At 47.6% G+C, this 134,591-nt stretch overlaps 6 protein-coding genes across 21 annotated transcripts; 4 read left to right on the forward strand and 2 right to left on the reverse strand.

The window, feature by feature from the left end:
* Nucleotides 1-5,109: 5,109 nt before the first annotated feature.
* On the reverse strand, nucleotides 5,110-13,726 carry LOC102945258 (protein ABHD15). Its single transcript, XM_007057791.4, has 4 exons — nucleotides 13,252-13,726; nucleotides 10,487-12,976; nucleotides 7,700-8,052; nucleotides 5,110-6,658 (listed from the first exon to the last, which is right to left on the reverse strand). Exons 2-4 carry the CDS (start codon nucleotides 10,904-10,906, stop codon nucleotides 6,139-6,141), a joined length of 1,293 nt encoding a protein of 430 aa, XP_007057853.3. The 5' UTR covers nucleotides 10,907-12,976; nucleotides 13,252-13,726; the 3' UTR covers nucleotides 5,110-6,138.
* Nucleotides 13,727-15,400: 1,674 nt separating this feature from the next.
* WDR81 (WD repeat domain 81) lies at nucleotides 15,401-29,517 on the forward strand. 3 transcript variants are annotated; one of them, XM_043530945.1, is made up of 11 exons: nucleotides 15,401-15,564; nucleotides 16,680-20,284; nucleotides 20,677-20,784; nucleotides 21,019-21,209; nucleotides 23,134-23,324; nucleotides 23,667-23,832; nucleotides 23,967-24,132; nucleotides 24,501-25,199; nucleotides 25,787-25,932; nucleotides 26,171-26,350; nucleotides 27,454-29,517. In XM_043530945.1, exons 1-11 carry the CDS (start codon nucleotides 15,431-15,433, stop codon nucleotides 27,778-27,780), a joined length of 5,913 nt encoding a protein of 1,970 aa, XP_043386880.1. In that variant the 5' UTR covers nucleotides 15,401-15,430; the 3' UTR covers nucleotides 27,781-29,517. The 3 variants fall into 3 exon arrangements, with proteins under 3 accessions (XP_043386880.1, XP_043386881.1, XP_037736118.1); XM_043530946.1 differs by lacking the exon at nucleotides 15,401-15,564 and adding an exon at nucleotides 15,753-15,878 and having other exon boundaries at nucleotides 16,678-20,284; XM_037880190.2 differs by lacking the exons at nucleotides 15,401-15,564; nucleotides 27,454-29,517 and having other exon boundaries at nucleotides 25,787-26,069; nucleotides 26,171-26,343.
* Nucleotides 29,518-32,777: 3,260 nt separating this feature from the next.
* On the forward strand, nucleotides 32,778-44,059 carry SERPINF2 (serpin family F member 2). Its single transcript, XM_007057698.4, is given in 11 exon segments — nucleotides 32,778-33,518; nucleotides 33,520-33,600; nucleotides 34,849-34,912; nucleotides 35,725-35,796; nucleotides 37,161-37,235; nucleotides 37,792-38,248; nucleotides 38,613-38,756; nucleotides 39,001-39,204; nucleotides 40,091-40,233; nucleotides 40,839-41,043; nucleotides 42,303-44,059. Coding segments are annotated over 11 exon segments (1,803 nt in total). The 5' UTR covers nucleotides 32,778-33,486; the 3' UTR covers nucleotides 42,629-44,059.
* A 2,101-nt stretch (nucleotides 44,060-46,160) lies between these two features.
* Nucleotides 46,161-66,913, reverse strand: SMYD4 (SET and MYND domain containing 4). 14 transcript variants are annotated; one of them, XR_006286264.1, is made up of 12 exons: nucleotides 66,358-66,641; nucleotides 66,119-66,263; nucleotides 64,425-64,505; nucleotides 62,190-63,360; nucleotides 59,790-59,972; nucleotides 58,990-59,159; nucleotides 57,880-58,012; nucleotides 57,256-57,372; nucleotides 56,772-56,895; nucleotides 55,746-55,961; nucleotides 54,260-54,452; nucleotides 46,161-46,534 (listed from the first exon to the last, which is right to left on the reverse strand). XR_006286264.1 is itself a non-coding variant. In XM_043530948.1 (10 exons), exons 2-10 carry the CDS (start codon nucleotides 65,970-65,972, stop codon nucleotides 55,808-55,810), a joined length of 2,148 nt encoding a protein of 715 aa, XP_043386883.1. In that variant the 5' UTR covers nucleotides 65,973-66,263; nucleotides 66,792-66,913; the 3' UTR covers nucleotides 55,599-55,807. The 14 variants fall into 14 exon arrangements, 5 of the variants coding, with proteins under 5 accessions (XP_043386883.1, XP_037736725.1, XP_037736724.1 ...); XR_006286265.1 differs by lacking the exon at nucleotides 46,161-46,534 and adding an exon at nucleotides 47,779-50,212; XR_005222688.2 differs by lacking the exon at nucleotides 54,260-54,452 and having other exon boundaries at nucleotides 56,812-56,895.
* On the forward strand, nucleotides 47,238-55,234 carry SERPINF1 (serpin family F member 1). Its single transcript, XM_007057697.4, has 8 exons — nucleotides 47,238-47,371; nucleotides 50,088-50,173; nucleotides 50,584-50,785; nucleotides 50,870-51,025; nucleotides 51,957-52,160; nucleotides 53,130-53,272; nucleotides 54,165-54,375; nucleotides 54,826-55,234. The coding sequence occupies exons 2-8, from the start codon at nucleotides 50,096-50,098 to the stop codon at nucleotides 55,083-55,085; spliced, it is 1,254 nt and encodes a 417-aa protein (XP_007057759.1). The 5' UTR covers nucleotides 47,238-47,371; nucleotides 50,088-50,095; the 3' UTR covers nucleotides 55,086-55,234.
* Nucleotides 66,914-66,954: 41 nt separating the features above from the next.
* RPA1 (replication protein A1) lies at nucleotides 66,955-110,352 on the forward strand. The gene is made up of 17 exons (XM_037880801.2): nucleotides 66,955-67,092; nucleotides 69,432-69,479; nucleotides 69,851-69,929; nucleotides 70,571-70,679; nucleotides 71,607-71,695; nucleotides 83,363-83,452; nucleotides 85,158-85,290; nucleotides 85,963-86,065; nucleotides 87,312-87,380; nucleotides 87,530-87,722; nucleotides 88,807-88,946; nucleotides 91,165-91,313; nucleotides 100,429-100,561; nucleotides 101,894-102,070; nucleotides 106,591-106,698; nucleotides 108,783-108,869; nucleotides 109,258-110,352. The coding sequence occupies exons 1-17, from the start codon at nucleotides 67,060-67,062 to the stop codon at nucleotides 109,366-109,368; spliced, it is 1,851 nt and encodes a 616-aa protein (XP_037736729.1). The 5' UTR covers nucleotides 66,955-67,059; the 3' UTR covers nucleotides 109,369-110,352.
* Nucleotides 110,353-134,591: the final 24,239 nt, after the last annotated feature.

A 134,591-nucleotide genomic window follows, 5' to 3' on the forward strand; every position in this document is an offset into this window, starting at 1 on the left:
GCAGCCTTGCCATGTATAGACACACCCTGCCCTGAGCAGCGGCCCCAGCTTTACGCAACTCACATTTACTGCTGCGGGCCGTGCGATCCCCAGCACTGGCTCCTGCCTGCCCCCACTGCCGAATCCAAACTGCGCGCCTGGTCCAGACCCGAGGCCTGCCACCGCCCTCCGGCTGCACCTACCCCCTGCCCAATATGCCGTCCACACCGCATCCTGCTTCCGGGCACCATCCATACATGCAGCCGCACGCCCTGTCCCTGCCCACCGCCCCTCAACCGCACACCCCGTCCCTGCCCACCGCCCCGCAGCCGCCCGCCCCGTCCCTGCCCACCGCCCCGCAGCCGCACGCCGCGTCCCTGCCCACCGCCCCGCAGCCGCACGCCCCGTCCCTGCCCAATGCCCCGCAGCCGCACCCATCATCCCTCCCCACCGCCCCGCAGCCGCCCGCCCTGTCCCTGCCCACCGCCCCGCAGCCGCACGGCCCGTCCCTCCCCACCACCCCGCAGCCGCACGCCCCGTCCCTGCCCACCGCCCCGCAGCCGCACGCCCCGTCCCTCCCAACCGCCCCGCAGCCGCACGCATCGTCCCTCCCCACCGCCCCGCAGCCGCACGCACCAGCCCTGCCCACCGCCCCGCAGCCGCACGCCCCGTCCCTGCCCACCGCCCCGCAGCCGCACGCCCTGTCCCTGCCCACCGCCCTGCAGCCGCACCCATCATCCCTACCCACCGCCCCGCAGCCGCACGCCCCATCCCTGCCCACCGCCCCGCAGCCGCACCCATCATCCCTCCCCACCGCCCCGCAACCGCCCGCCCCGCCCCTGCCCACCGCCCCGCAGCCGCACGCCGCGTCCCTGCCCACCGCCCCGCAGCCGCACGCCGCGTCCCTGCCCACCGCCCCGCAGCCGCCCGCCCCGTCCCTGCCCACCGCCCTGCAGCCGCCCGCCCCGTCCCTGCCCACCGCCCCGCAGCCGCCCGCCCCGTCCCTGCCCAATGCCCCGCAGCTGCACCCATCATCCCTCCCCACCGCCCCGCAGCCGCCCGCCCCGTCCCTGCCCACCGCCCCGCAGCCGCACGTCCCGTCCCTGCCCACCGCCCCGCAGCCGCACGCCGCGTCCCTGCCCACCGCCCCGCAGCCGCACGTCCCGTCCCTGCCCACCGCCCCATCGCTGCGTGTGCCGTCCATGCGTCTCCGCCCCGCATGCGGTCCATACCTTGCCCCACCGCCCACACTGCACACTCTGTCCGTACCTGTGCTGTGCCATTGGGTGTGCCCTCCAAACCATGCCAGCTGTCCGTGCCCAGGCCCTCCTGCCACGCGTGCTGTCCCTGCTCACACACTGCGCTGGGCAGGTCCCCGCTGCCTGCAGCGGCACCCTCTTGCTGCACATGGTAAGCGCAGATCCCCACTCACGCCCACACCCTCTGAGCGGGTCCCTGGCTGGAGTGAGCCGTACCAGTCCTACCCTCTTTTCCTTTCTGGGCACGTGTATGACTTACTTATGTCACCTTCTGCAGCTGGGGCTCCCTTGTTCTCATGCCCCCTGGGTGCTGAGCTCCCTGGGGACGTGGGGGGGCTTCCTGGGCGGTCCTGTCCCCACTGGCACAGGCACGGTGTTGGGTGCCAAACTCCCCAAGGCACCTGAAGCTGCTCTCTGTCCCTCTTTGAGGCTTTTGGCACTGTGGTGAATTTATCCCTTTTGTTCAGACTGGTGCCTTGCCTCTCTCTTCTGACCCTTGGGGCTCCCTTGGCCTAGGGCTGGTCCCCAGAGGGGCTGGGGGCTGTCCCCAATCACTGCACCATCCCTCCCTCAGGGTCTCTCTGGTTAATTGCTGGGCTCTGACCAACTCCAGAAGTTGCCATGGGAACAGCCCTGTCTAGTCTCCTGTCTGCTCCGAGCCAAAGGTCGGTAGGAAATCAAGGTCCGTTGCCCAACCTTCGGCCCGGAGAGCAGGAAAGTTGGTGCCGGGAGAGAGCAAGCCGGGGGCTCCTGCAATGCCCCTCTGGCCAATTGCTCCCTCCCAAGAAGGAGGGTTGGAGTGGGGCTTGGAGTCAGAAGTTACTCCTGAGTTCTGTTTCTGTCCCGCCACAGACTCGCTGTGTGAGCTTAGGCAAGTCCCCTGACCTCTCTGTGCCTTTGCCCTCCATATAATGGGGCCGGGGGGGAGCGTTGGCAGAGCTTGGGTTCAGTGCAATTCCTGGCCTATGTGCATTCAAACCACAACCGGAGCATTGCGCTGAAAACCACTTCCCAGCACTCAGCCATCTGCTGGGCAGCGTGGAGCCAGCCCGTCCGCATGCAGCTCAGGGAGCCACCTGCCGGCCACGGCGGGGTCCCACTGCGGAGACAAAGGCCCTGTTCTGGGGAAGCAAAGGGCCTGAGGGGCAGCCCTGGGCGGCAGAGGGCCGGACTGGAGCCCCAGGCGGGCGCTGATGGGGAAGCTGGGCTGGGCGTCCGCTTGGCGCAGCAGTTCTGGCAGCGGTGCCACACCCTCGGAAGAAGAGACTCCCCTGCCCCAGTGCTCGGGGCCCTGGTGGGCACAGGGCACAAGGTAGCAAATCCCTCCCCAGGGCTCAGCCCCTCCAGCTGAGCTGCCAAGCGCAGCATTTCCTGGTTGCTGAGTCCCAGCTCAGAGTCCCCTGAGTGGGAGGGGGGCAGCCGGGCCGGGGCAGCTAGGACAGAGGGTGGCCAGCTTTGGTTGGGTATATTCCTGGAGGTTTCATCACATGACATAATCTTTAATTCTTGAAGACTTCAGGACAATCCTGGAGGGTTGGCAACCCTAGCCACTGTTCCCAGTAACCTCCCTGGCTCCCTTCTGCCCCCCCCCCCCCCAACCCTTCCCCCCAGCTCCCCACTGGTCCCAGTAACCTCCCTGGCTCCCTACAGCAGCCCTCTCCACAACTGCCTCCTCCACCCATAACAATCCCTCTTCCAGACGCTCTCCCGCAGTAACCCCCCACCCTCTCCCCGGCCCTGATCCTGCTCGTGCTGATTCTCACTGACTGGAGGGGAGAGTTGCTGCTGTGGGGGGGGGGGGCAGGAGGGAGCCAGGGAGATTGCTGGGAACAGTGGGGAGTTGGAACTGTTACATAGCCCGTGTTATATTCATATCATAAGCACATTTCCATAAATAATATGGAGTGTAATGCCACACCGGGGATTCAGCAAAGCAGGAATCTAGGTGAAGATGAAAAACAAGGCCATCGAGTGGGGCAAAAGGCAGGGCGGTTCATGCCCCTGGCACCCTCGCTGCAGTACTGACAGGCTCTAGCAGAGGGCTTGGAATCTCCAGGCTGGCTTGAGCACAGTCTGCATGGGAGTAGGGCTCAGTTAAAAGTTTCTTGAGGGCCAGCAGTAAGATTCTTGGGATGTGGTGGAGTTTGGGCAGTCACCCCCCAGCCCCCAACCTGCTGCCCTGAGACTGCACAGCTGTTAACGCCAGCCCTGCCCTTTCAGAGTCCTGGCCAGGCGGTGGGCCAGGGAGAAGATTTCAGGGAATGGCAGGAGTGGGGAAAAGGGATCTCGTCAGCTTTGTTCTTTCTCTTGTACCTTGTTTGGGTTTGTACCTTTGGGCACTTTTTATGCAGTGGAAGCAGAACTGGGGACACAACTGTCAAATTTCCTGTCCCCAGCACTACAATGGTGGCTGTGTCAGACATGCCTACGATAGATGGACGGACACAGAAGGAAACTCCCTAGAAGTAGAAATTGTGTCCACTGCTGCTAGTCAGGTCAGTTCCACAACCTGACCTGCATGTAATCCTGTATCCAGGGCAACCTCCCAGCCCTGCCTCGGCCCCTGGTCCAGACCCCCAGCATCCACATGACCCAGCCCAGGGACTATTCCCAGGGGAGCAGCCATGGCTCATCCCAGCTCCCCTACAGCAACAATGATAACACAAGTGAACTGAATAGCCCAGTAAAGAGGCTGCTGTGCCTGGCTGGCCAAGCCCCCCTCCCTTCCCTCACCTCCCAGCCGGTGTCTGGCACACCGGCCTCTGTTTTGGAAAGAGCCCCACCCTTAAGTGAGGACAGGTGGCCCCGGGGCTAGGGTGCTAGCCTAGGAGTTGGGAGACCCAGGTTCCATTCTGCCTGACCTCAGGCAAGTCACTGAGCTGCTTGGTGCTGAACTGCCCTGCCCCACAGGCTTTGGTGAAGATAAAGGCAATAGTGATTTGGAGATGCCCCAGTGATGGGAGCACCTAGGGAGAATGAGAACATGGGCACTCCCCGGTGGAGGCAGGGCTCCTGGCAGCTTAACTGTGGCGTTGACTAAGCCTGTTCAGAGCAGGGGTCCTTGGCACAGCAGTCCCTACGCCTTAGCTACAGCAGTACTGGGGGAAGCTGCATTCCCCCAGGAAAGAGGCGACTATAGCCAAGCCCACAGGCAGCTCAGTCTTGCCAAGCTCCCAGTGGGCATGATCATCCCCCATCAGCACCTGCTCCAGGGGGTTGCTCACACCAGGTTTAGATTCTAGGGGGCCCCCTAAGAGTCCATCTCCCAGGCTTCTTGTCCACCCATTTCATGACACTGTTGTTCTCATCAGCTTGTTGCCCAGTAGTGCATACAGAGGAGTCAGGCACACCAGCTCCTCAAAGAATGGACACGTTTTCCTCCTGCCGCTGGATCTGTGTTATTGGCTCAGGCCTTCCTGTACTGGAGCACAAGTCCCTTGTCTTCCCATGGCATTGCTTGCTGCTCCAAGACACATCCCTAGCCGCTTTTAGCTTTCCACACGACACACCCAGACAGCCTTACCTCTGCCCCCTTTGCGATGCTGGTACAGGGGGACATGGCAGCTCTAGGTCCAATGATACTTGGGGAACACAGCATCAGCCAGTGGTTGTGGTGGACTTATAACGTGCTGGTGTTTGTTATGGAGGCATAAAGTACCCTTGTGGCTTCCCTATGGGGACAGAGCTCAGCTGTCTGGCTGCGGTGTGTGGTAAGCGTCACCTGAACTGAGCATTCGTGTGCAGTGGGGGAGTGTGTGTGCGCACACCTGTGGGTGCATGTGTCTGTGAGTGTGCACACACGTATGATAGGTCTGTGAATGAGTGTCTACTGATCCCAGTGAGATGCAGAACAGGAAGGAAGACACCAGTCTTTGAGCTTAAAACAACATTTCAAGCATCCTTTAGTCTTGTCATGGAGCATTAATGAAGAATGCCAGTTAGCCTGCACACACGGGCAAGGAGGTACAACTACACAACAGGGGTGCATTACAGATGAGGACCCAGGAGCGTCTAGCACTGCATCACCCAGCTACATACAGCAGTTCCAGCCTCAAGAAGGGAATCTACGCTAATTACTGTCCTTATTTTTATAGCTACATGGAGAAAAGCAACAGGCCCAAAATGCTGCCCAGGCAGTGACCCTAAGTCACCCCTGATCATTCTGCTGCAGCCTCCCTCCCAACTCTCAGCTACCTCCTTTGCTTGGACACATGTAAAACCTAGAGATACGCTCACTGCAGCAGGGCCTGTCTCTTCGTATGTCTTCCATGAAGCACCCAGCATAAATTCGGGTGCTACAAAATAAATAAGAATCATTCATCCCTCTCTGTTCCATTGCAGCATAGCACCTGGCTGGGCCCCAATCTTCTAGCACTGGGACATCACAGTACCTGGCAACCATCAGCAAAGGCACAGAAACGCATCACAACCAGGAGCCACTGGCACTGGGACACAAACACCACTTCTGACAGGGCAGCACCTGAGATGCTGACACCCAGCCAGGACGCAGCACCTCTGCCACGCTGCAGTTATCATCTAACATGATCCGGTTGTTCACTGAAGTACTGTGTTCTTGTTCAGAGCCGTCCCTTCGGGGTGACCGCTCCGGGCCCTGTGCTTTCAGGGGGCCCCAGGCCGGTGCGATTGGCCAGGGTGGTCAGTCCTGGAAGAGACGAATCCATCTCTTTTGCCCTGGGTCCTGCACCCCACTAGGGATGGCCCTGTTCTTGTTACAAAGAGTCACAGTCCCAGGAGCCGGGCCGGGGGGGGGGGGGGGGGGAGGGTATGGCACAACCCAGCTGTCTGGGCTGCTGAGACACCATCCAGGTGCAGCTGATGAGACAGAGCTCTCGGGAAAGGTCAGCAGAACGTCCTCCAGACGCCGCGTGAAGAGCAGCGGTCAGTGGGTGTAGGAGCGCTGCCAGCTGTAAATGTCAGGCGTATTGTGGGGGCAGCACGACTCCTGCCTGCAGCCACTTCTGCCCTGGGTGACCTTCAGCACCGGCCTGGCCCCTCTCTTCTTGGCCTGGCCCTTCGGTTTGTCCTCTGTGAGGAGGAAATCCACAGTGGAGTGGAAGAATTCCAGCAGCACCTCATGGCTCCAGAAGGCACCACCCAGGCTCTCCTTGAAGAAGCCGCAGTGTCCGCCTCCCTGGGTGAGCGCTAGGAAGAAGTAGGGGTTTGTCTCAAACAGCTCAAAGGGCAGAGTGTCCCTGGGGGCCCCACACATGGGGTCGTCCTGGCTGCAGATGCACAGCACTGGTACTGCCACCTCGTCTACGTCCCGCAGGGGGTTGTTCCTCTCCCAGTACAAGTCCCAGGTCTGGGCCTGGCAGAACAAGACCTCCTCCAGCTCCCTCAGTGACTGGCCCCCAAAGAAACGATCCAGGGGAAGAACCTCCCCTAGCACCGTGGCAAACCTGGGGGAGACAGACCCTGGTAAGAGCCCAAGCAGGAGAATGAGGAGGGGGGACAGCTCCCTGTGCTGGGGGAGGTTCATTGATTGAGCATGGGGCAGCTCACCATGGCTCTATCTGGGATAGAAAAGGCCTTCTCCCTTTGTCCACCTCCCCCAGGGCTCTGCAGCTCCCCACCTTGTGCTGGGAAGCATTCTCACTAACCAGGACTGCTCCAGCTACACCCTAGGGCAGAAGTGGGCAAACTATGGCCCGTGGGATCATCCTGCCCATCCCCTGAGCTCCTGGCCAGGGAAGCTAGTCCCTGGCCCCTCCCCTGCTGTCCCCTCTCCCCCACAGCCTCAGTGCACCGCCAGGCTCCTGGCCCGCCGCTCCTGCCGGGCAGTGCAGGCGGCGTGGCTGGCTCCGGCCAGGCAGTGGGGCTGCGGGCTCCTCTGAGTGGTATGGTAAGGGGGCAGGGGGATTGGATAAGGGGCAGGCGATTCCGGTGGGCAGTCAGGGGATGGGAAACGGGGGGGGGGGGGTTGGATAGGCATGGGAGTCCCGGGGGGCCTGTCTGTGGGTGGGGGTGTGGATAGAGGTCAGGTCAGTCAGGGCCTGGGACAGGGAGCGAGGCGGTTGGATAGGGGGTGGGGTCCGGATGGGGCAAGGGCCCTGGGAGGGGACAGTCAGGGACAAGGAGCAGGGGGGGTTGGATGGGTTGGAGGTTCTGAGGGGGGCAGTCAGGGGGCAGGAAATGGAAAGGGGTGGCCAGGCCATTTGGGGAGGCACAGCCTTCCCTACCCGGCCCTCCATAGAGTTTCACAATGCCGATGTCGCCCTCGGGCCAAAGGATCACCAGCTCAGTCCCCTATCTGCTGATCCCACAGGATCTCACGTGGGTCCATGGGACAAGGGCAAAAGCCACTGGGATCCCTCAGTGCACTGCAAAGCTGCACTCATGGCATGGTGGAGCTGGGAGGCTGTGTCTCATTGCTTCAGACACGGCAGGGCCAGGCCATTGCTACACGCTGTCCATCTCAGCCCCAGAGATGAGTCACTCACCGGCTAAGCCACACCTTCTGGGACATGAGCAAGAGTTGCTGCCATAGCCAGGGGCACCCAGCTTCAAACCATCCCCGAGGATCAAAGATGGGGGAGATGCAGCCGGCAGCTGTCAGGTGGCTAGAGGAACCACATTCTCCCAGGTAGGAGAACAGGAGCCCTGCCCCAGTGCTCTCCCCCACTGCAAAGAGCAGGGCCCCTGGGCACTGGGAGCGGATGTACCGGACGGCTTCTCGCAGGTCAGCAGGATCCCCATACGGCTGCAGCGCGGTAGTGCTTAGGGGGCAGCCGTTCTGGCCGCGGCGGTTAAAGACAACAGGATGGTAGCCATGAAGGAGTGCCACGTGACATAGCTAGACCAGACAACGGGAGTCACTGTGAGTGCCCTGGGAACACCAGGGAAGGACAGCCTGTCTGCTCTGAGGGCCCCGCCCCCAGGCTGCTCTACCAGCTGGTGGGTTAGGGCAGAGCCATCCCTTGGGTAGGACGAATCGGGGTGACCGCTCTGGGCCCCATGCTTTGGGGGGCCCCGTGGGCTGGTGCGATTGGCCAGCGTGGTCAGTCCTGGAAGAGACAGATCCGTCACTTCCGCCCTATCCCCGCCCCGTCTCCAGGGACGGCCCTGGGTTAGGGACTCAGACACCAGGAGAAACCTGTGATCACACCTGGAATCCAGGTCAGGATTCTTCCCTGTGGCCATTATCTACGTCTTTATGAATGACCCAGGTGATGGGTCTTAGAAGCCTGTTCCTCTGCTCAGTGCCATGGTATCACTGCCTGGAATGTTTCCCTCATTCTTCCTTTCCTCAGTGTCCTGATCCCTGGCCATGCGGCCTTGGTCCCTGTCTCCTGGCCTCGGGCGCCACATTCAGGCCGAGGTTTGCAGATGTGCTCACTAATGTGGGCATCCAACCAGAGACACCTGGGCTGATTCCCAGTGTGCTGAGGACCCACCGTCCCACTGAAGTCAGTGGGAGCCGCAGGCTCTCAAGGGGGCTGGTCAGAAGCTGAGGCACCCAAATGAGCAAGCACGTTGAGCACTTGGTGCCTTTAATCTCTGCGTCAGCCCCTCCATCCCCAACTCAGTCGTGTGCCCATCTCTGGCCTGCTCCCACTGGGATAAATCCATCTATTAATTGGGTGAAGCCAACAGTACCAGGGGAGTCGCCCACAGCCCCCGCCCTGCTGCAGCACAGCCCCAAACAGCACTGACCATTCAGCTTTCTATCGCACCGTCCACTCACCTCTAAGTCCATGAGCCCTACCCCTCACCCTCATAGAAGATCAGGGTTGGAAGGGACCTCAGGAGGTCATCTAGTCCAACCCCCTGCTCCAAGCAGGGCCAACCCCAACTAAATCATCCTAGTCGGGGCTTTGTCAAACCAGGCCTTAAAAACCTCTAAGAAAGGAGATTGCACCACCTCCCTAGGTAACCCGTACCAGTGCTTCACCACCCTCCTAGTGAATAAGTTTTTTCTAATATCCTCCCTGGTCTCTCCCTGCAAGAGGGAGATTTCTGCCCCAGATGGTCAGGTGGGTTGGCTGCATTTCCCATGTGCAATGGCATTTTGTTATTTTCTGCCCTTGCTTCCCATCTCCCTAGCTCCCTTTGTTTGCAACTCCTCCCAATTCAGCATCTTCTTTACCCCTTTCCAGATGGGCACCGCATAGGGGAGGGTTCAAATAACAGGAATGATTAATGAAGCTGTTAAAGAAGACCAGCACTAGGTGGCGTGGAGTGGGCAAGAGCATCGAGAGGCGTCATATGGACCCAGCACATGTGCCGTGCTGCAGTCGGGGTCGGGTGGCACTAGGTATGGGTGCCAATGATGGGACAACCTGGACTCAGTTGCACCGAACAGCAAAGGGAGTACAAGCTTTTCTGAGTCTGAGACCGGAGTTAGCTGGGGAGCTCTCTGGCTGGTACTGACTGTGTTGTTCTAACTGCACTCACAGGCTGTGGGCTGGCCCTAGTGAGGTGGCGCTAAGGCCATTTCTGGTAAGGTGAAGAGAGGTTTAAAGATGCCCAGAAGGACCTATGTCTCCCAGCCCAGTCCAAGAGAATCCACTGTCTTTGTAGATTCAGCTTGTCAGCTGTTGCAGCAGAGCCGAAGGGCAAATGGGGTCAGTGGGGTTGTGGGAGGACGGGGGATAAACCTCAGCACTAAATCCACTGTTAGCAGCGACTGCTAGGGGACCACTTTGGTGCTGGGCAAGGAACACACTGCTGGGGTTTATACACAGCCTTGGAGAGAGAGCCTCTGCCCCGGGCGTCGGGCAGCTGGGAGACAGACTGGAGCACCATGCAGCTGCCTGATGGGAACAGCCTGTTCTCCCTGGTGTGGGTGTGGGCAGGGGTTGTGCAGCAATTCCCTAAGTACAGTATACCCTTCCAAATCCTATGTGACCCCCTATGTTCTCCAGCCAGGCACAGCACTCACCCCCACTCAACCCCAATCCAAATAGGCCAGAGTGCTTCCAAACCCTCCAAACAGCCCACTTCTGCCCTGAGTCCCACCTCCCCACAAACACACACATTGTTCTGCCCCTCAAGGGTAGGGATTGGCTCCATCTCTGCGTCCTGTCGCTGTCTGTCTAAGGAAATTCTCTGAGCTGTAGCTGAAGGGGTCGGGATCATGGTCCCCTTTTCTACAAAGGGGAAAACTGAGGCACAGGGAGGGGAAGTGACTGGCCCAAGGTTACCCAGTAAGTCAGTGGTAGAACCGGGATTGCAGTTCCTAGTGCCCAGCCTGTTGCCTGTCACTGCCAGTCCCTCCCCCTCATTACCTTGCTGATGTTGCGGGTGACCTTCCCGAAGGAGTTGGGGACAAGCAGCAGGACAGGTGTGCTGCAGATGGTGGATGTCTGCCTCCTCTTCTGCTGTGCTGGCCCCACTGCCCAGTCCAGTGCCACCAGCCCCTCATCGCTCAGCTGCAGATAGGTCCTTACAAAATGCACCCTGCTATCCAGGGGCCCCATCATGCTGGCCAAGGTCTGCAGGGAGGGGAGAGCCCTCCATGGCCAGCTGGCTTCGCATAGGCTTTTCAAGGCCTGGCACTGGCTCTCCAGGTAGGCAGCCAGCGCAGAGGGCTTGCAGACCAGCTGGGCCCCAGAGCTGCTGGGAACTTTTGCTTTCCGAACCCAAACCCGGACACACAGGAAGATGAGCAGTAGGAGGAAGCCCAGCACCCCCGCCCATGGCAGCATGGCCAGGACAGAGTCTTCTTGGATCACAGGTCCCTGCTCCTCTATGGGCTGTATCACACACAGCCCTAGGGAGAGGAAGGAGCTGAGCCCAGGGGGCTGTGCTATCCAGACTTCCTCAGCAGACTTCCCTCCAGAGAGGACAGGTTTCTAGCATGGCAAACTTCAATCTTCTGCTTTGGTAGTGAGAGAGGGCGGGGGTGGCTGGGGCGTGTGAAGCAGCAGCCTGGAGGAGGAGCTGCAGCAGTTTCCGTGTAGGTCCCAGACGCAGAGAGAGAGAACCACAGAGACCAGAGATTGTCCATTAAAGACTAACCCTTTGGGTGAGGGCGGGGGGACTTGGGGATGGGGTGTGTGTGAGGGATGCTGTGGGGAGAAAGGCTTCACTCGGCTGCTGGGGCAGGCAGCACCTTACTACTCTGCACCTACCCCCTCCGGGCACAGGAGTGAGAACAACCCCAGTCCTAGGAGAGCGGGCAAAGCAAAAGGGAAACCTGGGGAAGACAGAGCCCAGGACACCCAAAGCAAAGGACAATGGCTCCTCTCAGCAGCAGGTTCAGCAGCTCATGAGCAAATACAGAAGAGAAAAGGAGTTAACATTTCCCGTCCCTTATTCTCAGGCTTTGGCCCTCAGAAGCAGCATTTCAAATGCTCCAACCCAGGGTTGGACGTCCAGGGCAGATGCATGGGCAAGAAGCAGGAGAGTTAATTGGGCAGCGCTTTCCAGCCCACTCAGCGGAGCGGCTGAAATCCCCAGCTGCACTCACAGAGAACAGCTTCCCACCGCAGCAGCACTGTGCAGAGGTGGAGTACCACCTCCCTCTAGGAGCACGGCCAGCCACACCCACCGTGCAGCTCACCCCTCAGCACTCACAAACCACGACACAGGAAGCATGACAGCCGATGACTAGACTGCTGGTCCACAAGCCCCACCGCCATTCCTTGCAGCAGCAACCTGGGCTCTCTGCAGAGCTGGGCCACATGGAAGCCAGGAGAATGGTCTGTTTCTCCAGCAAGAACTGCCAGATCTCGGCCATCTGAGCTATGCTGGCTAAGAAGCCCTGACTGCCTCGTCTAGATCTCAGACCAGTCCTGCCTCTGGCTGTGCTGAGACCAGACAAGTCTAGTCGGGGGACAGGGCACCAGAGCAGCAAGAAGCAGTGTCTAACCCCACCTCCTCCAGGGCATTTGGGTGCCTCTCACACACACATAACCCCCGTTGACATTCCATAGGGGAACCCATCCAGCCACACCTCCAATGCATGTGATAGTCCAGCCAAAAAGCAAACCTAGGCTGGCTCCCAGGGATAAAGCCCTGGCTCCAAATCCCTTCACCCACAAGGCAAAGACCTTACTCCAAAGATCTTACCAATCACCCATGTCTTGGAGGCCTCCCAGTCAGGATCCAGGCCAGGCCACAGCCCAGAGATGGCTTTGGTAGTGCTCACAGATTAGTCTTGGTTGGGTGTGAGAAACAGTGTGAGTGCGGTAAAGCAGGCACACCCGAGACCGGGCTAAGGGTGCATGTGGGTTATTGGCCTTTTCTGGTCCAGGAGTGCTTAATGCTCCTTAACATTGTTTTGTATGGAACATGAATGAACAGCATCTGCAGTGATGCTAGCAGGGATACAACAACCAAGAACTATTGATCTCTTGTTCCAGGTCAAAAACTGATCACAGGAAGGGGTCAGGCAGAAATGTGTCCCTAAGGGACAGCACTGCAGGTGCATTAGGTCTTCTCCAGTGCATCCTGCACTGGCCACCATATAAGGCGGACCGATGCCCAAAGGGCAGGCCATCCCACACCTCTTCCTGAAGATGCCAATTGCCCTGGGGGGTCTCTATCTGTACATGGGCTTCCCCTGAATGATGCACCAGGTGATTTACAGCCTGTTTTGTCCCTTGTTTCTTCATTGACCTTCCTGCTGCCTTGAGGGTTGTTTCATCCCCACAAATAATGACTCAGCAGGAGTTGCACAAGTCCCTGAATCAACATCAGTGAGAACAGGTGCGGCCAGAGCAGGAACTTGTAGCCACAGCACCAGATGCAGCTGAGCAGGTACCACTAGGAGGCTGTGGGGCAAGGAAAGGAAAATCGCATCCCAAACCCCCAGGCCTGGGAAAGGAGGCGTGACTGGAACTGAAGGACACAGACAGGGCTGCAGGCTCAGCACCAGGAACTTAGCCCTTCACAAATGAAAAGTCTCCTTATTAAAAGTAATCCACATCATGCAGTGTCTGACACTCCCCCACAGAGGACCCTGCCTCCTCTGGGAGCCATCTGGGCTAATGGATGCTGCCTGTTTACCCTGGACTCTTTCCTTACACTGAAACAAAAACCCACTTACCCACGAAAGCTGGCGTAAGCAAGCGAATGGGAAGCTGTGATGGTTGCAGGACCCTGAACAAGGAGCTCACAGGATGTGCTGGTGGCGCAGGGAGTGGATTTGTGACACTGTTGCTCCCAACTTCTGCTTTCTCTCTTCCTCTGTTTCTTTCTCTGGGCCACGAGGCAGACCCCAGCGCAGCTGCCACTCCACTTTGGGTGCCTCTGTCCCAGGTCCCACAGTCAGCTCACAGGATTCCTAAAGTCCCTAATTCAGGTGAGAGAAAATAAGCCATTGCTTTTCTATGGAACTGACTCTGTTTGTGAAAAGGGCTCTGTGCACATGGCATGGCACATGATTGTGCCACACACAAGCAGCCTAGCTGAAAGCATGGCACTGCAGCTGTAGGAGTGTATCACACTGCCCTGCACTGCGTGTGCAAATGACTGTGCATCAGTCTGTCTGCCATATGCTAAACCTTCCAACAGCTGAAACTAATAAAAACCCCTCTGCCTTTCATCAGAGGGTCTGGAAGTGCTAAGAGCCAGATGGGATTCCTTCCCGGCCGTGCTCAGTGTCCAGCTGGCGTTAATTTGCCCCCAAATTAAAAGTTTAGAAAACCCTGTAGTGGGGAGGGTCTAGGGAAAGGACAGAATATGGAGAACACGAATGGGTCAGTAGCCTTTATTTGGGTGGGGGGAGAAAGGCATGTGCTAGATGTCCCAGGCTGAAAATTACTATTGAGGTGCACAGAGAGCTCAGGACTGAAACTGCAAGGCCAGGTTGCAAGTCAGCAGCGCCAGGCCGAGCTGCGTGGGCGCTGTCTGGCTGTTTACCCTGATCACACCGCACCATCTCACCTCCCCACTTCCTTGCTGTGGATGGAGGAGCGGGCCATGTAGTTCTGTGTTGCTTTCGTTTCTGTAGTGACTTGACCACTTCCGGCCCTGTGTGGCTCTCAGCCATGCAACCCCATGGGCCCTGCACTAGAGCACCAATCTGCACAGCAGCGTCTCTCTGTACAGCATCATCCTAATACCTGTCCTTGCTGCGGCTTCTCTCTTTCCCAGGCCAGGCTGGGGAATAAAAAGATTCTGTCCAAGGTGACGAAGGCCAGACATGGAGGGAATTGCCGTGGGGACCTATCCAGCAGCCCTGTGGTGATGGCCTCAGAAGCTGGAGGATGCCATAAGAACGTCCATACTTGCTCACACCAAAGGTCCATCAAGCCCAGTATCCTGTTCTCTGACAGTGGCCAATGACAGGTGCCCCAATGGGAATGAACAGACAGGTTATTATAAAGTGATTCATGCCCTGTCACCCAATCCCAGCTTCTGCTAGACAGAGGCTAGGACACCACTCCTGCCCATCCTAGCTAATAGCCATTGATGGACCTATCTTCCATGAATCTATCTAGCTCCCTTTTGAACCTTGTTATAGTATTGGCAAGGAGTTCCAGAGGTTGACAGTGCGTTGCTTGAAAAAATACTTTCTTGTGTTTGTTTTAAACCTGCTACCTATTAATTTCATTTGGTGGCCCCTTGTTCTTGTGTTATGAGATGGAGTAAATAACACTTCCTTATTTACTTTCTCTATACCACTCAAGATTTTATAGACCTCCACCATATCCCCCCTTAGTCGCCTCTTTTCCAAGCTGAAAAGTCCCAGTCTTCTTAATCTCTCCTCATATGGCAGCCGTTCTATACCCCTCATCATGTTTGTTGCCCTTTTCTGAACCTTTTTCAATCCAATATACCTTTTTTGAGATGGGGCGACCACATCCGCACACAGTATTCAAGGTGTGGGCGTACCATGGATGGGCGTACCATGGATTTATATGGAGGCAGTATGATATTTTCTGAATCTTCCTTGATGATTCCCAACATTCTGTTCGTTTGGACGGCCGCTGCACATTGCGTGGATGTTTTCAGAGAACTCTCCACGATGACGCCAAGATCTTTCTTGAGTGGTAACCGCTAATTTAGACCCCATCACTGTATATGTATAGTCGGGATTATGTTTTCCAATGTGCATTACTTTGCATTTATCAACATTAAATTTCATCTGCCATTTTGTGGGCCCTAGGTAGGCCATTCACCTAGTTTTAAGCTGGCTGGCCCTCTTTTGGGGAAGGGCTCTCCCTGTCCAGCGTAACTGTGGAGAACAGGATGCTGCAGAGCACCCGGCTGGGTGGGGTCCCATGTGGGAACTACTGCGCCCCTGGGCACCCCGTGGGCCAGCTACAGGGAGGCGGGCGAGGGGCGCAGAGCCCTGGGGGAGCTCTGGGCGGAAGGGAAAGGCCTGGTACCAGCGTCACCCCGCCCGCGATCTCAGGTCCCTCCTATGCTAGGAATGGGGCTCCTCAGGCCCGGAGCAGGGGTCGGGGGACAGTCACCAGCCGCGAGAACCTGCCCCGGGACCCAGGCCCCGCGCGGGCCGGAGGGAGCTGCGCGCTGGGGCCCGGCCCGGCCCCGCCCCGGGGCCCCGCCAGGCCCGGCGCCTCCCCACGTGGAGTTTGTTTCCCGGGGAAGCGCCGCACGTGACCGGCCTCAGCTGATCCAACATGGCCGGGGCCCGGGCCGCCCCCGCCCGCCGGGGCTAAGGGCTCGGGCCGGCGCCCGCCCGGGGACCCCGCGCCGCGGCCGCAGGTACGGGCCGGCCCGGGCCGGGGGCGAGACGGGGCCGCTGCGGGGCCCGGCCCGGCTCCCCCTCGCCCCGCCGCAGTCCCCTGGGCGTGTGGGCGGGGAGGAGCGTAGGTCCCCGGTCCCCTTCCCGGGGCCCGGCCCGGCTCCGCCCGCAGCGGGGGGCGCGGGGCTCCAGGGGCCGGGCGAGCTCCATTGAAAGCTCCCCGCCCGGCGGCGCCCCGGCTCTGGGGGGGGGTCCGGGGGGGCCGCCCGGCGGCGCCCCGGCTCTGGGGGGGGGGCCCGGGGGGGCCGCCCGGCGGCGCCCCGGCTCTGGGGGGGGGGCGCCCCGGCTCTGGGGGGGGGCCGCCCGGCGGCGCCCCGGCTGGCCCGTGTGCTGCTCTTGCCCAGATTTAATGGCGCTGCCCCCGCTCTCCTGAGCGCAGCCCGGCCAGCCCTGTGGCGCATGGCAGAGCGCTAAGGCACCCGCCGCAGGCGACCCCCGTTCAGGAGCGAGTCTTGAGCCCCTAGGTCTGTCTACACTGCGGGGGGGAGTGAGCTTCCCAGCCGGGCAGACAGACCCGCACTAGCAAGGCTCGAACTAGTGGGCTAAAGGCGGAGGCTGGACTAGCCGCCAGAACGCGGGGCCTCTGGACTCTCTGTTTCCAGCAGCGCTAGCCCCAGCCCTTAGCGTGGGTCTGTCTGCCGGGGCTGGGAGGAGTGTAGATACCCTATGGCTGAGGAGAGTCCTCGAGCCCCATGCGCATGGGTGGAATCGCAGCCCCCAAGCTGCCTGTCTCATTTAAAGCGTGTCTGTTTCCCGCACAGACCACTGAGCTGTGGAACGCGCCGGTGCCAGACCAGCATGGAGTGTCTCCTCAGGAGAGTGGAAAAAGACCTGAATATTGACCACAGGCAGCTCGCTGCTGCTGCTGAGGGGACCCATCTCATTGCCTTTGTCCCAGTGAAGTGGCTAGTGAGCCTGAAGGAGCGCAGGGTGCTGCCCAGCCTGTGCCCCCGGCCCGAGGGGCTGAGCGAGGTGGAGGTGAGGACTTTCCTTCAGCACTCTGTGCAGAAGCTGCCTGTTGGCTGGACGAGAGTGGAAATCCATGGTCTGAGGAAAGAGAGGCTGGCTTATCCGCTGACTCTACACCACAGTGCGCAGGACGATCGGAACGGGGGCGTGGAAACACTCCATGGGTTCATGCAGAACGTTGCCTCCCAGAATTATAGAAACTTGTGGCACAGAGCTCACCGCCTGTATGTGCAGCCGTCCTGTCATGCTCACGTGCCGCCCACGATGCAGGCCCTGGACATCCTCAGAATGGCTCTTCAGAAGATCTACGGCTGCCTTTTTCTCCAGGTGGGTAGGAGTGTCCAATATGCCTCTCCTGCCAAAGAAGGTTCTATAGCCACAAAGGGGACATCCTCCTGCCCAAACATCCTCCGAGCAGAAGCTCTTCTGGAGTCAGCTAACATGCTGTACATCATCTACCCGTATGTGCAGTATTGCTTGCATGACATTGTGACCTTCAGCCCTGCGAAGCTCACCAACAGCCATGCCAAGGTCCTTTTCATCCTCTTCCATGTCCTGCAGGCTATGAGGGCCTGTCACCAAGCAGGGCTGGCATGTGGCCCCTTCTCCCTTCGCGATGTGGCAGTTGATGAGAAGCTGTGCAGCAGGCTCAGAATTAACCTCTGTGAGTATGAGAAACCAAAGGAGGAAGAGAGGGATCTGAGAGCTGATGAAGAGCAAAGGGCTGAGAAAAGCAGGGCTGTGGAATGGGCTGGGAAGGAGGCTAGGTGCACAGCTTGCCAGGAGGCGCTCAGGGGCCTTGTGCTGGATTGGGTGCATGGGCGAGTCAGTAACTTCCACTACCTTATGCAGCTGAACCGCCTGTCTGGACGGAGAATGGGAGACCCCAACTACCACCCGGTTCTCCCCTGGGTGGTGGATTTCACCACCAAAAATGGCAAGTTTAGAGACCTAAGAAAATCCAAGTTCCGCCTCAATAAAGGAGACAAGCAGTTGGACTTCACCTACGAGATGACCAAGCAGGCATTTGCGGCCGGAGGATCAAGTGGAGAACAGCTCCATGTGCCCCACCATATCTCCGACGTGCTCTCGGACATCACCTACTACGTCTACACTGCCCGGAGGACACCCAAGGCTGTGCTCTGTTGTCATGTGAGATCGCAGTGGGAGCCAAATGAATATCCAGCCAGCATGGAGCGCATGCAGAGCTGGACTCCAGATGAGTGTATCCCTGAGTTCTACACAGACCCCACCATCTTTAAATCCATTCATTCTGACATGCCTGACCTGGATGTGCCATCCTGGTGCAGCTCCTGTGAGGAGTTCATTGAAGTCCATCGCATGCTGCTGGAGAGCAGGGAAGTCTCTCAGGATCTCCACCACTGGATTGACCTCACTTTTGGCTACAAGCTGCTGGGGAAGGATGCTGTCAAGGAGAAAAACGTCTGCCTCCATCTGGTGGACAACCATACCCATCTGACCAGCTATGGAGTGGTGCAGCTCTTTGACCAGCCACATCCCAGACGCATGGTGGGACTTGCATACATACCCGCTGAAGCACCAGTCATTGCTCGACCTCTCATCCAGAATGCCAGAGAGACAATAGTCCTAGAGGATGTCCAGGGTCAGATGGGTGATGGGGTCAATGGGCTGGTCTTGGAAGCCACTCCTTGTGAAACCAGCTGGTCTGGTGACAAATCCATCAGTGGTGAGGATGACTTGGAGCAAGGCACTGAAGCTCTGGATTCCATTCCTGCAGCTGGCAGAGCCGCCGACCAGCCCTGTCCCTGCATGCCTTCAGCTCAGCCCTCCAACCTCCCTGCCTACCCTACAGAAGGCAAAACCTCAAATGTCCGGCCTAATCGAAGGAGTAAGCCTGGTGTTGTGGATCAAGCTGAAAGGGACAAGATGAAGATTACACTTCCTGAGGGTTTTAATCCTGTCCAGGCCCTGGAGGAGCTGGAAAAACTGGATAACTTCTTGGTTAAAGGCTTAAACAGTGAGATGGAGCTGATGGAGCAGCCACGGGTGGAGCCGCCGCTGGGCCTCTCAGATCTTTTCCAGAGAGACATGCAGGCATTGGGAGTTCTGATAGCTGAGATTGTGTTTGCGCCGAGGGTTCGCACCCTGAAGCCAGATGCATCCCTGCTGGAGCGGTTCCTGACCGTTTGGAATCTTTGCCGGTATCATCCGAAGGAGATCCCAGCCCCGCTCCAGCACATGCTGGATACTTTGCTGCAGCTGAACATGCCTCAGGGGAGACTTTTAAAGAACAAAGTGGCCAAGAACAGAGTCCAGCTTTTTGAGTACAAACCTGTTTCCCAGGGTCTCCCGCCACCCAGCCCCTCGCAGTTCCTTAGTCCTTTCAGCTCAGTTGTTCCCTTCCCTCCATATTTCCCGTCTCTGCACAAATTCATTTTCACCTACCAGTCAAAGAAAGTGGAGGATGAGAGTCAGGGCCGTGAGCTTGTTTTCCAGCTGTGGCAGCAGCTGGAGGGGATCCTCTGTGAAATCACTCCTGAAGGCTTGGAGATCCTGCTGCCCTTCATTTTATCTCTGATGTCGGAGGAGAACACTGCAGTCTATACAGCCTGGTACCTGTTTGAACCCATAGCAAAAGCTCTGGGCCCCAAGAATGCAAACAAGTACCTGCTCAAGCCCCTGATTGGTGCATATGAGAATCCCTGCTGCCTCCATGGCCGGTTTTACCTGTACACAGACTGCTTTGTGGCCCAGTTAATGGTGCGTCTGGGGCTGCAGTCCTTCCTCTCTAATCTGCTGGCTCATATCCTGCAGATCCTTGTTGGCGTTGAGAGCTCCCGGGAAGAAAGTAAGTCCTTTCTGGGAATGGCAGAAGATGAGGAGAGTGGAGGAGGCAGCCCAGTTTCCTGTGCATTTGGGGAAGAGATCAAAATGGATGTGGATCATGGTTCCCCGGCACTTGACCTTTTGGATTACACATCTGGAGTCAGCTTCCACGACCAGGTCTATCTGCCAGAGAACGAGGACTTCCAGAGTGGCCTCTATGTCAGCGAGTCCCTGCAGTCTCAGGAGCAGGAGCTGCTTAGCCTCGGGCGGCTGAGTGACAAAAGCAGCGCCAGTGAAGTGTCGTTGGGAGAGGACAGACCTGCAGATGGGGATTCCCAGAAGGACAAGAGTAGCTTGAAGTCTGTGGACAGCAGTCAGGACCTGAAGCAGAGTGAAGACTCTGAGGAGGAAGAAGAGGAGGTGGAGGAGGAGGAGGAGGAGGCCACAGTTGCTACAGAGCTTACCCTGTCAGTGGGCACTGGTCCTTCCATGGATGCTGCCCTGGCTGATGACCACAGTGAGCCAGAGGAGGGGGACGAGCAGGAGCTGCATGACCACTCTGAAGATAAAGAGCAGACAATTCTCCTGGGTAAGAGCTGCGCTTAGATGTCCGTCTGTCCGAGGTGGTGAGTGACTGGTGCAGCAATGGGAGGGGGAGATGGGAAGCCAGGCCCATGCAGGAGGAGCTGGAACCAGCTCTGGACATACTCCTGAATTCTCCAGGAAGGTGATCAGAGCAAATCTGAATCTATCAAATGGACACTTTAATAGGGTGGAAGATGGAGTCCTGATGTTGCCGCTTGGCTGATGCAGCTGGCAGGGTGCTTGACAAAAGCCCAGGCGATGCTGCAGGTCAGGAGTCAGCTATGTGGGGAGCTCTGGTGAGGACTGAGGCTCTAAGTATCCCATGGGCAGGGTCTGGGAAGCTTACAGAGTGGTAGAGTATTGCTCCTTCTCCTACTCTGTGCTCTTGTTTTGCAGACACAGCCTGTAAGATGGTGAGGTGGCTCTCGGCCAAACTGGGCCCTACTGTGACATCCCGTTACATTGCAAGGAACCTGCTCCGTCTCCTCACATCCTGCTATATCGGTAATGTCGTTCCACCTGCTTTAGAGGCCCTTTGAAGGGCAGCTCCTCTGACTGTGTCCTAAAGCAATCTGCTGTGAATGCTGCCCTCCCCGAGAAGGGGTGCAGACCTAACTGCATGGCATGCATGACTGGCTGGGGGGGTGGACAGGACCCGCATGTGAGTCTTGGGATGAATGTGCCCTTTGCGATTCAGCACAGCGTGTGTCTCAGCTCACTGAGCTGTCTCTCTGGCAGGTCCTACCAGACAGCAGTTTGTACCAAGCAATGAGGAAAACAGTCCCCTGAATGCGGGAAACATCTACCAGAAGCGACCAGTGCTGGGGGACCAGGTGTCCAAGCCGGTCCTGGCCTGTCTCATGTATATGGCATACCTGTATGGAGAGCCTGTTCTGACTTATCAGTACCTGCCCTATATCAGCTACCTGGTTAGTGTCCCTTCTTTCTCCTTTACTTGTAGCTGTTCACGCATGTGATGGAGCGAGAGCTGCATCAAATGTTGAGCTGCAGGCACCCAGGAGGGATGATATACAGCACAGGCCGCTCAGAGAGCTGCTAGTCTCCAGAGCACACGCATTAGCTGTGGTTAATCCTGGGCATTGTAAGCCGAGCAATGTCCTGCTGGGCTGCTGCTTGGCTGGGAGTTGGCAGGGAGAGCACTTTGCTGATGCAGCCAGAGCAGGAACTGCCTATTCCAGGAGTGAGTTCCCACTTTCTGCCCATGGGTGCAGTGGAGGGATTTCCTGTTTGGAAACCCTCGGTCTCCAGGAGCTCTTGGTGTAAGAGTTCTGCACTATATAGATATGGGACAGGCCCAGGAGGGATTGAAGGCATCTGCCTCTCAATTCCATACTGAAACATTAGCAAGATTTACGGGCTTCTTGGTTTGAAATTCTTAGTTGCTCCTGTTGATTATTTGGCAAAGTGTGCAGTAGAGGTGATCAAAAAATGGAACCCTGTTTAAAAAAAAAAACAAACCTTGATTTTGTTTTGAGGTGTACAAAACAGACCCATTTTTATTCTCTTAAATAGTTGTTACTTTTCTACTTACAGACTCTTGCTACATGACGAATTTCAGTAACCATTTCCTTAGCATTTTTTGATTAAAAATTGTGGGTGGGGAATGGCACAACAGTTCATGGAACCCTTTGGCAATGCTGGTCAGATTTCTGTGCAAAAATTTTGTTTTTGAAAAAATACCATTTTTCAATAAAAAGTTTGTGGAAACTTTCAAGCGGCTTTTTCATGCAGGTGGTCAGCACAGGAGCCTGGGAGTCACTGAGTTAAGCCTCTTTCCCTACCAGCTCTCTGTGATCCATTTGCCCTGGAGGGGATTCTCAATGTCTGAAGTCAGCAGCTAGAGTTATGTTAGCAGCTGATTTGCTTTGGCCTCTTGTTTTACTCCAAATAGAGAGAGAGAGAGTGTGTGTGGGGGTGGGGGGCACACCATGTGCTGCCTTATTGTTGCGGAACAGTGTTTGGCAACCTGATGTCGGAGAGATGAAACTGGGGGGCACGCCCACCAACTGCTCCTGCAGGGACTTGGCAGAAGGGTTTGTGCAAGACCTGTGCTGTACTGGGTTAAAAGATGGGAAGAAACATAGCTTGTGATCGGAAGCTGCCACCGAGAATTGTTCCCATTTTCAGTGCACACAGCTCTCTGCCCTGTGTCTTGGGTAAGAGCATGGGTTTGTAGGGCAGATAATCTAGAAAGGATGCCTTTGGTGTTACATTGAAAAGCTCTTTAATAATGCTAACTGTGGCCAGAGCTCTGCTGTAGCCAGTGCCCTTAAGGCAGGGAAAATGGTCACGTACGTTCCAAGCCTGACCTTTGAGGTTCTGGGCCTAAGCTGCTCTTCCAGCTCTGAAGCGTGCTGGGCTGGCCCCTCGGAATGTATCATTTGAATGTCACTGGCCCAGGAGTCCGGTTCCCAGGATGCTCTGCTAGCGTCCTGGCATGGCCTGGTGGTGCTGAGGTCTGTGTGCTCCGTTTCTCTTCCCCCACTCAGACTCCAGGCCCTAGTGTGTCCTGCAGGCAAACACTGTCTGTGCCATGGAATTGAAGTGCTTTGTTCTCATCACTCTCCCTCCTCCTGGCTTCTGGGTCTTTCCAGCAGGTGAGGGCTTTGGGCTCAGCCTCTCCCCTGCAGTCTCTTGGTCCCTGGTGGGGCTCGGTGCTTGAGCAATGGTTGGAAGTTCCTCTGGAGGCCGTGAGAGGTGCAAGCATGAATTCCTTGGGAACTGCTCCAGAATGTGGCTTGTCCGACCTGTGCAGGGAGGCTGGTAACCATGGAATGGGAGGTGATAATGGAGAGAGCTTACGACTGCTTGACTCTTCTTTCTGCCCTCCAGGTTGCCCCTAGCAGTGGGGTTGGCTCTGGCCGACTAAACAGCAGGAAGGAGGCTGGGCTGCTGGCTGCTGTGACTCTGACCCAGAAGATAATCGTGTGCCTTTCAGATACCACCCTGATGGATATTCTTCCCAAGATCAGCCAGGAGGTCCTGCTCCCTGTACTGGGCTTCCTGACCTCGCCTGCCATTGGGTGCGTGTAGAGAGCCATCACGCCCAGGGACCAATCAGCACCCACCAAACCCTGGCATTTCCTCTGCCTGGTGTGCATAAAACATGATGAGCAACCTAGCGGGTTGGGATAAAGCTCCCCTGGGCGGGGGTGGGTTCGGGACTATGGGGGCTCACGCTGCCATTCTGCCCCATCCCCCCCGGTGGGCTCTCCTCGTGCCCGTACTCGGCATGCACACAGAGTTCATGTCTCTGGAGCTCTCTGACAGTCCTGTCTCTCCCCTGTGCTCCTGTAGGGCAAGAACCCTACGTGGGTGCACACTGTTGGTCTGCGGGGTGGTGGTGACTGACGTGTCCTCTTCAGGTTCCCTAGTGGTGCCCAGGCCCGCGCTGCCCTGTGTGTTAAGACCATCGGTTTAATTGCCTTGATCTGCCTGCGGATTGGGCAGGAGATGGTGCAGCAGCACTTGAGTGGCACTGTAGGAACCTTCTTTGGGGCTTTCTCGCTAGTGCAGGAACTGCAGGAGCAGGTTAGTGACCATCAGTGGCGTCTGTCTCCCTCTTCCCCGTGGGGCTGTGGGCACATGGACGTTGCAGCTCGTGGTGCCCAGGGAACGCGTGAGGGGCTGGTCTCACTGGAAATCATCTGTCTTCTCTTGTCCAGGGTCTGTCTTCAAAGTCATTGAGCCCTGGTGAGACGTCTGAGCTGGAGGTGCCCTTCTCAGATGGGAGAGTGCTGCGCCTGGACCCAGCTGTGCTGGCAGAGTTACAGAAGGTTTTTAGCCCAGAGATGGCCTACACCACCTATGTCCCCTTCTCTTGCCTGCTAGGTATGCTTCAGCTACCTTCTCTCCGCGGCTGGGGCCTGGTGCTAACAGTCCTTGCCCTGCACTCTGTGTTTATATGCCTGGCCTGGGGTCCAAGTGCAGCAACTGCTCTGTGCATGAGCCCTGAACCATAATGCAGCATTGACAGACAGGAATAAACCCTCAGGACATCATATGGGCCTTGCCCTGCCTGCAGGGGACGGAAGATCTCCCTGCCCCTCTGACCAGGAAGGACATATAGGTGACGGTATCTGGAGGGGGCCCTGGGCCAGCAGAATACTGGATGCTCTGCGAGCCTTGTGCTATTGTTGAGGGAGATGGGGAGGCCGGGGAGAGGTTCCTTCTTCCAGAGCTGTGCTCTGTACTTTCAGGTGATGTTATCCGGACGATTGTCCCTAACCACTTGGTGGTCGGGAGACTAGCCAACTTGTACCTGGAGAGCGTGAACCCAAAGAGCTTGCCTCTGGTCAGTCCGGAGCCAGCACCGAGCACAGCCTGCTTGGACCAGGATGCCCGAGGCAATGAGCCCAGTTCCAGTCACCATGAAGACAGTCACTCGGGCACCTTTGGGAGTGTGCTGGTGGGAAACCGCATTCAAGTCCCTGCGGACACACAGCACAAGGGTTCTGGCCCGCTCTGCTTCAGCCCCAGAGCTGATGGCTTTTGCCCCAGTTCTGCCAGCGAGGAGAATGTCCTGAAGCAGGATCTGCCCCGCAGTGCCCACATGCTATGTGGGAACTGGCTGGCTTACTGGCAGTACGAGATCGGAGTGAGCCAGCACGACCCCTGCTTCCACTTCCACCAGATCAAACTGCAGAGCTTCTTGGGGCACACAGGGGCCATCAAGTGTGTGGCACCACTCAGCTGTGAGGACTTCTTCCTGAGTGGCAGCAAAGACAAAACTGTCCGTCTCTGGCCCCTCTACAACTGTGGGGATGGCACCAGTGAGACGGAGCCACGGCTCACGTACGCTCAGCACAAGAAATCTGTCTTCTACGTGAGCCAGCTGGAGGCCCCGCAGCAGGTGGTGAGCTGCGATGGTACTGTCCATGTCTGGGACCAGTTCACAGGTGAGGGGGCGTGTGCTGATGCAGTGTTTGAAGAGAGGGGAAGCCGGGGCAATGGTGAGAGGCTGAGCTGTACTCAGCAGGCTGTATGCTTACTGAGAAGGACCAGGCTAAATCTGTACATCTGCACCTATAGGAAACCCAGCCCTGTCCTCTTGATTTCAGGAGGAACAGCTGGCTGGGGCTTCTCTGCAGAGTAAGACAGAGTGATTCTGTTCTCCTCCTGCTCCTGGCAGTCTTACCTATAGGACAGAGGGGGTCCCTTGCTCTGAAGCAGCAAGTCTAGTCTGCCTCTAGAGGCAGGAGACTGGAGTAGAGGTGTCCTGTGTTGCTGGTCCCAGCTGATTTCCTGGTAGAGACTGTGCTCTGTTCCCTTCCTTCTCCCTCCCCGCCCTCCTGACACCATGGGTGTCCTTGCAGCAGTGCGTGATGAGTCGCACACAAGGACTGGAATTGCCTTTGGTTCCGGGAGCCATGGCCCACGGTGCCCTGAGCGGTGACGCCTACTGGGGCAGCTTTGCTGATCCTCCCCTGCTGCAGTGAGGTAGGCAGGCTGCGCTAGTGCACTCAGCCTGTTGTTCTTTTCAAAGGTAAACTTCTCCGGACCTTTGATGCACTGGACAGCAAAGTTCCCATCACCGCCGTGACCACCATGCCCGCTCCCCACAGCAGCATCTCTGTGGCCAGCGCAGACTCTGTGCTGCGCTTCATTGACCACAGGAAGCCAGGATTACAGGTACCGGGGTCTTTGCTATCTCTAGACATGGTGGGCCACCCTCTCCCTGATCTGTTCGACAGCTGCACCTACCTCCAAGGTTCTTACCAGGCCAGTCACTGCTACTCCCAGTCCATGCATGATTGGGTACCCACAAGGTGAGGCTGGAGAGCTAGGCCTGGCATCCAGGCCCTCCCTGCATCCTCTCCTGTCACTCAGTACCGGGGGCTACTCCTGTCTGTACCTCTGTCTCCTGTAGCACGAGTTCCGCTTGGCCAGTGGAGTGAGCGCCGGGCTCATCCGCTGCTTGGCTGTCAGTCCCAGTGGGCGCAGCGTAATGGCTGGCTTCTCATCTGGATTCATTGTGCTGTTGGACACCAGGACTGGGCTCATCTTGAGGGGGTGGCCAGCCCATGAGGGGGACATCCTGCAGATAAAGGTGAGAGGCTGGAATAGGGCTTGGGCTGCTCCTGCATGTGGGGGACCATGGACGGCGCTAAAGGCTGAAAGTTGGCTGTGCGGGGCCTGCTGCGCGGATCCTGCTGAGCCTTGCGGCAGCAGAAAAACAGAGCTGAGGTGGGGTGTCCTGCTGCCGGTGGCTCCTGCAGCATTCAAAGGGCAGTGGGTAGATGTGCCCATTTGACATCTTTCCCCCACTCCTTAGAAGTCTTTTAAACTCTTGGTTGACTTTTTTTTTTATTTTAAGGCCACCTCTGTTGCCCCCTTGCCTGGGCTTTGCCTAGGGACTGCCAGTGACTTTTGGTGCATTAGATTCTTCCAGCTCATGTTCTGTCTGAGCCAGCAGATCCCCGGTCTCCTTGCTGATGAGCAGGCGTGGGCATTGTGAGGGGCAGGCCAGACACACAAGCTGGGGAGGAAGGGAGGGTGCTGCTCTCTCCCTGAGGCTAGCAGCCCCTCCCCGCTCAGGACCTCATTCTAATAAGTAACTCTTGTCCATATTTACCTGCCCTGAGGGAGCAGCGCTGGAGTTTTTGTGTCCTTGACCCAGTTCAGGTTAAACAAAGTTCACCTGCGTGGGCTGTTTACCCTCTCGCAGCACGCTAGCCAGAGTGCAGCGGCCCCAGCCCTTTGCTCTCCTCAGTGTAGTGTGTTGCACAGTCTCAGCTGGGCCCTCAGCTCGGCATCCCTGAGCGGGGTTGTGCTTTGGGGACCTAGGCTTGGGGAGGAGAGAGTCTGGCAGTGCTGCCCGCTCTGTAACAGTAACAGGCTGACAGAGGAAGGGGCAAGTCCCCAATGTGCAGGGAGAGGGCTGTCAGGTGAGGCAGAGATGCACGCTGTCGATAGTCCCTTGGGAGAGTGCCAATTGCCAGACTGCACTCCGGAGTCTGAGATGGGAGGGTGTCTCGGACTGACAAGTTCTTGCCAGCAGGAGATGCTGTAGGTGCCCTGGTGAGAGGAGCTCAGTGCTACTCCTGTTTGCAGGGTCCGCTTCCTGTGATCTGGGGAGGGGAGAGTTGGGCTCTCAGGCTGGGGAGCTCTTAGCGCAGAAACACTGATTCACTGGCATGTTCTCTCCTGCAGGCTGCAGAGGGCAGTGTGCTAATCAGCTCATCTTCTGATCACTCTCTGACTGTCTGGAAGGAACTGGAGCAGAAGCCTTTGCATCAGTATAAATCTGCTTCCGACCCCATCCATGCCTTTGACCTCTACGGCAGTGAAGTGGTGACCGGCACTGTGGCCAACAAGATTGGCGTCTACTCCATGCTGGAGTCGTTGACCTTACCTACCAGCACGACCAAGTTGAGCTCAGAGAACTTCCGGGGCACCCTGACCAGCCTGGCTGTGTTGCCCACGAAGTGTCATCTTCTCCTGGGTTCTGATAATGGTGTGATACGTCTCCTGGCATAGTGGCCGCCACGGCCTATCTGCCTGGTGTCCTGTGCAGTCATTCCACTAGCTCTGGTAGTAGCACCTAAGGCCAATATCTTGGCTCATGGGGAAAAGGGGGTGAGGTATTTCTCTGGGATACAAGATACAGGCGGAATGTACTTGTGAAGGAGTTCTCAATAAATCACCCCCAACCTCTGCCTGCATTCAAAAAAGCCATAATGGAGGAACCTCCACTGCTGCTGGGAGAAATCTGGGCATTGCAGGGCAGCATCACCCTCCTGCAAGAGGCCTGGAGCCTTCCACACCGTGTGTGCCTGACTCCCCCTGGGACTGAGCTGCTCTCGAGAGAAAGGTGGACTCTGGGCGCTCTCCCGTCTCCCTCCAGCACAGGGGTGAGAGCCAGCCCTTGGTAAGAGGAACACAGCCACTGCCCTCCGTGGACTGCCCTCCACACTCCAGCCCAGAATTGGTGGAGCCAGCTGAGCCTGGGAACTGCCTGGTATTGGGCATGCTCCCCTATGGGGCCTGTAGGGCACTGGGCTATTTGGTTGTCCTGGACGGTGAGGGCTGAAGGGACACAGATGGGTTTTTTTTTCTCAGTTTGCTTTATAGTCTGCTGCAGTCCATTTAAAAACCCCACCCCAGCCATGGCATCAATCTGGGAACCCTTCCCAGCACCCACTGTGGCTTCTCACTGATTCTAGGGTAGTGGAAGGTAGCAGAGCCAGCCATTTACCCAAGGCATAACCACTACCTGCTGCCCACCATCTGTTTAGGGGTGGGAATGCGCCTACAGAGGGGTGGGAATGCGCCTACAGAGGGGTGGGGCAGCCCCAGCTGCCAGGGGAGGCAGGAACAAGACCTGTCTGGGGGGTTTCAGGCTCCCAGCCAGGCCCTCTGCCCCGAATCTCTGCATGCTCCTTGGGCAGGATGTATGTCTTTCCCTAGCTCCTGTCCCAGAAGAGGCAGAATCATATTCCCCATGGCTGGGGGGTGGGGGGATTTCTTTTGCGTGCTCTGGAATGAGGCTGTGTTGGTTGCTCCTTTCAAAGGAGGGGCCCCATCTGTGCTGGGTGGATTCAGGCTTGGCGGTGAGGGTAGCTTGAGCCCCCCTTTGCTGTCGTACCTCACACTCTACCTTACAGGTTTAGGACAGCGAGGGGCGGGACCCAGCATGCCTTGAACCCACAAAGTGCTGCCCTCTGCCCCAGGACTCCACCTCCTGCCAGAGACCGTGGCTAGAACAGCCCTCTCCAGGCAGCAGTGCTGGAGCTGTGCCCGAGGGGAAGAGGGCATTCCTTGGGCCCATCAGTGAGGGTAGCTGCCTGTCCATACCCCACGGCTTGGTTCTGCTGCAGGCTCCCTCTCGGTCCCTTGAGCTACTCTGAGCGTTTGCGGAATGGTGCGGAGGGGTTGGGAGCCTGACCAGAGGGGCCTAGCCTGAGATCAAGGCTTGGCCTGGTGGAGGGGAGGAGCCTGCAGTGCCTGGGCAACTCTTGCTGGCTCTGTGTGGAGCGTACGGACTGTGGGGAAGGGCTGTCATCCTGCCCAGGCTGGGAGTCCCTGGGCTGCCCACTGCTGGGGGGGTCTCTGCTTCCCGCTGCCCTGCGCTTGCAGACAGAGGGTGGAGGAGATGAGTGCTTAGTCCCTTCCTATCCCTCCATTCAGGGGTGGGAGGGGAGCTCTGTCCCCTGTTGCCTATTAACCATTTGCAATAGATGTAAATATTTATTCTAATAAACCCTTTGAAAGAGACCAGGAGAGGAGCCTTTCTGTGTGCGGTGTGGCGGCATGCATGTGTTTTACTTATGGGAAAAGGATGATGACCTCCTTACACACCTTTCTGTAACGTAGGAAAAAACCTGCACAATCCTGGGGGACGTCAGTCTGAGTGACACATGCTGGTGTTCTCATGCTGCCAGGACTAAAACGTCCTTGGGACTTTCTGAACATTCCTAACGCAAAACCTGTTGCAGTCAACGTGGGGGAATTCTATATTAGACCTTGTCTTAACAGATAAAGAGGAACTGATCACAAAACTAAAAGTTAATGGTAGCTTAGGTAGGAGTGATCATGACTTTATTCTCCTTGCACGTTATAAATGTGACAAACTCCAGACCAGTTATATATATTCTTGCTGCTTTAAGAGGGCCAATTTCACAAAGCTGAAAACAAGTATGAGCCAAATCACCTGCAAGGAAGAATTTAATCAGAAAAAAGTGAATGATGGTTGGGAATCATTTAAGAACCCCTTACTAGATGCCCCGAAAAGGCTGTGCTGATTAAAAAACTGACCTGGGTTAGAGAGGAAATGACGGCAGCTGTAAAAAGCAAAAAAAAAACAACAAAAAAACCAAACCAACCCTCCCCCCCCCCCCCCCCCAAGTCTCGCTCTGTGTGTGTGTGTGTGTATATATATATATATAAACAAATGGAAGAGGGAAGCTGTTAGTAAGTAATATAAATTAGAAGGTAGGAACTTAGAAAATTGATAAGGGATGCAAGGAGAAATCTATGGCCAGCAATGGACAAGGAGTTTTTAAAATATATTCGGGGGGAGGAAGAATCCTTACAATGGTTTTGGTTCATTTCTATATGGAAATGGCAGAATTATCAATAATGCAGAAGTTTTCAATAAATATTTCTGTTCTATATTTGGGGGAAATACATGATGCAGACTCATCATAGGGTGATGATAAAACTCTTTCCATTCCACTAGTATCTCTGGAGGATGTTAAACAGAAGCTACTACAGTTAGGCATTTTAAAATCAACAGGTCCAGATAACTTGCATCTAAGTGATTTGAAAGAGCTGGCTAAGGTGCTTGCTGGACCATTAATGTTGATTTTCAATATCTTCGAGTACTGGGGAAGTTCCAGAAGACTAGAAGATAGCTAATGTGCCAATTTTTAAAAAGGGTAAATGAGTTGACCATTCAGCCTGACGTCGATCACAGGCAAGATAATGGAGTAGCTGATACGGTACTCAATTAATAAAGAACTAAATGAAGGTAATGTAATTAATGCAGATCAATACAGGGATTATGGAAAAATAGATCTTATCAAACTAACTTTATCTTGTTTTGATGAGACAAAGTTTGGTTGATAAAGGTAATCATGTTGATGTAATATACTTAGACTTCTGTAAGGTGTTTGACTTGGTACTGCATGACATTTTGATTAAAAAAAGAACAATATAAAATTAACATGGCACATTTTAAATGGATTAAAAACTGGCTAACTGATGGGTCTCAAAATGTAACTGTAAATGGAGAATTGCCATTGAGTGGGTGTGTTTCCAGGGGGGTCCTACAGAGATTGGTTCTTGGCCCTAAACTATTTAACATCCTTATCTGTGACCTGAAAACACAAAATCTCTTCTGATCAAATTTGCAGAAGACACAAAAATTGGAGGAGTGGTAAATAATAAAGAGGACAGGTCACTGATTGAGTGCTCTAGATCACTTGGTAAACTGGCTGCAAACAAACAATATGTGTTTTGTTATGGCTTAATGTCAATATACAGACCTGGGAACACAGAATGTAGGCCATACTTATAGGATGGGGGACTCTATCCTGAGAAGTAGTGACTGAAAAAGATTTGGGCGTTGCGGTGGCTATTCAGCTGAATATGAGCTCCCCACGTGACGCTGTGGCCAAAAGAGCTAATGTGATCCTGAGATGCCTAAACAGGAATCCTGAGTAAGAGCAGAGAGGTTACTTTACCTCTGTATTTGGCACTGATGTGACCACTGCTGGAATCCTGTGTCCAGTTCTGAAGCCCACAATTCATGAAGGATATTGATAAACTGAAAAGGGGTCAGAGAAGAGCCACAAGAAGGATTAAAAAACACGTCTGATAGTGATAGACTCAAGGTGCTCAATCCAGCTTCAGAAAGAGAAGGTTAAGAGCTGACTTGATTATAGTCTGTAAATACCTACATGGGGAACAAATATTTAACAATGGGCTCTTCAATCTAGTTGAGAAAGGTCTAACATGAGCCAATGGCTGGAAGTTAAAGTGAGACAAATTCAGATTATAAATAAGGTGGAAAATGTTAACAATGAGAGTAATTAAGCATTGGAACAATTAACCAAGATTGATGGTGGATTCTCCATCACTGCAAATTTTTAAATCAACATTGAATGTTTTTCTAACAGCTCTGCTCTAGGAATTATTTTGAGGCAGTTATCTAGGCTGTGTTATACAGGAGAACAGGCTAGATGATCACAACAGTCCCTTCTGGCCTTGGAATCTATTAGTCTATGGGTGGGAATGGGCGCTGCCTGTTGTGTGTTTGAGGGAAAGGCATGGGGTGTAGCTGGATGGTGGAGGGGCAGAGTGGCTGTGTGTTTGAGGGAAATGGGTGTGCAGCATTACTGGGGTTGGGGTTGTGGGAGAGGGTTGCAAAGCGACTGCTCTTCAGCCAGTAGTTTCTCTGCTCCGAGTAGTGACTTGATGAGAACCAAGCCAGCTTGCCTCATTTAGGCACCCCTGACGGAAGAAGGGGTGCCATTGAGCAGCCCTGTGCCTTGCCAGCTTGGAGTAGGTTGTGCTGCTGACCCTTGGATCCAACTTCTACCTCAGTATGTTCTAGAGCTCCTTTTCCCCTCCCTGGGCTTTCAAAGCAGCTTCCCAACAGAACACTGATCTGTCCCAAATCAGCCTCCTTTAAAGCAGCTTGTGGTGACAGTTCTCAAGCCTGTCTTGTTTTCACCTGTTCTCCCCTCCCCAACCTCTTAAGGCTTCTCCCTGTAGTCACTGTGGGGGCCAGGGCCTACTCCAGGGTGTATGCGTGTGGGGAAAAGGCAGCAGCCTTCCTGCCCTCGCTCAAAGGCTCTAAGCCTAGACTCAGCTAGCATAGCCCTGGCTCAGCCCCTATGGTCCCATTCAAATTCTCCACCCCTCCCTAGCACTCTAGTCCAACAGTGATATTAACGCATGAGGCCACATCACCCCCAGAGACAGGTGAGGCTCATTATCTCCACTGTTCAGAGGGGAAGCTCAGGCCAAGGTCGTAGCAAGTCAGTGAGAGAGCCAGTATTGTGCCCTTTCCACAAGAACATCCTGCCGCGTTAGAGCGGGGGCTTTTCTGGTGTGTGTGTGTCAAGGACTCGCAACACCGTTGCTTGTGGGGAAACCCAACTCTTCTAGGTATGGCTCTGCTGCTGCCTTCATGATGTGTGGCATGGCCCAGAGGGTGTCAGCTAAGCCCAAGCTGAGCCCACTCCGCTTCCTGCTTGGACCCACTGCAGCCAGCAACTTGGGCCCTGGCCATGTGTCAAAGGGCTACAGTCCTGTGTTTGCTGCAGCAGGAGGAGAGGCTGGGATAGATAGACTAGAAAGCTGGAGTTTCTCGCACAGAAAATTCTAAGAATAGTGGTGGGGCGAGGAACCCAAAAGCCATTAAGTCCCAAACCTTGGCTCTCCCATTTGAGGCCATGTGTAAGGGGTCTGCACTCCTCCAAAGGCACAAAGGAGATCTGGAAAGGGGGAGAGTCTCAATTAGACAAAAGATTCCACTTGTTACTTCTACTCTTGAACTTTCAGGAGTAACATAAGCTGGTAAAATCAGGGTCACAGCTATCCTTGGGGTGCAGCGACCTAGAGCCCCACAGAAAAACACCAATTCGCTCCATCCCAGAACAAATGTTTAACCGGATGTACAAGGTCAATATTTGCTGAAAGGGAAAAATCTTCAAATAAGGGGTGGTGCTGAAGGTCATGCCTGTCACTGCCTGGCAAGCGTGGGCTGGAAGGGGCTTCATCTGTCCCATGCAGAGCCATCGGCTGGGTAGAGAGGGTGTCAGCACCAACAGAAATGCTTAGCAAACCGAGGTAAGGGGCAGAGGAACTTGGTTTGGGGGTGGGGGGAGAAGATTTGGCAATAAACTGGGGGGAACTGTTCCAGTGGGGGGGGCACAGTGTGAAATTGCCCGAGTGGAGGGTGTGGGGGGTAGAGAATTCAACAATGAGCGGAGGGCCAAGGGCCTCAGGGATTGCATGTGGGGCCAGCTGTTGGATTTGTGGGGGGGGAGTTGAAATACCCTTAAGCTCTTCACATATGATTGGCGGATGGGGGAGAAGGACTGCAGCCCAGCTTGTCCAGGTTACTCTAGGGACTGCCTGGCAAACTGATGCTGCCCCCCCAGGAATTCAGCTCTGTTTGGGGGTGGTGCTGGGTGTTTACCCAATCAAGGAGTAGGAGAACAACCCCCACTAGACCAGGGTGAGTGCCTGGGGCTGGAGCCGGGTCCCAGTGTGGTCCAGGCCACTGCGAGTGGGCAGGGCCATGCCTGTGGCACTGGCAGGGAGCCTGGCCCCCCAAGTGACAGGAACAAGAGTGTGGTGGTAGGAGGGGCTGTGCTTGCCTGTAAGGGGAATATGTGAGTGGGGGGAAGGGGAGGGCTCTGTGCTGCAGGCCAGCTATTGAGAGGGTAACACTAGTGATCAGCTCTGACATTGCACGTCCCATTCACAACCCTCTACAGGCAGCACCTGCTGGATCCTTGGAGCTCCCTAAAAGGCAGGTCAGTATCACTGACCCCATGGAGGCACAGAGCAGCAGCAGATGTCTCTGACCATCAGCCAGGGGCCTGTCCCTTATCCCCAGCTTTGTGTGCATGGATGAGAGAGTGGAGAAGCTGAGCCTCTCCCTGGGTTGTGTGGGACAGATTTCGTTTGGGAATCGTTAGGAAACTGCAATTTGCTCTCCAGCCAAATGAGGGTGAGAGGGGATAGAAATGCAAGTGTCCAGGGAGAATAAACTCCTGAGCACAGCTACAGCACTGCATCAGTGCTGGATCCTGGTCAACGCGATGCCTTGCGTTGGTCCTGGACTCCAGTGCTGCTTCAGGGACTGTTCTCTTCAGCATCATTCACCTTGCCAGCTGCTGTCTCCCTGGGTTGGTTTCCCAGCAGTTTGTGTCTGTTCCTCCTGGATCCTTCTTTCCTTTCCTCTTCTTTGGGCTCATTATCTGTTGCTGTTCTCATTGTAATAATGGGCAGGCACAGCACAGGCACCCCAGGAGCAGAGAGGACCCAGGGAGTAGCCTGTGAGTGTCACTGACAGCTTTTGTATTCCAGAAATACGGAGATGCTGCTCTGGGGTCTGCTGCTCTGCTTGTCCACTCTGCACAATAGCCCACGGGTAAGCCACAAGCACAAAGCATTGCCTTCACCCGTCCTGCAGGGCATCTCCTCTGCCAGCACACTCTTCACCCCAGTCAGCCGGGGGCAGTGGCGGGAACAGGGCAGGCAATGCCAGGCTGGATTAGAACAGGGCTGATCTCCAAATGGCTGGCACCAGATGCTTCTGAAGAAATCTCCAAACAGACTACAATGGAATAACCTGCCCCCAGGGGACGCTGCTTCGGCACCCGGTCAGTCAGTTGTTGGCTCCTGCCCTGACACACTCGGTTTCTTTATCCAGTCTGATGTGATTGTGGATGTGCTCACGATCCAGATAAATACCTAATGTTTTTTAACATCCTCCTGAACTTCAATGATATCTAGTGTCTGTGAGTTACAGGGGTTCATCAGACACTGTGATTTAAAAAAATCCTTTCATCCATTTGCCTCCTTGCTCTCATGAGAGCAGATATAGAATTGTTCAGTCTATCTTCTATCCCAGCCACTATTTTGCATCCCTCTCTCCTGTTCCCTCTCTAAGCTAAACAGTCCCAATCTTTCCAGTCTCTCTCTAACCATTTCCATCACCCACCTCGGGACTCCTCCACTTCTGTTACACCCATTCTACAAAGAGGTTAAAACTATCTTTGCTTCAGTCAGCCAAGAGAACCACAGGGGACATGCTTGTCTCTGGCCCAGCCTGGAGGGACGTGGCAGGAAGTGAGCCAGAGGGGAGTGATTTCCTCAGCCAAACCTGGAGGAAGCTATTTGGTATCCAACTCTGGGCCTCTTCCCTTTCCCCCAACTCTGACTCAGTTCATTTCCTTCCAGTTTCCTTTGGCACATGCCCTTGAGATGGAGACTCCCCCCCATGACAACGCTGCCCAGCAGGAGAGCCCTGAGGTAAGAGGTGACAGACTCCCATATGTTGAGGTTACTCCAGGGTATTTGTAAAGCTCTACCAGCTCACCTTGGTCTAGTCCTGCCAGTGCCACCTTCAAACACATGCCAAAAATACGGGGATGTCCAACTTCATTGTGTGTAGAGTCTGCCATATGCACTGCATCCCAAATATGGTCCCCTGACTTTCAATGGCACTTAGACACCTCACTCCCTTACGCTGGTTTGAAAATCCTAACCTTAAGTGAGAGGCCAGCATATGGTATAGGTCAGTGGCTCTCAACCTTTCCAGATTACTGTACCCCTTTCAGGAGTCTAATTTGTCTTGTGTACCCCCAGTTTCACCTAATTTAAAAACTACCTGTTTACAAAATCAGACATAAAAATACAAGTGTCATAGCACACAATTACTGAAAAATTGCTGACTTTCTCATCTTTACGATATAATTATAAATCAATTGGAATATAACTATCGTACTTACATTTCACTGTATAGTACGTAGAGCAGATTGTCTATATGGAATTTCAGTTTGTACTGACGTCACTAGTGCTTTTTATGGAGCCTGTCGTAAAACTAGGGAGATAACTAGATGAGTTGATGTACCCCTGGAAGGCCTCTGTGTACTCCCAGGGATATGCGTACTCCTGGTTGTGAATCACTGGTATAAAGGACAGAAACTGATGTGTAAAGAGATTGGCTGGTGAATTATTTAGTCATAAAACCAATTAAGAAAATTACCAGCTGTGGGCAAGGAAGAATAGAAGCTTGTGTCTGAAACTGTGTCTGTCTTGGCTCTTACACTGTGCTCATCCCTGTGTTACCTGAGTGCCTCATGGATCTGTTCAAATACACACAAGGAAACCTCTGTATGTCTCTCCCTCTCCCCCCGCTATTCTGTTGGGAGGGTTTTTGTCATTTAGGTGGAGTTACTGAGGGCCGGGTAGGTCCAAGAAGCGACCAGCATTGTAGATGTAGAGGCTGTGACACCCACAGAGAATGCTGCAGAGATGGTGCGAGGCAGATCTGCAGTGCTAGAGGTGTGGAGAGGAGGAGAGTTCAGGGTTGATGATGCTGGAGCTACAGCCAGAAGAGGCAAAGGAAGGCCTGAACAAGAAGGAAGCCAGAACTGGAGTGCAGGAGACTCCTCGTGCCAGGAGAAGGATGTTAGCCGGAGATATTTAACTGAAGGAAGCTGAGATGAAGCCATCTTTTCACTTAGCCAGGGCAGATCAAGAGAGTAGGCAGGGAGGAGTGATTGACTGCCTTGGAAGACCTTGGCTTGGCCCGTTATCTTTGGAATAAGGCCCTTTCTATTTTCCAAGTTTGTGCTAGTGTGAAATCCTGAATAACTGCTTTCAACCTTCAGGGCCCTGCAGTGAAAAATGACACCAGCATAGAGAATCCGGAGTGGGATCCCTCAGCACTACAACTGACCAGTCAGGTAACAGAGAGGACGGGGGCGCTGGCCAGAGCTGGGGCTGATCTTCTGGCACAAGGGGTGAGGCTGTCACTAGCTCAGCATATTCTGTCCTGGGATGTATTGTGTCAACACACAGTGGCCACCTCGACACTAATACTCCATAGTCAAAGAATACACACAAGTTTTGAGAAGGGACTGGATGCAACAGGTCCCTCTTCATCCTCCCCTTTAATATAGGTCATCATCTGGTTGCTGTTATTGTCAGGGGTCTTGGTCCCTCTGCTCTTCAATGCAGCTCTGATAGGAGCTGCTCAGATGTCAGGACAGTGCTGATCTTTCAGATTGCTGATCAATTCCCTCTGGGTAGCCCTCCCTCTCACTGACTACCTGTAATGCTTCCTCACAGAGCATGTAGCCTGTGCCAGCTAACCAAGCACTGCTGCCTCCCCACCAGTGTGAACTGGACCCATTCGTCCCCTCCCTGTGACAAGCCACCTGCAGTCCCAGGAAAAGAGTGAGGAATGCAGCTCTGTTTCCCTGCTTTCTCTCACTGTAACATCCTTCTGTTTCGTTACAGCACTCTGAAGAGGCTGGAGCCTTAGAAGGAGATCCACAGTTTGTTCCCACCACCACTCTTCTGCCAGTAGTGGATCCAACCCTGCCAAATGCTGCAGTGTCAGATTCCACCTCTGACACCTGGGAAGACATCCATGGGCCTACACTGCCACTTCCTACCACTACCAGGACCACAAGCCCTGGGGCTGGCCTCACAAGCTCAGAGGGCAATCTTGTCACCAGGACAGTAGGAGATCACAAGCAGGTGCTGGAAGGGCAAGAAGTTGATTCCTCTGAAGAGGAGGGAGAAGGTCAAGAGAGAGGCTGTGACATGTCTCAGGAGCAGACACACAGGCTAGCAGAAGGTCTGATGAAATTCACCATCGATCTCCTGACAGAGGTCCAGCAGGAGACCAGCAGACCCAATGTGATCCTGTCTCCCCTCAGCATCAGCCTGGCATTGTCCCAGCTGGCACTAGGTAAATTACTGCGTTCAAACAGCACAAGCTTTCACCCTCTATAATGTTCCCTCTAGGAGAAGCACCCATAACCAATGTCCAAAATGCAGACACTAAGCCGGGCACCCTCCCCCCAGTGTTAATGCTCTGGCTTTATTTACTAAGGGGCGTGAGGTTACGTTCCCCTGAGGCTGGTCTCAGTTTCACTTGCTGGGACAGCATGGACCTGGCCAGGAGGCGCTGTGATAGTGCTGCTAATGCCTTACACTCAGGCCACCAGCGTCTCTCTGGGAAGACATCAGATGCCCAGCCACAGAGGGAGGTGGTCAGAGCACCTGCCCCTCAGCCCCGCAGATACTGACACAGATCTGATGTTGCTTTTAAGGAGCAGCAAACCAGACGGAGAAACGCCTGTTGGAGGCACTGCACCTGGAATCAGTGCCTTGTCTCCACCACCTGCTGAGCAGCATTCGCAGGCAGCTCACAGGGTCCATGCTCAGAGTAGCTTCACGCGTCTATCTGCAGAAAGGTAAGAGCCAGGAATGGGGAATTCCTACTGGGGTAGGGCTGTTGAATAAAACTCTCTGGGACGCACACACAGACTGAAGCAGCTGGGCTGACAGAACAGTGACACCTGTTAGTTTCCTGAAGTACTCCCTGTGGGGATGCCCCTGCTATCTGGTGAGCACATCTGGCTTCACACTGCACTGTCTGACATGCTGAGCGAGTTTCATCAAGGCCAGATGACGTCATGTCAAGTTCCTTCCTTGCAGGGTTTGAGGTTAAAGAGAAATTCTTGGAGAACTCAGAGCAATTCTATGGGGCAAAGCCTGTGACCCTGTCTGGGAACAATGAAAATGACCTCATAGCCATAAACAAGTGGATAAAGGAGGCTACTGAAGGGCAGATATCCACCTTCCTGGATCATCTCCCTGCGAGCACTGTGATGCTCCTACTCAATGCTGTCCACTTCCAAGGTGAGCTTCAGTGCACTCCACAATCCCCACTTTCCAGGTCTTTCCCTCAGTGACTAGCTGGGGTTCCGGGTCCTTTCCCCAGGTGAAGTAGCTGCATGTACTCAGGTGGAATCTCCTTTAATTTCTTCCCCATTTTGCTAGATTCCTCTTTTCCTTCCCCTGCATGTATGCAGCTCCCCTTGTTTAGTCTTGTCTTCAAATCCCATTACAGTGCAGCCTCTTAACTTCCGCACCTGTGCTACACATGTTAACTGACCCAGGAGCCAGAACTAACCCACAGCGTCCCTGTTGCCTTGTTGGTCCTGGTCCCTGGAACGCAGCACATCACCTTGCTCTTCTTAGCCAGGTCACACACACTTCATTAGGTGCCCAGCAAGGTGCTCTGAGGTGCTCCTGTGAAGTACTGGCCAGGGTTTCAGCCCAGTCCAACTTTAGCCTGGTCTTCCTCTAATTCCCTGAGGGCTGAATACCTCCGTGCTGTCAGGAGCCTGGCCTGTACTCTTGCAGGAGCTCCTTGCACTATCACTGATGTTGGCCTCCTTCCTCAATCCCTGCATTACTGGTTGCTCTACAGCTGCCTCTCTTCTCCTCCATCACTGACTTTATCCTGCACTTACAGACATTCTCTACTTCCTCCCCACAGCACCTCAGTCTTCTCCCTCACTGAGGCACAAAGAGGGGATGCCATTAGGCATTGGCTCATTCCACTGCACCACACAGCCTCTCCTGAGGATAAAGACATCCTGAACTCACAATTCTTCCTGCTCTGACACTTCTTTCTGCTCCAGTCCCCACTCACCTGTTCGCTGATGCTTTGTCAGGCACTTTCCTTTGTTTTTCATTCAGATTTGGGTTTGATTAATTACAAATTTATGGTTTTGGACAGGATTTTGGAGGCATAAGTTTGACCCCAGCCAGACTGGGCCAGATATATTCCACCTTGATGACCAGTTCATAGTTCCAGTTGAGATGATGAAAGCTCAGAAATATTCCCTGAGCTGGTTTACTCTGGATCCCCTGGAGGTTCAGGTAAGAGTCTGTCTAGGGTTCTGCCGGGCAGCTACAGGAATATCCCTTTGTTATTGCAATACCTCCACTGTATTCATGTTCTATGAGAAGAGATGAGTAATACCTGTTCACAGACGCAGGACACAGAAGTTCTTTTCAAACATCCTTTGCCTTCATTCCCTGAAAGGCTGTAACATCTTTGCCCTCAAATTCACGGGGATGATGGACTAGATGGGACCTAACGGACCTTTTGGATAAGTCTGAGAGAAAAAGCAACATGGAGATGGAATTCTCCCATGAAAATTGGGAGGATCTCTTCAGAACAGGGCCACTGCAGTGTAAATGCAGTTCATTTTACAGGGTGGACTTTGTGTTTCTCATATCTTTGGTCTCCACCTGCCTTGTGGATAAATACTGGCTCTGAGCATTAGCCCTATCTGTTCCAGTCTGACCTCTGTCTCCCTGGGATAAACAGCCACTCCACTCCCACCATGCTGCCCTCCTCCCCCTGGCTAATTGTTCTATTGAAAAATCAGAAATGAGGGGAAGTATCCCTTTCTGAGCCCTCATTGGCTTTGCTTAGCTGTTTCCTGTTCCACCAGTTCTTCTGATTGGTTTGTTTCCAGGTAGCCAGGTTTCCCTTTAAGGGCAACATGAGTTTTGTGGCCATTGTCCCAAACCAGTTTAAGTGGAACGTCTCCCAGGTGCTGGTGAACCTCAGTCATGACAAGCTGCACAGCCGTTTCCTCAAGGAGAAGCCCACCATGGTAAAGATGCCCAAACTGCATGTAGATTACCAGCTTGAACTCAACCAAGTCCTCAGCCAACTAGGTAATGCCCAGGGTGAGGTTTGCACAGCATGAATGGGTTGGGCTGATTGCAGTTATCTGTGCACTGAAGCTCAGAACTGATCTCCTTGCTCGAAGCAACTTCAAAGACCATGTAACTCTTTACTCTTCTCCCTGTTCCTGCCCTTTGCTTTTTTAGCACCAGCCTTTTCTCTGCCCACCCCGCAAAAATGTGGCCACTGTTAGTCTGAGAGCCTTCTTCACTGCAGTTCCTGTAACTGTCTCTCCCTATCTTCCCCTCCTCCAGCTCTCCATCTCACTTCCAAACTCAGCTGTGACCACCTTTCCCCTGCCTGTGACCTCAATTTATTTCCCCTTGATGTTAGGATGTATGAACTGCCAAGACAACCGTGCTTCTCAGTGACAATGTAGATCACAAAGCCCAGAACAAAGTGTGTGAGAACTAAGGACAAAACAGTCTTTGTTAAGAGGATCCGGACCGGGTTATGAAATGGACTTCCAGATGAGATTAGGCAAAAACAGAGTATGAGTGTGTTTAGGAAATGCAGCAGAACCTTCCTCATGGACAAAACATTTCCAGCACAGCAGGAATGACCTTAACCACAAAGCCCCCGATCTACCCTAGCACCCTTCAGAAAACAAAATCTGCAACCAACCAATCAACACTAAGCAGCAAACAAAATATACCCCATCAGAGCTTTCCCCCCCGCAAGGGAGAAATGCCAGAGACTCTATGAATTCCACTAGGGACATCACTGTTTCTACTGGTTTTATGTGGAAGGTGCTCAGATACCATGCTGTGGGCAGCAGTATAAAGCCCTAGGATATGATCAGTCCATATGAAAGCTGTGTTTGTTTGGCACTTGCAGATCTCCATACAGGGAAGGACTGGTAAATCTGGCCAGAGTGCACTTTTCCTTCCTCTGCCTGGCCAGTCCCTGGTGTTGTGCATAGAATATAGCGATACAGGCGGCTGCCGCCTCTACAGCAAAGGTTCTCAAACTGGGGGTCAGGACCCCTGAGAGGGGTGTGAGCTGTCAGCCTCCACCCCAAACCCTGCTTTGCCTCCAGCATTTATAACAGTGTTAAATATTTATGTGTTTTTAATTTATAAGGGAGGGTTGCACTCAGAGGCTTGCTATGTGAAAGGCATCACCTGTACAAAAGTTGAGAACCACTCTTCTACAAGGATGAAATGAATTTCTGAGCCAATGGCATGCCATGGCCCCGAACTAGTGAGTAGACAGGCTTCTGTTTGACCCCAATTTGATTTCTCTTTAGGCCTCGGGGAGTTGTTTTCAGCCCCAGACCTGCAGAAGATCACAGATGAGCCTCTCTTTGTATCCAGCATCCAGCACCAGTCCACCCTGGAGCTTGCAGAAGATGGCGTGGAGGCATCAGCTGCCACCAGTGTCATGATGTCTCGTTCACTCTCCACTTTCAGCCTCAACCAACCCTTTCTCTTCATCATCTTTGAGGAGACAACGGGCATCCCACTCTTTGTGGGCAGCATCCAGAACCCCAACCCCAACGCTGCCAAACAGAGAAAAGAGCCACAGGACTTGCCTAACCTGAAAAATGCCATCAAAAATAGTATCCCCAAATAAGGGAGGAGCAGTGCCTAGGAGTCCTGGGACTGCTGCCTGCGAGACCTCTGTAGCAGGGTCTCTCTCCCTTGACCAGGCTTCCATCAGAAGCCCTTCTGCCCCATCCCAGTGGGTCCCCTCTGGCAGGGCTCTCTAGAGCCCCTCAGCACCACTCTTGAGCAGCAGTGCTGGGTACCTCATTGTCTTGAATACTCGTTAGTTTCTGACAATGTCTCTATGCAATTGGACAAAGACAAGAGGTGTAAAAGCTGCTCTTCCTTCTGAGCCCCTCATGCACATTCCTTGGTCAGGACATTGACCAAATAGCAGGACTTGCTTGTCACTATATAGGCCAACGGCAGCTAAATCAAACTGACTAGCAGCCAGTTTCCTTCCCTGGGATGTGAGTCTCAGCTACTACTTCTGATAAAGGTTCTGCCTAGAACATTCCTGCCCCTGTCCCCCTGGGTACTGGGATTTGCTGGGTGTGTGCACAAGGGAGGGGGTTTATTTCTATCCCTAGCACCAGCCCTTCACCTGGGATTTCGGAGGCATATTTTGTAAATTGTTTTTTTAGTAATTTTTATGTTGGCAGAATAATAAAGAGTAAAACAGAAGATGTTTGGCTGAGTTGTCACCTTGAGAGATACCCGGCAGAGACTGGAAAGGGGCATAGCAGGGCAGCAAACAGGCGGAGTAACTGCAAAGACTGAGGGAAAAAAAAGACTTACTGGGGCTTGACCAAAGGATGGAAGGTCCTAAAGGGTCTCATGAGAAGTGAGCAGTCCTTTCTCCAACTCACACCACCAGAATGAGGAGCCACAGGATGAGATTAATGTCTAGTAAATATGGAACCACTAAAAGGACATTGCCTATTCCTCTTTGGAAATCTCAGCTGAACATACCAGAGAATCCACTAGTGTGGGTGGATACACAGAGAGGGGAGATCCAGTCTGATGCCATAGGGTCTGAGCTGAATGCTGTAGGGGTCAAGAAGGAGGCTTCCCCATTAGCAGCATAGCACAACTGGCTGGTCTTTGCCTTCCTCTGAGGGAGGAATTGGTATTGGGCATTGCCAGCTGGCAGGCTACTGGCTTCAATGGATCAGTGGTCTAATCTGGTCTGGCACATCCTACGTGTGACTTGTTCTCCTATGTTGGGTACTCCTGAGCCTGCAGAACAATGCTACAGGAGTTTGACATCTTCCAGGACATGACTGCATCTCCTTGGGGTCAGAGTCACTCCCTCCCATCAGTACAGGGATGGTGTTCACCTTGAAGTTCACTTCTGAGACGGGTACAGCTCACTGAATCCCTGCTCTGAAATAATTCAGTGTGTCTGACCCAAGCAGCAAAAACTGATGGTTCTGGGGAAAAGCACCCCCCACCCCCCAGCAGCTTAAGCTGTGTTATGTTAGTCTTCCTAGTTTTGGTGTTTCTGTAGCAATTAACAGTGAATGTCCACCCGCTGACAAAGGGAATTTAGAACCACTCTTTGTTGGTAGATTCGGCTTCTCATTGCTTCTAGGAAGTCGTTCTAGGGTATGTCTACAGTGCATCTGGGAGCGAGCTTCGCACCCTGGTCCACAGTAGTGAACTAAAGGTAGCTGTGTAGACAGGGTGGCTTGGGCTCTGAAGCCCACCCTCCTCCCACAGGTTTCAGAGCCCAAGCTGCAACATGGACACAGCGATCTTTAGCACACTACCATGAGCCCTGCTAACACAAGTCTCTTCACCCGAGCTGAGGGACTTACTCCCAGACACCAGGCAGACATTCCTTAGTGGTTTTGTTTTTGCATGGAAGTAGCTAAAGAACCAGAGTCACCTTCCCAACAGCTTCCCCTTTCCTGAGTAGATCTGCCCCAACCAAACAGCAAGCTGCCTGCTGGCATCTCCCTCACTGACTGGCCTGCACTTTCTGTTGGGATTGGAGGGAGGGGGATCGACGCACTGACCACTGACTTCAGGGACACAAGAAACTTTTTCAAAGAAAGCAACTGGCTCAAACCTGCAATTACCAATAGACACCACGCATGCTTTACAGACTCCAAGTCTAAGGGGAGACCAGCTAAGAATAATTCACAGCCCTGTGACCCATGGAATGACATTTACTGGTCAAAAAGAGGGTATAATTACTCTACCGTGTAATTAACAAGTAAACCAGCAGGAACCCAGCTCTATTACCAGGGCCCTCAGAGAACATTTCAGATTGCTTTGCTCTCATATTTATTGCCTTAATTTAGAGATGCTGGTTCATGCCTTAGTTAGGTCCTGCCTTGGCTACTGCAACTTCCTCCTCCTTGATTTGCACCTTGCTGCATTCCATTCTATCCAAAATCCTGCAGCTAAAGTCATCTTCCTTCCACACCACTGCCTTCCAGCTCCCTTTGTGCAGAATGTACATGTTTCTTCCTCTTCAAAGCCCTGAACAACTCAGTTCTTATTTCCTCCTACTCCCCTTCATTCTGGTAGTTCCCTCCTGCTTTTCTTCTCATACTCCCATCTTCATGTTGTTCCAGGGGACAGTGGCTAGTTCCTGCTGCACTGTGTATGAGGCACAATTAACTTTTTATGTTCAACAAATGATCTGTTACATTGAAATTAATTCATGAGATTTTGCGCCGTCTTTTGAGGCTCTTCAATGGAGGGGTGCTGTAGAAATGCAAAATATTATTAAGATCCAGGCTCACGACTTCCCACCACAGGACAATGCTCTTGCTTCCTAACATTCAGACATCTTGGTAATGACCCTTGAACCTATTCTGGTAAAGCAAAGCGCTATCATAGATTGTAAGGCCGGAAGGAATGACTGATCTTCTAGACTCAAATGTACGACACAGGCCATAGGACTTCCTTGAATTAATTCCTGTTTGAACTAGAGAAGGTCTTTTAGAAAAACCATCCCATCTTGATTTAAAAATTTCCAGTGAGTGAGAATTTCCCATGTCCCTTAGTAAGCTGTTCCAATGGTCAACTACCCTTACTGTAAAATTTATAACTTACCTCCAGTCTGAATTTGTTGAGCTTCAACTTCCAGCCATTGGATCTCGCTATATCTTTTTCTGCTAAATTGAAGAGCCCTCTATTATAAAATTTCTGTTTCCTCATGTAGGTACAGGACCTCTTCCCTGAAAACAATTGCCCACAGGGTGAAGCCATCACTAAATTAATATTTCTTGATAACTTTCATATTTGAAATGTTATTGAATTTCTTCACTTTAGCAAATCCATATGAATATCAAACATACAAAATGTCCATGACATAAAGCCTAATGCTGTTCAGAAAGAATATGCCCTATTTTAAATAAAATAAGCTCCTCAAACCAAAATAAAATGTCCACATGGAGGGTTTGGACTGGTTTAACTAAGTTTGTTTAAATTCACAACTTTAGTTAAACAGATACAACTCTCCACATAGAAAAGGACCAATTGACTTAGCTAAAGCAAAATAGGTGTGTTCACACAGCCTTTGCATGGGTTAAAATCACACCTATAGTTAAACTGGTGCAACTTTCTTGTGTAGACAAGGCCTTAGTAAGAATCAGCCCAAAGCCTTCCACAAAGTGCATTTTAGTACAAAACACATACATTGAAAAGAGAAAATGGAGAAAAACATGGGAAATGTCAACTGCTAATCTCCAACAACCAGCATCACTCAGCCTCAGGTGAACGCAGAAGGGGTCACAGGGACAAGCTTATTTCCACTGATCTCTGCTTACAGTACAAGTCCAGAAGTAATTTCCACATAAGGCCATAACTGTCCATCTTATTCCTGCTCAGGAAGACTGTTTTTTCTCGCTTGGCCATGGTCAATGAAGCAGCACTGAGCCACAAGAAACCAGCTGGGATTATTTGCTTTGCTCACAAAGATGCTGGTTTGCAGTTCATGTGGGTCTCCAGTCATCCCCTCTTCCCATTAGCTGAGGGCCTGTAGGAGATGAGTGCATGTATAAATAAGTCAGTTTTATGCTTCTCATTGCCTAGAGAGTAAGGCCTGCAGCAGAGCAGGGACAGATTCCAGGACAATCTTACATATGGGGTTTGGCACAGCTGCCTTCACTACATTTTCAGCATTTCCCTCTAGACAAGCTGCTTGAGGCAATGGTCAGATAGCCACAGTCCCATCCCATCTCTCCTTCACTGAGCATATTAACATTCTTGTTAATACTGATCCTGCAGCTTGGCTAGAGCCACTCCTGGGTCCTTAGTTGCTTTAAATCAGTATTTGGATCCCGCTGTTGGGTCGAGGTTCTTGCTATGTTCAATGTTAAAGTTGCTGCTATATTAATGATGCTACTGCAGCTCCCACACAGCCATCACCAAGCATTTTATAACCCCCTGAGGTAGGGAAGGAATAGTCCCATTTTACAGATGGGGAAGCTGGGGCTCTGCGACGGGAGCTGACTTGCCCAAAGTCACACAAGGAGCTTGTGCAAAGCACAGAATAGAAGCCAGAGAACTTGGTTCTTAGTTTTGTGTTTTAACCATTGACTGTTTCTCAAATAATGGGATTTGCTTTGGGAGCTGGATCAAGTGAAGGGTTAAAGCAAGCACAATGCAGTGACAATCACAGGATCAAAAATGAGAGCAGATCACTTTAAGAGAGCCCTGGGAAGTGTAACCTGAAGCCTGCTGAAGGCTGGGCTTGGGGGCAGTCTGCTGGCAGGCAGCAAAGAAAGCAGATGTGGCTGTTATAAACTCCATGCTGTCCAGACTCTCATCAAGGGTGGTAACATTAGACAGCACTGGCTGAGAGGAGTCCGAGGTAAGGAGCAATTCACCTTGCTTCCGGCCCTGTTGGCCCACAGCTAGTAGCAATGGGAGTACCCAGAATTATGGGAAGGGCACAGGAATGAGCCCAGGGGTGGGGTGGGAGGGAGCTCTCTTGCTGGGCCTGGGAGACAAGAGTGATGGTCCTTGCTGTGGTATGGCCTGGGGAGTATAGAATTCCTCCTGGGGAACAGGAGTAGGCTGGAAATGGGGGACTCTCACAGAGGGCCTGGGGCTCTCCAGATGTCATGGGGCTCCTCCTGAAGGGATTGAGGGCCAGAAATGTGCTTGGGAACAAGGGTCCATCCTGGAGGCTCTGAGGACCAAGTATGGATGGGCAGGGGTTACAATGCTGCATCAGTTAGCACTTGTGTTGCAGTTAGATATTTTTCTTTGCAATAGTAACTAAGTCTAGCAGAAAATTGAGTCAGACCCTCTCGGTGAGGTGCTCTGAGACACCCCCCAATAGAGAGAAACAGACCTCATGGGTGGGGTGGCTGAGATATCCCACACACAAATGTGCTTAAGGATAGTTAGAGACCTTCAGAACTCTCTAGCCTGGGGGAAATGCTGTTTTATTTTAGAGCTGCAGAGATCCAGGGATCGGACAATTCGCGCTTTGAAAGTATCTTCTCAGCTTGTTTCCCAACCTGCTCTTTCTGAGTCTAACATCACAGACTGTGTGCTCTAGATCTTTTCCTCTCCTTTTAAACATAGCTATAGATTTTAAAGTCATGCTAGAAATCACCCCAGCTCTGCTCCAGCAAGGACTTTTTCTATCTGCAGTTTTGGCTGTGTGCATCATAACTGCAAAAATAGAATCCAGATGTTCAGGCCCATTCCGGCTCAGCAGGGCTTTGTCATTCTAAAATGGAAATCACTTCTTGGCAAAGCCTGAGAAATATGAGGGTGGTGACAATCTTGGCAAAGATGATAAGATCTGGGAATGCATGCTCCATTCTCATGCTCCCAGGAGCACAGAGCAGTTGGGAGCAGAGTATTGTAGAGCTTTTTTTCAGAACAAAGACCACACTTCATGGAAAACCCACGTCTCACGCCTAGCCCAGAGCACACCTCTCACACTACGCATAGTGGTAAAGCCAGGTGAAGAATCTGCTTGCAGCAGGCATCCTCAGACAGCATCCAGCCAGAGCCTCTCTGCTCACGTGTGCCACAGGAGGAAGGCCTGCTCAGAAATCCCCACCATAAGGCTGACTCTCACAGGAACGAAAAGCCCCCGAATCACACCCACCATCACGCCACCTAACATTGCTTTCGTTCAGTACAGCAGCTCTACTCAGAGCATATTTTCTGCACTGGAAAGAAATCCAGAATACCGCTCTCCTGGGTGGGCGATGGTGTCTGAGCATAGATGCAGTTTTGTGAAATTGGACTGCATAGCCAGTTTCATGTCTGCTCTAGACAGAAACAATGCTACAGAGAAATCTCCTTTGGCAGGGATGCTGTAGAGGCACATCGTGTTTCCTAAAGCAAAACTGCTATTCTGGAGAGAGGGTCTGGGGGAGCTTTTTCTTGTAGGGGAATCCTCTGCCTGAAAGGCTGGTCCCTGAATTGTAGTCGTTTTGGACACGTGGCTTTAAGAGCCTGCAATTCTACCAACAGCCATGTTTGCTTTAGAGCTGCATTTAATTTGAAACACATGTGCAGACTCCTACTCCTCTGGCTGCACTGGATCACAGGGGTTAGTTAAATACAAGTGCCCTTCCTTTAATTTCTTTGGAATTTATATAAACATGGCTTTCACCCAGCCCATGGCATCTGACCTCAGGGACATGGCATCCCTGCAATAGCTCTAATTTACCCAGGATGAACATTTGGGTAACACTACCCTTTGGGCCAGACACATCATCGTACAGAATCCTCCCATGCAGACACTGGAGAGGTTAACATTGGATTTCTGAAAAAGAACAGGATTACTCGCTCTAGGGAGCTTGATGGTTTTTTCCTATCAGGAATCCTGAGTAAGCCCAGTCCTGCCCTTTACCTCGTCTCTGCTTTAGCCTCTACCCCATGGTATATATTTAGGATGAGGAAGAGTTCTTACGACTCCCTTTGGAGCCCATCAATGTTGCTATTTAAACAGCTACTGAGTGAGAGTGATAGTAAGGTGCTCATGCAGGCAGTAATCCTCCAAGGATAGGGCTACTCAGTGAGCAAGACTGAGGCTAGGAATTGAATTGGGGGGCTGGGCAGGGGGTGTATGCATGTTCAGAACAACAGCAGTAGCCCGTTAACTATCTATCTTTTATTTCATCCAGTGTTAGTTGTTGCACTTGCTGCTTTTGTATGAATATTGACATTTGAATGTATGGGATGTAAAGCAGCAAGACGCGTCTCTTGTGCACTGATCTGATCTAGTACCTTTCAGGGCCATGGAGTCTGGTGTCTTGTCTGAGAGCCAGGGTGATTTGCATCACATCTCTACCTCTGCTTTTCGGCACAGGCACACCTGCCCATGTGTCCACAAATGTGCATGCCACAATCTCAAGAAGCCCAAAGCAGCTGGAGCTGAAGCAGCTGAAGAAGCGAAAGGCTGAGGATTTGCAACTGGTCAGCTGTGCACACCAGGTCCTGCTGCAGACAGAGATGCAAATGCAGTTCCTGCTAGGTGTAGTAGACAGAGCTAGCTGGAACAAATAAGTAGGCAGCTTGACTAGGGCAAACAGCTCTATTGTGTTCTTCCCTTCTAGGTTCCATCATGCAGACTCTGTTTGTTCTCCTGTGGTTAGGGCTCCTAGCCTCCCTCAGCAGATCTCAGGACTCTGCTACAGAGCAGGTGAGCGTGATACAAAACATGACAAGGAGAGTGAGAAACCTGGAACATAAAACTTCCAAAATTAAAATTCTAAATGGGAATATTAAGCACCATCCTCCAGAGTTGCCAAGGACAACCTAGGATCATAATGGGCAATGAAATGAGAAAGGCAAGTCCTACTCTGCCTAGGTAAAAGCATGGTGGGATCTCTAGTAGGTACAGCAGGGAGGACTGGGTTCTATTCCCAGCTCTGCCTATGACATACTGTGTGATCCTCAGTTTTCCCAATGGTAAGACAAGGCCAGTACTTCCCCAGTTTACAGAGGAACGTCTGTAAAGCACTTTGAAGGTGAACGGTTCTCTGGCTATCATTACTGCTCCTCCCTTCTGATACATAACGATTCTAAAGAAGTGTTTCTTGTGCCTGCAAGGACTCTGGTACCCCTGAAGGAGGCAACACAGAGGCTGCTGAGGAGGAAGATCCCTTCTACAAAAGCCCTGTAAACAAACTGGCAGCTGCAGTCTCCAACTTTGGCTATGACCTATATCGCCAGCAGTCAAGCAAGACTCCCACCGCCAATGTGTTACTGTCTCCCTTCAGTGTGGCTACTGCACTTTCTGGTATTCTACTAGGTGAGTCCCTACTCCTCCTCCTCCTCATGCATACTTGTGCATGGCTGGAGGGGGGCCTCATGCTCCCTTACTTATGGTTGGCAGGTGCTGGAGAGCGAACAGAAGACCTGATTTCTCGTACTCTCTTCTACGACCTGCTTAACAAGGCTGAGGTCCACAACACCTACAAGGAGCTACTGGCCAGCATCACAGCACCTGAAAAGGGCCTAAGAAGTGCCACCCGCATTGTTGTGGAGAAAAGTAAAAACCTATCTTGTTTTTGTCCCTGAGCAGCAGTCAGTAGAGCAGAATGGATGGGTAACTGTCACAGGCACCCATGGCTTCAGTTACAGGACACAGCTGTGCCTGGAGCCTGAGCAACTGCTTCCACCCTGTGCCGATTGCACCATGCAGTAACAATGTTGGGGGTCCCTATATAGAGCTTGGAAAATGTTTATTAAAATCAAAAGTGTCAACAGGGCACTTGGCAACAGAGCTGCTGGCACAGAAGGGATCCAAGAAAAAATTGCTTTGATAATTTCATCTCCTCTCTAAACCTCACTCTAGCTGTGCCTACCTCCCAGGAGCCATCTGATGTATTTTCAATTCCAGATACAGTTTGATTATATCTTTTGCTTTACAATAATGATCAGCCCCAGCCTGGAAGACAGATCATATAAGACTGTTTGACCCCTCAGCGTCAGTTAAAATGCCATGTTTCACTCTGCTCTAGACCATCTTGATAAGAATGCTAAAATCTCCCACTTCCCCCAGTCAGCCTGAGGGCTTGAGGAAGATCCAAGCTCCGCAATAAGCTGTAATCATATAAGGAGTGTAGGGACAGGGCTAGAGTCAGACACTAAAGTAGTGGCAGCTACAGGCAGGCTTTTGGTTCCTATCTCCCATCTTTACCCATTAGTTGAAGGTTTTTCCAGACAGCATAGGATGTGGCTGTGAGACTTAGATAAATACATCAGTTCCCCACACAGCTTTAGTCAGACTCTCTAGGTGTTTGCGCATGCCTGTGTATCACAACAATGGGTATTTAGAAGACCTTGGCTTACACATCTGTAAGTATGTCAGGAAAGGGCGCGGGTTGTTCACTGCCAAGCCTTCAGCTGTATATCATTGCCTTGGGATTTAGTCTCTGATAGAGGGAGTAGGCTGCAGTAATGGTCTTTCTGCCCCTCAGAACTGAGAATGAAAATTGGGTTTGTGAGCCGGCTGGCGAAGTCCTATGGAGCACGGCCCAAGCTGCTGACTGGCAATGCCCAATCAGACCTTCAAGACATCAACAACTGGGTGCAACAACAGACCAAGGGAAAGATTGTCAAATTCCTGAAGGAGATACCTACAGGCATCAGCATCTTCCTCATCGGGGCAGCTTATTTCAAAGGTAAGAGCTTACTCTCATTCATGGCAGGGGAAACGCGGGGTCTCCTATTTGCATGCCAGAAAACACAGGAGGGAAGGTCAATTTCTGGCTAGAGCACACTGAAGAGGTAGGCAGAAAGACAGAGCGACAGGAGGAAACTTCTTTGAACACATGGATATAGATTCTCTACTGTGAGTTTAGTAAAGGAGGTGGGACAGATGCCTGATGAACATGGAAAGAACTTCCCCAGGGGAGGAGTCACTACTCAGAGGAAGCAGAGTCTTGACCTGCTTGCAAAAAGGGGCCAGGGAAGGAGGAAAATGAAAGCCTGTAAGGACAGAATGCCCTGCCCAATGGAAGGAGATTCATCAAGAGTTCAGATGGGACTGTGCTTGCCACAGCACCCCTCTCCATGGACAGGAGATACTGGGGAGCCGTTTTAGGGAATCCAGACATCAAGTATTTATATTACAAAAGAGAAGCTATTGGCCTAGTCGGGCTCAGGGCCACGTTGTGCTGGGTGCCCCCTGAACAGGGGTACAGACACAGTCCCTGGCCTGGAGAGTTAACAAGTCAAGACAACGAGCAAATACACAAAGGGTAGGTGGAGATTAGCAGTACCACTTGTATTTGTGCATATAAAGTATAAAATAGTTATGTGTTTATAATTACATAAATAAAATATCAGCTCTCTCCAACTGCTCCTCCACCCAACCAGCATATGTCAGATGACTTCGTGTCCAATCTGGTTAAACCTCAGATGGGATGGAAGGGACTAGAGAGCCAACAGTAACAATAAGACAAAGTTGCAAGTATAGCTGATCCCAGTAACTGGCGCTCTCACCTCTATCATCCTCCACTTACCAAGACCAATCCCCTAAAGAAGGGCTATTTCATGTATGAAACCACAAAACCATTCCACTGGCTACACACCCAGGCCTTAGGTTTTCTCATTATTCCTGAACGTTCCTGTTTTATTTTTAAAAATAGGACAGTGGGAGACCAAGTTTGACCCTACAAAGACTACGCTGCAGGACTTCCACCTGGATGAAGACAGATCTGTGAAGGTGCCCATGATGTCGGACCCCAAAGCCATACTGCGATATGGCTTCGACTCAGAACTCAACTGCAAGGTCAGGTGAAGGACTGAGCAAGAAAGAGACGGTAGTCCCTGTGCAAAATCACCTCGCCCAAGACTAGGGAAAGATCCATCTTCACTCACTAGCTCCCCCCCACTAGAGGGTGAGTTCTGCCCCTCCCACCAAACTCCTGTAACTCTTATGCTTACATTGCACACCAGGGCAGAGAGCTTTGGGTTTTCTCAGAGAACTCCACATCCCCATGATCATATGGCAAGCAACTACATCTTTAAGTAGCACAAACATCTTTCCAGTCTGTACAGCCATCCCCAGCTGGGCAGGGAGGAAAGTGATAGGTTGCAGGGAACGGCAGGCTCTTGTAGAGGTTTCTCTCTGACTCACTGCCTTTCAAAAAGTGGCAAGTTATTTGCTTTACAACGTGTTCCTGCCTGTTCCTAGTGGAGCTCCACACTCTGGTAAGCATCCTCCCTCTGACAGGGGAGGGAAAGTGCTGCTTCTGGGAATTCATCAAGGCTGCTCCTGAAATAGCTGGAAAGGTTGCTAGTGAGTTAGGCAGGGCTGACCCTGAGTCAGACTCCCAGAACTGGGGACTGTGCATAGCACAGCATCAGTATAGGGGTAGAAGTTCCAGCTGAGAATTCCACGGTGCCCCACAGCAATACTGCAATTCAGTACAGATTCTCACAGGAGAGATTTTGCATTCCCTTTCACAGCAGGAGGGACAGGGTTTAGGGCAGAAGTCTGCATTGTGGAGGGGCAAGGGGGACTTGTGGTATAACAGATAAGCAGGGTGGGAAGGAAGAACCTGGTAGATGGAGTGGCCGGCTGGCCAACCAACCAAGGTTCAGAGACCACAGCTGGCACTGGGAGATTCTGCTGGTGTGTTTAGACATAACTCCTTGTCTTTTTTTTACTACCCTTCCAGATTGCCCAGCTACCACTAACAGGCGGTGTCAGTGCTATGTTCTTCCTGCCACAGAAGGTGACCCAGAACATGACCCTGATTGAGGAGAGTCTCACCTCAGAGTTTGTCCGTGACATTGACAGGGAGCTGAAGACAATTCACGCTGTGCTGAGCATACCCAGGCTGAAGCTGAGCTCTGAGGAGGCACTTAGAAGCACACTGCAGGAAATGAGTATGTACACAGCATGGCCCTCTGCAGGCTGCCGGGGCTCAGAGCAGTGAGCAGAGCTGCTCTGTTCCTTCAGCTTCCTGAGAACAAGCAGTCAATTGTCACAAGCTAGGTCCTGCTGTCATATCTATGCGCTTCACTGACAACTGCAGCTCATGCTTCCATCTCTCATATAGGCTCTGCCTGGGGGCCACTCCCACCATCCCCCAATGAGCTCAATGGACCCTATGAATAGGGTTGCCAATTTTGGTTGGATGTATTCCTGGAGATTTCATCACATGACAATCTTTAATTCCTGGAAACTCCAGGCCAACCCTGGAAGCTTGGCAACCCTGCCTATGACTCCTCCCCTCTACAGCACTAGTAGTACGGCCCCAATCTGCAGCACTGTCTCCTCACCCGCCCAGAAGGCCCCTTCTTCCTAGCTAATGGAATCTTCCTCCTTTCCCACAGGGCTCCAGTCGCTCTTCACATCACCTGACTTCAGCAAGATTTCTCCCAAATCCACCAAGCTCTCTCATGTGCAACACAAGGCAGTCCTGGAACTAAATGAAGATGGGGCAAGATCCACACCAAACCCTGTAGAGAATGCTGCTCGCCTGACCTTCCCCCTTGACTACCATCTGGACAGACCTTTCCTATTTGTGCTGCGGGATGACGTCACGGGAACCCTCCTCTTTATTGGCAAAATCCTGGATCCCAGGAGCACTTAGCTGCATGGACAGCAGCCTGCAATGTCAGAGTCCTCCAGAAAGGCTGGGGTAACTGGGAAGGATGCTGGGGCCCTGCTCTGCTGCACAGATTTTAACTTGCAAATCTTATGCCTACATGCTGCAATAAAAGAGCTTTTGCCACGAACATCTCAAAGCGCCGCAATGTTCTCCCTTGTGACACAGGCCCTGGTTCAGTTTGCATAGGGTCCCCATACCAGTTTCCCAGAGTTCCTCCAACATCACCATATGTCCCCTCTGGTGAGCCCCACTGTTCTGGCCCAAGTTCTATTGCATCCCCTTCATCTTGTGGCTCTACATTTCCTGGCCTGCTGCCCGCCTCATTCCAGCCCTGTCTCTCTCATGTTTGCAGGAATAGGTGTGCTGAATGGCAGGCAAGCACTTCACCACTATTGTTTGCTTTCGAAAACTGTGGGCATGGGGGGGGGCTGCGTGCATAGGACCAACATTTAACCCTCCAGGGAAGAACCACAACTTCAGAAAAAACGCATAATGGGCTCTCAAAAGCATGTTAAGAAATTCTACAGCAACATTCATTTTTATGAGACAGCCCTTCTGTCAGTACCACAGTGGTGTCCTCTCCCATGTCAGCAGTGATCAGCTTGATTCCCTGGCCCTCCCTAGGGACATTTCAGAGCTCACCCAGCTTGTAGCCAGGCCTTGTTTGCATGGCTGCCCTGCCACATGGTAGCTTCCTTTGTTAGTCACTCAACCCTGTGAAGGAGGCTTCTGGGCAGCTCCAGCAGACAGGCTCTCATCTCCTGCAGTTCCTGGACCTGGGCATTCTGAGGGCCACAGTGCACAGACAAAACCGTCTCTGCTCTTTGAATTGTGCACAGAGCTTCAGACACTGCAAACCTGAAGTACAGAGGGAAGAAGTGAGAGAAAGATTTAGGGGACAATCTTCCCACAGCACATTTGATGAAGTCATTCATTCAGCACCCTTCATCCTTTCCTCCATTTCCCCCTAAGCCAGGACAGCTCAGGGAATTTCTGTCTCAGTGAAAGAAGGAAGAGGTGCCTGATCACATGGGTAGGACTCACCCTCCATATCCCATCACTATCAGGTAAATGCTCTGTTTTAGCTAGGGGAACTCAAAGTGCTTCACCCTTGGAAAAACAGCCATATTATCTTATTGCCACTCTTGCCAAGGTGGGAGACAGTTAAACCAGAAATACTGATAAAAAAGGGGTCTACAAAAAAAGTAATGAGATCTGCTGGCCAATGGGTTAGAAGAGAAAGCGTCTGGGGCACTGTCACTTTAAAAGGAAGTATCAGCAGCACTGTAGTACTGGGGCCTGAACACTCCATGGTACCTGGGATGCCAGAGAAGCAGTAACAGGAAAGGGGATGATAGGACAGGAGTGGGACAGAGGAATGGGTAGGAAGGATGCCAAAAGGAACACAAGATGGTTGTGGAGCCCCTAGCCAGCTGAAGGAAACTTTCATTTGATCCAAATACTTCGCAGCCTCCACCTCATCCTGGATAAAGGGCAGATGTCTCCCCTTTGCCAGAACATCCAGGAGTCCTGGAAGACATCTTGCAAAGGGACTAATGATGCCAAGGACTTCCTGCCACATCCCCATCTCAGAGACACAAGGACATGGACTAAAGCAGGGAAGAGATGGAGAATGAAGGGTGAGATAGTGGGAATGGGGCTCTTTACCCATTAAAGAGGACTTGCGCCAGTTTGAAGAGTTCATGACCTGTTTCCACACTGGACGGTCCATGGCGAGTTTCCACAATTTGAATGCTGCGCTGCAGGTGCCTCGCTGCTTCCTGCCACTTTCCTGGCCAAAGAGAGAATGGATTATTATAGCTCCTTTTCTATAACCACTGCCCTGGAAGGAACTCAAAGGACTTTACAACTTTAGTGAACTAAGACTCACAGAGGGGTGTTATCCTTATTGTACAGAGTGGGAAACTGAGGCACACAAGGTCACACAGCCAGTCCCTGTTGGCTGGGAATAGAGACTGTGGCTAAAACTAGATTCCTAAGAAGATTCCGCTATGTCAGTTTAGTGGGCTGCAATAAGAGAAGGGAGGTGAGAAAGGGAACAGACCAATCAGGGAATCTCCTTCTACTGACATTAGAATTAATAGGCCAGCCATATAAAAATGACCCCAGAGGCGACAGGAAGACATCTTACCAAGCGTGGCATAACCCTGTGCCAGGTGATCCTCAATCTCGCCCACCAGCATGTGCTCTGCAGACAGGAAGTTCTCCGCATCCATCCGGCACCTCATCAGCAGCTCAACAGCCTGATCTGCAAATCCAGGGAACAAAAGCACTTTTCCACAAGACATGAACTCATTTCAGGTGCCAGTTGCCAGCTAGCCATGGTCTATGAAGTGAGATTGGGTCCATCTATTCCCGCCCCCCAGCCTTGAGCAGTTAGCCCTGGACTTTATATGTTGTTCTTGCAGAATTATCTACGGTCACCATTTCTATTTCAGTCTGAAGCCTGTCTGACCTAATGCAGAGTCACCGGGGGCAAGGGGACCTTCTGGAACATAGGGTCTGTGCCCGAACCTTTAACATTTCCCTGAATTCCCTCATATTCCAGTGGAGCAAACATGAGATTTAGCCTCCCAGTCTGATCAGCAGCATAAGCAGCCTACCACTTGTGCTCCCAGGGATTCCAGCTTCACATCAGCAGTACCTAAATGCTTGGGCAAAACTGCCATCTGGTGGTTGGGACCAGGATCTTGCTATAAAGATTACTTGTGTAATGAACTGAACAACATCCAAGACAGATGACTGGCTCTCTTACTGGGCTGGTTGTCTTGGAGAAGTCCCAGTGCTGTTTTAACTTGCAGCTGAAGGTCCCATAACTGGTGTAGGAGGTAATCCCTGCCAACCAAGAGTGTACAAGCACCACTGGAACAACGAAGCACATCTTCCCCCTGTGGAAGTCATAGAATCATAGGGACCGCAAGAGGTCTTCAAGTCCAGTCCCCTGCACTCAAGGCAGGACTAAATTATCTAGACCAAGCCACCTTTACAATAATTTTTGCACACAGAAAGCATAGAGGTGTGTATCTCTACACCCTGTAGTGTATTACAGGGCTATTGCACTGTTTCCCAGCCACACTTTAAACAAAGGGGCCTGTCTGTGTGCTGGTGTTATATCTTCAGATCTCTGGAAGAAAGCTGAAGGAGTAGCCCTGGCAATGGTGCCAGCCTGAGCCCACTTAGATAAGGCCAAAATAGGGCATGAGCCACCGAATTAGTCTTCACAGAAAATACACACTTTCTCTTCCCTCTTTCTTGAGGGCTCATGGCTCTACAGCTGTTTTAGAAGTTAAAAAACAACAACATGGCTGTGCAGGGTATTTTACAAAAACAGATGAAACAGAGTCTCTACCCTAAGAGCTTACAATCTGAAGACCAGACCAGACCAACAGGAAAAGAGACCACCAGGACACTGGTGGAGGATTAGGCCAAAGATCATATGATCTTGTGGTTGCAAGAGAGAGTAATGCGCAGATCCTATTAGGACCCTAGTAGGACTGTTTTTAGTTTATAAACCTTCCTTGAGAACTGGGTTTTGTGAAGGGATTACTGAGAGCAAGGGCACAAGGCAGACACATTAAGGGGTTTCCAAACATCTGGAAGATTGGTGGGGTGGGGAGAAAACAGTACTTGAGTGGGACCCCTTGATTGCGGCAACCTTTCCCTCTGGACAGGCTGGAGAAGTACAAGTCTTCCAAGAGGGTTGCTAGAGAATAACGAGACCATCCCTCACTTCTGCCTAGTCCCAAGAGCAGGGGCCCTGGACTCAGCTCCCCACCTTGCCCCTCACAGTACAATGCCAGAGTGCAGAGAACACTTAGTTTTACTAACATTTCAGAAGTTACACAGTTGTGATTATGGAAGTTACCTGCATTGAAGCATGGCAGCTGGAACAGCAGAATATATCCGTTGTGGCTACTATGCCTGTGACATCAGACCCCAACTCATCCAGGCAGGCCTGGCATTGACACTCAAAGAAATACTGACAAAGGAGCCGTTGCCGCCTCTCAGCAGCCCTCATTCTGCATCGGTGAGGCCCTACAAAGGGATGATAATGAGTCAAAGAGATGATACATTAAGAAAGCAGGGAAGTTGGATACCTAACTACAGACTAAAATCCACCCTGCCATGGATTGAGAGGGAATATATAATCTGTAAAAAAACCGAGGAGTACTTGTGGCACCTTAGAGACTAACAAATTAACAAATGTATTTGGGTATATTTGTTAGTCTCTAAGGTGCCACAAGTACTCCTCGGTTTTTTTTGCTGATACAGACTAACACAGCTACCACTCTGAAACCTATTTAATCTGTGGCTTCATTACATTTTGGATTTCCCACCCACATCTGAGGCCTTGCAGTGAAATTAATGGGATTGAAGAAGGGGTTGGTGTGGCCCAGTGCCTCTATGTCAGGGCTATAAACTGTGGGTCCCACATCTTGAGATGCAACTAGAGAGTGACCGTAAGAGATAAACAGCAGGAATAGGAGGTCTCATGCTGATGTCATTGATGCAGGGTTGTGCACACACATGCATGTGTGGATAGAACAGAGAAACTCCAAACACATGTTTGGAAATGTTACCCTTGTGGCCATGATACTGCAGGGACTGCAGACGTGAAAGGTCACTTGTGTACCCTATGTATTCCTGAAAGGGACTGCAACTTACCATAGCAATGGAAAATCTCTTGCCCTCTTGGGACTGGCTGCGATGCCCTGATTGTGACAGCAGTCCCACTGAAAGTCACGCTAGTATTAGGGTCACAGGAATGGTTCAGGAGGCTGGTGACAGGGAAGAGGGCTGTGGCCAGGCGCACCTCCTCGCTATCTGCAACAATGCTGTCTCCGGACTCTAAAGACCACACAACATAAAAAGGGCCAAATACATCGTGAAATCAGACCTAGTGACCTACTTTGCTCATATTCCAGGCACTGAATCTAATCACAACAAAACATCAGCAGCAAAAAAAAGTTTTTGGTGTTTTAATGTGATAATAAAAGAATAATTACTAAACAAATTTGAAAGCTGCCACGCTCACAGTCTGACCATGTGGAGATGGTTTTGGGTAATCAGCTCCGCATTTGAATCCACAAGGAAAGCAAAGAATTTCTAGATTGCTGAAGGTAAGTTCTATCCTTCTAGACTGCTACTATAATACAAATACTAAGTTTAAATATTTGGTTTAGCTGCTGTTTAACTGAAATATTTTTAAAAACAGAACTTAAAATTATAAATTTAGAAATCTTTGCATCCAAATCATTTCTCCCTGCATCCAAACGAAGAGCAGATTCCCTGAGGTCTACTCTATAATGTCATTATACCTGACATTATAAAAAGATAAAAAATAATCTAATTCTGCCAATAGATGTGTCTATTTTTAAGCATTTCGCCCCAATTTTTATCAATTTAAATGTTCATGTGTGCAAAATTATGGGTAATAAGCAATTTTTTCGATTTATATTGATTTAAAATTTCACAGCTATGAGAAATTATGGGGGGAGTCAAACAATCATTAAATGGCAGTAGACATTGAGATTCAAAAAGTTAAAGCTTTATAGCTGTTAAAACACAAACTGTCAACATCCCATGTGAAAATATACAAAGTAAATATCCTTAAATCAAACTCAAATCAAAATAGTTCTCAAGCAGCATTTTTCTTACTTTCCCTATTTGTAAATTTTGATTGAAGTATTTTGTTTGTTTCTATGTGTATGGTGAAACTGATGTTTACTGATATTTGCTGAAAAAAATCTAATCCTTCCAAGCCTAGTTATCTATCAAACTAGGGAAATGTGGTCTAGATGAAATCATCATAAGCTGGGTGCAAAATTGGCTGAAAGACTGTACTCAGAGTAGTTATCAGTGGTTCACTGTCAAACTGGGAGGGCGTATCCAGTGGGGTTCTGCAGGGGTCAGTCCTGGATTCAGTACTATTCGATATTTTCATTAAGGACTTGGATAACAGAATGGAGAGTATGCTTATAAAATTTGCAGATGACAACAACCTGGGAGTGGTTGCAAGTACTTCAGAAGACAGGATTACAATTCAAAACAACCTTGAAAAATCAGAGAATTGGTCTGAATTCAACAAGATGAAATTTAATAAAGATAAGTGCAAAGTACTCCACTTAGGAAAGAAAAATCAAATGCACAACTACAAAATGGGAAATAACTGGCTAGTTGGTAGTACTGTTGAACAGAATCTGGGAGTTATAATGGATCACAAATTGAATGAGTCCGCAATGTGATGCAGCTGTGAAAAAGACTAGTATCTTTCTAGGGTGTATATACAGGAGCATTATGTATAAGATGCAGGCGGTAACTGTCCCACTTTATCGGCACTGGTTAGGCCTCAGCTGGAGTACTGTGTCCATTTCTGGGTACCACAGTTTAGGAAAGATGTGGATAAATTGGAGAGTGTGCAGAGGAGAGCAATAAAAATGACAAATCAGATTTTCTAAACCTTTTAGAAGGAAAGGTTAAAAAAAATGGTCATTTAGTCGAGAAAAGAAGACTGACGGGGGTGGTGGGGTGGGGTGTTGAAAACAGTCTTCACATATGTTAAGGGCTGTTATAAAGAGGATGGTGATCAATTGCTCTCCATGAAGGTAGGACAAGGAGTAAAGGGCTTAATCTGCAGTCCTGGAGATTTAGGTTAGATATCAGGAAAAACTTTTCACTTATAACGATAGTTAAGCTCTGGTATGACTTCCAAGGGAGGTAGTGGTATCTCCATCATTGCAAGTTTTTAAAAACAGGTTGGACAAACATCTGGCAGGGATGATCTAAGTTTACTTGGTCCTGTCGCAGCACAGGGGGCTGGACTTGATGATTTCTTGAGGTCACTTCTAGCCCTACATTTGTATGATTCTATGCTGGGCATACCACTAGGAAAGATTAAGGAAGTTTCCATTGTGAAAGAGATTATGAGGTTTTAGGGAGATAAGATACTTACACAAAGTTTACCCAAGTGCAGTGTGATCTCTTTAAGAGTGCTCATTCATTTACTATATCCCTCCCAAAGGACAATCCAATGAGGACAAGAGAGAAGAGTAGTTTCTCACTGACCTGACTCCCGGATTGCAGTCACTGCTTGAGCATTACATTGCAGCTGCAACATATGCCTCAGCATTGCTTCTCCCAGAATCTTCAGCTCCGGAGACAATTCAGCAGACAACTTCACATGTGCTTTCAGTTTGGACTGGCTCTCACATGACTCCTGACTAAAAATGGTCAGATTTGTGTCGAGCAGTTTCTTGCATATGGCTATTATGCTCAGGCTGCAAAGGAACTTGTGTTCAGGGCTGTGCTTTTCAGCATGGGTCAAAAGGTTGAAGACAGCTTGGTAAGAACCCTGGTACTGTCCATCATCCTCACAACCAGGAATCAAAGGCTTTGCTTTCTCAGAGAGATCCTCCATGCCAGCTGTGGAATCTCGTGTCTCATCCAGACTCTTACCTCTGGCTTCAGTCTTGTAAAGTTCCTTGTCATCTCCATGAAACTGCTTCACTAAGCTGCTAACCTCTGCAAATCCAGCCACTAGGACAGTCCTTAAGGCAACATGGGAGAAGACCCCTAGTGTGAGCAGCAGTGCCCCTAATGGGCACTCTGTACTGTGATAGTGCTCCCATGCCAGCTGTGCACACTTCTTGCTGCAGTACTTGGCATAGCTACACCCCCCGCAGGGCACTGAAGCCAAGAGCTGCTTCAAGCAGCGATGACAGTGGAGGTCCCCATTAGTTACCCTAGTATCCCATGTTGTTTCAGCACTGTCCTGGAGCAACAGACCCTTCCCTGGGCTGAGCACACTTACAAAGGCCTCCTCTTTCACCAAGTTCTCCCCTGGCAGAATGTCTTTGGTGGCAACCAGATGACGGCCTTTGCAGGAGTTAAAGTTCAAGCTCACAGATGAAGATGCACTTGAAATTTTACCATTTTCTTCCCAGAATTCCAAGTCCTTTTGAGTTTTGCTGAGTGCTTCCGGCACCGATAGTGGGCTACTCTCCTTCTCATGTGCTTTCACTTTAAGTTGGCTGATTTTTCTTAGCAAAATCTGGCGTGTGGTACTAGTCAGACTCTGATCCATAGCTATTTTACTCTCCACCTTGCTGATGACCCCTGCTGCCTCCTGTAATCTTCCCAGAAGAAGCAGACACTCAGTTTTCCGCAGCAAAATCTTAGGCTGCAATCTGTCTGGATAGCCCTGGGCTTGAGCCCTGTCAATGTCTTCCAGACAATCCTGGAAGCGAATACAAGAGGCGTTTTAAATGACTTTGAAAAATGCCTGAAAGATTTTTACTCTTCTGCCTCATCTGAGATTGGACACATTTCATTTATTTAGAACTGCATTAACTAAGTTTCTGGTCCATGACTGAACAGGGGTCACAGTAAAGTCTTATACAGTGCTGCCACTTTAAAAGTGAGACCATCCCATAGAGAGAAAGGGTGAAGAGACTCCGCAGGAATTCAGAAAGGCACCTGCAGCTTGAAGCAGTTTTAAAATCATATGGGACCACAGCCTCTTGTTCTGGTATTTAAACTTTGTTCTTTAGTCATCATAATTTGGATTTAAATAAACACAAGAACACCTATCCCAGGTCTAGTGTACAGGGCTTGGATAATATAGCTTTAGTTAGTTAGTAAGCCCTCTACTGGCTTTCCCTCTCTTCTAGGTTTTAAAAGCTACTGGAATGCAGAGCAGCAGTGTATAAATGTAGCTAGGCATTGCATGTTGTATACAGTTAGTAAATACGGTGATATCGACTTCACTGCGCCAGTGTGGTTTCTTCATATTATGTTTGCTATATAAAGAGCAAAGGACACAACACCAAGTCCTAGGCACCCTTATCATCCACTAAAACTATACCATAAAAACCATTACAAAAACAGCAGCAAGAACACATTACAAACCAGATTAATATCATCCACTGCTCAGATTCCAAAAGAGAAATCCTACTCTAGCCATCCCCAAATGCCATCTTAGGCTATTTTGGACCAAGAGCACACAATGTTGAGCAATGGTCTCCCACTGAGGTATGGCCTTTTCCAATTTAGTGGCACTTCATTTAAACACCTTCAACTAGCCCGACTGCTGCCGTCTTTTGGGAAACATATAGGGGGATTACGCAGTGCTGGCACCTTCAGAAACACACAGCATGCCACTTTTTTGAAGTTGTGGCACAGCATATAAAACACAATTGAATAGCTGCAAAAACTTCACTGCCATTACCGGATTCTCTATACCCAGTTTTCAAAATGAATAGCTGCTGGGTTGTCCCTGATTCTGTCAAATCTAGGACTTACCTCAAACTGACCCAAGTGAAAGAGGGCTGCAGAGCGATTGGCATAACACAATGACATTTCTGGGCTGTTGTGGGACACTGCCTGCAAAGACCAAAAAGAGTAGTTGGCACATTGAGAAAGAGGGATTGGTATATGTTCTATGGGCAGCTTGGGTTCTGGGACATGAAATGTGCGTGGTCAGGGCTGGGAAAGGGAGAGTAGTGGGGTAAAGAGTCAATTGAACCTGTTATGTGCCAACCACTGGATTAGTGTACTGGAGATTTTCATTCCCAATCTTGCTTATCTTAACCTCTTCCATCTTTATTCCACATCATAATGTGGTTAGGAGGGCTTGTGAGATTCTTGGATATATAAACAGGGGAATACAGAGGAGCAGGGAGGTAGTTTATCTCTGTAGATTACATTAGTGAAGCCATTACTGGAATAGTATTCCTGATTTTGATGCCTACTCTTCAAAGAGAGATGTTGATAAATTGGAGAGGATTCAGAAAATGGAAAAATTATTACTCAAGCTCTGAAAATCCTGCCTTACAGCAAAAGACTTAAGAAGCTCAATCTATTTAGTTACTATATGGTTAAAAGATGATTCAATCACAGTCTATAAGTACTTGCACACGAACACTTCATTATGCCTTTTTCTGTTAGACTAAATTCAGACTTGAAACACTTTGCAAAATTTTAACAGAGAGATCAACCAACCACTGGAATAATTTGCCTAAGGACATGGTGGATTTTCCATCACTTGAAATCTTTAAACCAAAACTGGATGTCTTTTTAAAGACACACTATAGCTTAATCACAAAGAATGTATTCGATGTAGGAACTACTGGATGAAGTTCTATGGCCTGTGTTCTGTAGGCGGTCAGATTAGATGATTAGAAAGGCCCTTTCTGGCTTTAAAAATCTATCAATCATAATAATTTGCCCTTCTCTAGAGTCTTCCATCGAAGGATCACAATACACTGTACAGGTTTCAGAGTAGCAGCCGTGTTAGTCTGTATTCGCAAAAAGAAAAGGAGTACTAGTGGCACCTGAGAGACTAACCAATTTATTTGAGCATAAGCTTTCGTGAGCTACAGCTGAAGTTCCATCCGATGAAGTGAGCTGTAGCTCACGAAAGTTTATGCTCAAATAAATTGGTTAGTCTCTCAAGTGCCACTAGTACTCCTTTTCTTTTTGCGAATACGCTGTACAAAAGCCTATAAATTAAGCCTCAACACCCTTGTGAGGAAGATGTTTTTATTTTGCATATATAGAAACTAGAGAACACAGAGATCATAGATCCAATCCTGAATGGTGCAGAGCATTATTCTCAGCTCCTGTGAAAATCACTGGGAGTTGAGACTGCTAGTACCTTTCCAGACTGAGCTAAGAGCAACCAGTGACTCGGCCAAGCCCAGAGCAGAGATGGGACGAACACGTGGCCAGGTTATAGCCGTGACGAGAGAAGACTGACTGGCTACATGCAGGGTACGCGCAGAACAAAACTTCTCGTGACTGGAGGGCGCCCCAGAACGCCGTTTCCTTGCTCACCTTACACAGCCGCATTAGACATCTCTCACAACAGCCACAAACACCTCAGCATGCCTTGGGAGCCCCGGTAAAGTTATCCCCACATCACACCGCCTACCGCGAGATGAACCCGAGGCCGAAGTGCCCCCAAAGCACCGGCGTGAACCACTGGGCACCTCTACCTTGGAGTAGAGGATCCGTGCAGCCGCGTATTCCCTGTTCTGAAACCTCTTGTTCCCCTCCTGCTTGTAGAAAAGCGCAGCTCTCGGATCCTTTCCCACCCCGTTACCGAGCGCCAGCCTGCGCAAAAAGTCCTCGTCCGCGGCTCTGCGGGGAGAGGGAAAGCTCCGCGTCAGGGGCCGGCGGCCACACGGCAGCGCCGCGGGCGGGCGGCCGGGCCGGCGGGCGGGCGGCTACTCACCGGAAGAGGGGCAGGCAGAGGAGGAAGGTGTCCCCAGGCGGCACGGCCAGGGAGAGCTGCTCCCGCAGGCCGGGCTCCAGCGAGGCCCACCTCCGACGGGCGTACGCCTTCCACTGCTCCGCGGGCAGATCCATGGCGGGAAGACGCCGGCTGGACAGAGCCGCCCTGCGAGCTGGCGGCAGCGGGGTCAGGACCAGCGGGGCCGCGGCAGCCCCGCGCCCGCCTTCGTGCGTGCCTGCCGCGGCGGGGTGGGCGAGGGAGCGCGTCCCGGCCCTACCGGGGCCCGCCGGGACACGGCGCCCGACGCTCACAGCAGCCCGGGAGACAGGGCCGGGCAGCGCACGGACCCCTCCCGCGCCTGGAGACAAGGGCCGCTGAGCTCCCCCCCGACCCGCACCCAGCCCCGAGAAGGCTACACGGCCCTGCCTGCTCACCCCCGCCCGGCGGGGCTCTCTCCGTCACGCTCCTCAGCCGCGGGACTCGGAGTCAGTCAGGAGGAGCCCATGGCGGCGCACACCGACGACAGGCCGGGGGATCACTTCCGCCGTACAGAGCACGCCAGCCAATAGCGGGTGTCGCACCGGTGACGTCTATACGTGCGGAGCGTACGTGCTGAGGGGGTGGCGTCGCGCGACGGCTGAGCGGCGAGAGGGAGGATTTGGCGGGAGTGCGAAGAGCTCGCGGTCGGGGAGGCTACGCACCATGAGCGCGCGGCTGAGCGAGGGGGCCATCGCGGTGAGGAGCTTCGGGGAGCGGGCGCCCGGCCTGCCCTGAGCCCGCCCGGCCGCGCTGCGGTTCCACCTCCTCCCGTGGGAAGGAGTGGGGGCTGGGCCCCGCGGGGGGGGGCGAGATGGGCGTGGTCAGTGCTCGGGGGGCAGGGGCCCGGCGCGGGGCCTGTCCTGTGGCCCCCCCAGAGGCTAGGCAGGGTAGCGCACGGCGCCGAGTGGAGTAACTGCTCTCGGGTGGCGCAGGGCCCCGAGCGCTCTCGGAAGCGGCCGGACAGGCCCCTCCACCCCGCTCCGGCCCTCAGAGGCGCCAGCTCCTCATGGCGCCGGGGGGTGCCCGCGCCCTCCGTCCCTGCCCCCAAAGTCGCTGCCTCAACTCCACCCCCCCCCCCGTTGGACCCCTCCCCAAATCCCCGCTCCTCCCCCTCCCTCCCGGCGCTCGCCGCCGCGGCGCGCTCGGGGGAGCCGGGGGGGGGGCGGGGCCGCGGCGCGCTCGGGGGAGCCGGGGGGGGCACCCACCACTTTTTCCCCGTGGGGGCTCCAGCCCCGGAGCACCCACGGACTCGGCGCCTGTGCTGGACCTGCTTTCGTTACGGTTCTCAAACTGTTATACTGGTGACCTTTACAGCAAGCCTCGGAGTGCGACCTCCCCTTGTAAATTAAAAACAATTATTTTATATGAAACACTACTATAAATGCTGGAGGCGAAGTGGGGTTTGGGGTGGAGACTGACAGCTCATAACCCCCACATAATAAACTTCTCGGGGGGGTCATGACCCCCAGTTTGAGAATCTCTTCACTACACCCCTGGGTTGTTACATTCTTCCACTCCATGGCCACTTCCTCAGCAATCCTTGTCACACATACCTCCCTTTCCGGCCCTAAAGTTATAGCTGGATAGTATCCGCCTGGCTGTGGATTTCTATCTTCTTTAAAGTGGTGGAGCAGCTGGTTAGTTATAACCCCGCCTTTCTGTATCTGAGCTGTTTATTCTTGCTGCCTGTCCATAATTTCACTCCTATTATTTTTGAGGTTTATAAAGTTAGAGGGGAGTGCTTGTCATCTGTTCAGCACACCTCTGACAGTTGGTTAAATGAGCAAAAGAGAGTGAGCAACAACCCTACAAAGTATAACAAAAAAATAAATTACCCATAGCACTCTCTGCCCCAACTCTTGGGTACTGTTTGCGGTCTGGTTCTGTGCCTGCGTGTTTACTACTACTCCAGTTCTGGTATTTTGCCAATTTGATCCCACTTGAATTCAACACCGGCGAAATATGCAACAAAGAGCAGGGGTGGGCAGATTACGGCCCAGGGGCCACATCTGGCCCTTCAGACATTTTAATCTGGCCCTCAATCTCCTGGGGCTTGCCCCCCTCCGCATGTGCCGTGGCTCTGTAGGCTCCCAGAAGCAGTGGCATGTACCCCCCTCTGGCACCTACATGTAGGGGCAGCCAGAGGGTTCTGCACACTGCCTCCTCCCCAGCTGCCGCCCCCGCAACTCCCATTGGTCGGGAACCATGGCCAATGGGAGCTGCAGGGGCAGCACCTCTGGATGGGGCAGCGCGCAGAGCCACCTGGCTGTGCCTCTGCGTAGGAGACGGAGAGGGGACATGCTGCTGTTTCTGGGAGCTGCTTGAGGTAAATGTGCCTGGAGCCTACACTACTGATTCCTTCCCATGCCCCAACCTCCTGTCCCAGCCCTGATCCCCCTCCCACCCTCCGAACCCCTTGGTCCCAGCCCAGAGGACCCTCCTACACCCCCAACCCATCAGCCGGAGCCCTCACCCCTCCTGCACCCCATCCCCCAATTTCATGAGCATTCATGCCTCGCCGCCATACAATTTCCATATCCAGATGTGGCCCTCGCACCAAAAAGTTTGCCCACCCCTGACAAACAGAGAAATGTGGAAAGGGAAGAGATGGTCTTTAAAAAAAATAGTTGAACTCTTTGGGAACTCTAGATTCCTTGGCTAAGTTACAGTTTGTAGGAGGTATAACTACTTGCAGCAGCTCCATCGGCTGCCTGAAAATGCTCAACAGGCAACTGTGTGAGAATTGATGAACTAGTAAATCAGCCAGTTACTTCCCATAAAGTGCAGGGATTTCTGAGGTGAAATGCTTCTCTCAACAAATGGTCTGTCCTTTTCCTTGTATCAGGACGCGCTTATACAATGAATAGAAATTTTGAGGATGTTCACACTGTTGGCACACTAACCAAGTTTGATTCCCTGTTTTGGGAACAGTTTATTATAATTAGTCCAGTTATTTGTTGGCTAATCTCCTCAGTCACAAAGCTCTAAAAATGTTTTCCAATCAAAAGGATTAAATCCTCTATCTTCCTTTATAGGCCATAATGCAGGGAGAGAATAATTTAAAGCCTGTCCTCCAAGTCATTGTGAGTATTCCCTCAAGTGTTATTTTATTCCTATTATCCGTAGCTTAGTGTACTTATAATTGTACATGCTGCTCCACGAGTCCATAAAGATAAGGTGCCTGACAACTGCCCTCCCATGAGTTTACAATCCAATTCAGACACAAAGAGGTGGAAGCCTTGTAGGTGAGCAAAGGAGCACTGAAAGGCTCGTTGGCATGAATCTGAGCAAGCATGTTTTAGTCCATCTGAGATTGGCTTTAATTGATTGTCATCTGTCTATCTTAGTTTTCTGCTTTATGAGTAAGCTCTCCCCAATAGGTGTGATCTCATACTTTGTCTCTGTGTGCCTATAAAATCAGATAAGGGCTAAGAATTCAAGTGTTTTCTTCTAGAACATCCGTGCCATAGCCACAGGAAATGGGCCACCTCGTTACCGTGTGCTGATGAGCGATGGGGTGAACACACTTTCCTGTAAGTAATGCATAGTGATGAGAATTTACAAGTGCATGGCTAATAACTGCACCCAATTGTCAGAATTAATGACAGAGTGGTTTTTGCTGCTGAACTAAGTTCCAAAGGAGTGTGTGAAGGATATAGAATTTATTTATTTAAATTTATTTAGATTCTGGGATCTATAATTGTATTTTAATCTTACAAACAAAATCAAACTTTTCTGAGTTGTTGTTGCAGAGCGTCCAAGAATTCATGTTAATTATGGAGAACAGCTCAGTCATACAGAACGGTGATTAGCGGACTATCCTAATAGTGGTGAGGTCCAAGAACCATTTAGCAGCTCATCTTAATCTATCTTTTTCTGATTTGCTGCATAAATTTTACTTCAGTGGGTTGGGCTACAAGGCAAAATATCATTGCAAGGGTGTTGTATTCTGTTCTCAAACTTTAGGGAGTTAATAAGTGATTTATGTTCCAGTGATATATTCACACTTTCTCACTTGTGATTGCACTGGTTTGTGTGAGATGATTAATGGGGCAGGCCTTAGATCTATGCAGGACCAGTGGCCAGAATGGATTGACTGCAGTTAGCTATGACGGCCATCTTTTCAGGGCTGCATATGCTGGTTATTTTAGGGTTTTTCTTCTGTTTTTTGCAGCTTTCATGTTGGCTACACAGCTGAACTCTCTAATTGAAGAGGAGCGCTTGTCTGCCCACTGTATCTGCCAGGTTAACAGATACATTGTTAACAGCCTGAAAGATGGAAGGTATTCATGTATATTTAGATATGGGCACACAAATGCATCTGACTAGTGGATGCTGCTGCATCTCACATACAGGATGAGAGGTCAACTGCTGTTGTTCTGAGATTATTAATAGGTGTATCCATTGGGGTGTATGGTGCATGAGGGAGGAGGCATGTGTTTCTCCTGACACATCATGTAATCGTGATGGCTGTTCGAAGGTTACAGAGATAAAAGTTGCTGTACCTGGCTGCAATGTGCTTAGTTGCAGATATTAATATCTGTGTAGTAATTAAATGGAAATAACTGGATAAAATGCATCCAACTCCATAATCATTAGATTTCAGTCACTGAAAATTACTTGCTGTGGGTGAGGGTGTGAATGAGGACATGCCCTGGTGGTGGTTGTTTTTGTATTCAGATGGTAAAGTACTTGAACTTTCTATTGCAAATTAAGGTAGAGTAACAAACCTTCAAGATTGTGTACATGCATGAATGTGTAACTGTGTGAACTTTTGCTGTCACTGTCTTTCTCCCCAGTCCACCTTTTCTATTTGACACTCACTTGTATTTAGTTTTATGCCATATGGGGCAGAGTTGTAAGGGATCTAGCACATTTTATGTGCTCCGACAATAACGTTGACTGTATCCCTACATCTCAACATCATGTGCATCATTCTGATGGCTATCTGCTCTTCCTGATTAAGTGCTGTATTGTTTCAACCTACACCACTTCTACCTGCATTTACTAAATGGTTAAATCTCTAGTTGATAATGGAGTGTTTCTTCTTGACAGTGCCTCAGCAGGAAATCTGCCTTCTGTAGTGATTGCAGTGCCTGTGTGTATGCAAAAGACTCATTTATAGCGTAGGGCTATATATGGGCTTCTCTCTCAAGAAGTGTCCAGGAAGATGTCAAGAGTCTTTACTGTTGCTTGCTTTGTGTTTGTAGGAGAGTGATTATATTGATGGATTTAGATGTTCTGAAAACAGCTGATGTGGTTGGTGCAAATATTGGCAATCCAGTACCATACAATGAAGGTAAGGAACCTCATACAGACAATAGAATTGTATAAGAGACTCACTATCATGCTGGTTTTCAGCTGGTTACTCTGTTTTTAGTGAAAAAAATAAGGACACCCATTTAATTGTCTTGTGCCTGGAGTCTTGATTTCCAGTTCTCCACTGTCACCTGTACCTGTGTAGCTTACAATTTTGTACAGTGCCTATCACCACAATAGCTAAGCCCAGGCCAAATGGGTTAGTTCCTGCTTCTATGTGTTATGGGGAAGTATCAGACCGGCTGATTCTCACACCTTAGTGACTTTCTATATAGCTCTCAAGTATAATATTGCCTAAATGTTTTCATTCTGATTCTTTTTTTATCTGCTTGTAACTGTCAGCTTTCAGGCAGACATTTTCCAAGCCAGTCTCCTTGAGGTTGTGTTTGGAAAATGGATCAAAAAGTTCAGCTTTCTTAATGAAAGTTGGGTGGTGGGTGGGAAATAATTCGATATGTAGGGCTTTAAACTAGATTAAAAGGTGCCGGAGACAAAAGCCCAAAGGTAAGTGTAAAAAGAAATGACCTTAACACAGGGCTAGCTGTTTTGGGGGGAGACATGGAAACTTATGATAGGGTCATAGGAGCAACAAGAGGGAAATTAGTGAGGAAATCTGCTTGACAACTAATTGACTATACACAAATGTAAGGGCTATGGGGAATAAACATAAATAACTGGAAGTCTTAGTCCCTGAGCTAAATTATGACTTAATTGGTGTTGTGAGAAGTGTCATGACTGGAATATTGGTATTAAGGGTATAGCTTGTTCAGTAAGGGCAGGCAGGGTAAAAAAGGGAAAAGGTGTTGCATTAAACCTCAAGAATATATACACTTGTTCTGAGGAAATGAGAGGCCAGACCAGTTGAAAATATCTGAGTAAAGATAAAGGAGTAAAAAAAAAAATAAGGGTGACGACATGGTAGGGGTCTACAGTAGATCACCAAATCAGGAAGAGAAGGCGGATGAGGCATTTCTAGAACAAATAACAGAAATATCCAAAACACAAGACATGGTACTGATCATGAGCTTCTGCTATCCTGACGTCTTTTGGAAAAGTAATACAGCAAAACATAACATTTTTAATAAGTTCTTGGAATGTATTGAGGACAGTTTTTGTTTCAGAAAGTGGAGGAAGTAACCAGGGAACAGACTTGATTCTGACCAACAGGGAGGAATTGGTGGTGAGTCTGAAGGTGGAACGCAGTGTGGGTGAAAGTGGTCATGAAATGATTATTTCATGAGTAGAAGGAAAGGAAGGCATGAGATCAGCAGAATGAGGACAATGGACTTTGTAACAGGGTCGGCACCCACCTCTCATGAGTGCCCCTTCTGGTCGGATGTGATCCTGCTGTTTCTTGGTTTGTGGTAATGGGGTAGCATCCACTTCTCACAAGCGCCCCCTTCTGGTCGATGGTTTCTTCAGCAGGTCTTCAGTGACTCATCCCTCCGGCTGAGTCTCTCACGCTGTCTGTAGGTGGAACAGAACAAACAAACCCCTTCTGGGGTATACTGTTTTTACCTTCTGCCAAGGCTTCCTCCCTGGAGACACTGCCCTCTATAACAGTCCAGCTGGGCCCATCGCGGTATACCCTCATTTGGTCTGGCTAGGTTCTTTGTCTTTGCTCGGCAGCCTGTCAGGAACTCCTTTTTAGCTTCATCAGTCTTCCGCAGCCTCCCCTGGGCTCAGTCTTGCCCACACCGAGCTGTATGTTGCCTGCTGCTCTTCCAGCTAGCCAGGAACCTTGGCTTCCCTCTTCCAGCACCAGGAAGCAACTGACTGCTCTGCTTGTTCTGCTGCTTCTTTTTAAGTGGCCTTCCTGGTCCGTCTGTTTGGCTGCTTCCCCTGCAACCACTCTAGGCTACCTAGAGGACTTCCCTCCTCAGAGAAGAGCAGAGGAGGTGAGATGGGACATCTGGACCTAGTCCACCCCATCACAGACTTCAAAAAAGCAGGCTTTAACGAACTCAGAGAACTGGCAGGTAAGGTGCCATGGGAAGAATATCTCAGGGAAAAAGTTCAGGAGAGCTGTCAGGTTCTCAAGGAGACTATATTAAAGGCACAACTGCAGACTATCCTGATATAAAGGAAAGAGAGAGCCATATTGGCCCTCTTTCTATTCTTCCTATTAGGAGCTCTTTAATGACCTGAAAATCTGAAAGGAATCTTACAAAAAGTGGAGACATGAACAAATTGCTAAGGGGGAGTATAAAAGAGTAGCACAAGCATATAGGGACAACATCTGAAAGGCTATGGTTACGCCTACCAAGAAACATAAAAGGCAATAAAAAGAGGATCTTTAAATATATTAAGAGCAAGAAAAAAACAAAAGTGATGGCCTCTACTTAGTGGGGAAGGAGAAGTAATAACAGAAAACATCAAGAAGGCTTAGGTGCTTAATGCTTCACTCTTCACTAAAATGGTTAATGACGACCAGATGCTCAACGCAACTTATATTAGCAAAGGGGGAAGAAATGTAAGACAAAATATGGAAAGAACAGATTAAAAAATATTTTAGATAAGTTGAATATATTGAAGTCATCAGGTCCTGATGAAATTCATCCTGGGATAGTTAAGGAACTAGCTGAAGCAATCTTGGAACCATTAGCATTTATCTGTGTGAACTCATGGAGGATAGGTCAGGTCCCATTGGACTGAAGAAGGGCAAACATGTTACCCCTCTTTAAAAAGGGGAACGAGGAGTACTTGGGGGAATTATAGACCAGTCAGCCTAACTTCGATACCTGATACTGAAGATATTGAAACGAATAGGGTTACTGGCCTGTCAGTAGATGTGATATATCTTGATTTTAGTAAGGTTTTTGACACAGTTCTACATGACATTCTCATAAGCAAAGTTTGGAAATGTGGTTTAGATGAAATTGCTATAAGGTGGGTGCACAAAAGGCTGAGACACCATACACAGAGAGTAGCTATCTGTGGTTCCCTATCAACTAGAAGTATCTGATGGTGTTCTACAGGGGTTTGTCCTGGGTTCAGTACTTGTCAATATTTTCATTAATGACTTTGGAGTGGAGAGCATGCTTATAAAATTTATAGATGACATGAATCTGGGAGAGATTGGAAGCACTTTGGAAGACCGAATTAGAATTCAAAAAGACCTTAACAGATTGGAGAACTGGCCTGAATTCAACAGGATGAAATTCAGTAAAGATAAGTGCGTAGTACTTCACTTAAGAAGAAAAAACTAAATGCACGACTACAAAATGGGGAATAACTGGCTATCTGGTAGTACTGCGGAAAAGGATCTGGGGGTATAGCGGATCACAAATTGAATGAGTCAACAATGTGATGCAGTTGCAAAAAAGGGCTAATAACATTCTGTGGTGTATTAATAGGAGTGCTGTGTGTAAGACACGGGAGGTAATTGTCCACTCTGCTGAGTGCTGGGCTCCACATGTTAAGAAACATATGGACAAATGGCAGAGAATGTCCAGGAGAGCAGTGAAAATGACAAGGGTTAGAAAACCTGACGTAGAAGGAAAGGTTAAAAAATACTGGGCATGTTTAGTCTTGAGAAAAGAAGGTGGAGGTGCTGGGGGACCTGATAAGGCTGTTACAGAGCACTGTGGTCCATTGGTCGCCACATCTGCCAAAGGTAGGGCAAGAAGTAATGGGCTTAATCTGCAGCAAGGAAGATTTAGGTTAGATATTAGGAAAAGCTTTATAAAACTATCAGGGATGATAGTTAAGCACTTGAACAGGCTTCCAAGTGAGACAGTGGAATCCGCATCACTGAAGGTTTTTAAGAGCAGGTTGGACTTACATGTGTTAGGGGTGGTCTAGATTTACTTGGTCCTGCCTCAGTGCAGGGGGCTGGACTTGATGACTTGTCAAGGTCCCTTCCAGCCTGACATTTCTATGATTTTTAAAAAAAAAAAAATCTGAACTTTCTTAGAACAGCTCTATCATTGAAATGGGTGGGGATAAATAGTTGAAATTTGGCAGGGAAATAGCCCTTTGGGAGGAGCAGTGCCTTTCAGAGAAACTCAGGTAACAATACGATCCATTTTCATTGTTGCTGTCTCCACCTTCTGATTTGGGAAAATAACACACGTGTGTGTGGTAGAGTAGCAGGACTGACAGGTAAACTGCCAGGCTGACCAGAAATCTAGCTGACTAGTTGGAGCAGAAATCCTACCTAATGCTGCTGTGTAGAATCATCTTTTTCTATCACTGTTACTTCCATTGTTACTTTTGGGGGAGAAATGCATGCACTAAACAACAAGAGCTTGCTCTTGTGACAGCCATGAAGTTAATCACAATTTTAAATGGTGTGGTTAATCGTAGGTCTAGACTAGTGTCTTCTGAAAATTTACTGAACAGACTGTTTTATGTGCATGTCTGATTTTCTTCCCAATTGCTTGTCTGATACAATAGTATATTTCTTGTTAGCTAAGTGTCTGTTTCAGAGTTGTAATTATTCTTTACTGTTGCTTAGAAGCAGCTTGTCATTTAAAATATTTCTAAGATGCATTTTCAGTTACAGATTATTCTGAATGTGCAAGTTGTGAAATTATTTTCTGTAGTATGGCTTAGGTTTTAAATTTGCATAAAAGTGATTGTAATAGGAACAGAAATCAACACAGACTGAGCAGTTCTTGCATTGTTAAAATTACTGGGGGAGTTTTGCTCCTTGTGTTTCTTATTTGAATTTACAGCTAGTCAAAGAACTAAAGCTGTTGGCATTTGGTCTAATATAGTCAGAGCGGTGTTAAAGGTTCAGGAGCAAGGCCAATGCACTGATGCATTCTGCAGATTAGAGGTTCTCAAATTTTTTCATAGTGTGGACAAGGGATGTAAAATATTAAATGGTTAACTGGTAAGTATTAGTCTTACGGTAAACCCACCCTTACTGTTAACCCCTTGCATGTGGGTCTCGAACTGGTTCTCCTGTCCCTGCGCCGGCTGGCTGGGCAGGGGGAGCACATTTAGGCTGGGGGGGGATGGGCTGGGGCTGCAGGCCCCATTGAGGGGGTAAAGTAGTCCTCGGTCTCCCCCGTGCCACTGGAAGGGGTTCGGCTGCAGAAGCGGCTGGTGTGCTGATAAGGGAAGGGAGGGGAAGCTGCTGCTGGGGTGGCACGGAGAGTCTGTGGAGGCCGCATCGGGACAAACTAGGTACCTGCGGCCCTCTCCCTTTAATTGATTAACCAGTTAAACAATATAATTTTAATAGTTTAAATGGTTATCTTTTTAAACAATATTTACATCTTTAGTGTGGACCACTTTTTAACACAGAGATAGTCCTGTGCGCTTCATGCCCTCACATTTGGCATCTCATAACATCCCTGTGGTAACTGCAGCAATTTTTTTGCAGGGACCAGTGATGTTAAGGAAGTACTTAAAATTCATTAACAGAAGCTAAAAACGCTAACAGCTGAAAATAGGGCAGAGGATGCTGTCTGGAGCGCCTCATAACTGCGAGTGCTGACCTCAGGGCAAACATCCCAAAATGGTGTATTCTATAATTTAGATTTCACCAAACCAGTAACAAAGATGAAGTCCTGGATCACTATACCAGTTTTACCATGGAGTCACAGGCAGTCCCCTTAAATTCGCCATTCTGTCTTGCCACCCAGACAAACTGGACTGATGATAAAAGATCACTTAAACCAAAAATCACCCCACATCAGATTGTTCCCAGTCCCAAGAGACCAATCAGTCTCTTACCCCAGATCAATTGGTACTCTAAATCTTACACCAAAGACAATATTGGCAGCCAATTCTATAGTAAACTAACTAAAGATCTTTTAGCTAAGAAAAGGAAGTGAGAATTATTGAGAGGTTAAAGCAAGTAAAGTGTGTGTGTGTGTGGTGGACATATAAGTGAATCAAAGTTTATAATTCCAAATGTTGGAAGTGATGTAATAAACTACCAATTTCCCAAAATGTCTCTGGGGATCTCTGGTTTGCAACTGGTACACTTCCCTGTAAGAATCCAAATGGTTCAGAGAAGGATCTTTCCTTGAATCCATATTTATAGCTTCATCTGACAGAAAACAAGCTGACTGTTTGTCTATACCTGCATGGGCTCTTCCTTTGATGATGGTGAGTGAGGAATGCACTTTGAGTCCTTGACCCCCCTTCTCTGATGAGTTATTTAATTATAAGAAAAAAAAAAGAAAAGAAGTACTTGTGGCACCTTAGAGACTAACAAATTTAATTGAGCATAAGCTTTCGTGAGCTACAGCTCACTTCATCGGAACATCCGATGAAGTGAGCTGTAGCTCACGAAAGCTTATGCTCAATTAAATTTGTTAGTCTCTAAGGTGCCACAAGTACTCCTTTTCTTTTTGCGAATACAGACTAACACGGCTGTTACTCTGAAACTTCCCATTAGTTATAAGGGTATATACAATGTAAATGTTTGCTGCTCATTATAACAGGATACAGATTAGTGAAAATAACGCAAGTAACATCCCATTAGTTTTATGAAGTCTAAACATCAAATACTCACTTTGATTTGGTGAATTGGCCTGAATATACTTTGGCATGACCTGGTCTGCCAGCAGCATAGTAAGACCAATAAGCTCTCTGTAGACCCCAAGCAAGTGCTCTGCAACCCACTAGCTACCCATGTGCTACAGTTTGGGATCCTCTGCTATAGATTGTTAAACTTTTACCTGGTTAAAACCATAGACTTCTAATTGAGAAAGACCAGGAAGCTAGGGGAGTTTGTTGCTAGTTGTATATTTGAACACATATTCCAGATGTGTTAATTGTAGAATTGTAGGACTGGAAGGGACTTCTAGAGGTCTTCTGTCCAGTCACCTGCATTAAAGGCAGGACTAAGTAGTATCTAGACTTCCCCGAGAGATGTTTGTCTAACTTGCTCTTAAAAATCTCCAATGATGGAGATTCCACAACCTAGGCAATTTATTTCAGTGCTTAACCACCCTGACAGTTGGGAAGTTTTTCTTAATGTCCAACCTAAACTGTCCTTGCTGCAGTTTAAGCCCATTGCTTCTTGTCCTAGCTTCAGAAGTTAACAAGAACAATTTTTCTCCCTCCTCCTTGTAACAACGTCTATGTACTTGAAAACTATTATCCTTTCCCCCCATAGTCTTCTCTTCTCCAGACTAAACAAACCCAATTTTTTCAGTCTTCCCCCATAGTTCACGTTTTCTAGATCTTTAATCATTTTTGTTGCTCTTCTTTGGGCTTTCTCCAGTTTGTCCACATCTTCCCTGAAATGTGGTGCCTGGAAGTGGACACAATACTGTAGTTGATGCCTATCAGCTTGGAGTAGAGTGGAAAAAATACTTCTCTTGTCTTGCTTACAACACTCCTGCTAATACATCCCAGAATATTTGCTGCTTGCTTGCTTGCCTTTTTTTTTTTTTTTTCCCCCAACAATGTTTCACTATTGACTCATATTTAGTTTGTGATCCATTATGATCCCTTTCCACAGCACTCCTTCCCAGGCAGTCATTTCCCATTTTGTATGTGTGCAGCTGATTGTTCCTTCCTAACTAAGTGGAGTACTTTGCATTTGTGCTTATTGAATATCATCCTCTTCACACCAATTCTCCAGTTAGTCCAGATCATTTTGAATTTTAATCCTGTCCTTGAAAGCATTTGTATCCCCTCCCTGCTTGGTATCATCTGCAAACTTGAAGTATATAAATACTTTATAAGTAATATATCCCCTGAGGTATGTTGTGAAGCACAATACTGGGCAGCTGGCTACTAAGCCATGCCTTGGAAGTTCTTAGTGCTTTTATAAAAAGATTCTTTCACAAGTATTTTCCTGTTAAAATGCAAGAGAAAATGTGGAAGAGCAAAAATAGTTTTAAAAAATCCCCAAACTTGTGCTATTTCTGAAGCCTCTTCATTTAACTCCTCTTTCATGGGCATCTAGGACTCTAGCTTTCTTATCTGGCTCCTATACAGAATAAATTCGGAGTTACTGAATAGGGAATCCTGTTGGGCATTTTTTCTCTTTTGAAGCTTGAGCACTTAAGTCAGCTAAGTTTTGGGTGGCAAGGGTGAAGCCCAGCATCTCTGTCTAGTGAATACTGGAGAAAGCACACAGTATTGGGTTTGATGTCAGTCTGTTGTTAGGGAACAACTGTCACCAATTCAGTATTGACTTTACTGTAGCAGCCAATTAGAAGAGTAGATTGGCTTTGTGCGGAAACCTTGTTCTGATTAAAAATAAACTAGAGGGTCACACACTTTATAGCTTCTGTCAGCTGAGCTCGTACACACCAGAGCTCCTTGAGTTCCACTGATCACCCCCATAAGCTCCCTATGTGCCACCCTCTCATTCCCCTCTTTCAGGGACTCCCTGCAACGCGCGGTGTCGTGTCCCCCCCCCCGTCCCCCCCCCCCCCCGTGCTTTGTGCTTCCCTCTACTGTTGTTGGTTTTTTCTTTTTGTCAGGGAGATGAGTTATTCAGGTTGTGGGCATTTTGAACTCTCTTGGTGCAATAGGCAGAGTTGAGATGGTGGAGTGTTATGCTAGAAGGTGTTAATGGCTGCCATTAAACCAACTGTTTGATCTAAACAACTGTAGACCTGGAATTTTGAGAATTGATTGTATGCATTGTTCTAAAAATTATTGCATCATGCCCAGACATATAGAAATGCCATCAGGCTGAGTGCAGGGCCTGACTTCGCTCAGTCAATAAAAACCCAACAAAATCTTTGACCAGTGAAATAATGAGGGTGACTATTACACCTGTAAGAGGATCTAAGTTTTCAAACTATGGGTAACACTTCACTAGGGAGGGTCGGGGGAGGAAGGGTTTGGGGAGGAATTGGGGGGTGTTGTTACCTTGGATTAAAATAGCAGTGAAGACATAGCTATTTAGCTTTTAACTTGGGTTAGCAGCTCAAAGATCAAAGTTGAAGCCTATTGGGGAGTCTGGAGTTGAACTTCAAGCTGCTAACCTGAGTTAAAAGCCAAGTTGCTGCGTTTTCACTGTTGTTTTAAATTGACTGAACACTTTTTTTTTTCAATTAAGACACATACATAGGATAGTTTTCTGTAATGTAGAGTCAGTCCCTATTTTAGGGTGCTCCCAAGTGGCCATTGTCAATATACTGACAACTATCTCTAAGGTGATCAGATGCTGTGATGATCCACCTGACTTCCTGTGAATCTCAGCACTGTGGCTCAGGTTGGTCAGCAATGGATTCAGACTTGACTGTGGTGGTTTCTATAATGTGGAGCCCATCATTCTTCATTTAGTGTCTCCATATTTTCTAAATTAAAAAAATAAAGTATCTCTTATGGGTTTCTTTATGGTTAGTGTTGAGTCTAGATTTACCTTCACCCAGCACCTTTTCGTCTGCATTTTAAAGAGTTTTGTTAAGTTGTTATATTTTAGCTCTTGCATGGTGCAGTGGTGCAGACCCTACTGCTTAAAGCTGTCAAAAGCTTAAGAACAGCCCTACTGGGTCAGACCAAAGGTCCATCTAACCCAGTATCCTGTCTACCGACAGTGGCCAGTCCCAGGTGCCCCAGAGGGAATGAACAGAACAGGTAATCATCAAGTGATCCATCCCCTGTCACTCATTCCCAGCTTCTGGCAAACAGAGACTAGGGACACCATTCCTGCCCATCCTGGCTAAGAGCCATTGATGGACATATCCTCCATGAATTTATCTTGTTCTTTTTTGAACCCTGTTATGGTCTTGGCCTTAACAACATCCTCTGGTAAGGAATTCCACAGGTTGACTGTGCGTTATGTGAAGAAATACTCCCTTTTAGTTGTTTTAAACCTGCTGCCTATTAATTTTTATTTGGTGACCCCTAGTTCTTGTGTTATGAGAAGTAGTAAACACTACTCTACTTTCTATTTACCAGTTATGATTTTATAGACCTCAATCATATCTCCCCTTAGCCATCTCTTTTCCAAGCTGAAAAGTCCCAGTCTTATTAATCTCTCCTCATATGGAAGCTGTTCTGTACTTCTAATAATTTTTGTTGCCCTTTTCTGAACCTTTCCCCATCTCAAAAAAGATATATTGAATTGGAAATCACATCTGTACACAGTATTCAAGATGTGGGCGTACCATGGATTTATACAGAGGCAACATGATATTTTCTGTCCTATTATCTATCCCTTTCTTAATTATTCCCAGCATTCCGTTAGCTTTTTTGACTGCCGCTGCACATTGAGTGGATGTTTTTAGAGAACTATCCATAGTGACTCCAATATCTTTCTCGAGTGGTAACAGTTAATTTAGACCCCATCATTTTATATGTATAGTTGGGATTATGTTTTCCAATGTGCATTACTTTGCATTTATCGAAACTTAATTTCATCTGCCATTTTGTTACCCAGTCACCCAGTTTTGAGAGATCCTTTAATAGTATCCCTTTAAATAATTGCCAGCCCTGAATTCTTTCTAAGTAGTAATAGAAAGTGGTTGCTTGTGAAAATAGATCTGGTTGAGATCACTGTATGCTATGGCTCTTCTCAGGATGGTTTGCTGTTGTCTTGTAACACCTTTGAATGTTAGTGGGTGTTCTATGCCATGGGGCTCTTGTGAAAACAAGATTACGTCCCATTGTGACACCATGGGTATGTGTGCCTCATTTTCCCTTAGTGGGCTTTTGGTAAGTTCAGTGATGCCTGCATACAGTGAACAGTGCCCCTCCAGGGGTCTAGTTTATTTAATCAACCACCAAACATGTTTTGTAAACAAGCCACCACCTGCTTTAAGACCCAGGGCTTCTCTTCTGCCAGGAGCTGTGCAGTCTTTCCCATGCTAACTCAGGGTTTCTCCCATGCCTTCCTGCCTAAAGAGCTTTGTAGTCTTTCTCCTCTGGAGCGTTCTCTTTGTGTTCTGTGGCTGGTTCCTCTCTCTGGGAACTTCTGCTCTCCAGGAACGCACCACGGGGAGTAGCTTTCCTATCGAGCGCCCCTGTGGAGCATCCTCTTGGTTCTGGGCTCCTGCCTGAGGCCCATAAGCTGAGGCCCAGGTGTTTCTTAACTAATTAACTTCTGCCCACCTGTTTATCGAATTAACCATCCATAGGTAGATCTGGGTTGGCTCATTCTTTTCAGTAGAGCCTGTCACGGGGAGGCTGGGTGCCTGACTCCACAGAGGACCACCCCCTGTGACAGGCATCCGAAAGGCACTTTTAATTACTTGGGTCCTCATAAAGCAGTTGCTGTGAGAGATCTGGTTGAGATCCATATATGCTGTGGCATTTCTCAGGCATGGTCTACATTTAAAAGTTAGGTCAATATAGCCATGGTGCTCAGGGGTGTGGAAAAAAGTTCACACCCCCTGAACACCATAACTATGGTGACATTAACCTCCAACATGAGGACAGCTCGGTTGATAGAAGAATGTTTCTGTCGACCTACCTACTGTTGCTTGGGGTTTTTGGAGTTTCTGTGGTGATGAGGAAAACCCCTGTCATTGCTGTAGGATGCATCTGCACTACAGCAGCATATCTGTGGCACAATAGCTGTGCTGGTCTAGTGCCCATAGCCTCAGGGTGGCTTGATATTGTCTTGTAACACATTTGAATGTTAGAAGGTGTTATGTGCTATGGAGCTCTTGTGAAAACAAGGTTCCATCTCAAAAAGGCACCTTTAAGGCAGTTTTAATTACTTTGATCTCCAGTCCATTGCACTATAAGTAGTCTTTTCCCCTCTGGTTAACAGGACAGGGGCACCAGCAGCAACGTTCCTCAGCTCCAGCAGCCAGCCCAGCACACAGCAAACCACAGCAGCAGAATGGAAATTCAGCAGTAGGTAAGACACTTCTCATTCAGGGTGTCTAAATATTGGCTTGCAATACTGAATTGAATTATGAGCCTGAATTTGTTTAGGACTGGAAAGTAAACCCAGCTAGAGAATCCTATAACAGCAGAGAATGGAGGCAACTTCAGGGCACCACTTCAAAGTGCTGAGAAAAGAGAGGGCAAGAAGTTGTTCTAAACCAGGAAATGAAAAGTATACAGCAACAGACAAGCCGTAAATGTCTCTTTATTCACTTACTGTCACTGAGAGAATGCTGTCCTAGAATCTTTGGAATCTGTTTCCATGGCAAAAAGGAACTACTGCCTTTAAAATATTTGAGCCCTTCTGTGAGGGAAGAATGATGAGTTCATCTTAAAACACATGAAAGAAACTTGGTAAAAATTCTTGACCTCGTTTGGGAAGTGGCATATATTGCACATTCTTTCTGACGAATGGCTTTTGGTTGAGGCCTTGTGTACACTGCCACTTTACAGCGCTACTACTTTCTCGCTCAGGGGTGTGAAAAAACACAACACCCCCTCCCTCCCCCGAGCACTGCAAGTTTCAGCGCAGTAAAGCGGCAGCGTAGACAGTGCACCAGTGCTGGGAGCTATTCCCTTCGTGGGGGGTGGTTTTTTTACAGCAATGGGAGAGGTCTCTCCCAGCACTGGTGCCGTGAGTACACAGCCATGTTAAAGCACTGCCGCAGCAGCGCTTTAACATTGCTAGTGAAGATACATTGTGCCCTCTAGACAACTAAACAGATTGTGGTTCCAAACTGATTGAAAGGGTGTGTCCGTGCTAAGCCATTGAAGCAAAATGGTTAGGTGTTATAGATATGAGATTCAATTGAAACTGCCTCTATAAATACTAGTTTTTGGTGAGGGCTTTAAATTGGCATATAAATTGTCTGTCTAGCTGCAGATGTATTTTTCAAGCAAAAAGGTTTCAATCCAAGTCTGAGCTATGAGTAAGATTTGGGACCTGTCTTAGACTTTTTTGGCCAAATTGCACTATTTGAGAAGCATTTTGAAATAGATATGAGAATTTTGAAGCCTGCTTACTGAGACAAAAGTGAAAATGACTCCTACCTTACTTTCTTTACTCCTTACCTTACTTAAACGTATTTGGTTATTCGTTTTACATTTATAGGAGCATAAAAAGGCTTAGTTACTGTGTGTTTGAGTTCTCCAAGGAGCTGCAGGACTGTAGCTAAACTTGCCATATCTTATTGGTGCTGGTTTGTCCTTGCTGATTGATCCACTGACAGTTAGCTGATGATTCTAACTGAACACCCTTGGAGACTTGTCCATAGTTGCCATTCTTTGTTCACTTACGGTTTAATAGTCATAAAAGACTGAAGCATTTCTCTTCTGAAACAGTTTGCAGTGAGAGACTAGGTACAGTTTGTGACTCAAGAGTAGAAGTGATTTAAAACAGTGAATAACTTATTTAAAAACATACTGTTTGGTGCCTATGTACCCTGGTGACTGGAGCCTTATAAATGCCTACATGCACTTTCTTCTACTTGCTTATGTGCACCATCTTCCTGTAGCCTAGTGAGGAAACTTCTGTTGCAGATTAATTGAGTGGTGCCTGGCTTGGCACTGCCACTTGAAAGTTATTTACTTTAATCTTTGTTTATACATAGAAAACAAAAGTGCAAGATCATTTTGTCTGAGTTCTGTATAACTGAATTTATGCTTGTTTTTTCTAGGCCCCACTACTACTAAGTACCATGGCCCCTCAAAGCAGTTTGGTAAAGCAGGTGGTACTAGCTTCTTGAGCACCCCTGGTGGATCACAGTCCAAAGTGGTACCAATTGCCAGTCTGAACCCATACCAATCCAAGTGAGTTACTCTACCAGCCAGGTTCAAAGAATACTGCATGCATGAAGGAATGATGCTCAGAGTAAATTTCTGTTCTCTCAGAAGAAACATCAGTCTTTTACGTCTCCCAAAAATTCTTTAATTTCTCTCGGACACAGTGTCAGTTACCTCAACACAGCTGGTACTAAAGGTATTTTTTCGATTACCCCATGTCCTAGGAACTCTGATAATCTGAGATTAGGCTCTGGATCACCAAGCTCTACGATACAACCACGGTTGTATCGTAGAGCTTGGCCGTAGACAATGGATCGTGTGGTGTGGTCTGGATGAAAGCTGGAGGTATGTAGTTTAAGTATAGCGGTCAGTAGGTTTCCGGCGTAGGGTGGTATTTATGTGACAATCGCTTATTAGCACTGTAGTGTCTAGGAAGTGCTTCCAAGAGAATTGTGCTTTATCACGCTATATGCCTTAAAAGTGACTGTTTTCTTAAATGTTGTTGCTTCTCTCTAATTTCTGTTTTAATGGTATAAACAGTATACTGTTTACACAGACAAGTAGAATCACTGAGATACAGTGGAGAATCCTAGGTTCTAAATTAACATCTCAAGAACTGAAAGTCTGTGAAATTTGTAAGACTCCACTCCAGTCTAAAAAAGGACATTGGAGTACTAATTCTTACTGTCTTGTTTCCAGATGGACCATTTGTGCTCGTGTTACCCAGAAAGGCCAGGTTCGCACATGGAGCAACTCCCGTGGTGAAGGAAAGCTGTTCTCTATGGAGCTGGTTGATGAAAGTGTAAGTACTGTGGTGGGATCCAAGATACTACTGTGATGGGAGCCATAGAAGTACCTAGACAGGAGCAGATGAGTTTTTGAGAAACAACATTCTGAGAGAAATGAGAAGGAAGAACAAAGGAAATAGTTGGCAGATTTGTTATAGAGAATGGCATTCTTTGAGGTGTTAATGTACTTGATAGTCCTGCATTCATTCGCTCAGAGTCTTTACAGCTATCTAAAATGAGACCCTAAATACAGTTATTTGCCTCTTTTGTTACCTCAGTCTAACGTGTGGTAAGTGGCCAAAAATGGTGGCAGCATCAGAATCTGGTATCTATGCAGACGGACAATGTCTCTGGTTTGTGGCACTCCCCTTTAGATTGGCAGATGAATCCCATTGCTGTTGCTAGGACTTCACATCCATAATACAAGGAATAAGACATGGAATTTAAATGAGCATCTCCAAATAGAAACTCTCATTTTAATTGGGAAATCAGAATGTATAAAAAAGTAATAAAGGGAAATTCCATTTCTGGTTTATTTTGATAAGTGAAGTCTGGTCAATCTAAGTCTGCTCTTGAGACTTGTTACACAAATCTCTTGATTAAACTATTTTGTTACACAGCAGCTTATTTGTTTGTACGAGATTATTTTTAGTACCAAATGTGTGGTTCATAATTTGACACATCTTCATCAGCCTTTTATTTCACTTCTGTATGCTGTCAGCATTTTGACTGACAGTTTTTATTTTAATTTTTAATATTTCTATTGCATAAATATCTTAACTAGTGGAATTCTAGCTCTGTCATTTATTGTCATTCAGGGAAGAGCTTGTCACAACACACACTGCTGTACTGATCAGATATGATGTCATCCTCTAATTTGTGAAGCTAAATGCTATTATCTAAAATGAGGTATTGCCTAATCTGTAAAATGACACAATTAATGCAAGGTTCGGGCATATCTGTTCAGAGCTACACTTCTTTACTACAACGTGATGGCATACTGTATGCACCACCACATCTCATTCTTTCTGGAGTTTTTTTATATGGGGTTGTTAAAACATGGAGATGAAATCAGATGGTCAAGCAAAGGATTTATCATCCTAGTTATAGCAAAATATGTATGGAAAATTTGTTTCTTCCGTGGCTGAAAGAAGGCTACCCCTACAGAGCATTCCACATCTGTAGAAATGGTGCCACTTTTATTGGAAAGATTTTGCGTACTGAATTTTAGTTCTAACTGGCTTTTGCATTTTCCTGCAGGGTGAAATCAGAGCTACTGCTTTCAATGATCAAGTGGACAAGTTCTTTCCCCTCATTGAATTGAACAAGGTATAGTATCATTATTTATTTTATAAACCGATATGAGCTGAAGAGAGGTGTTCATAGAGTGTACAGGGTTGTTTAATGTGAACGTGAGCCATCTGCAGCATTTCAGTGCAGGTGTATCCTATGTTTCATCACTTCTCCTTCTCCTGTAGGTGTATTACTTCACCAAAGGCCATCTGAAGACAGCTAACAAGCAGTACACAGCTGTGAAAAATGACTATGAGATCACATTCCATAATGAGACTTCTGTTGTACCCTGTGAGGATGCTCAGCACCTTCCTTCAGTTCAGTTCGAGTTTGTGCCCATCTCTGACTTGGAGAACACATGCAAAGACTCAATTATCGGTGAGTCTGTATTGCAAGATGGGGAGCCATGAGGCTTAAAATTAGTCGTCTTGTACCAAATACTTGAGGAGCAGATGAAGAAACCTATATTGCTATGTGATTGATATGTTCTCTATTAGACATTGACATTCAGTTACTGCAGTGGTGGATGCCCCTAGAAATGCCTGAGGTAGTTACTTTTGCTCGTTTCACTGGTAGGAACTTTAGAGATGGATGTCCGAGTTCAAAGCAATGTAGAGATTAGAGGACATGTTGCACGAGTTTATCACTTCTAAAGTGTCCAAACATGTTTGGGTTGCCAAATGAAAATGACTTTGGTGTCCTCATCATAGTTCCTAGCAGATGCATAATAGCCACTTTATAATCCCTTGCTCATACTGGAATAAAGAACAGGAGTACTTGTGGCACCTTAGAGACTAACAAATGTATTAGAGCATAAGCTTTCGTGGGCTACAGCCCACTTCATCGGATGCATAGAATGCAACATATAGTAAGAAGAGATAGATAGATATACATACAGAGGACATGAAAAAGTGGAGTAAGAGGCTAATTAATTAAGATGAGCTATTAGCAGGAGAAAAAAAACTTTTGTAGTGATAATCAAGATGGTCCATTTAGACCGTTGACAAGAAGGTGTGAGGATACTTAACATGGGGAAATAGATTCAATATATGTAATGACCCTGCCACTCCCAGTCTCTCTTCTACTCTGAAACCTGTCATACTGGAATAGAAAGTGGTGCTGCAAGGTGAGAATGAAGTCCGTTTTATAAAGTGGTAGGAGAGAAGATTGCACAAAATCTTAATCTACCTGGTACGGTGAGTCCCTTACTTTCATGAATGCTAAATTCATGAACAAAATAGTATTGCAAAGATGTAATGGATTTTTCTTTCACCAACAGCCTTTCTACTTTAATATACAGGGTTCTCAGGTTTTAGACTTTTAGAATTTTAACAGTGATTTAGAATCTCACAAGATGTAATCTGATGCTACCGATGTGTGAATTCTTCCCAGGCAGTCTTTGCTCATCTGCTCTAGCCATGACCTTTCAAGTAATTCTAACTGAATTATGCCTACTTTTCAGACATAATTGGAGTCTGTAAGAGCTATGAGGACAGCACTAAAATTACAGTGAAATCTACCAATAGAGAGGTGTCCAAGAGGAATGTGCATTTGATGGATACATCGGGGAAGATGGTGACAGCTACTCTTTGGGGAGATGAGGTGGGTGCCCTGTTGCCTGTTCTGAGCTTTCAGATATATTAAAAAGAAGAATGGCTATGGTATGTCACCTGAGGCAGGTAATAGTACTAGGCTAAGGGAGGGGATACATCTCAGTATTGAGGGTGAAAGATTTAGTTTGGCTTCACTCTGATCTGACATTGTTAGCCTTTCTCCAAAATAACTTTATGCTGTGGCCGATCTGGTGTAGTTTGAGCAACACTGTGCGTCATGGCTGTCAAGAGTCTGGAGATAAACAGGCTTCTGATTCAGGAAGCCAATCTCAGCATTAGCTCCAGGTGAGTTGCTGCTTGATCAAGGAAGAGCTCAATGACCAAAGGTGTCCAGGAGGGTGAAGGTTTATTTGTAGGGCAGGGTCCTTGCAACCCTGACTAAAACCAGTGCTTGTCTAGGGTTGTGAGGAGGAGTCAACCTCAAAAAGCTAGCAGGAATAAAGAGCTCATGAATGTATTTAGTTTTTAACCATTGGGATTTGGGGGACATGAGCTCAATTTTGAGCATCGCCATAAATGTCTGTTGTGGCCCTGAACAAGTCACTTCGTTGTTTTCTAGTGATGTGGTAGGCTCTTGTTGATCTGTGCCCCAGTTTCCTGTCTGTAAAATGGGTATGATTCTGATCCACCTGACAAGGATTCTTTGAGGCTAGATGTTCGTAAGTCACACAGCCTCTCTGATTGAAGGTGCCACAGAAGAGCTAAATGTTAACTTCATGCAAATAGCCATTGTGCAGAGCTATAAACATTATGAATTAAAACTGTTTTCTGCCACAGTCTGGTGAGCAAGCTGAGAGGGAGGAGAGGGGCACAATGTGGGTCGTGAATGGCCAGTCTGCTGCTGCAGGGAGAGATCTGTGACCTGTGTGATCTGGCTGGATTTCTTGAATATAAGCACTCATTGTCTTTAATCCTGGTCTTCTACTGCAGTTTGTTTGCACGGCCGAATATTGGGGTTGGCGGGGTGGATTGATTTTTTAAATCATCAATTTTAATCATGATTTAAATCAGCAAGCAGGAAATCTTGGTTTAAATTATCAATCTTAGTAGTGTTTTGCATTTATACCTTTTATTTATTGTCATAAAAAAGGGTTGATTCTGATTAGTTGGTAACAATTATAGCATGTTGATTTGTAACTAAATATAGCCTCTACTCTAAATTTTGTGCTGCTTTTTGCTAACCAGGAAGATATACTTAATTGATGCACAATTCTATAGCTTAAATTACATTTATTCAGATTCTTAATTTTTATATTTTTTATTGCTGGTGAACGATGTATTTCTTTACCAGATTAATTTTTTTTTTAACTTGTGCTTTGTGTAAAGCTCTGTGTTGGATGGAAATTCAATTTCAGTTAAAAATTCGCATCATTTTAATTTTTATTAGTTAAATAAAAATACTGTATGTGCTGGGTACATAAGGAAAAAAGCTTATCAAAACATGTTTTCTATTTTAAAAATTATTTATTAAACAAAGGAAGAATTATAGAAACATATAAATGTAGAGCTGCAAGGGACCTCAATTTTTATAAGCATATTTTAAATTTTGTAAACATACTCTCCACTCCATCATCTGAGTCATGAAGGAAAATATTCAATAGTACCAGACTCAGGACAGATTTCTGTGGGACCTCAGTAGATACGTCATCCCAGTTTGACAGCAAACCATTGATAACTACTCTTTGAGTGGTGACAGGTTTCAGAGGGGTAGCCCTGTTAGTGTGTATCAGTAAAAACAAATGTGGAGCCCTAGACTATATTTCCCTAGTTTGTTTATGAAAATGTCGTGTAGGACGGTCAAAAACCTGACTAAGATCAAGATCACACCTACTACTTCCTCCTATCCACTAGGCCAGCAATCCTGTCAAAGAAGATAAATAGGTTGATTTGGCATGATTTGTTCTTGACACACCCATGTTAGCTCTTGAAATTAGGCTGACTTCATTTTTCTCCAGTTAAATGCACCCACACTAGGGTTTGGGGACTTCCTGCATTCTCTGAGATTGACCATTGGGGATACAAAAATCCTTTAAACAATGATTAATAGCCAGTTTTCAAAGGCTTAATGACCTAGCTTAGATACTGTACCTCATAGGTACAGTTGGACAATCTGGTCCAGTTTTGGCCTGTTTTTAGTCATGATCTATGAATTATGAACCGAGGTGAGCTGCCACATTGGGCCATTAATGTTTTCTGTGTTTTCACAGGCTGAAAGATTTGATGGTTCTAGACAACCTGTGGTAGCCATCAAAGGAGCCAGAGTCTCTGATTTTGGTGGCCGGAGTCTCTCTGTCCTGGCCTCGAGCACAGTCGTGGTGAACCCAGATAGTCCAGAAGCATTTAAGCTCCGAGGATGGTATGACTGTGTACTTGTGTTGAATAGAGGGGACTGCCTATTGCTTGACTTTAACTTGTTGGGGATTCTGTTCTTGTATTACCCCTGTAATCCACATGAGCAGTCTACAGAGCATTAAGGGAAACACAGGATTTGGGTTCTAAATAGAACAGTTTCCATTTCTCTTGGAGACATTATGGCCTTTGAAAGGTTGGTTTTAAAATTCTTAAACTGACAAACCTGTATTCCCATAGCAAACTATGAAGAAATTGGAGAAGAAGCAATTAGAGTGGAAGTAGTGCATGTTGACCCATATCCTTGGAAGACAGCATGAAATCAGACTTTTAACAACTCTGCTTCTATGGGTTTTACCTGGGAGAATGTTTTTCTTCCACAAGCTTTATCTACTCTGCAGGATCTTGTGTGTTCAGCTAGTGTGGGTGGGAGGAATAGTTTTGATTCTTGAAAGGTTTTGTTGTTGTATTGCAGTCTCCTTTTCCTTTATTAGATGTCTTTTATCGTATAATAACAAAATGACATCAGATCTTTGTCGTCAAAGTAATGTAATTCCAGAGGTTCCCCTAGTGCTGCTAGATTACAAGCCCTGCTAAGAGGAAACTACAAGTGTAGAAAGGATGATCTAGTGAATAAGGCACTGGACAGGGACTGAGGTCCTGAATTCAATGCCTGGCTCAGTTAGACACTCTGTGTGATCTTTCACAAGTCACTTAATCTACCCTGTGCCTCCATTTCTCACCTGTAAAATGGGGATAGTACTTCCATACCTCACAGGACTGTTGAGAATAAAATCGTTAATGGTTCTGAGGTTCAGATACTGCTGCAGTTTTCATTAAATGCTGTTTTTTACGAAGTGCTGTCAGCATGCTCAGTCTGTACCAGATACACAAATAGCCCCTCCTTCAAGGAGGTTATGCTGTAGTAAACAGCGAGCATCAAACACGTTGGGAAGTGTGGAACAGGGCTCTATCTTAAGATACATGTTTTGTTTGTTTTAATGTAAGTGTAGGCTCATGTTTGTGGGCTCTGTACAATAAGTGAGGTTTGAGGAGGAATTTTAAAGGGGTGGGAGTCTGGTGGAGGGCACACCATGGGAAAAAAAGTGTGAAAATGAATATGACGGAAGATGAGAGGAGAGGATAAGAAGTAAGAAATGAGATCAAAGATACAGGGAAGAGCAGAGGTGTGCGGTCTGAAAGGTGAGGATGAGAAGCTTAACACCCCCCTTCCCCCCCCAATCCCCTGCCTTTTGGAATCAAGTTAAAAAGAAAACACTCCAAACTGTAACATGATGGAATTGCTACGTTTAAATAAACATAACTAATGTTGAGCAACATGGTGGGGAATAGTGTATTTGGCACTATACTTCAGGCTGCTTAAAAATAACTTGGAGCAAGTTAGCCCATGACATGATCTAGTAGATCTTCCTGATAGTTGGGTTCTTTCTCATGCTTCACCAGCATTAATATTTCATTGGTGGTTGCCTATGGACAGTAAATTAGAGCTCTCAAAATTAGTTTTTACACTAACATAGCCATGTATTGTGATAGTTTAGTGTGATGTCTGCGTTGTACTCTACTGAAAGTCATAAGACCTTACAGTGCAGAGAAGAGTGCATGGCCTCCCAAACGAACTGGAAATCCTTTCCTCCCTAAGAAAAGCTAAACAAACACTGCATTAAAGTAACAATGCACAGCAGTTCCTCAGGGATGGGAGAAAGAAACACCAGTAAGTACTTCAGCTTTTGAGTTTCCTGGCTCTGGAATATCAGAATCCTAAATAGTATCATTCTCTTTTTTGGAGTTCTAGATTTTTGTTAGTTCAAGATCATGATGTCCTTCTCTCCATCAGAGAATGGGTTTAGTCTATCAGTGCCACTTGTCACCTAGCTGCGGTTGCTGGACCATGAAGTGATGAGCTTTCACCAGCCTGCTCTCGGCCTCTTCTGACCTTGAGGGGAGGGACAGATAGGGTCATAACTCAACCTCTGATTCTCCCACTTGGCACCATCTGTCTGCTTTTAGGCTTACTTTAATATCTGCAGGAAGCTTGGAGAAGATGTGCCTTTGGAAGGGAATTGGAGTAAGGGCTTGGGTGCCTTTTAAATTGATACCAGTTACTTTGGAAAACTATGTACAGGGTGCTTTTGCTTTTTTATGCAATGCACTTGGGTTCCATTTCAGTGACTCCCAGGCTTTCTAGACTCCTCTTCCCAAGACTTCTCAGTTCTTCTCTGATGCCTCCCTCAACCCCATTCAAAGTGTACATAGGTTGAGGCAAGGCTTCCTCATTATTTCAGTTCAGTTTTCAGTGTGCAACTAAGTTAGCCATGCACATGTTGGGTACTGCAGCCGCCTTAGCTGCATACTTCATAAGCTCAGCAAGATAATTGTATGCAAAGTGCAGTTATTCGAGTGCTTGCTCATGTCAATTCCTTCTAGGTGTGCGCTCGCTCACGTGCGTGGTTGTTGGAGATTTTTGCCTTAGCGGTATCTGTAGGGTTGCCAGTGGCACCCCCTTGAGCGCCGCGCTCATGCACCAGTATATCAGGCGCTGCCAACCCTACCCCCTTTCAGTTCCTTCTTACTGCCCGTGGTGATTGGTCGGTGCACCTTTCCTTGCATTGCAAGTGCTAGCGGTTTTCATCTAGTGTCTTGGAGCCTTAAGGCCTTGTAAATAGGTTTTTTTGTAGCACTTAGTGTTAAGTAGTTAAGTGTAGTTAATAGTTAGCAGTTAGGGTCCCAGCAGGGACTTTGCCCCAAGCGGTGCATGCCCCAGTCTCCTGGATTTGAGCCCTGCCTGGTCTGCAACAGGCCTATGCCTGTAAGTGACCCCCATAGCAGCTGCCTCAAGTGCAATGGGGAGTGACACGTTAGAGACAAGTGCCAAATTTGTAAGAACTTCCAGGCCTGCACGCAAAAGGAGCGGGATATTTGGCTATGGGCTCTCCCCATGGAGTCCGCCCTGCCTCCGAGCAGCCCCAGCAAGACTCGCCAAGTACCTCTGCCTCGGTGCGCAGTGCTCCCACGGCACTGTTCCCTGTCACTGGTGCCCAAAAAGAAGACTAAAGAGCATAGCTCCCCAGCACCAAGCAAAAGGGCCATGGGCCACTGGGCAAAGGACCCGCTTCAGGCTGCCTGGCCACTCCAGAGCTGTGCACTTGCACTGCCCCCCCCAGCCGGGGCTCTTAGTCCCGTGAAAGGTCCACCACCGACTCCCAGGAGCAGCATGGGACCAAAAACCCTGGCAGCACTGACTCCTTCACAGGCACCCCTTGTGCCGAGAGCACACAGGCCTCTGCCCATGCCGCCACTGCAGCATGTGCCCCACGAACTGGCAAAGGCTCCCCACGAGGGCAAGCCAGCCGCTAAGACCCCTTGGGGCAGTGGAGCGCCACCAGTCCCCTGAGACGAAGCAGTGCTCTCTACCTCTGCACTGCAGGTCGCCGGAGTCGCAGCCCGGATGCTCTGGGGCTCATCCTCGGTCACCGGCACCACGTTCATGGTCGCCACTGTGTCAATGCGGATCGCCTAGAGCAAGACGCCAGTCTCTGTACTACCGACGCTGCTCCCCCTCCCACAGATCATCCTCTAGGCACAGGTTCCAGTTGCCTGCATAGTGGGAGCGCTTCCCATCACATCTCCAGGCCCTCCAGCGCCAATCACCTCGCCTTGGGCACCAGTCCCCGACGGCAACGGCCAGCAAGCAGACCCTGTGTCAACAGCTCCACCGTGGTCACTGGAAAGGGATTCTCTTGCATGGAAGCCCAGTTCAGCCCCTTGCTTAGTCTGCACTAGCGCAAACGGGCACCCAAGGCTACGTTGACATTTCCAACTTAGCAGCGTGGCCAATGGCTGGTGCAGTGGCCTTATTGGGGCTCATGGGTAATGCTGGTTGTGGCGATGCCCCCTTCTCACCACTGATCGGCTGCTGCCTCAGAGCAGCAGCTGGCGGCACCGGGCTTGGTGCACAGGGCACTCCCAGTGGTCAAAACAGAGGAAATGGCGCCCATCCCAAGCCTCCCTTCCCTGTGGGGGACGATGCTCCGGAACCTCCCCTGGTGGTGCAATCATCATCCTGGTCCCCAGATGAGGCGGTTGCGGGTCCCTCAAGGGCAAGGCTGCTGGACAATTTCAAGGGAAATCAGGCTCTGCTGCGTTGGGTGGCCGAGAACTTGGGCCTGGAGGTGGAGGAAATAGCTGAGCAGATGGACACCTTGTTCAGCGTTCTGTCAGCTCCACCCCAACCCATGTCGCGCTACTGGTGCATGATGGAGTCCTTAAGAGTGCCAGTGGTCTCTGGCAAACTCATTCCTCCTACCTCAAAGAGGGCCAAAAAGTAGTACTTTGTCCCGGCCAAGGGGGTTGAGTACCTCTATACCCACCCTCTCCCCAGCTCGCTTGTGGTCTCTGTGGCCAACAAAAGAGACAAGGAGGGGCATACCAGTTCGACCCTCAACAATAAAGAGGCTAAACGGTTTAGGAGAAAATTTATTCGACGGACAGTTTGCAGTTCCGGGTGGCAAACCATCAGGCCCCCTTGGGCTGTTACAACTTTAAGTTATGGGACTCCCTCCGTAAGTTAGAGTCCTTTCCACAAGGTTTGACCCAAGAATTTGGCACTCTGGTGGAGGAGGACACTGCGGCCACCAGGTGCTCCCTCCAGAGGCTGTGGGACGTGGCAGACTCATCAGCCAAGGTGGTCGCGTCAGTGCAGCTCCTGGCTTCAGACTGTAGGTCTCTCCCAGGAAATGCAGACCTCCATCCAAGACCTCCCATTTGATGGGAACAGTCTCTTTTCAGACCAGACTGATGCGAAGTTACGTGGGCTGAAGGACACCAGGACTACCCTTTGCTCGCTGGGAATACATACGCCACAGCCTGTGAGGAAGCAGTTCCAGCCGTCCCTGGCTCATCAAGGGCAGGTCCTGGAACCAAGTATAGAGAAGCCTTGCATGCCACCTGCCATGACCTGGGCCTGTTGATGATAAATGAGAGAAAATCCACCTTTCACCTTAAGGCCAGTCCAACACAAAGTTCATATGAGCTGTTCTCAACTCCACGCAAGCCAGAGCCTTCCTTCCGGAGGAGCGTTTTCAGACCGTCGGACCTGATTTCCCATGTGAGGAGCTGCCCGCTCACCATGGCTCATACTTGCCTGCGGTTGTTAGGCACAGGCACCTGTGTGGCCCATGTGGTCAGTCGTGTCCAGCTCCACCTCCGGCCTCTGCAAGCATGGCTGGCATTGATCTACACCCACAAAAGACATGATCTTGACCTGGTGGTCAGGGTGCTGGATCACATCCTGTCGTCCCTGAATTGGTGGTTGGATGCCGGGTCAGTGTTGCAGGGTGTCCCCTTTGTGACCCCTCTCCGCGCTGACCCTGGTCTCTGATACTTCAGACCTGGGCTGGGGAGCCCAGCTGGGCGAGCTGAGCACCCAGGGCGGATGGTTGCGGGATGATCTGGCCCTTTACATCAACGTCAGGGAGCTCAGAGTGGTTCCCCTGGCCTGCCAGGCCGCCTTGCCCCACCTGAGGGGCAAAGTGGTGAAGGTCCTGATGGACAATACTGCCGCGATGTATTACATCAACAGATAGGGCAGAGCCAGGTTATCAGCCCTCTGTCAAGAAGCTCTCAACCTTTGGCACGTCTGTGTGCGGCATGCCACTCATCTGGTAGCCATACACCTGCCCGGCACCAAAAATATGCTAGCGGATCTCCTCAGCAGGACCTCTCGTCTTGCCAGGTGGATTTGTTTGCGTCCTGCCGGAACAGGAAATGCCACATGTTCTGTTTGCTCCAGGGGATGGACTGGGGTTTGCTGTCAGATGCTTTCCTAATTCTGTGGTCAGGGGCCCTGATGTATGCCTTCCTGCCAGTGCCATTGATCCAGAGTCCTTCTGAAAATCAAGCGGGACAGGGCGAGGGTTATCCTGATAGCCCCCGAGTGGCCTCACCGGTACTGGTTCAGCATGCTGCTAGACCTTTCGGTAGCCGAGCTGCTGCGACTCCCTCTCTGGCCGGACCTGCTGTCTCAAAATCACAGCAGTCTGCTGCACACGAACCTGGAGGTGCTGCACTTGACAACATGGCTGCTGCATGGTTATATGCAGATGAGCAGGAATGCTTGACCCGAGTGCAAGCGGTCTTGCTGGGTAGCAGAAAGCCCTCCACCAGTGTGACCTATCAGGCAAAGTGGGAAAGGTTTACATGCTGGGCCTCAGATCGGCATGTCTGAGTCCAGCAGGCCTCCCTGCAGGTGATCCTGGACTATCTCCCACACCTCAAGCTCTAAGGCTTGTCCTGTTGTCAGGGTCCACCTGGCTGCTATTTCGGCTTTCCATCCTCCGTTCCAAGGCAGGATGATCTTCGCTCACGGCATGACGGCTTAACTCCTGGAAGGTCTGGAGAGTCTTTATCCGCACATCCGGGATCTGGTCCCTTATATGCCATCATGTGCCAGCAATGCCCCTCTGCCATGTACATTGGCCAAACCAGACAGTCTCTACACAAAAGAATAAATGGAGACAAATCTGACATCAGGAATTATAATTCAAAAACCAGTAGGAGAACACTTCATTCTCCCTGGTCACGCAATAACAGACCTAAAAGAGGCAATTCTTCAACAAAAAAACTTCAAAACCAGACTCCAACGTAATTTGCAAACTGTACACCATCAAATTAGGCCTGAATAAAGACTGGGAGTGGTTGGGTCATTACAAAACCTAATTTCCCCTATACTAATTTCCCCCTACTATTACTCACACCTTCTTGTCAACTGTTTGAAATGGGCCACTCTCATTACCACTACAAAAGTGATTTTTCCTCCCTTGGTGTGTCCTACTGTTAATTGAATTGTCTCGTTAGACTGACCTCTCATTTGGTAAGGCAACTTCCATCTTTTCATGTGCTGTGTATTTATACCTGCTAATGTATTTTCCACTCCACGCATCTGATGAAGTGGGTTCTAGCCCACGAAAGCTTATGCCCAAATAAATTTGTTAGCCTCTAAGGTACCACAAGGACTCCTAGTTGTTTTTTCTCTGGGATTTGAATCTCATGTTGTCGAGGCTCATGGGCCCTCTATTTGAATCTCTGGCTTCCTGCTCTCTTCTCCTTCTCTCCTGGAAGAAGGAGTTCCTGATGGCTATTACGTCCGCCCACAGAATGTCTGAGCTCAGGGCACTTGCGTCAGAACAACCCTATATGGTGTTCTACAAGGATGAGGTTCAGTTGCAGCTGCACCCGGTGTTCCTGCCCAAGGTAGTCTCCCAGTTTCATACCAGCCAGGACATTTTCTAACTGGTCTTCTTTTCGAAGCCCCATAATTCCAAAGAGGAGCGCAGGTTACAGGCCTGGAGATCTGGCAGGTGCTGGCCTTCTATATTGACAGGACACAGCCTTTCCGTAAATCAACGCAACTGTTCATTGCTGCAGCAGACAGGATGAAAGGTCACCCAGTGTCTGCTCAGAGGATTTCGTCCTGGATCACAGCATGCATCTGATATAGCTGTGAGCGTGCGAGTGTGCCTCCGCTGGCGATAGTCAAAGTGCACTTGACTACAGCGCAAGCATCGTCAGTGGCCTTCTTGGCTCAGGTGCCGATCCAAGAGATCTGGAGAGCTGCTACCTGGTCGTCTGTCCACAAGTTTATGTCCCTGGAACGATGCTGGCTTCGGCAGGACAGTGCTGCTAGCTGCAAAACTGTGAACGCCGAGCCCACCTCCATTGGCACTGCATGTGAGTCACCTAGAACGGAATGGACATGAGCAGGCACTCAAAAAAGAAAAAAACGGTTACCTACCTTTTGCAACTGTTGTTCTTCGAGATGTTGCTCATGTCCATTCCATTACCCACCCTCCTGCCCCTCTGTTGGAGTTGCCTGCAAGAAGGAACCAAGAGGGCATAGGGTTGGTGACGCCTGATATACCGGTGCGTGAGCATGGCACCGAAGGGAGCGCCACTGCCGACTCTACAGATACCGCTAAGCCAAAAATCTTCTCCAGCTGAACATGTGGGCGTGTGCACACACACCTAGAATGGAATGGACATGAGCAACTCCTCTCGAAGAAAAATAGTTACAAAAGGTAGGTAACTGTTTTTTTCCAGCAGGTTATAACTTGGCAAATCCAAACCAGTTTTTATCAGAACCCTCAAAAGCACTTCTCAGTGAGGTCTGTCTTTGTGCCAGGTTTCAACTTCCACTCCCTAACCATTTGGGCTTTAGAGCTGTGCAGAAGAATGTTGGCAAGAATTTATTACAATAGTTAAGTGGTGTTCCATTCTTCTCAAAAATAGTTGAACTGTTATTACTCAAAATTTCCAGAAGAAAATCCCCTTCGTGCAAAGACTGAATATGAGAAACTTCTGCTTCAAAGTGAGTGGCTGAAAATGGGATTAGAATCAAAAGCTTATGCAGTCTTACCTATAATGGTCATTACTGCTCCTGTGGACTTCTGTTATTTCTTTGTGATGGATATATAACTAGTGGGTTTTTGAGAGAGCTTCTGCTAGCCAAATCAGATGTGCTGTAATTCAATTAATGGTCATGGCTGTATTGATGCAAGAGGCTACCCTTTTGTGGACAGTGCTCTCTGGGAGGTTTGACACAACTGAAATGAGCTTTCTGCTGAAATAAATTTGCCACTAAGTTGAAATCGCAACATCACCTGAGCAGGGCTTGTAGCACCAGTTTCACTGACAGACATATTTGCTTATTTTAACTAAAGAAATATGATCTATTAAACACTATTTGCTTTTCTTTCAAAGCTGCAGGAAAGATAATGGCAGCATGTAATTTAATTCTAATTATACAAATATCTGGCTGCTTCTAAAATGCATGCAGTTCCTGGTTTGGCCACTAGCTGGCGTCAAAGCTATGGACATGTAAAGCAGAATTTGTCCACTTTTGAGATTATAAAATACTATGCTAATTAAAACCGGATTAATTTATCCTGAAATGCTATTTGTGTAATATGTACATGGTACAGTAATTGTTTCCTGTGCAAGTTGCTGATAAAATCCCTCTTGCATTAAGTATGTAAAACTAAATATAAGATTTTGGATAAGTCTGGCTGGTTTGCATTCCAAAACTGGAAGAATCTCTGTGCTTTCAGGTTTGACTCTGAAGGGCAGCTTTTGGAATGTACCTCAATCTCTGATCTGAGAGGTGGACCAACAATTGGGGGAAATACCAACTGGAAAACTTTGCATGAAGCTAAATCTGAAAATTTGGGACAAGGAGATAAGGTAAAATAGGGCTATTAAATGCAAACTATGTATGCTGCATAGAAAATAAGTTAGGTTTTACCCAGGTGTGGTGTTTGAAGTTACCAGTTCTTGAGGGAGACTGTTACCTTTGGAGACTGTTAGAACTTTTGATCTTACTGAGTTTGAACAGAGATTAATCAGATCCTGAAGTTCATGGCATCACTTTATTTATTTTTCATATTATAATAGCAGCTAGAATCCCCAACAGAGTTCTGGGCCCTGTTTAAAAAAAAAAAGAAAAAAAAAGACACTCTATGACCAAATAAGCTTTCAATCTTAATAGACAAGACTAATTATGGGAGGAGAAACAGGTATAGAGAGGTGAAGTGACTTCCCCAAGGTCACACAGCAGGTAAGTGGAAGAGTTACATAAGAACATCATAACGCCATACTGGGTCAGACCAATAGTCTTATCTAGCCCAGTATCCTGTCTTCTTACAGTGGCCAATGCCAGGTGCCCCAGAGGGAATGAACAGAACAGGTAATCAACAAGTGATCCATCCCCCTGTTGCCCATTACCACCTTCTGGCAACAGAGGCTAGGGACACCATCCCTGCCCATCCTGGCTAATTACCATTGATGGACCTATCCTCCATGAATATATCTAGTTCTTTTTGGGGTTAGAACCCACGTCTGAGTCCCAGTTCAGTGCTCTGTTCATGAGATCACACTGCCTTTTGTTTTTGAAATTTCAATGCTAAAGCTTCACGGTATAAACCTACCAGCATCTAAAGGGTAGGAAGAGACTTTTCATATAGGCAGGTTATTCCATAATTGTCCATTATGGAGTTTGTCTTCCTCTGAAGCATCTGGTGCTGGCCACTGTCAGATAGACTGGACTTGATGAACCATTGGCATGGCAGTTCCTGTGTTCTTTTGTTCTGCAGGCTGTGGTTTTACTGAATGTTAGTTTGCAGCACGCTCTATTGTATATAGATCCTCTGCCTTTTTAATTTTACTCTCTCAAGAAGAATGGGGAAAGTATGAAATTTTGTTGTGGTGAATGAACAACAGAACATGAATCTCCAGTCTTGACTAGGAGACAATGGGAAAGCAAATGTGCTCATTCTAATAAAGTAGGGATTGTGAACATGGTTCAATGAAGATTTAGGGACTTCATTTAACTTAATGGAATCCAAGAGCAGTGGCAGCAGCAGATTTGAGTTGCAAGTCCCAATGACCCATAAATTTGAGGTCTATTAGTCATAAAAATCCAGCTATGGCCTTTCATGTTTTCCAATTCATTTAGAACTCAGATTCAGAAAAAAATCCCAGTGTTTTGTGGGTAATGTTGCTCTCTCATTCTCTCAGGCAGATTATTTTAGCTGCGTGGGCACAGTGGTATTCCTGCGCAAAGAGAATTGCATGTACCAGGCATGTCCCTCTCAGGACTGCAATAAAAAAGTGATAGACCAACAAAATGGACTGTATCGCTGTGAGAAATGCGATCGCGAGTTCCCCAACTTCAAGTATCGCATGATACTCTCGGTAAGTAAAAGGATTAGGTGAAATAGTGTTGCTCATTGACCACATGCCTAGTATAAACGTAATTATATGCTTTGTCTGAGAGAATGGGGCAGCAGAGCACAGTGGTCCAACGTGTATGGATCCTGTGGATAAATGAGCATTAAGCAGCTTGTGTGCTTTAACCAAGCAGGTAAGGAGTGTTTCATTGATCTGATTAGCAGTTTGTTTCCTTCTGCTTCAATTAAAAGCTTTTCTTTATTCCAAAAAGTTTCAGGCTAACCCAGTTGATTCTGGTTTGCAAACGTGGCATGCAGTGCAAAACTTAGATGGCCCACATCCCTTCAGTTATGAAGATAAACTAATGTAAAATGGCATTTCTGAAGAGTAGTAATTGCACTTTCACAGCTGATACCTATATTTAGTTCATTCTTTTGTAGGCAATGTTCTGCGTCTCATGCATTAATGGAACCTGCTTCAGGATAGTGTGTCTGAGAATTGTTATTGTGACACCTGCTTGCACCACTCACATTGAGATTCTTTTTAGCCTTTACGTTTATAAAATGCTTGAAAAATAGTGGGTTGTGCCTACCTTTAGAATTGCTGTGCTGGGGGGTCTGCTTGGGAGCGGATCTATTGCTGCAATTTCACTTTGGGTAACACAAAGACTAAATGAAACAGTACTTCTAAACAGAAATACTCCTCTTATTAGAAAATCTAAAAATGTACAAACTACCCTATGAATTAGTATTTCTACTGTGGAGTGTAGGGGGGATGTGGGAGGTATACTTATGAATTTCACATCACTTGAATCTCCTGTTTTTCACAGAAAGAACGAGGAGTACCTGTGGCACCTTAGAGACTAACAAATTTATTTGAGCATAAGCTTTCATGGGCGAAAGTCCACTTCATCAGATGCATGCAGTGGAAAATACAATAGGAAGAGAGAGACACACACACACACACACACACACACACACACCATGAAAAAATGGGGGTTGCCATACCAACTCTTAACGAGACCAATCGGTTAACGTGGACTATTATCAGCAGGAAAAAACCAAAAAAAACCCTTTTGTAGTGATAATCAGGATGGCCCATTTCAAACAGTTGACAAGAAGGTGTGAGTAACAGTAGGGGGGGAAATTAGCATGGAGAAATATTTTTTAGTTAGTGCAATGACTCATCCACTTCCAGTCTTTATTCAAGCCTAATTTAATGGTGTCCAGTTTGCAGATTAATTCCAGTTCTACTGTTTCTCATTGGAGTCTGTTGTTTGAAGTTTTTTTTGTTGAATAACTGCGACTTTTAGATCTGTAATTGAGTGTCCAGGGAGGTTGAAGTGTTCTCCGACTGGTTTTTGAATGTTATAATTCTTGACGTCTGATTTGTGTCCATTTATTCTTTTTGTGTTGAGATTGTCCGGTTTGGCCAGTGTACGTGGCAGAGGGGAATTGCTGGCGCATGATGGCATATATCACATTGGTAGATGTGCAGGTGAACGAGCCTCTGATAGAGTAGCTGATGTAATTAGGTCCTATGATGGTGTCCCTTGAATAGATACGTGGACAGAGTTGGCAACGGGCTTTGTTGCAAGGATGGATTCCTGGATTAGTGTTTTTGTTGTGTGGTATGTGGTTGCTGGTGAGTATTTGCTTCAGGTTTGGGGGGCTGTCTGTAAGCGAGGACTGGCCTGTCTCCCAAGATCTGGAAGAGTGAGGGATCGTCCTTCAGGATAGGTTGTAGATCCTTGATGATGAGCTGGAGAGGTTTTAGTTGGGGGCTGAAAGTGGCAGCTAGTGGCGTTCTGTTACTTTTTTTGTTGGGTCTGTCCTGTAGTAGGTGACTTCTGGATACTCTTCTGGCTCTATCATTCTGTTTCTTCACTTCAGCAAGTGGGTATTGTAGTTGTAAGAATGTTTGATAGAGATCTTGTAGGTGTTTGTCTCTGTCTGAGGGGTTGGAGCAAATGCGGTTGTATCGTAGAGCTTGGCTGTAGACAGTGGATCGTGTGGTGTGGTCTGGATGAAAGCTGGAGGCATGTAGGTAAGTGTAGTGGTCAGTAGGTTTCCGGCGTAGGGTGGTGTTTATGTGACCATCGCTTATTAGCACTGTAGTGTCCAGGAAATGGATCTCTTGTTTGGACTGGTCCAGGCTGAGGTTGATGGTGGGATGGAAATTGTTGAAATCATGGTGGAATTCCTCAAGGGCTTCTTTTCCATGGGTCCAGATGATGAAGATGTCATCAATGTAGCGCACGTAGAGTAGGGGTGTTAGGGGATGAGAGCTGAGGAAGCGTTGTTCTAAGTCAGCCGTAAAAATGTTGGCATACTGTGGGGCCATGCGGGTACCCATAGCAGTGCCGCTGATTTGAAGGTATACATTGTCCCCAAATGTGAAATAGTTGTGGGTGAGGACAAAGTTCAGCCACCAGGTTTGCTGTGACATTATCAGGGATACTGTTCCTGACGGCTTGTAGTCCATCTTTGTGTGGAATGTTGGTGTAGAGGGCTTCTACATCCATATTGGCCAGGATGGTGGTTTCTGGAAGATCACCAATGGATTGTAGTTGCCTCAGGAAGTCAGTGGTGTCTCGAAGGTAGCTAGGAGTGCTGGTAGCATAGGGCCTGAGGAGAGAGTCTACATAGCCAGACAATCCTGCTGTCAGGGTGCCAATGCCTGAGATGATGGGGCGTCCAGGATTTCCAGGTTTATAGATCTTGGGTAGCAGATAGAATACCCCTGGTTGGGATTCTAGGGGTGTGTCTGTGCTGATTTGTTCTTGTGCTTTTTCAGGGAGTTTCTTGAGCAGATGGTGTAGTTTCTTTTGGTAACCCTCAGTGGGATCAGAGGGTAATGGCCTGTAGAATGTGGTATTAGAGAGCTGCCTAGCAGCCTCTCGTTCATATTCTGACCTCGTCATGATGACGACAGCACCTCCTTTGTCAGCCTTTTTTATTATGATGTCAGAGTTGTTTCTGAGGCTGTGGATGGCAGTGTGTTCTGCATGGCTGAGGTTAAGGGGCAAGTGATGCTGCATTTCCACAATTTCAGCCCGTGCACATTGTCAGATGCACTCTATGTAGAAGTCCAGTCTGTTGTTTCGACCTTCAGGAGGAGTCCACGCAGAATCCTTCTTTTTGTATTGTTGGTAGGAAGGTTTCTGTGGGATAGTATGCTGTTCAGAAGTGTGGAAATATTCCTTGAGTCGGAGACGTCAAAAGTAGGATTCTGGGTCACCACAGAACTGTATCATATTCGTGGGGGTGGAGGCGCAGAAGGAGAAGCCCCAGGGTAGGACAGATTCTTCTGCTGGGCTCAGTGTATAGCTGGATAGAATAACAATATTGTTGGGTGGGTTAAGGGAACCACTGTTGTGGCCCCTTGTGGCATGTAGTAGTTTAGTTGCTTCTCTACAAAGGAAAAGACAAGTGTGTGTTGTAAATGGCTTGTCTAGTTTTTGTAAAGTCCAGCCACAAGGAAGTTTGTATGGAAGGTTGGTTTTTTATGAGAGTATCTAGTTTTGAGAGCTCATTCTTAATCTTTCCCTGTTTGCTGTGTAGGATGTTGATCAAGTGGTTCCGCAGTTTCTTTGAGAGTGTGTGGCACAATCTGGCACCTAGGATTAGGGTTACTCCTTGTTCTTTCTGCTGATACAGACTAACACGGCTAGCACTCTGAAACCTGTTTTTCACAGAAGACAGAGAATTCACTTGAGGATTTTGCTTGGTCTTTAACTTGTACCACATTATTGCCTGGTATTGTGGGAGTCTCAAGGTAGTGTGATTTTTTTTGCATGCTGTTTTGCTGAAATACCTGGATGCAATATGGTTTGAGATGGAGACGTTAAGATTAAATTAGGACACAAATTGGTTTCTTAAACTGATTGTGGTGATAGAGATTGCAGGCTAAGATAAAGCTCCTCCCATGTCCATTCTTACGCGTGTGTTGGCATCTGAGTTAGTGAAGACCCCTGCTGTTCTGTTGAAAGCACTATGCATCTGACACTTAAAATCTTTGAAGGTTGTCATAGCCTGTGCATCAAGTCCCAGTTTCCAAATGTGATCTGTACACCAGGCTTCTGCACAGCCTTCCTGCCTGAGTGCAGTGTGGCTGTCAATCTGCATGCAGCTGCTGCTCCTGTTCCTGGCGTGAAGAAAACGGTGTAGTGCTGCTTGCAGCTACCTTCATTCCTTGCCATGTTGCACTGAGGCTAATGGTCTGTGTTCTGCTGTCACTTACACGAGTACTTCAGGGTGGTGGCAGCATACGGCCATTTCCCCCATATGTTTAAATTATCAGCTTGTTGGCCTCTCCTTTTGACTCTGGTTGAAGCATGTTGCTAGACAGTCTGTACTGCCATGAAAAAGATTGTTGCACTTTATCCACCAGTGAGTTCAAATAGTTACAAAAGGCAGGGAGCTTGAGGCTGCAACAGTCACATTTAAAGTTTAAAGCGCTCCCCAGCTGTAAAATAAAACTTTTGTTCTTTAGTTTTCTTCAGTGGGAGGCAATTGGATTAAATGGCTGTGGACTCTTTTTAGGTGAACATTGCAGACTGTCAGGAGAATCAGTGGGTGACTTGTTTTCAGGAGTCAGCAGAGGTCATTCTTGGACAAAATGCTGCTTTCCTGGGAGAACTGAAAGAAAAGGTGAGTCAACTAGCTTGTTCCTTTTTAAAAAAAAAATAAAGTAAATGTCGAGAGTATACAAGATTCTGTTTCCATGTGTTTTGTCACTTGGGATTTTAGAAGCTGCCAGTGGTAGCTGTAGCATAGTGGCGCTACCCTCAAAAAGGTCTCTTGTTCTTTCTGATCCTGTAGTTAGACTTCTGTGACAATTCACTAACTCTAAAGGACCCTTGAAGGGTGTAGATTTGGATCCTGCTGTGAGTTCTGTATGGACAGACCCCTGTATGCACACACAACACCATTGAATTTAGCAGGGATTTGCAGGGGCCTAGGGTTCCACTCATGTGGCTCTCATTGCAAAATTGGAACTTTGTTTATTGAAATGAGTATACAAGGAGTATCTGAGAGATTCCTGCTACATTTAGCAGGAATTTGATTTTACCCATGGCTTCCAACTTTCTTGTTCACACTAGCGTAATTTCCTATCAATTCAATTCTGAGGCTAATTTTACTGGTGCTGCTTAGTGGAATTCAGTTTTGTGGCCTAACAAAAATTATGGCTTTTTAAATAGTGTGTGCAGAGATGTTTTAGACATCTGTCTCATCAGATTAGAATAGTTTGATAATAAACCACTTAAGCTTTAATAAAAATGACAGTCTTTTCTTCTCTTTATGTATACATACCTCTCCTCTACCACAATCTCCCTCCCCCTCCAACCCCCCCACCCCCCAAAAAAAAAAAAAAAAAAACAAATACAAACCAAAAAAACTTTTTCTAGCTTTTTTCTTGAAAATGATCTTTTGGTGTCAAAGCTCATATCAGACATGAAGCAGGTCATTCAGAAATACTTGGCTTATTAAACTGAAATGTATTAAATGTTGCTGGACCTAAAGTCTTAGAGGAACTCTGTTGCACAGGATGACATTTTTAGCAGTCAGCTAGCTATATAACTTAATCTGACTTTATTTTGAAAGGATTGTAGCAAGTGGCTAAGCTGTCCGCCACTGAGGTGTGATGCTGGTCATGACCATAGTTATATTTGTATACATTTTCATTTTACATCCTTAACTTAATGAAACTCTCTCATCTTTCAGACATGATTAGTCTCTGCCTGATTCTGAACAAAAATGGTTCAGCCAATTCTGAGTCAGAGGAGAATTGGGGAAAATACTTTCTCAATTACAAAAACATAAAACAAACAAAAGATCTGGGTTCAATTTCTGGGTCTGACAGTTATCTGCTCCTTGACTTTGGATAAGTCACTTTCCCAACTCTATAATGGAGACATTAAAGCAGTATTTATTTGCTTGTATCACTCAGGGGCTGTGAGATCTAGTGGAATGTCTGTACAGTTTTTAAAATGTAAAGCTTTATTAAAAAAAATAGTGTATTGTACTTGAGAAATGGTATGTGGTCATGTAAGCAGTCTGTGGTGGTATAATAGACACATGATAGATGGTACAATTGCATGTGTAACCTTAACTTTTCCTGACTTTTGAGTGCTTTTCCGTGCAACTTGGACAGTCATTGTATGGCTAGCAAAAAGAAAAAAATCACAACCCCCCCTCCCCACCACCCTTTTTCTTGTGTGGTATCCTTTCCAATGAATATGTGTCAGGATGCCAGGATACACATGCAGCTTCACTAGATAAGCACAGAAGCTGAATAAGTCTGATAAGACTGTTGGCAGTAAAATGGCTAACCATCTTGACATTTCAGTGACTATAATTAAGCATCAGAATTAACCCCAGTTCAGAAGCATGGGGGACTTCACAGCTGTTGGTGATCTCAGTTTAGTTCTCTGCAAACTGAACACAACTGTGCGTTTTCACATGGCCAATCAAGAGTCTTCAGCATGGACTGGAAACTTCATCTTTTTTAAAATTTAATTTAAACTACAACTGTGGAAACTAAACAATTTGTTGGAAGAACAGTCCTCCAAGCTAGATTTTACTATGCGCACACACTTCCATTGACCCAGCTAGTCTATATTTTAACAAATTCCCTCAAACTTTACAATGGCTGAGCTTTTCTGAGACTCTATGGTGCAGCTGGATGCTTGGATTGTCGTCGTCTCACGTCTCTGTCTTTGTACTCCTCACAGAATGAGCAGGCATTTGAGGAAGTGTTCCAAAATGCCAACTTCAGCTCATACGAGTTCAGGATCAGAGTCAAGTTGGAGACTTACAATGTGAGTACTCCCACCAGGTGGATGGGGACATATAGCTCTGCTATATTTAGACTAGATTGACAGGAACCTGCTTTCTTTTATGCTATGGAGTGGGGGAGGGGAAAGAGCTTCCAGAGGTTTTAGTTAGGATGGCCACTGTTCACAGCATGGAATGAGAGAAGAATTAGCATCATTTTGTGACACTGCTTTTCTTCTTTCTCAGCAAAATCTAGCTTTTCACTTTGTTTTCACTGGAACTATTAGCTCAGGAAGCCAGAACTTCACACTGCTGAGTAAACTTGACACCAAGAGTAATGAAGCTACTTTGAGCAAAGGGAGATTAGAACTCATGTGTCTGGAGCACTGAGCCCCAGCTTTCCCTCTTACATACCACTTTTCTCTTTCAAAGGATGAATCTCGTATTAAGGCTACAGTACTGGATGTGAAGCCTGTGAACCACAAAGAATACAGCAAGAGGCTGATCATGAACATCAGAAAAAACGCAGTACAGCTAGGTTGAGAAGGATGGTGTTGATTGAGCTGAAACTAGAACTTCCACACAGAATAACTAAAGAGCTGAAGTTAAATTGATTTCTTCCCACCCCATGTGACAATTTGGCATTAGTTATACAGTGCATGGTAGCCCTTTATAGTGGGAAAGTGATTTCATGGAATCCTGTGTGCAGATATCCCAGTGGTAAGTTAAAAGAAAGTCCATAATAAACCGAGGCCTCCTGAGTGCTCTATCTTGGTCAATTAAACTATGGCAGAGCTAAAGAGGAATCACTAGACAAACTGATACTAGTTGCTCCAGCAGGCCTGCAACCTGTGTTAAGATTTCATTCTTCAGACATTTTGTATGCCTTTGCTAAAGTAACTTTGCTCTCTTCAGAGATTTAAAGCTAAATTACAGACAGATTTTTTTCTCTTCTCTTCTTTTTTTTTTTTTACTAGATGAGACTGGTGACACCCTTGACACTTTTGACTTGTTCTGAAGGGGGTGAAGGGGAGGGAGAGACTGTCATACAGCTTTCTGATGTGGACTAAGGAGAAAGAAAGGGCCTATCAGCACGAGTCAGTTCTCCTTCCGCAGAATTCAAAGGCTTTCTCTTTCCACAGGTGCCAGGCAGTTGTTAATGCTTGGAATGGCAATATGGTAGAATTATTAATCAAAGACACATCTCTCATATCTGAAGAATATCCTTCCTTCAGGGTTTATCAGACTGAGTCAGATGGGTCTGATATTAATCAAAATTGTCTCTTCTGGGAGAAGCTGATAAGCATTGACTCTCTGTCCCCCAGGGAAATCTAGGCAACTACAAAGCATTGCTTTAGTTTTCACTTCACATACTTCTTGCCTTATACATATTTCTTGTGTTGGTGTTTAATTTCTTTGGTTTTGTTTGTAAAAGTGTTAATCAGAAAGAAGTTTGTAAATGGGGGCCACTTTATGTTAAAACTGTGTTTCAATAAACAATAACAATAAACAACAAAGCTTTTTGTTCCTGTGTTGTGAATCTGCTTTCTTTGAACTGAAGATTTCTCATTACTGGAAAGCAATTAATTAGCTTCATAATAAGTGTTCACTTGGGGGAGACATTACCTTTTTTTCAGACTCTAAGGTTAGACTGAGGAATGGAGATTTCTCTGCCTGATGTTGGCAGCAATGGAAATGCAATGATTTTTTTACCATTTCTCTGCCTGCGAATGCTGATGATCTGGCACTTTTGGGATTTTTATTGACGTTTACACAGCAGTCTAAAGCTAACCAGGCTTTGAGATTTGTACAGACAGTGAGCTAGTACAGAAAACAGTAATTATGCTACTGGGCTTTTCAGTCAGCAGAGCATGCTAGCTGTGTGTGCTCCTAATCACATTAATTATGTGTTTCCTGGCTGCATCTCACAGCTTGGCATTTGCTGCACAGCTCCAAACATCCAGACAGTATTGCAGTCAGTTTGTGGTAGCAAAACTGAGTTTTGTTATAGAACTGTAGCTTGTGTGCTTGATTGGTGCACTCTTTACTTCCTGAGATGTCCTGTTTGTGTCCTTCAGTTTGTGGGTCCTTTTATATTCAGGAGCTCTAAATGCCATTGCTGATAATGGACATGAATGGCATTTTCACAGGCCCATTAAGTGCATGGACAACGCTTTTTCCCTTTTTGGACTCTAAAGGTAGTGAGTAGATTGCACTTGGTTCTTTTGCTGATGCCTCAGAATTTTTATGGAAGTACTTGTTCACTCTGACCTTGCTTGTAAAGCGTTGACTAGAAAATTATAGTCTTCAACGCTGTTCTGGATTGACAAATTGTGTGTTAGGAGTGATAATCTGTCTTTCCACTCTGCTAACCAGTCTTTTAGTTCTGCTCCTTTCTTATACTTCACCTCCCTCCCAATTTGGGAGCACTGAAAACAAGGTGTTAACATGAAATGTTCCTGTGTGTGGTGAGCCCTTTAGTCTATTTCTCTTGCTCTCAAGCTGGGGGAAGAGGAGACACATAGCTATTGCACAACTGTTGTGTGAACACATTTTTACTGGAGTGCTCCAGTGAGAGCAATTGCCAAAGTTTCACTTTAGATTTCTCTTTGGAGATGCACTGTAAACAGGTGCCAGTGTTTTTTTATTTTTTAAAAGTTTGTGTTCCCAGAGGATCTTCTAAATAGATTCTGGCTCTTGGACCTTATAGTTTTTTTGGAAGTATAACAGCAATAAAGACCAATTATTTTATTCTGCATAATATCTTTCACTTTTATGGATCAATCTTTCTGTCATATCCACAATGACATCACTGTTAAACAATTAAGAAAAAAATTAATATTCTTGCCTTTATTTTATAGTCCTAGAACTCCTCTCATATTTTATTGTGCAAGAGACTGAAAAAAGAGTAATCATCTAATTTCTTTCTATTTCCCATTGCTCTATGCGTTCCGTTAAAGCTCTCCTCTCTGGTGTGTTGCACTAACTTTTTGAACTGCCTGGTAAAAAATCCCCCCCTCGCCCCCCCCTTTTTGAAAGGACTGTTTCTGAAAGTTAAAAATATTGATTGAGGTATTTAATACACTAATGAAAACCACAGTTATTGATTATATAATTAATATACTGTCTAAAAGTGAAGTTTGGCAGCACTTATGGAAAAGCTGTATTGACTTGTGCTGCCTTGGCAATGTGCCTTGCAGGTTTTATTTATAGAAAATGATACAGGTTCCTCTTCAGGTAATGATTCAATCCTACTTTCTACTCGCCACAAACTAGAAAGCTACTGTTCCCCTTACTGACTCCCTAAGATTTTCATTTATCTTTGGGGGACTAAAATTTTCAGCATTTAGCTTTTAGGTCTGTTGTACTAGCTCTTAATACCAAGCTATTCTGCTAGTATATAGGCCTTTGTTTTGTTTTGTTTTTTTGTTTTCAAATTTATCAGGTCAGAGGTCTCCAAACAGCTTTGCGTTTCCTATAAACAGCTATATCCCAAAGGATCTTTGGGTTTTGTAAATTCTTAAGAGAAATTAGTACAGCGTTACTCAGTGTAACCAATTCTGCCCTTTTTAAAGCAGATCTGTCTGGTGTGAAAAAGCCACACTTAAATAAGACTTTCTAATTTAGGCTCAACCAGAGTGGTGGTCAGTTTTGCGTGGTTTTGGTTCAAGCCAAGGTAGCCTTTAATGTAATACAGGAAAGAAGGCTCGACATCTTGCCACTGAAGAACAGAGCCATCTTGCTTACGGGTGTATACCTGCCTTGTTTCATGGGCTTGGTTGGCTTGTTAAACCATACCCTGCTAATATTCTGAGCCACATTCAGCCTTGCTTCTTTCTTCGTGACAGTGTTGCCTCCAAGTTTAGGTTTACATGTCTTCCTTGGTGTTATGTCACAAAGCCTGTGTAAAATTTGCCAGGAAAATAAAGCTGCATTTTAAAAATTGTTTTAATTTGTTCCATTGTCATGTGAAATGGTTAAATTTCTTAAGCCCAGGTGAAGTTATTTACATCCAGTTCAGAAGCTGATAACTAAAGTGGTTTTTTTTTTTTTTTTTTTTTAGATTTCAAGCAGTTTTAAAAAAATTCTTCCACTCCCAAGTGTATCAGCTTTCTGGTAATTGGAGCTTCTGCTGTCATTAAAAATGACAGCTTTCTCCGATAACATTCCTAGTGCTTGTAAAATGCTGCTAACGTAACCTATATTTAACTTGTATTAGCGAGAATTTCCTTTCAGTGGTCGCTTATTCCAGAGTCCTGGGGTGAATAGCTGGTTATTTTTCTCTGTGTGAACGTAGCACCCTCTAACCTAGTTAAGAGTTAAAGATTTTACCTAAGGACCGAACTGGACACTCATGTCTCCTTGTCATAGCTTCCACTGTAGAGGCTTATTTGTGTTTTCAGCCAGTCATGGAGCGAAGACCATCCTTTTTGGAGAGAGAATGCCCTGCACTAATGCCTATTGTAATAAGGCCCAGATTTTGCTTGTTTCCTACTAAAGGCCTTTGGAAAGACTTCTTACTCCCACATTGATCATCCAAACAAACCCCCCTTGCTCTTTGTGGTTGGTTGAAAACGTTTGTCCAATGGAAACATTAAGGTGCTGTCCTGATAATTGAGATGCTGTATCACAATCTGCTCCTCTCCTCTGCCTGGAAGTGTTCCACACAGAGCCCTCTAATTAAATAGAGAATGGTTTGCCATGTGAAACTGCCACTTCTGAATCTAACTAACTCATTTCAAAAGATGTCATCACTATCTTTATAGCTATTCTTAATAATTTTCTCTTGAATCAGAGAGGGTTCTAACCTCATATTTTGCTCCACCAGTTGTTTGGTTTTGGTGTTTTTCTATATTTGGAATATTTGTATAGGGTTGTTGTTTTTTTTCTTGGTGTGGAAACACTCATTACAGTAACTCTTAAGGGTACACCTTTGTGAAATAGAGTCTGTTAGGGCCCCTCTGAAGCATTACTATTTACAGTAGGAGCATGTGCAGTCTCTTAGCACAGAGCCCTGTCAATCACATGGCTGTCATATTGGGAGAGTGCTTGAAGAGCACCACTGCCATCCCCATTTGCTCGAGAATGAAGGTGTTTAGGTATTTTACCGGGTTAACATCTATTTCGCAGACAGATGTGCGTGCTGCAACCACCTTCTGCACATGCCTATAATAGAAACCATTAGCTCCTGGGTGCTATTGAAGAGCTAGAGTGAATAGGAAGAATGTAGGGTACTATTAATGCATGAGGCATGATCCAGATAGGACAAAAATAGCATAGCAGATTACCAGGTAAAATTGGCTTTTACCTCTTCCTTATCCTTCTTGCAGTCTCCTGCCAAACTTCAGCTTTTAAGTCGGTACTCAGAGAAATTCTCTCTTGTTGTAAAGATGCCTCTTGTTACCAGTTAAATCAGTGATTGCTTGGCAGAAGATCTGAGTAACTGGTATCATTATTTATTACCTTCATTACCTACTGCATTGAGTGTTTGTCTGATATTAGTGGCTTCTGTTTACCCAGCTAAGCATCACAAAGATATTTTGTCTGGCTTCTAGTGGCTCTATCTGCCTTCATCCAACTGGATGTAGAGATCCCGCAGGGGATAATACTGTAATGACCCATACTCAGTTCTTTAAAGGCTCTTAATTCTCCTTATTTGACAGTAGGGGGCTGAAGAATGTGTTTTTCCAACTACCCTTACTATCAAACTTCAGCTGGGTTGTGGAAATCCCTTCTAGGTTTGTACTTGATCTCTAAATGCTGCAAGCCTGATGCCACCATCTTCAAACAGCGAAGGAGTAGCAAGCCAACTCCTGACAGTTTGTTGGAGAATATTTATAATTCGAATGCTAATTCCTCCTCTTGACTCATAATAGCTTCTGAATCCAGAATCTTTAAATTCTGGATCTCATGTCTGAGGTTAATCCATCCAGATAGATTGAGAAATAGAATTTGTAATTTGGAGAAGTAATGTCAATCTTTCTTTGCTTTAGACAGTTTAGTTATAGGCATATTGGCCATGGGTCCCACCAGGATACCAATGCATGACATTTGTTCTGTAAACTCTCACCAAAGGCAGATTGTTTCTAATTTATTCATATGGGCAGCATTGAGAGTTTGTCTCCTTTGTACCCATGTCCTGACACAGGTTTAGAAGCCTCAATAACTGGCAGTGGTATTAAGCCTTTTAAAGAAGTTGTAAACTTGGAGAAAATAGACTGCAAAATAATCAGGAATTTCAAGTTTCTTCTTCCATGACTAGTGAAAATTTGCAGGGACTGAGGAGAGAGATGGGATCTCTCTGGATTAAAAGTCAAGAGGTACTAGTGGTGCCATATAACAATCTAGATTTTAAACCATAGAAATAATGAGTAAAAACAGTGAAGAAAACAATAATTCTGGCTAATCAGAACTACATGAGCACATTCGTGGCTCTGTAAAGAGCTGGATTGAAGTACAAGAAGGCTCTGCTTCTGAAAATAAGGGAAATGGGTTTCTGCACCAGTCAACGACAGGAGGCAGAGCCTACTTGAATTAGGCTGGAAGTTAAATTTACTGAAGCAGTTTATAGAAACACTAGAGTGTAGCAGCAGAGCACAATCAATAGACAGGATCCAGAGATGATAGCATAAATGTTTCAAATGTGCTCAGGGTAATTAGTTCTGAATTACCATGTGCATATTTTAAACATTTAAATTATCATCCTAGGATTTAGTAAACAGTTTCATGCAGCTTGGTTTGATTTTTCCATAAAGCTGTTAGTGACTAATCTGGATGAGCAGGGTAGAACAGCCACAACCTGCACTGTTGCTGAAGGTAATCAGCAGTGCAGCCACTGGAATAACTGCTGGAAAATGGGGTTTAGGTCATAAACCCTCCCTGTCTCAGCTGTCTCATACAAGCTGCCTCTCCTAGGAAGCAATATTCATTTTGTACCAGTTTTCAAAATGATTGGCTCAGCTCTTAAACTGAAAGGATTTTATGCAGGTGTATGTTGCATTTTCTTATACCTCAAACAGCAACAGAACAAAAACAAAACCAGTAAGTGGTTAAAGTGCAAAATCCTATTTGTATGCAGTAAACAGAGATCCCCCTTCTGTCTTGATACTCTGTGGCCGTTGTGTGCACATCATATCTTTCCTTCTGCTGTCCTAACTGGGCCTTCGACTTACAGGCATGTGTGGCAGCCCATGGACCTTCACTGCTTCAAAACGGTCATCACAATCCAGGGTCTAACTAGGCAGTTGAACATGCCTAAATCAACTAAAATATTGGCAGAATTCTGGGATAAAAATTCATTTTCTTCCATTTAGTATTTTATTTTTTAAAAAAATCCATGCTCAGTCTCAGGATTTTCTTTCTTCTGGCCTTTTTTGGCCACAGCATTAACTTTTAGCACGAAGGGTATTTAATTTAACATTTTTAGGACAATAACAACTGGCTAATGCGAACCTTCTGTGAATTAATGGCGTATATCCTGGAGCCAGCAGGTGGAGCTTTAAGAATAGAAACTATTTCTAAACCCCGTTTGTGCTAGGGACACTGAGTGGGAGCTATCTGTGCTGAAATCCTGATTGAATAAAAATTGTTCATTATGCAAACTGTCTGGTTCAGTACGCAGAGGCATCCCCCAGGCACAAACCCCAAGTAGCTGCTTTCTCTTTCCCCAGATTAAAACATATGAACTGCTTTGATGTAATCTTATAACAAAGCCTAATGGAAATTTTATTTCCTCTGAAGTTGACTGTCATTTCTTATTGCTCCTCTTCCTCTGTCTTCTTAATACTCTCTGATTCGGAGATCTGCAGTTAAATTTGCACTGTTCTTGTTCCCAAACACAGTACGCTTCCCCTTCCATGTTCAGGTTTATTTAAATTTAAATACTGTTATGTTGCATTACAGTATATTTAATCTCTTGTTTTTCTACAGCTATTTATCATTTTAATGAAATGCTGTAGAATATGACATTATGCAATGTGTTTAAATTGATAAATTACATTAGAAAAATATTGGATGGGATTTTTTAATGGTTAGTGGATTTTAGTAGATATATTTTCTTATTAGTAGACTCACTGCACACAGCTGGCATGAGGCTGGAATGTTAAGGATTTTGGGATAAGCTATGATTATAAGTTTTCCGAGACTTTGTTGAGCAGAATGGATGAAGAAAATTTGCCCCAATGCAGTTACTTTTACATCATCAGTTGCCATAACAACTTCATGCAATACTATATTTTTACTCAAAAATTCCTTTTAAGACTCAGTTGCTGTAATTTGTTTCAGCTCTTAAAAGGCGTGTTTCTCTTGGTGGTGGTTTCAGGGCTCTCATTACTGTAACGGAAAAGTAGCTGTGCTAATATACTCTTCATTTCAACATATGCAAGAGTTCAGTACCATCCAAAAATAGAATTTAAGAGTGGAGGTGATGAATCTGCTGTAGGATCTCTTCAAGACTATAGGAAAGAGGAATAGGCTTAGCTGGCAAACTGCCTTAAGAAGAGAGATGCTGGTGTTCTGTATCAGTGATTACTAGACCCAATGGGAGTCTAAAAAAATGCAACTTCAATTCTGTGTATCCTGCTGTTTTGCATCAGGCATATTCCAGTTGGCCTTTCATGGAAGACGGATGTATTTGCATCTCCCAAAGAGCTGGGGCTTCAGCCAGATGTCATTCCAATCATACTAACAGTATTTGACTAATGAGTAGAGATGTCCCTGAAGTATTTGCTTAAGAATAAGCAGCAGAGTAAAGCTTGCTGCCCTTTCTTTCATGATTAGCTGTTACCTTATTCATTAGATGACAACTTCACAGGCTATGTATGTATGTTTAGGTTTTGACCACAGTCGGAGGCACTCGTTAAGCCTCTTGGGTCTGTAGAGTGAGGCTGGACATCTTCTGAATAGACTGCTGAGAGTTTTCTGGTACTGTACTTCCTGCTTCAAGAAGCAGAGCAGAACCAAGAGGGGTACCACATCCAACACTATCTGGGAGAAGTTAGGCAAACTTCTGGAGGCCCCAGAGTTCAGGCCTGGTTGGAGTTTTGAGTTGGTTTTACCTGAATGGCTGTGTCAGTCCGTCCTTACTTTCCTCAGGCTCTTAATCTTAGCTTCTCCTAAGGTGCCTATTGCCCTGGTAGTCAAACCCCATATCAAAGTTGAATGATCTTTATGGTGTCCTGTAAGCCTGTTTGAGGGGTGTGATGCATGCAGTTCGGGTGCAAAGTTGTTGTTGCAGTGTAAAATTGAATGTTGAATGTGTACTATCTTCAGGGGAAATGATGCAGTCAGCCTTGGAGCGGGCCCTTACTCCCAATTGTACAGGGATGTGTCTGTCTCCCAACCCCAACATGCTATGGGACTGTTCCCCACTAGAGAAAGGAAGAGATTCCAAACCCCTTCAGGTCTTTGCAAATGTCATGATAGACATGTCTTTCCTTGAGAGACTGTTGGACCTTCATGCTGCCATTCTGCAATATGAAGGTTCCATAGAGTCTTTGTTTAATAGTCTGAAATTTCTGATTTCACTGTTTCCTGTTTTTGTTCTTGGCTTTTTTAATCATGTGTGTGTGTGTGCGCGTGTAGTTGGAAAGGGTTAAAATGGTCTTAGTAGCTCCCTCCTGTCTGCTCCAGCCACAGCTCCTAGATGATTTAATAAAAGCAAAGATGAGGGTCATCTAATTCATGCCCCTTTGTAGAGCAGTGTTTTTCTGTAGCCCCCCGGCAGCTCATCTCAAGTGCTTGATTTTCTTTATGCTTTGTCACAGCTTTCATCCTTAACTGTATTTCTCTGATAAACCATAACTGCTTTTTTGTTGCGGCTCCCGTGAAAATGACCACCTTACAACTTGGATTCTGTCGGCCTCTGGCTGTGAGACTTGGCAAATCATTTTGTGTGAGCAGAGATTATAGGAAAGGGCATATCTCTCCATGAAAGATGAATCCTTCTTCCTCCCTTTGCTCCTTATTGTAGTAACTTTATTCCTGAGAAATTTTGTTACCTATATGAATGTCAAATATGATTCCATCAGAATTATAATGGCATGCAGCATAAATTAGTGACCACTTAGTGCTACAGAAAGCTGCAATGTAAATTCGCTCTGATCTCTCACCACAGCTCAGTCTTTAGTAGATGCTTCAGGATGGATTCCTCCTCCCCCCCGCCCCCCCCCCCCCGCCCCCCCCCCCACACCAAAAGTGGTCATAAATTGCAACCAGTCACTGGACTCCCTCCAGTCCTAGAGCAATTACTGGGCCAATTTAACTGAAGGTTTTGATCAGGTGTTCTACTAGCAGGATTTTATTTCACTAAATGAATGTCTTCTAAAGGACCAGGCATGTAATATTTATAATAGCACTGCGTTTAAGTTCACTAGGAGACCAAGAATCCTGTGGTAAAATGTGTGATAACTGCTGCATTTACGAGGGAAATAAATTATAGCAGTTGAATTCCTCCACCCGAACAAAGGCCCATGTTATACAAGCATCTCTGCTTTATGAAAAATTGTTTGAGCCGTTCTCACTTCCTGCCGTAGATGTTCCATAGAGTTCCTGTGCACTGTGGCTATTGCATTCCGCAGTCGTTGGGGCAGTGTATCAATGGGTGGGGGATTGTTCTAATTTTTCCATCTGTACAACATGACTCTGATGTAAGGTTTAACGTAATTAATGTTTGGAAAGTCTTATGAGAACTTCAGATGAAAGGGGCTATTGAAGTGAAAATTGTTAATGTGCTATTTCAGTACTCAGAGCAGTGATGTAAACAGAACCCAATTCTACCTACCCCGGCCTGGGTGTGCAAAGGGGAAAAAGTGCATTGTCCTTCTCCTAGTCCTTTGCTCATGTGTGAAGGAGTCAGCCCCTTTCATGGAGAACAAGCAGCAGGCAGGTAAGCTGGAGAACACTTTTAGATGTGTACCATTTCATGACAGACAGCAGCTCCAGGGTGTTTGGGCATGGGGCTCTTTGCCCACTATACCTTTCCACCTTGCAGTCTTAGTATGACATCGGGGGGAGAAAACACTGCTCCTCAAGCAAAATATAGTCCATTGTGTTTACTTTGGGCATTAGTGCAACCCTGAGGAAGTTGGGTGCATACCTATCCCTACTGCTTCACACCCCTTTCAGCCTTCATCATTACTACTCCTAATCTCATTAGCCACTTACTGCTTTTATTCTGCTAGGTCATGAATTGTAAGCAGGCCTCATGCACTGCACATCTCCATGCTCAGTGCACATGTGTGTTAGTATCTAAATTCTTCATCTTAACACATAGTTGAACTAATCAGACACTAACACTCTGCCGCTTAACTTTCTTATTTCTTGGGATAATCTGTTCCAAACTCAGAGTATTTTAATATATTTTGTACTACATAATCTGTTTAAAAAAAAAAAAGAAAAAGGCAAACTCTGCCTGTACCAACCCAGCCCCCATAACCAAAGAAATCACTTAACTAGGCAATTACCTGTGAAAACCATAGCCCCTCCTTCCTGCTATGCCTCACCTGCAGCCCAGGGAATGAGGTGGCCCTTGCAGTATTCACTGAAGCACAACACATTCATGATTTTTAGGGGTCAGAAATGAATCCCCTTGTTGAAGACCCTCTTCGGAAAATACCGAGCCAGTCGCCACCTCTTGTTTAAACCAGGTGCTGGTTGTGAGTAATATAACTTGCTGCTCCTCTACATGGAAGGCTGAATTAGTGACAGCCTGGCCCCTTTTTAAGCGGCAGTAAATGGCTTTTTCTGTTGGTGTATATAAACCATAACCTTGCTGACTTTCATCTTTAATCTCTCTTGCAGCAGCTGACTGTCAGTTCTCCTTGGCAATGCTTTTCCCAAATGAAAGAGGGTTTGATGGAGTTAGCTCCGTGCTCAGTATCTTGAGGGGAATGAGTCCCTGAGCAAACAAGTTCAGGCCTTTGACCCTAAAAGTACTTGAGGTGTACTGTGAGTATAAAGTGAGTTGTATGCGCCCTGTGGATTCCCAAACCACACTGTAACTGTGGAAGGCTCTCGGGTGTGATGCTAGGGCTGATCTCTCATTTCTTTTTCTATGCCTTTCAGCTGGGAGATAAGTGAGATCACAGAGCCCCACTTTGCTTTTTGCAACAAGACAGTCTCTATCAATGTCCTGACAGCTCCAAAAGAAATGAACACATTACTCTTTGTGGGACCTCTAGCTTCTTCCTTTCAGACTAATAAGAGAGACGCCATTTCGTGACCAGTAAGTGCTTTGTGGATAGATGTGTTCTCTTTATCAGCACCTGTCTGATTACAGTATAACCAAGGTGTATCAGCTGTTTTACTGGAGTACAGCTAATACCATTATATGATATACTTTTCCGGGCAGAGCAGAACATATGTGCAGTTGCCTCTCAATACTTCTGTGTAGCATTAGAACTAATAAGAACCTTTCATGGCTTTTGATGTGAAGCAGTTAACGATGTATGCTTCCAAAATGAAGGGTGTTGTCAAAAAATAGAAAGGGAAGAGAAATTAAATGCTACCCCCAGCAGTAGCAGAAGTGAAAGAGCATGTGACCCTAGTCCACAGCAGGTGGCGCTGTGCTTTCCCTGGCTAATTACATTGAGTCTGCATACCTGTATGGTAATGATGGACTTTAATACCAGCAAAAAGAAAAGGAGTACTTGTGGCACCTTAGAGACTAACCAATTTATTTGAGCATAAGCTTTCGTGAGCTACACCAGGGTACTCTTTAAATAACACAGTGTTTAAGCACCACAGCTTTTCCCTTTCATGTATGTTTTGGTCTCATTTCTAATTATTGAAGGCATTTGACTTTAGAGAATAGGCCATTTCCCCTTGTTCCTGCTGTGGTTCAACAACCCTTTGTTTATGCCAAGCCAGGCCAGTTTCTTGCAACAGATTGTGATGTTAAACAGAAGGTTATGAAGAGTGAAGCAAGAGTAACTCGGAGAGACAAGTTCTCTCAAAACAAACTTCTTGCCATTTAGGAAGGGCTGGGGCAAAAGGCAGAGCAGCATCCCAAAAAGGTTAACTAGGATTAGTGTGCATCTTTAGGAATGTGTGCAACTACATTAAAGAGCAGTTAGTTTCCAAACCCACCTAAAAAATGATGACTTTTGGCTCCAAGAATGTCCAAAATTACACACACACTCATGAGAGCTCTGTGGGCCAGATCGCTCCCTCCTTCAGAAAAGGCTGCACGACTGACACAATTAGGTGGAAAACTCTATGCCATTGGGTGGATGAAAATTCTCCTGCATTGTGGGGCAAGAGCAAGGGCTAAGGCCCCTATAAACCATGAGTAGCATGAAATGCATGGGGAAATCTCGCAGCATGCAGGCTACTCAGGATGGGGCACGGTCCCTTCGTGGTACTGTCTGTCTCTCAACATCCGTGTCAGAAGGGTTCCCGCAGGAGCACTTGCCGCAGGCTATGCCTGCTCCAAAAGGAGGGACGACAGAGTTAGTGGACTGAGCGTAGCATTTGGAGGTGGCAGCCATGTGTGTGTCACATTTCTGCTTCCAGCTGGGTGTGTGACCTTGGGTAAATTGCTTTGTCACTGTGCCTCGGTTTCCCCATCTGTAAAAGGGGGATAATACAAAATGTTTTACAAAGCTGATTGTGTAAGTCTAAAGTATTCTCCTGTAGGGACATTGCCATGAGTTTGTAGGGAGGGGTTGTTGTTAGAGCATGACTCACAATTTCATCAGTTCCTAGTTACATCCCTGCCCCAATCAGGCAAAGAATCTCTGTAGTACATCGGAGAGGAATGAGACGCTCATCTGGGTTTAAGTCAGGAAAATACTGTAGGATGCTTGCTGCTGTAAATGTCCTCCTGAGGAATTTTCACATACACCAGCATATGGATATTTAAAATAAAAAGTGAAACTCCTTCAAGGCGAAAACGGGGAAGATCTCGATGAGACCAAGAAATCTGCTTTACAGCATGAGAGGAAGGGACCCAAGGAGAGAACTCTAGCTCATCTTGGCTGCAATAACATGTAGTCTGTCCCAGGACACCCACATCTCTGGCTGTGACTCTTGGTGGTAGAAGCTGCTAAATCAACAAGTGTAGCAATGTGGTGTTTTTTTCAGAACGTCCCTGATCATTTTTGTTGGTGTTTCTTTGTCCCATCCTCTGCTCCTTCACGCTCAGCAGCCCAAGAGTGGATTTATCATGAAACAAACCATACGATGGCATGGAGCCCCCAATGACAGGAGGCCCCTCAAAATACAGGACAAATATCTGACAACCTGCCCCCAAGTCCCTGCCGTCGGTGCAGCAGGGCTCAGGCCGGCAGGCTGCCTGCATGCTGAGGCCAGTGGGCCCACACTGCTCCCGGAAGCAGCCGGCTGCTGGCATGTCTCTGTGCGGCCCTGGCAGGGGGAGAAGGCGGCTCCATGCGCTGCCCATGCCCCAGGCAGCGCACGGAGACTCACTGACCCCCTCCCACCAAAGGCGCACAGAGATGTGCCAGCAGCAGGGCTAAGGTGGCTCCTGCCTGCTCTGCCTCCCTCCCTCTGTGCCGCTTTGTTCCCGCAAGCGGCTGGCATGACCCTCCGGCCCCTGGAGGGTGGGGATGTCTCCGCGCACTGCCCCCGCCCTGAGCACCGACTCCGCAGCTGGGGGGGCAGTGGCACGTGGAGACCCCCTGTGCGTGTCCCCCATCCCCCCCCTGGGTCTAGGAGCCGGGGTGTGTGTGCTGGTAACTTTGGGAGTCACGCTGCTTGAGGTAAGCGCTGCCCCCTGTCCCACTCCTGCACCCCAACCCCCTGTCCCAGCCCAGAGCTTGCATCCCATGCCCAAACTTCCTCCCAGAGCCCATGCCCCAGCCCAGAGCCTGCACCCAAACTTCCTCCCAGAGCCCACCTCCCACATCCCCTCCTGCACCCCAACCCCCTGCCCCAATCAAGGTACCTCACTTTATTTTCATTTACTTCCCTTACTTTTAGGAGGAGAATGAAGAAAAAAATAATGAAAAATGGGGGCGGGGGGGAGATAAGAGATAATGTTCTTTTTCTTGGCTGGGTCCCAAGGGGGGCCCCCTGAAAATGAAGTTGCATATACGGCCCCACTAACTCTAAATCCACCTCTGCAGTAGCCACATGAAAGCAGAGCAAGGTTAAAGATACAAACCAGGATTTTGCTATCCCCAAAACAGACAAACTTCTAGGCCAGGTCTGACATGGGGACCATCGAGTCCTTTTGCCGACTGTGGCCAGTACCCACTGCCTCAGTGGACGGTGCGAGGCTGTGATGTTACTGATGACTCTACGTGTCCAGTTTCAGTGGCTACAGAACATGGTGTGCCCGTGTAGATCTCTCTGAACCTACCATTCCATGCTCTGGGGTCAGTTTGCTGGTGGCAGCTTCTCCCTATCCTGGAATATCTCCTGAGACTGCAACCGTGTTTGGTTATTTGTATTCGTCTTCAACAAATGCCAGTAGCTGCTGTTTGGTGTTGAACTGAATACCAAAAATGTTGATTCACTGACTTAAAAATACACTGGACAAAATGCTGGAAGATGTGCATTGACAAGCAGCTGGAACTGGTGACTTAAGTATGCTAACTCTGACTTTTCCAAATCTTATGGCGCTGTTTCAACATAGATTGGATTGTTTTATTGGACAATTAATTACCTAGATCCCTTTTTAATTTCATGGATATACAGTTTGAGATTGTTGGGGATTTTTCATCTTCAGATGCCTTTTATCCTTTCCCCAGTAGACTGATGTTGCTGCCAAATTGAAAGGATTATTTTCTTGGTGGCCAGACTTGTTTGTGCTGTGAAGCCTGCTCTAGGAATTGGGGTGAAAATGAAGTCTATCCAACTTTTCTTTGCCCCACTGGATTTAGTCCCCTGGCAGGCTTCCATTAAAGTCCTGGAAGGGGAAATTCATTAGATGTACCTTAGCATGATTTCCCATGGCTTTGATTTTAATGAAAATGTGGATTTGAAATTGTTTTATCATTAGAATCTGTTGACTGAATGTCAATGAAAAGCAATTCCACCCACCAGCCGTATATAGATGCATCCTGTGTGCTTAGGTAAATCCCCCAGTGAGAGTGTGAAACATCAGAAAGGGCAGAAATTAGCCTGCGAGGTTTACAAATGCATTGCAGGCTAATGTTTTTCTGCATTTCAAGGATCTAAGTTCAGTTCCAACAATGTTGTTCCACTTATAATCCGTAATGGGAAAACTAATCAATTAAAATGGTCCATTCTTAAACCATTGCAAAAGGAAAGTGATGTTTAGAATAACTGCATTATGTAGCATGAAGGATGTAAGCTAAAGATAAAAGCATGTTATCCCCAAATCTGCAAATCCAGACAATCTTTTTCCATGGTACCTGAGAAGGCAGGAGGAGAAATTCTGGTGAGACTCTTTGGTAGGTTACCAAGGAGTGTTTATGCATAAGGCAGCTGACTTCTTTTCTCTGAAGACCAATTTATACCAGCCCCAGTGACTGCAATGAGCCTTTAACTCCCAAATCTCAGGGCTGCAGCTCAGCATTCTAACCGAGGATACCACTGGGACTGCAAAGACAGCTGTAGGGTTTGGATGTATACCATTGTACCTACTATAGCTGTAGAAGAAGCAGGAGTGCTCCTGAAAGCTTGCCTGTGTTGTTTATACAATATATGCATTTGAAATCTACCACACAAGTATGCATTTGAGTCTATTAGACAGCCTTTCTTTTTTAGGTCAGTGCAGTGACTAACCCAGACCTGCCTGATTGCCTTGTGAATGAAAACAAAAATGTAATGTAAGGGTTCCTCAAGTGTTACCTTTGTCTTAAGCCACCAAGGCATGCTGACCACAGTACTTTCAGTGCATCCTCTGGATAAAGGTTAGTATCTGAAGAGTTGCAATGTGGGTAAATCTCCTTTACGGCAATCTGGTGCCAAAATCTGCTCTGTTACACCTGTGCAATCTCTTTGCCTCCTACAAACACTGGGTCTGATTTTCCTGTAACTTAGATGGATGTAAATCAGGAATAACTGCTGACATCAGTAGTTAAACTGATGTAAAAACTGGTGTAAGAGAGTTGGGCCCCTTCTCGGTATCTCTGCCTTGCTCTCTGCTGAATTCTGCATAGAGATCAGCACTTCCAACAACAAAAGAAAGTAGGTCACTGGCAGGTCCCCCCCCCCAGTCCGCCCTCTACTGCCTCATCAGAAGCATGTGTGTTGAATTACACGCCTGCATTTTGAAGCAGGAATATGCACAATAGTTTCCCCATAGGAAGCTGCATGTGGTTTGATGTTTACAGCTCACTAGGTAAAGGTGCACCATAATGTTCACTTCTTCTCCACCCATCCTTACTGTAGCTGTCAGACACGTGATGCCTGGAAAGTCAGGAGACCTGTTCGAATGTAAATATTGCAGAGGAAAGCTGCCCTAGTTTTGCTGTAGTGCAGCGGTGCTTCTGGGAGCCTGTGAAGCAGACATTGGCACCTGCATGCGTGTGCGCTCACTCTCTACCCTGGTATTCTGCTGCTGTGTATTTTCTTTGCTCACTGTGTCCATGAAACTCCAGTTCTACTTGAAAGATTATCCAATGTGCTAATTGGGACTCCTGCTATGATTAAAAAGAAGTTTCAGATTAAAACCACCATGCTGTATAGCTCAGGAAGAAAACATCTCTTTACAAACACAGCAGGAATTTTTTTTTTTTGGTAACTTTGAAGAAACTGGCTCTTACTGCTGTTTTTGCCCACAAGGAGTCAAGTACGGACAATCAGTGTGCAGTGGTCAGAACTATAACAGGAGGAACATTTGCAGGGAGGTAACATTGAAGGGTTTTTTCTTTTTTAATGTGATAATCCTAATAGTTTTATCTCTGTAAACCTCAGATCCTACCCACGTGGGCAATGGCAGGTCCCACTGCTCCTAGCTAGAGCACTCGCATGTTTTTGTGACTTTGGTCGTGTGACTACACGAACAGGCTAAGTGCTGTTGCAGCTTTGATGGGCAGGGTAGGGCATTTAGCACATCTAATTTGTTACGGAGCCTCTGCTGTTGTACAACAGAGCTGCTTTCAGAGATGGCCTTAGCTTGCTGGAAGTCCCCAGAGAGAACTGACTGGTGAGCTTTCCTTAGTTCTTAATCACAAATCGCTATTTTAATAGGAGCAAACTCTTATCAATGACTGCAATATTTGAGATCATAATGGTGATGTTTTGGACTTCCCAGACGTTTGCTTTATTTTATTTATTTTTAATTTGTTACACAGTCTCCTAAATTGTGTCCAAAATCTGACCCACCTTCACAAACTATTGCAGTCTTGTGGGGAGTGTCCCCTGGAAATAAACAATCAACTTCTCAACTGAGTTTTTTAAAGAGCTGCAGTTTATATAGGGTACCGCTTGGCTCAGTTCCCAGAGCAGTGATAATGTCAGCAGTGATGCTGCTACACAGACAAAGTTAACAGAATGGGCCAGGTTAATGTGAGCGTTGTGAGCCTGCTCCTGTTGACAGTGAAGCCAATGGGAGTTTTGCCATTAACTTAAATGGGAGCACATTTGGACCCTGTAACACACAAGAAAATAAAATCAGACTCTGTCAACAGAAAAGATGTGAAATGGCAGAGTCTTTGTGGCGTCGGTCCCTGCATTTCTTCAGGGCCTGTTACTCCCACTGTGTGTGTTGCAAGATCAGAGCCAGAGGGTATTCCAGCGAAAAGGGGCCTGGGAGCCCTACTGCCTCTCTGCTCTAGCTTGGGTTTGGGGTTTGTTAGCAGCCCAGAGGAACTGGCTCTGTGTTGACTTAGCTGCCCCTTTTTTCTGCTTTCTCTGGTGCCTAAAGCTGCCTTTTATGGTTTTCAGTTTGTAGTTAATTTGAAGAGTTGCATAGCTTGGAAACCACTGTTAAAGGAATCCGGTTTCTAGCACCGGAGATGAAATGATGAAAACCAGCACAGACAATGGAATTGCCTTTATTTTCAAAGATTTTAAAAATAAAAGAGACGGCAAATAGAAAATCAACTGATTGGTGTAGGTCACAAACATTCACACAAGGGGACAGTATATTGTATCTTATTCGAAAACATTGTTCCATTGGATCACTGAAAAGAGAATAACGTTTCATGATAGTATTGTATTAAAGTTTGCACTTGAATTTGTGCAGACTGTTAGGGCAAATATCTGTTTCCCAAACACTACAGTACATACATGTGCATGACATGCTAACGTTAACCAGAGAATAAGTCACATGTGCCACCAGAGAAGAGTCGTTTGCATATTATGAGGACGTTCTCCGGCCTGCGTTATACAGGAGGTCACTAGATGATCACAATGGTCCCTTCTGCCTTTGGAATCTATGAATATTATCTGCACTGATTGCTGTCCCATCTGAGCAGAAAGAAATGGATCTCTAAACCAGATAATTGTTTCTTCTGTATCCTCCTCTCAGGCCTCCCTGAATCTCATGTCGGTCCCCTGTAGTCCATTCAGAACACAGCAGCGAAGTTTATCTTTCATAGCCACTGCTCAGACCATAGTCTCCCCTATTGGAATCCCTTCTCCAGTTTTCCCCTCAGCCTCTGAATCAGGATATCCTTCTTCCTTTCAGGACTTGGCATGATTCCACCCCAATCTATATGTCTGCTGTCATTTCTGACCAGTCCTTTTGTCCACTGTGCTCTTGCCTCACCTCTCCTTTTGCCTCACTCTCCCATGCTGGCCCCTGCACCTGGAAAGAACCCCTCTCCTCATCCCAATGCACCAAGCTCCCTTGTAACTCACTTCAGTGCCTGCTCAGTGCTCACTTCTGCCACGCAGCCCCTAAATGCTGCTACCCCCCTATGGTGTTGAGACTCTACAGTGGTAGGAGCCATGTAAGTTTCTAGAAAGACAGACAGGGCCAAAACTAAGATGATCTAAGGCACGACCCCCCTCTGCATCTTCCCCTGTGTTTGTGCTGTCCCACTGTTTAGACCATAAGCTTCTCAGTGCTGGGGCCAGGTCTTCTCTTGAACTCTTACAGCACTTAGCATACTGACAGCTCTTAACAATAGCAAGTAAAGAAAGGATTTCCGAGTCTGCCTATGCCTGCTCTGCAGAGAACCTATTTCAGCCATTCAGTGAACTTGAATGTATCAGGCCCCGCTGAGCTAACTGAAAACCCAGATAGTGGAGCCAAGCTGTCAGCTCTTGGCTTTCTGTTTACTATAATTTGTAGGGAAGGACCCAATACATGTATGTCTTCTGATTTTTCATTGCTTTCTCCATGCACAACTGATACAATAATGAGCCTGGGAGCTTAGCAGTCTTCCTGCTGCCGCAGAGGGCCCTATGGCCTGTTTGTCTAGCTAACTGTTGTTGTCTGGTTTCCACTGTTCTGCATTCTCTGCTCTTTCATGGAGGCATTTTCCTGGGTTATGCTTTGAAATAGCATTTATATAAGAGCTGGAAAACTATGGGTGTCCCAGGGTCTCTTCATAGCAGAAATCAGATGAAAACATACTAGCTTCTCATACAATAGGAATATTTCCAGTGGACCGAGGATACAGAGCAGCTTTGAGTTGGGGTAGTCTGCAGGAAACAAACTGAGTTTTTGAAGGCTGCTTGGTCCTTCCCATTTGCACTGCACTATACACTGCGTAATGTACACACCAAGAGCGTAATGCATGGACATGACCTTAAATCAAAAAGTGAGATTCTTAGTGTAATAAATAGTTACACTGTTAGCTTTAAAGTACAGGCACTAGACTCCTCAGGATAAATATTAGGGGAAGCTACACAAGTTCTTTAAGAAAAGTGATTTTGTAGGAATGCAAAATCCCCTCTGGGATTTGGCTTGGAATTAGGTGTCCCGGAGACCTACTGTGAGGAAGTAAGAGGTGTGATGTACAGCTGAAGCTCATGCTGATTAATTCTAAACAAAGTTATTCTGTGGAATGGAAAATCCACCTTTCTGGAAAGCAAAAGGTATGAAGTGGAGAAGAAATTACAATCTGTTCTCAGACAGGTCAAAGAATGACTAAGAGACATTTTATTTTCTGTGTCAGCCGCCGAGATCTATAGTCTGTTTTATAATGGCAGTTTGCTCTGGAATGGAATCCTGATGCCTTTTTCTTTAACCCTTGGCTGAAGGGTTGGGATGTTGTTAGTTAATGCCTTTTTCTATCTACAGCTCTTTCTCTTAATTGTATCTTTTCTTTAGCACCTGTCCCCTGAGAAGATAGGTTTGCACTGGTTAAAGTCAGATATATTGCTTTCTGTACTGAGGTATGGAGAGAGCTATAATCTCCAGGTACAGTGAAGCTCTGGGGTATGTGGCTATGCAGCTGTGTCTTCTGGAGGTTTGGCTTGCCGTGTTGTTGGCAGGTTGCTGACTCCACAGAGCCAGTAGACACACCCTGACTCTATTCTAACGGGTAGGATATCATTTACATTGGCAGTGGTGTTGGGGAGGGATACTGCTTCATTATGGTTAATTGCTATTTCATAAATTGTTAACTAGCAACAATTTGCTCAGCTCAGTACACGACAAATGTAGAGAGACAGTTCCTGTGTCAAGGATCTTACAGTCTAGCAGGAGTCTACTTAGTTTACGATCCAGACTGAGGGCCAAACCCCAAACGCTTACTCAGTTTTCACTTAAGCAAAACTCTCGCTGACCTCAGGGAGAGGTTTGCCTTTAGAATCTGTGTGTGAGGTTTTGTTACTCTAAATAATATGCATAACAACCTAAAGCCTCCTGTTTTGAGTTCATACTTTATCTGGAAACACATACAATTCAGGATTTGTGAAAGTTATTGCAGGACTTAGGTAGAACATTTTCTGAGTCAGGGAGGATATCAGACTAAAATAAACAAATTGGGTGAAGAAATGGGGGGAAAAAAATGGAGGTTCTGAGTAATTCTAGCAAGTCCTTTAAAAAGCTGTGTGTGGTGAGCAATGCACATGTTACCGTGCAGTTGTCAATAGCACAAGGGCTCTGTGGGAGTGAGGAGCAATGTAAGTTGTTCACGATTCTCAAAGCATTAAGGTCACTAGAGCACCTGTTTGCTGTTGACTGTAATTCAGGTTAGGCCCCATCTCTCTTTGGTATAGCTGTATTGTTTTGTTTCCTCTACACATGGCCCAGAAAAAGCTAGACAGGAATGTTACTGTACAATCCCCTTTATCCCGCTGATTTTTCAGAAGACAGATTTCTAGCAAAGCTGGAATTAGTCCTGTTAATGTTTTGCAACAGAAGTAAAAAATACTAGTGAGTTGCAGTAAGAGCAAGTGGGCCATGTGCTAATCAGGGGGGGTTAAAATGGGATTCGTTTGGCAGAGAGAGTAATCAGAGCTACGATGCCGCAGTTGTGTTCTGCCATGTGTTATTTAAACAATAATTTCGTAGTAAATATAAGTTATAAACTATATATTAACCTGCAAAGGAAGGGGATTGGGAGATTTGTACAAAAATTTAGAAGCAAGTTAAAAGGGCAATTAGAGGAGCAGAAAGAGATCAAGCAGTGAATTGGAGAGGATATTTTCACGCATAGTCAAAGCTTCAGGAGATATATTCAGAGCAGACAGAAGGAAAAAAGAAAATTGGTCCATTACAAAATGATAGCAGGGAATTGGTGACATGGGAGAAGGTAATGGCTGATTCATTTAACAGTTATTTTGATTCTGTTTTTACAGAAGAGGAAGGGGAGCTGACTGAGACAGATCAAATTTCTTGGTAAGGTAGGGGAAGAGCTCGAGAATGTAGAGCAATATGCAAATTGTTATGGAATGATTGGACACATTCAAAATCTCAGCCGCACTCAGGAAAATTTTTAGTAAAAATAGATTTTATTTAGTGACTCCAAAGTGTAATGAGTGTGGTACATCTTAGTCCAGTTCCCAGTATCCAGGAATTTACGTTACAAAGAATGCAGCTTCAGTGGGGACTAACTGGCCCCCTTTTGCAGTCTGGGTAAGAGGCCAGGGATGGAATCGGCCTCAGAGACTGACAGTCCTTTGCCCTTAGGGGTGGTCTCTCCAGGATGGGGAAAGGCTGAACACATTGGCAGAGGATGTGTGCGGGAGCCTAGACCTGCTGTTGCTCATGCCGTACCTGCTGTGTGAGTAAAGAGATGGTGGTGTTCTCCATAACTGTCAATATGACACCTTCATGAGAACTAAATTCACGTACAATATGGGCTTTCATCAGAACCCCATGAAAGACTCCTGAGTTGTCTCCACTCCTTTTCATGTTGTTACTAATCGCCCAGATATTTTTGGGTGGCAGAAGCTACCTTCTGTTTAACCTGTCCATTTTCTAATCAATATCTTCATAACCCAGTGTGTATGATATCCAAATTCATCAACATGGAAGCAATTGTGATGCCATACCTAGGATTATGGTGTCATTGAATAATCTGAGCAGGAGAAGGAGGCTGAGAGAAGGGGAAAAATTCTACCAACATACAAAATCATGGGGAGTTAGTAAACTATAGAAAAAAGGAAATGTTCTTGGTAGTGCAGTGGAAAATGTAATATTTGGAAACATTCCCATGGTATGGCTGAGGTTCTCTAAGCCAGTGTCAGAAAGCACACCACAGATCCAGAGAGGTTAGGAATGACTGAACTCTGACAGCATAGAGTTTCTTGTGTTGGCTTAAGTGAGACTTAAGTGGTGCATAAGTCTTGAATTGGCCCTCTTCAGGGAGTGGACACCCCTGTCAGAGCAGGTCTAATTCTTCAGGACCAGAAAGTTGGACACTACAATTTTCATCTTAAACAAGGGGCCACAAAGTGCATGAAGCAGTTATTGGCCAAGAAGCCCTATATTAGCCATGAGGGGAAAACTAGAAACTGTTTAATTTCATGTCAGCTTGGGGATGATGAGGAGAACGGTTTCTTTTGACTAACTTCCTTGAATACTTTGAATTCCTGCCTGGGAAGATGAGAGAAACAGAGGGTGTCATATGTTGTGTTTTCAAAGCGCATATGATTTCCCATGCTAGTGATTATGACTAAAAGGTGGAATCATGGGAAGGAAGTAAAATTACTAGAAAATTGGCTCAAACTCAGAAAAGAGCATGTGGCTGGAAATGGGACTCTGTAGTTGTAAATGAATTTCCAGAAGCATAATCTAGGATCTGTTTGGGGTTCGCTTGTTTATGTACTCTGTGCAAAGGTTTTGGATGAAAAAAGCTCAGATATTAGTTTGCTGAAGCAACCAAATGATGAGGAGCAAGGGAACCAGACTGGGAAGGATTTGGATCTTGCATGTGAGTAACACAGTGAATAGAAAGCACAGCTTAATATAGAAAACTATGAAGATGGTAAACCAAACTGGAGAAGGAATACATATTAAATGTTGCCCAAGGAAGGGATTTAGAGGTTGCAGTCCCACTGCGCGAAGCTATTGGCGTAGTGTCTGGCCGCGGTCAGAGTAGGCAAACTGCCTTCTGAGATCCAGCACCAAGAGGGCTGAATGCCGATCCAGAAGTGAGCTTGCTACTGTACCCTGTGTGAACTGGTGCTCAGTTCTACTCATCAGTGCAGTGGTGCAATATTCTTGACCTGTTGAGGGGTAGCGGCAGGGAGCAAGGTTATCTATTATGAGGAAAGCTGGGGCTGTCCTAAGCCTGAGCAGCACAATCAACTGCTTGGAGCCCTCCTGAGAAGACACTTATCTCAAGGACTGACCCGCTCCTCTCCCTCTCAACCACTGGGACCAAAAGGGTAGGAGACTTGAGCTATTCCCCATCCCCTCCGCATTCTTAGATGGGGCCTGGTTGAATGAGTGAAGAGACTAATAGAGGGAACATTACAATCGTCGTCTGGCCTGTATAACACAGGTCATAACATTTCACCTAGTAAGTCTGTGTCAAGCCTGTGACTTCTGGTTGAGCCAAAGCAAACCTTTCAGAAAGAGACATCCCATCTTGATTTAAAGTCTCCGCGTAATGGAGAATTCACCATGTCTCTTGATAAATTGGTCCGATGTTTAATTACCTTCACTGTAAAAAATGTGTGCCTTATTTCTAGCCTGAACTTGTCTGGCTTCAGCTTCCAGCTATTGGGTCTTGTTATGCCTTTGTCTGCTAGATTGAAGAGCCCTCTACTATGAGATGTAGTGGTGGTTCTTCAGGGGAAGAGATGGTGCTGAACTGGCACAGAAGCCTTCACAATGTATGAAGATGTTTGACAAGGTGGAGCCAGATACAAACTGTTAACATAGGCGAGGGGATGTAAATTGGGTGGGTGGAGAGCTGTCTCAAAAGAGCAAACAAGGGGCTGTGGCAGAACTGTTTCATTCAAAGAGCAGTGAATGTGGAATTGGGTATGGAGGGCAGACATCAAAGCAAGCAGTATAAATGAGTTTACGCTCAAGCAGATGTGGCCATAGAGAGAGAGTGGGTACAAAACAGACAGTAATAAAGGGAGGATGAGAGACTCCCACAGCCATAATGGACCAAGTGTTTTTTCCTGTCTAGTGACTTTTTTATGTCTTAGTTTTGTTTTTTGAACAGCATCCTTGATTGCCAGGAGTCAGAGCACTTGGTTGACAAAGGATGTAATACACAATGGAATTGCCTTCCAGAGGCCACATGTACATCTTAGAGGGAAAAGATACTAAAAATACAGTTATGGTTTTGGACCAGGCATAGTCTGTTCTAATATAATTCATCGCAGAATCCTTGGTGCCTGCCGCACCCAAATCATTTACAAATCATTAGCATCTCTTATGCTGATATTTCTCTCCTATATTATAGGAGTTACATGGAGACTTAAAAAAAATTAATAAAGTGCTTCTCTTCTTCATTCTCCCACTGAGAGCT

This window comes from Chelonia mydas, chromosome 17, assembly GCF_015237465.2.
Source record: "Chelonia mydas isolate rCheMyd1 chromosome 17, rCheMyd1.pri.v2, whole genome shotgun sequence".
NCBI classification, from domain to species: Eukaryota; Metazoa; Chordata; order Testudines; family Cheloniidae; genus Chelonia; species Chelonia mydas.

What these genes read in the sequence shown, in the direction of transcription:
- SMYD4 (XM_037880796.2), bottom strand. Translation starts at nt 66,491, where the DNA reads ATGGATCTGCCCGCGGAGCAGTGGAAGGCGTACGCCCGTCGGAGGTGG. An exon ending in TTCACTTGGGTCAGTTTGAG is followed by an intron (nt 63,361 to 64,424) that starts GTAAGTCCTAGA and finishes ATTCGCTTCCAG; the next exon opens with GATTGTCTGGAAGACATTGA. An exon ending in AGAGATTTTCCATTGCTATG is followed by an intron (nt 59,160 to 59,789) that starts GTAAGTTGCAGT and finishes ATCCCTTTGTAG; the next exon opens with GGCCTCACCGATGCAGAATG.
- SERPINF1 (XM_007057697.4), top strand. Translation starts at nt 50,096, where the DNA reads ATGCAGACTCTGTTTGTTCTCCTGTGGTTAGGGCTCCTAGCCTCCCTC. An exon ending in CCGCATTGTTGTGGAGAAAA is followed by an intron (nt 51,026 to 51,956) that starts GTAAAAACCTAT and finishes TCTGCCCCTCAG; the next exon opens with AACTGAGAATGAAAATTGGG. An exon ending in AAGCACACTGCAGGAAATGA is followed by an intron (nt 54,376 to 54,825) that starts GTATGTACACAG and finishes CCTTTCCCACAG; the next exon opens with GGCTCCAGTCGCTCTTCACA.
- LOC102945258 (XM_007057791.4), bottom strand. Translation starts at nt 10,906, where the DNA reads ATGCTGCCATGGGCGGGGGTGCTGGGCTTCCTCCTACTGCTCATCTTC. An exon ending in TCACCCGCAACATCAGCAAG is followed by an intron (nt 8,053 to 10,486) that starts GTAATGAGGGGG and finishes TGTCTGGTCTAG; the next exon opens with CTATGTCACGTGGCACTCCT. An exon ending in CAGAAGGTGTGGCTTAGCCG is followed by an intron (nt 6,659 to 7,699) that starts GTGAGTGACTCA and finishes TGTCTCCCCCAG; the next exon opens with GTTTGCCACGGTGCTAGGGG.
- RPA1 (XM_037880801.2), top strand. Translation starts at nt 67,060, where the DNA reads ATGAGCGCGCGGCTGAGCGAGGGGGCCATCGCG. An exon ending in TGAGCGAGGGGGCCATCGCG is followed by an intron (nt 67,093 to 69,431) that starts GTGAGGAGCTTC and finishes CTTCCTTTATAG; the next exon opens with GCCATAATGCAGGGAGAGAA. An exon ending in CTACTCTTTGGGGAGATGAG is followed by an intron (nt 88,947 to 91,164) that starts GTGGGTGCCCTG and finishes GTGTTTTCACAG; the next exon opens with GCTGAAAGATTTGATGGTTC.
- WDR81 (XM_043530945.1), top strand. Translation starts at nt 15,431, where the DNA reads ATGTGGGAACTACTGCGCCCCTGGGCACCCCGTGGGCCAGCTACAGGG. An exon ending in CTGACCTCGCCTGCCATTGG is followed by an intron (nt 23,325 to 23,666) that starts GTGCGTGTAGAG and finishes TGTCCTCTTCAG; the next exon opens with GTTCCCTAGTGGTGCCCAGG. An exon ending in TGTCTGGGACCAGTTCACAG is followed by an intron (nt 25,200 to 25,786) that starts GTGAGGGGGCGT and finishes TTCTTTTCAAAG; the next exon opens with GTAAACTTCTCCGGACCTTT.